The sequence below is a fragment of the Polyodon spathula genome, chromosome 4, assembly GCF_017654505.1.
Source record: "Polyodon spathula isolate WHYD16114869_AA chromosome 4, ASM1765450v1, whole genome shotgun sequence".
In the NCBI taxonomy this organism is placed as follows: domain Eukaryota; kingdom Metazoa; phylum Chordata; class Actinopteri; order Acipenseriformes; family Polyodontidae; genus Polyodon; species Polyodon spathula.
Window position 1 is genome coordinate 91,455,780 of NC_054537.1, and position 121,896 is coordinate 91,577,675.

Genomic DNA, 121,896 nt, shown 5'->3' on the forward strand with positions numbered 1-121,896 from the left:
CCTCTTCCTCTCTATCCTCTTGAATCTATCACCCTCTCTCCCTCCTCATCCACCAAGAAACTCTGTGTCACCCACGACTCCTCCCTCTCCTACTCTCAACACATCTCTACTCTGGCACGCTCCTGTCACTTCTTCCTCTGCAACATATGTAGAATTCAGCCCTTCCTCATCGATCACGCCACACAGCTCCTTGTTCAGGCTCTGATACTGTCCCGCCTTGACTACTGCAACTCCCTCCTGGTCGGCCTCCCTGCCTCTGCTATCCATCCACTCCAGCTCATCCAAAACTCTGCTGCCTGCCTTGTCTTTTCCCTTCCTCGTTTCTCCCATATTATTTTGTAATAACTGTAAGTCGCCCTGGATAAGGGCATCTGCTAATAAATAATAATAATAATAATAATAATAATAAATAATAATAATAATAATAATAATTGAGATGGTGGGAACGTCAGCAGACAATCCTGTCAACTGAACAAACTTCACTGCTGTAAATAGAAGAACTGATGCACCTACATCTTAACAGAACATAAGGGATCACTGACACAAAAAGAAAAATACATTAACGGGTGCTCCCTTGTTCTGAAAGACACCAGGTAATGGACTAGTAATAACCACTGACCCTTTACTTATATACCTGTAATGCTTTAAGACTGATGTTACTTAAGATGTTTGGTAAGATGCTATTATAAGGGCATTATGGCTATAACAAGAAAAAAGGTTAATGCAACTTTAGTAATGAAATATGAAAGTTTTTATATTTTGAGAAGTATGATTTACTTTAGCATGATATAAGGAAGTAGCATGCATTGAGCGAGGTGAAAGCAATTCTGCATGTATAAAGGAACTACTAATTAGGAATCAGTTGGTGTCTCTAGAATTTAAGAATTACAATATAATTTGTTTTTGGAACTAACAGTGTCAATATTGATATTTTGATATATTACAATATGGCAACTAGGTACAATACAAGGATATGTGCTCAAGAAGCACAATGTTGTGTCATCATACCAAACTGGCTCGAATGAGCAGCAGATAAATGCTGTGCATGGATACCGATGTGTGTGCCGGTGAGATGTCTTCCATGTCAGACAAGGATGTGAGTTACATGGCATCAAGGCTGAGGTACTGAAGAACAGATTCATTGTGTGTCCTTTGTTCCCAATAAAGGTATATTATGATCTGGTCTAAAGGGAAGGAATGAATGATGCAATCAATAAAGCTAACAGAATATGACAAAGGTGGCGCATGCTGATCTGTTTAACACATCTTCCTCTATATAGTGGGAATACAATCAGGGGCCATTTGCCTAAGTTAAAAGGAGGTTTAGCATTTTAGTAAAAATATTGGTATATTGGGTTATAGATGGTATTCTAGTAATCAAAATTGAGAATAACACTTTCCCTGCATGAGGGTGTTGGTCTGATCACTGGTTACAGTCTATTTAATCTACTGCAGGACTAGAATAGCACTTACTGAAACAATAAATCAAAGATAATACTGAATAAAAATGAACCATAATGCTAACCCTCTAACAAACAATCCAAATTTAAAACCACTAACAATTCAAAATCATCAATGGTGCTGTAAAGGGTTGTTTACTTCTCAAAAAAAACTAAATCCAGTCTTCTTGATGTGATTTTCAATAAAAACAGTTTCATTCTGAGACATATAGGAAAATCCAATGAAAAACAGTACACATATACAAAGTGCACATACAGATCTTAAAACATACAGATCTTAAAACGAAACAATACAGTTCTAGAGGACTCTTCATTGCCGTCAGGTGAGTTTGATAAAGAGTACTGAAGTACAGAAATACAGAGGTTAAATACAGTACACAAGCCAGCCCCCCTTCTTGGAGTCACCCAGCCAAACTCTTTGTAGATCAGAACCAACCTCATCTGGCTTGGTTGTGTTTCATACCTGTGTTCACAATCACAACTCATGCATAATCATAATAATATCAAATAATAACAATAACGAAGGGGTCCTCCTCCCGAGGTCACGACTGCTCTCTGAATCATAATCATGTGATAGAAGCAGACACCAAACCAGACTGTCTGCGGTGAGAACCGGTTTCTGTCGGGTAACACCTATGTTCAAAATCAGAAACAATGCTTAGTAAGCAAAGGGTGCTTTGAACTAAAAACAAACCCGATCTTATCCTGTCTCACAGACAGAACGCTTTGGCTGTGTGCAAAGCTACACAAGGAGAGAGCATTTAATATATATATATATATATATATATATATATATATATATATATATATATATATATATATATATATATATATATATATATATAAAACCTTGCAGTGCCCTCAGTCCTAAATAGCTCCTGCAATAATAACTTGTCATACCACAAAACAGTCTTCAGTTATCTTCAAGTCAGTATCGTTGTGTGGCTTCCTATGCAAAAGTGATTTGTTTACTCAGTTAATCAGAAACTAGGAAAGTAAGGATCTTGCTTATTATTTTCATTCCACTTTGCTGTGTTACCTTTCAGTATACCCATTTCAAACAAGAAGACTGGGCTACATGCAGTTAAGAATTGAGCATATTCTGCATACTCATGTTTTTAAAAAACAGATTTTTATGGTATTTGAGATTTTATTATGAGACTGTGGAATGAGTACAGTGAGGTCAGAGCCATCTGCTGTCTCTTACTGTAATGGTGTATACCATAGAATTCAATAATTGTATAGAAAGTTATATTTTTAACACTTGGATTTTAAACACGACACCGAAAAAATGTGTCACACCCCAGACACTGCAGTTCACAATCATTACAATGTTAAGTTTACACAAGTTTACTATATGTGTATAGTATATCATACAAGAATCAGAAACCTCTCCTTTGAGATCTCAGATCAGCTTTACATGCCATGTCGTTAACATGCAGTTCATTACAGCTTTGTTCCTGATACCCAGGCTCTCAAAAGGTTATTGCTAATATACCACAGGAGGACTCACTTCAAAATATAGATGCATTGGTGACACTCTAACTATACTGCAAACTTTTGCTATATGATTTAATATGAATGGAATTTAGTTTTAAAAATATGACACGATCAGGGAAAAGCTTTATCAAATGCATGTTGTTGATTTATCTTTGATCTCAGAATTATATAGTTGTCTACTAATAGAGTGAATATTAGTCAGTGGTAGGTAGAGTGTAACTACATGTAGTTAATATATCTGTAGTTTGATGTGTAGGCATATTGCAATTATGTATGCAAATTAATAAATTCTAGACTGTCCTGATGAAAATCAGCATTTTGTTGCTGTAGTTACTTCAGTAAATCATAGTAACAATGATAAATACCACAGAACCTAATGACCAGCTTGCATTATTGACTGCACATTACTGCACTGCCCTAGCATACATTCCCTTTGCAATATTTACAGCATAATAGAAGAAAACTGTATTTTACTTCAGTGGATTGCAATATCTACACTGGAATACTGCAGTACATTACACACTGCAAATTAGTTTTTAAATACTAAACATAATTTTTCTGCAGAATTAAATTGTTGTAAACTTAACAGTATTTATTGTTTTGGTAGTTCACTGCAGCTAACAGTCATTTGTTTAGCTGGAAATATGTATGTTTATCCAATTGAACGTGATCATATTTGTTTGCACTAATTGAATCCAAATTCTATAGGCTGCTGTACCTTGACAGGCACTCTGATTGGGTTAGTCTGTTGTTTTAAATGCATTGACATGCATTATAAATAGTAGGCTCACTGTAAGCATTTATAAATTATAAATGTAGCATTATGCCAACCACATGCAGAACATATTGTGTAATAAACAAACATTATTATTATTATTATTATTATTATTATTATTATTATTATTATTATTATTATTATTATTATTATTAATTAGCTCTTCTGTGCTGGCTGTTTCTTATTTCTTAAACTTTTATTTTAACTTTTTGTGTATATTATTATACACCATACAGTACATTTGTAATGCTTATCAGGAATCTAATTGGGATAAAACCCTCAAAAAAGCAACTTCTTAGCGTGTAGTTACACTAATCCACCACTACGTGGATAACTGCCGCTGTTACTGGAAGGATTGTTCGGTACAGACGAGGCCATGTATGGGCAATACTAGGAAGACCCTCTGGTGAGAGAAGAGCATTGAAAGTGTTGTCAGTGTGTTTTAGTTGTGAATTTCAATGTGAAAAATGGCCACCAAATAAAGAATTCTAAAAGTCAAAAACAAACTGTTATCGACCCATGGATAAAAAAAATATATAGGGATTTAAAAAAATGTTTCAATTTGACTTGTTTCAGAACTGCATTTTCCACGCCCCCCTTAAAAGCTTGGTCAATTGGGAGTACAAGAATAACGCATAATGCGATACAGATGTAAGCCAAGTGTGACTGTGTAACCTAGCATTTAACACGAAGAGAACAATGATTTACTTCATTGTTAAAATATATCATCGACATAATGGTTATCTACAGTCATTTATTTTCTGTTTGCTTGAATGGCCATTGTAATTGTGTGGGCGTGTGTGTGTGTGTGCGTGTGTATACCTTTGAATGTACCACATACATTCAGAGTTGACCTTCTTTCATCGTTCAAATACAACGTAGGCCTACAATGTATTTATTTGTTTGTTTTGGCGGTATTTAGAGGTTTATTCATTACCAAATATACATTAGTGGTTCGGCACCAGAGACCTGTTACAGATTCAGAGTTCAAAAACATAAATACATTTTTAAAAAGCGATACAAATTCCTACTCGGTAAACTCCCTGCTTTTGCCAGAGCAAACTTCGGGAGAAAGCAAATTCTTAATGGTTTAATCATTTTGGAGTCTCTGTTTCAGAAAGTAAACGACTTCCACTGTCTCGACAGGCGAGGGCGCAAAAGGACAGCAGTTTCCATGATAGCTGGACAAACACATACTTGGCACCTGGCCATCCAAATTAATACAAACATTCACCCTAAATGCCGAATCGAATTGCACTCTACACCCTCGACTTTATGCTTCTTTTACCATATTTTAACAGCTATGCGTGTTTGATGACAATACAAATTAAAATGTCAGCAGCTTTTCACTTTATACCAAAAGCAATGTATTAATTCATATATTTAGGAGCTTATGTTGTGCTCACTGGCCACTACGTAAATTGAGACCGCAAAAAACAGTTCACTTTGTAACCTCATCCAATTACGAACCTCTCCTAGTAATTTCCAATGACACATTACCAGTACCAGACTGACTGCATGAGAGTTAGTATTTAGGTCATTTCGAGATGACGCATATCTCCTTTGTAAGATGATACTGGGGATTTAGCCCAGTTATTTTTTTACAGAAGCTATGAGTATAAGAAGACTGACCATTGAGTATGTCAGTTGGTTTACACATAAACAATATAACTTAACGAAGGGCGTTATAGTGTTTTTTTTTTTTCATTACAAAATCTAAAATCTAAATGTATTGTATAATGCGTTATTATTTTTAATAGTTTATTTCCTATTTTTTCTTAAAGGTTTTTTTTTTATCTGAAATGAGTAATGTCTAGAATTCAAGACAGGAGTTTGCCTTTAGGAAATGTCTAAATTACGATTGCCTCGTTTTTTCTCCCTCCTTTCGATTAAAGAATAAGCACCACATTAATAGCTTGGAATGGACAACTATTCATATCATTTCATTAATCGCTCTGAGATACAGAATCAAAACTGGTTTAATTATATGTATTTTTCTTATTGATTTGTTCTCTAAATTATTTACTCGTTTTAACTGGTAAATGAAAAGCATGTCTATGTTCAATTATGTTCCGCCATGAAGGATAACATCAGAAATGGCACTAAAGAGTGTTTTCACTGCCTGTCCGTCAGCAGGTGTAAGAACAAGAGGTTTAATTAGGCATGCACAATTAGCATCGACCCCAGAGAAGAGTTAATAACAGCCAACCACGGAAGACACGGAATTCTTTAAAATCGCACTTGTTTAAAACACTCAGTCAGTTTTCAATGCGTCTCTCGAATGAATGAAAAAAAACAGGAGCACCTCTTTATTTATTGATTGATTTTTTTTAACAGTTTGCATATTCGAAATGTATAGGGTAATTGTTCACGCACATATTGTGTTTCTGTCCCAATCTATCTCAAGATATTTCTGATTTCATTTTTATATATTCTTATGAATTGTTGGTTTTGCACAAGTGTATATCAGTTTTCCCCTTCTAATAAGCTAGTTCTTGCCAGAGTGTTCTGAGAGTACGATGACCCTCAGCTTGTGTGCATTATACCGGTGCTGGTGCATTATAACATCATAAACACATCTGGAGCCAAACAGCATCACTGATAAAACAGTCAAATCAGGCAACTAACACACATAGTGTTAATTTAACCAAGTTTTTAAAATAGTAATTGCATTTTTTGCAAACAGACCTAATGAAACCTAGCCTATCAATTATTATTATTATTATTATTATTATTATTATTATTATTATTATTATTATTATTATTAGAAGTAGTAGTAGTAGTGAAAGCAGCAGTAGTATTTCTGATATTGTAGATTTCATCCATAACATTCTCCTAAATAAAAATGGTTGTAAACGATAAATTGTTCTGGGATTATGGGTCCTAGCGGGGAGTTATTTCATGCACTGCGGTTCTTGTTCTTTCAATTTGTCGGATTTTCTTTAGTGCGGTGAATAACCAGTTATAAAAAAAGTCTAAATATCTGTGATCCATCAACACAAAGAGTTAGAATTATTAACTACCCCCCTACCCACAAAGTTACAGCCTATAATCGAAAAAGGACAAACATATCTGAACACAGGTAAAACGCGTTTCATTCACATGCATTCTACAGGTGAGATTTCAATTTTAGGATTTCAGTTTGTAGCAATCTTTCGAAAATGTAAAGCAAAGTAAAAGTGGAAAAGTTACTCGTTGTTTCAAGCAATATACTATAATGGTGCGTTTCATACATAGCCTGCATGCATGTATGTATTTTATTGCACATTTTGTTTTACATTAAATATTATTGCTAAATTAAGCGTTGTACGTTGTACAGATTTAGTTTTGACTACGCCAAAAGTTCAATTTAAAATATCTGATTAAATTAAGTTTTTGAAATCGAATCCATTTTTGCTGTAAAACTGTATTGAGCTAATGCTAAACTGGTGTTTTAGCATGCCGGTGAAAATATGCCCAAGCCACACACACACACACAGACACAGACACACACGCAGACACACGCGCACACACGCACAGACACACACGCGCACACACACACGCGCACACTCACACCACACACACACACACACACACACACACACAGAGAGAGAGAGAGAGAGAGAGAGAGAGAGAGAGAGAGAGAGAGAGAGAGAGAGAGAGCATACACATATTTGTAGGCCTATGACATGGTAATTTAATTTACCGTATATTAATTTATAGTATAGATTATTTATTTATGTATGCATTTTATATAGGCCTACATTTATATATCGCTTAATATTTAGTCAATTAGTATAGCTTTCTGAATTATAAGCCTACTTTTTCAAGATTAAAACAAGATGCTCATGATACACTGAAACAATAAGCTTTACTTAACCAGGATAATGTGCAGCTTTTGATTTCAGCTTCGCGTTTTAGCGTGAAGTGATCCCATTAATCATAGTGCATCCTTTGCATAGTTCCAGATTTATATTGGATCAGCCTGTGTTTGATGACGAGAGTAAGTCAGATCTCTCATGATAGACATCGGATGATAGACATGTGAACACAGGTTCTGTTATGCTTGTGATCGCATTTGAACTCGAGTTATGTTCGGCGCCAATGGTGTTTAACGCGTTTATAAGATTCAGCTCCAGAGCGCCTGGAAGCATCTGGATGCCACAGCACACCTGGCGGACAGCAGTTGCCTAGCGGCGAAAAAAACAAGGGAGAAGATTTTAAACAACACATTGCACCATTTTTTAAGCCAAACCCACTGCGTTATGCTGCCATTGCAAAATTCAAGCTCATCCTTTTATTCTTCAAAAATGAATGTAAGGCCCAATACTATTTTAATTCACATAACCAGACTGATAACCACGGCACGAAAGACATGTAGTCCATTCTAATCTGTTCGTTTACTGTGTGTTTGTATGTAGTTTATACTGATATCCTTGAGTGGTGCTGTAGAGCCCTTTCTTTTCATAAAGGCTTCTTAGTAAAAATTCGAAAGACACTGAAAGGCATCTACTTTACAGGAAAACAAGAAGAGTAATGTAGTCATATGCAAAGTAAAAGACAAAGAAAATAATGGGATGCTGGTACAGTATATATAAACATCGGCATGTTTCACGCACATGGTTATTATTGGATTAGGTATAATGTAGACGTAATCATTTCAAGTAACCGACTTAACCGAGAGTAAGGTTGTTGTTTTTATTATTTTATTTTTTTATTGCGTGAGTACATATAACCCGCATTCATTAAACATTATTGTTTCTAAGCTGTATAGATTTTGTTTGTTTGTTTGTATTGCCAACGGACCTAGTTTTCACATCATTAGATTGTACGTAACAAATGCCAATTGTGAAGTCACTTATGTCGTAGGTATATATATATATATATATATATATATATATATATATATATATATATATATATATATATATATATATATATATAAATATATATATCCTATATGCATTATTTTCATTTAATTGCAAAAGTAGCTGTGACACGACATTTAAAACCCTCAGCATCTGTAGACCCCAGAAGCACATTTACATAACACAGCCTGGTTAATTAATCTTAATTAGATTTAAATACAGAGACTCATTCTCATCAAGCTCTTAATACAAAATTACAAGGGAGAAAATAAAAAGGCATTTGTAAATGTACAATTTAGCATATGCAATATGTGTATTATAATCTAGCCTTCTTAAAGTTTATTATTATTATTATTATTATTATTATTATTATTATTATTATTATTATTATTATTATTATTATTATTATATATTTTACAGTCAGTTTCAATCTAAATGTGTTTTTAAGAATATTCTTATAAGAACATAATACAAAAGGGGATGCCTATTTGCAGAATTAAAACGTTGTGGTTTTTCAAATGTGTGTGTGTGTGTGTGTGTATATATATTATATATATATATATATATATATATATATATATATATATATATATATATATATATATATATATATATATATATATATATATATATATATATATATATATATATATATATATATATATATCTATATATATATATATATATATATATATATATATATATATATCTATATATATATATATATATATAATATATATATATATACCGATATGTAGTCCATGGACAAACTATTAGGATTACAACGAAAACTAAAACAAAGACATAAAGGTTACTGCTAAACACTGATTGTGTTGCATAACCATGTGAAGGCAATATATAATGTACAGCTAAATAATCAGATTATATTGAAAAAGCGTTCGCCGTATTTTGAAGCAGGTGTATTTCTTTTCATAAAAAAAGGAAAGTGCCCTCAAAGTAGCAACAAACCACATATATCCAGTTACACAGATTTATAACAAACCGAATCTACTATGAAATCAAATCTATGCTGTATATCTTAGATACATTCTTCTTTGACGTAGTAATGATATACAGTATATCCAAAGCAAAGCCATTAATATGCAGTTGATTAACCTAACGACAGTGTGTGCTATATGCACTCTTAGATGTGTTAGTCATGTCACTGATATTCAGAATTGTCTGTGCACATTTTGTAAATTTAAATTAAATAGGACACAAGACATTTAATTTCCAAATGAGTGGCACTATGCAATTAACGTTCAGAACAAAATGGGCATACACATGACTAGACTTCATATTACCCCCTCTTTTGATCTATAATAAATGAAGGCTAGTGCAAACAAAGTTTAATGTGAAAAAGGTTGGTTTTTAAGAATAGTTCTGTGGGAACCTCGGATGTTTTTATAGGTTTTCTTCTTGTACTCTATTGCATTTTTTACGCTTCAGTTTTCCGACCGACTTTAGCAGTGAGCTCCCCTTTCATCTTAACAGTAATAGCTGCTTCTATTTATCCACTTCAAATCAATGAGTGACGTCACCAGTGGTACTGCAGTGACGGCTGCCACATTAAGAATGACGGCTTAGAAAGACGAGGGCAATGGGGATCCCTCCCAGAGCCGGCGCGGCACACCGGAGTGTTCACATCATAAGGTCAGCACATCCCCCATTTGCGCCTTGTGTGTTTCTGTTTAAAGCTTGTTTTCTTGGAGACTTGGCGTTCGCACTACATCCATAATGGAAAACAGAAAGGAGATGGTAATGTTCATGGAGGGAGGTCAACTTGGCACGCTAGTTGGCAAGATAGGGCCCAATTTGTCAGAAGCAGTTGGAAGCCCAGTTCAAGAACCGCAGGAGAAAATGGTCCACGGGAACAGTTTAAGCCCCAGGTCTGTGCCGTTATCACGAGAAAGAGGGGATGAAGAGGTGGAGGATGTAAGCGGCGGTGCACGCATTGATATCAGGCCGGGCAGAGTTCTTTCTCCAAAGGGCAAACCTCAATCAGAACTACTTTCTAACAAAGGGCATCACAGCAGCTCAGACACAGAGTCTGATTTTTATGAAGAAATAGACGTCAGCTGCACTCCGGACTGCAAATCCGGAAATATGGATTATTCAAACAGCAAAGGTAAAGACGGTATCGAAAGGTGTACTGTATTATATGTGTATATTGTGCTGCACGTATTGGTGTTTAAACGCTGTGACAAGAAAATACCATATGTATTTGTATTTTATCATAGTATTTTGCATATAAAATATTACCTGCAACAGCATCACGGTCTTTAACCTGATACACGGATGTCGTTTTAGACAGGTTCCGTATTTACATAAGATAACATTTGTGTTGTACATTTGATTGCATGCATTATAACGTAGTATTTAATTTATGTTTAGATATAGATCGGGTTTATATATAGGCTAATTCCTTTAATTAAGACATCGATATTTTTTTCATCAAGTTTTTTTGGGGGGGGGGGGGGGGGGGGGGGGGGGGGGGGTTGCGGTCATTTTGTCACTTATCACTAGGGCTGCTTTGCATAGACTGCAAATGTGTGGGACTTCAAATGTTTTCATTTTCATGACCAGAATTATTTGGTTTTGACGAGTTACGGAACCCGCATTAAAAGACCGCTAAATGATTATTGACTCCAGGACTCAAAAGAAACTGCAGACGGTTGTATTAACACCTTTACCATTGCTCCCAATCAACTTGTCACTTTTAAAAGCGCCTCCCCGGCGCCACTTCGGAAGTAGTCGCTGTATAGACACAGGGACAATAAGACGTTGCTGCATTTGAAAGCAAATGATGACATCCTACTGTCAGCAAAAAACAGTTTTATGAGCTAATAGAATTGTCCTCTGTAAATTAGCAGAGAACTGCGTCTGTATCTATCTTAATGTGTTAGTTCTGTCAGGATCACTCAAACTGCCTCTGCGGGTATGCGAATCTTGTGATGCGAAAGTGTATCATCTTTGAACATCGTAATTTCTATAATATTAGATGTTGTTAATTGTAACTGCTGTATTTATGTTATTTCACACAAAAGTTATTTTACACACACACACACACACACACACACACACACACACACACACACACACACAACACACACAACACACACACACATTTAACACACACATTCGTATTATCATTGCTTCTAATATGAAACATGTTTTATTAGCGCGTTTGAGGACCGAGTTTGTTGTTTCTGGAACAAGTCGTTAAATTATCAGATAGCCTACTGCCTGTAGTAATTTTGTGTAGCTAAGCTAAATATTTGATTCAAACTTTTAACAATAGAACATTGTCTTTCAAAAGATAGAACATAAGAAAGAAAGAAAGAAAGAAAGAAAGAATACACTTCTGTTCTAGTTTTGAACCGTGCTCATCTTTCACCTGTGTCCAGGTCTAGGTCAGTCCGGGGATTCCTTGAGTAACCATGGAAGCGGTGTTGATGCCGGGATGAGCAGTTCTCAGAGCTCTGCGGCCTGCGCAGCCGATCGCCGCTACAGGACAGCTTTTACACGGGAGCAAATCGGACGGCTGGAAAAGGAATTCTACCGAGAAAATTATGTGTCCAGACCAAGGAGGTGTGAACTGGCAGCTGCCTTAAATCTTCCAGAAACAACTATCAAGTAAAAAAAAAAAAAAAAAAAAAACATATATTTTGAGATTCTAAACAAACAAACTCAACAGAAGCAAATGAGATGCTTCGTTTACTCTACGTAAAACTCCCCCCCCCACCCACCCCCCCCCCCCCCCCCCCCCCCCCCCCCCCCCCCCCCCCCCCCCCCCCCCCAAAAAAACCGTCAGAAATTGTAAGCAATTAATTTAGCTCGAGGAGGAGAGGGCATTTTAAGTATTCAAAATGTATAATCCAAAGTGTATTTCATTTGGTTTAAATACAAAGCTTGCACGACCACATAAAGCCTTCAATTTTAATATTGTGGCGGGCTTTGCTCCACATTCCAAAAAGTACACTATTATGCAAACATATATTTAATGTATAATACCTTACCACAAAATGTCGTGCATTTAAACTTCTAGGTTGGCTTATTGCGGCATACAGAATCGAATTAAATAAAAGACAATATTTTTTTAAATGCATTTGTAGCCAGTGTGTTAACGCCCAGAAATAGGGTTTGTAATAAATACAACAGTTTATAATAAGAGAATGCATATGTGGGATTGTAAACAATAACAAATATTAAACACTTGAACACATGACTGAAAACCACGAAACAAGAAAACACAACAAAAACAATAAATAAATACAAAAAATACACCAGCAGATACAATATATTTTATTTCTGTCATTGTTTGTTTCATTTTATTTTTTATCTTCTAATTTTTTTTTTAATACACCACATTGTAAATAAATAAATAAAAGGGTTTCTATATATATATATATATATATATATATATATATATATATATATATAATATATATATATATAGTGGTTTTTTCTTTGCAGGTGTGGTTCCAGAATCGTAGAATGAAAGACAAGAGGCAGCGTTTGGCCCTGACCTGGCCTCACCCTGCAGATCCTGCGTTCTACACTTACATGATGAGCCATGCAGCGGCCACCGGGAACTTGCCTTACCCTTTTCCTTCCCACCTGCCCCTTCCGTATTATTCACACATGGCTATGGGTGCCAGCGCAGCTGCAGCAACTCCTTTCAGCACCCCTCTGAGACCATTAGATACCTTCAGGGTCCTGTCTCACCCTTACCCAAGACCAGAGCTGCTGTGCGCATTCAGACACCCTTCTCTCTACCCTTCACCTGCCCACGGACTCAGCGGCGCTGGGGGAAGCCCGTGTTCATGCCTATCCTGTCATTCTAGCCAGTCTAACGGCTTGTCTCAGAGGTCTTCGGGAGCAGACTTCACCTGTTCATCCACCAGTAGGACTGATAGCTTTCTGACCTTTACGCCGTCTGTGCTAAGCAAAACCTCTGCAGTTTCCCTGGACCAGAGAGAAGAAGTACCTTTAACTAGATAAAACTCGGGTCTTCAAATTAAATGCCGCGTATCCATGTCAAAAAATGAAGAAGTTTAATTTATTTTACATGAATTGTCATGACCACACTTCAAGAAGGAACCATTACTAAAAAAATAAAATATCTCTGCTGCTTAGAGGAATGTACGAACAACAATATCCACACAGTCCAACTCTCGGGCATGAAAACTGTGTTGCACCTGCAAGAAGGATTATCTTGTAAGCAAACGCTCAAAACATTATTCAGCTACAATGATGCGAAAGCATTGTTAACCGTACATACCGTACTAATATACTATATATATATAAGTGTGTTGTGTGTTGAGTCTATATATATATATATATATATATATATATATATATATATATACATATACACACACACACACACACACACACACACACACACACACACACACACACACACACACGCCCCATTAAGGCAGTATAACATGAAAACTTGAAAACATCATGTCAAAAAACCCACAAAAAGCCTTTATAAAGAAGAATCACGAACTTTTACCGACAGGATGGATGGTTTAATTACAAAATATGGTTAAAGCTTTATTATAATTTTTAGTAGAATTCTCTGTCAAGCCTTTGTTAGGTTTCCAGCGTTATAAAAATACTAAACCATGGGATTGTGTTAACTGACTGTGGATTATAATTATTTGTCCTCTGAAGTCTATGTCCTGATGTAACAAGCTGACATGTGCAGATGCTCTGAAAATTAGCAAGTGATATTATGTAAGAAGGAATTTCGAATGTTGAATTCATGATAATACTATGAGCGCAGAGATTTGCTGCCAAACCTTAACAAGCCGTCTTGGGAACAGATTAGGTGATAGGGAGCAGAATAATTCCATTGGACAATCACATTCTACCGATTAGGGCAAAGACTGCCTAGCCTGTCTTTATCTCTCTTTTTATTCAGATTTACTTTGTTATGATATTCAATATTATATCTTCCTTTGTACATTTTTTTGTTTAGTTTTTTTTGTTTGTTTGTTTGTTTTTTTTGCATTTCCTCAACTGTTAAGACGATAATTTCCAAATGAATGTTAGGTCGTTTATAATATTTATAATATTTATTATTTCTTTCATTCTCATTTTCACGTTGTGTAATTCTTTCTTTTTGGACATTTGGCACTGTGGAAATGACATGACATTTTATCTGAGTGTGTGTTTGAGGTGAACAGATATCGAAAGCATTGGTTACAGGACGACCTAAAAAAAAAAAAAAAAATCTTCAAAACAATGTTTATTGTCATATAATTGTTAAAGTATGTTGTTATTTTGAAATAAACAGCATTGTGAATTAAAAACGCATCATGCGTTCTGAAAGTGATGATTTGATATTATTCCTGTTCTCTATATTAGCATCCAAACCGTGGTTTTTCAGGCCATTAAGCATTGAATGTGTGTGTGTGTGTGTGTGTGTGTGTGTGTGTGTGTGTGTGTGTGTGTGTGTGTGTGTGTGTGTGTGGTCTATATATATATATATATATATATATATATATATATATATATATATATATATATATATATATATATATATATATATATATCATATAATGACGATGTGACTTAAATCTACACACTAAATTTACGATGCAATTTCTGAAAGGACATAGCTCTTCGTTTTCAATAATAGCAATACGTTAAATCATCAATATGCATTTTTACTTACTGAAAACAACTAGAATACAAATGTTTAATAAGTTTAAGTTATTCTAAAAGTCATATAATATATTTTCTAAAAATAAAACAGCGGTTAGGGTACCATTTTGTCAAGTAATGAATTAAGCTAGAGAGTCATCTAGTTGTAGTCAAGAAGCATACAATAATTAAATATGTGTTTGCTATGTGTACTTTAACGAATATTTTATTGTTTCTTGTAACACAGAATTAAACTATAAGATGTAAAACATCTGATAAGCTGTAATGGTGTGCATACAGTGCAGTGTTCGTTAATATTATTGTTAGACTTCAGCTCTTAAAACACTTCGAGTTTGAAATCGTGTGGGTAGGCCAAGCATTAATAACTTGCTTATCATCTTGAATCAAAAACTAATACATCTAACGGCACAGTGATTGCTGAATGAAAACGTTTGCTTCGATTCAGCACACTCTGAAAATGATTTTGTAAAGCGCTGCCTTTTGATTAGGATAGAAATCGTTTTTGACAGCTAAATGGTCCCACCACTGTTGTAATAGGTTTTTTATTATCATTATTATTATTTATTTATTTGGCGTTTACAGTAATAACTAAAGCAAAATTAAATGTCTTGAAGAGATATTGGAATGCAAAAGATCGATGATCCGTCCTCCTTTCCAATCAGCAGTCTTTAATTGGTTGTATTTTCTGGGTAATTGAACCACTCTTTCTTCAGAGGTAAGCTTTCTGGAAATAACATTTTCGGAAAGACCTTTGTAATTGTAATGAAATATAATACTTTATAGTATATTATATAGATATATATATATATATATATATATATATATATATATATATATATATATAATATATATATATATATATATTTAATACTTAACCATGAAAATACGTATTGCATGGACATTTTCTTAAATAACGAAATGGCGATGCATACATTCATGAATTTCTTATTAAGGAACCCTATATGTAAATAAATGAAAAGAAAATTATTTCTTTGCTGTAATATCTATGGTCTATCTATCTGATCATTATGTGTCTTTCTGACGATTCCCTGATCCCTGATCCAGCCAAGCATTGGTGACAAAGACTACCCTTGTTTTGATTGATTGCCTTATTAACTCGTGTTCTTGTAAGTGTGACCAAGCTGATTAAAATGCATATGTTTAGAATAATGTTCCATTTAAGCAACTAAGTAGAACTGGAGTGGCAATATATAACTTGATAACCAGGTAATTAGATCCATGGCATTAGTAATGGAAGAAAATATGAACTATTTTCAAACGTGAATGTTAAACTTCAACATCATTTGTTAAAAGCAGGACCTAAAAAAACACACTATATGTAAATAAAAATATACACATAACGAATTAATATACTGGTTAATAAATATATTTAAATTGACACTGTAAAAACGCACACACAAGCGTTATTGAAATAGTTTAAATAAACGTATCCATCACAAACATGTATACATAACATTTAAAAAGTTAAATAATACGCCAATAGCCCCTCAGTCAAATCAAAGGGGCAAAAGTAGAGCATATAGAAAAAGAAAACAAAAAAGGGGGAGTTTATTTAGAAGTGATCACATCCTTTAAAAGTTATTATCGTTAGACCTAACCCATTTTTATTACTATATGAAATCGAGAAGTCAATGTAATGTAATAGGAGTTTCGACTTGCTGTTTCTCGATAGGCAACAGCAAAAGCATTTTTAAAAGAACTGTCTTAATATTTTGTTGATAATTTTTTATCCCGTTATTCAGTTTCATAGAATTCACCAATTGCCTAGAGATTATTAAAATACATCTACATGACAGCAAACCACAGATATCAAGCCAAATGCAGGCTAATTTATATGCTGCAATATGTCGTTCATAAGAGTAGGCTGTTACAGTTGATAGCAGTCCCCAAATCCACCAATAAGTGGTTAACAAAGACAAAATGATGCTCTGAAGAGAAATACTTGCATTTATTGCAGCTGTTCAATTGGTCCAGTTAAAGCTGGGGTGTTTAAATGGTGTTACATTTTAATTTTGATCGAGTTTCGTTCTGGCAGGCTGAGTAGACTGAATAGACCAATCACACTGTAATGATGATGAATGGGAAATTAATTCAGATACAAGCAAGACAATTTAGGCCTTCATCTGTTTAAATAGTCTTCCAATATAATTTGGAATTGGAGGTCACAGATTCAATCAATTGGCCAGGCTTGTGAAAGTCACATCCTATAGCATCTTTATCAACATTATTTATAGCGTGACCACTCCCATAAAGGGATGGGGGGGGGGGGGGAAGGGATGGGGGGGTGGGGGTCAAATTGTTCCCTGCCCTTTCCGTGGACTGAAAGGCACCTGACAACCAGCACACATCTTAATGCCAAATAGCAGAAACCTACCCTTTGTTGAGAGAGAGAGAGAGAGAGAGAGAGAGAGAGAGAGAGAGAGAGAGAGAGAGAGAGAGAGAGAGAGTATTTATGTTTTATGCTTTTACCAAACCTGATGTAACAGTGATATTGGCCAATGTGATTAAAAAAGAGACATATCCAGTTACCACCTTGCAAGAGCTTCAAATAAATAGCCAGGTATAGGCCTACATTAAGTCCTTGCATGCATCTTAGTCTTTCTTCAGTGTTGACGATAATCAGAATACTTTCTCTTACCTCACAAGGACAGTTGCAAGTGTAACCAACACCCTGTGAAATCAAATGTTTACCAGGTAACTAAACTATACTGGAAAGTGTTGGAAAATTTACCCCACTTTATTACAAAGCGGTTTGGTTAATAAATTAAGAATATGGCGCCATTATGAATTTCTCATACAAATATGTACTGCATCGAAATAAAACCAGGTAAAGTATGTGTTTGATGTTTGGCATCCTCCTACAAAGCTGTGTCACACTTATAAACGTAGGGCATTAAAACTTGAAAGAGCAAAGATAAATAGTTCATTAAAGCTTCTTAGGCTTTTCAAGAGCATTGAACTTTGTTGGGTTTGGAAAGGACAACTTTTTTTACAGGCTGTACTGCTTGTTATGTTCAATTGATTTTAAACTTAAAACAGAAACACTGTTTACCTACTATATAGTTACCTCTCTTTGTTTATACATAACATCTAAAATTGGCAACAAAACAAAGTTTTATAAAAATATTAAACAACTGGCTTATTGAATATCATGAGCTGTTCAGTTCAATTAGCATAACGCACGTTATTTATATAGGCTAGTCTACATTGTCCCCGTTGTTTTAATAATGATTGTTTAATATGTATTAGGAAATATATTGCCAGTGACCACATGCTGCCTCTCCGAATGTTTAAGAATTAAATCTGATTCTTATGGAACAGGTCATAAACATATTCCACTGTTTTTTGTTGCATAAGTTTTATGTTTAATTGTTTTTAGAGTGCAGCAAAACACATGCTTTCATCCATAAGAATCATTCCACCTGAGCGCTACAATGCAAAACCATACTGTGTCTGCAGCAATTAGTTCTCATCTTCCACTACCCATCTAGGTAGTCTATATCTGCTACAGTGATAAACAGATCAGGTTTTAATAGAGTCCCTGTAGGTTAAAATAACCGAAAATACACATCACTTAAAAATAATAATAAACTAGATACAGATCTTGCACTCAGTGCCTTAATTAGGAATGCATGTGTAGCCTAATATGTATTTAACTTTAGTTGTTGTCGAAACCACTAGATATCACTCCTAATTAAAGGATAACATGCCTAAGACCATCGTATAGGTCTTGTCAAAGTAGAGTCAAGGGAAGACCACACAGTAGGCTACTTGCAATGTTCCCCTAAATTGTCTTATGCAATACTATCAGTAGTTCAGAGATGTTGATTGATACCTGGTGTGATTGCACGAACCATCTGAGATATTAGGCCTATATTAAAATCTTCTAGTCTCATAATGAAGTGAGCCGTAGAGAATTCTTGTTCAAACACGATGCAGGGTTCAAAAATATATTTTGGGAGGTAAGTGATGAAATGTAAATGCATGCATTGCATTTTGTCAGCTGCCTATAGGTAGATTATTTAAGGAAACAATTCAAAATTGAGAGTAGGCTGCTGTAAAACCAAATTTTAGGCATTAAACAAAATCCTATGCATCATGTTAAAAACATCTAAGAGATTATTTTAACTAATTTAGACATTACATGCTGTAAACTATTTATAAAAAAAAATAATAATAATTTAACGCTGGAAGTGACATTAAGAGGGCTCAAATAACCAATGCAATTAATTAAAAAAAAAATAAAATCACCAAATACGGAACATTACTTAGGTATACTGTTAGCCTAACAAACAAAGACTAAATTAATGTGCTTCAGATTATCACAGGATCTAATCTCTGGAGTGATTTTGATGCATCACTGTCCAAATTAATATCTTTAATTGGTGTGTAATGGGACCAGATTGGATACGGGGACAGTAAGCCTATGCCTTCAACGGTAAGCCAAAAACAAAAGAGGAAAACAATAACACACAACGAAACAACATTAATGAAGAGTGTGGTGTATAGATGTATAGCCTAATGTATTATCAAATTGACTATGAACTCTATAAAATCTTAATCTAAATCTTATTCGGATTTAGATCAGGACTTTGACTAGGGCATTCCAGAACCTTGATTTAATTCTTCTTGAACCATTCTGCGATAGATTTTGATATGTGCTTTGGATCATTGTCATGTTGGAACGTCCAGTTGTGCTTTAAATCAAGTTACAGTGGAGGGTTTTAGATGATTAGCCAATATCTTTTGGTATGCTATTCAATCCATTTTACCATGTACTGGAGCTAAATTTATTGTGACATTAGAGGAAATACAGCCCCGTAGAAGGATATTGCCACCTCCATGCTTGACAGGAGGTTTGGTGTTCTTTTCTTTGTACGCCTCACCAGACTTTCTCCAAATGTAACGACTGCCAGCATGACCAAATAGCTCAAAACCTTTGACCAGAACTTAATCCTTCATTCAAATGCTGTTTTGCAAACATTAAGCGATTGTCCTTGTGACGTTATTCCTAAGAGAGGCTTTTTCCTTGGCCTTTCCTTGGCCATCGAGCCTTCACTATGCAATACTTGACCTATGGTTGAAATGGAAACCCCAGTCCCACCTGCAGCCAATTCACTTTGAATATCTTTGGCATTCAATCTGGGATTGTTATTAACCTTCCTCAGAATTTTTCTACTTGTTCTTGTTGAAAGAATCTTTTTTCTTCTAGACCGAGGGAGCATTGTGACAGTACCTTGAGTCTGTACTTCTTGATAACAGAAACAATAATTGGGATACTCAAATGCTTGGAAATCTTCTTGTATCCTTCTCCAGCTTTATGACAACAAATAATTTTCTGCCTTCAGATAGCTCTATACTTTTTCCCATATTGACTTACTGGTAATGACAGAAATCATCCTATGTCTAACCCTTTTATACTCTCTAAGAATGTTCACCTACAATCCGGCATTTTCAAGAGTTTTCATATTGAAATTTCTAGCACCTTGTAGACAATACTATCACTGCATCAAAGGCTATGACTACTTTTGAATGAGCTCTTTTAGACTTTTGCAAAATAAATTGATGAAATAAATAACTGTAGACATCTATTTTTTGTAACTTTTTTCCTCATCCAGGAAAGCAAAACTTTTGTTATAAAAGATTTTTCCTGAAATTCTTTGTTTTCGAAAAATTTCTAGAAATGATAAATTCCCACTGGGGTATGAAACCTTCTGACTACAACTGCAGATATAGCATAACCTGTTTTCAAATGCAAAGTCTAATGCTGAACATGTATTCACCTGGGCCTTATTATTGTTAATAAATGCAATCCCTGTTAAGCTGGATGTCATATTTTAAATTAGGCATGCTATTTAAGTTTATAAAAACCAGTTAACATTAAGAACAGAAACAAATAGCTACATACTGCATATATCACTACCCACAAGCCTGTCACTAATCGACAACAAATATCAAACAGGAAATTGCTAACTGAAAGCAAACGCCACCATTACTAATTTTAATATCCATTCGCGTTTTTCATGTCGGTTTTCAATGCAACAACTAGGCTACTAGTCTATATGAATTCCTCTTGGTTTGCCATGGCGTCAAAATCCTTTGTATATAAAATTAATGGACCATGCTGTACATTATTATATATATATATATATATATATATATATATATATATATATATATATATATTATATATATATATATATTAATATAGTATCTATATATATATATATATATATATATATTATATATATATATATATATTATATCATCAATATAGTATATATATATAATATAGTGTAAAGTAGCAGAGGAATGAATAGATTCCTCCCTGCCTAAAACAGGTTCTGTTTAGTTGTTTATTGTTAATTGTTTCATTATTAATTATCCCCTGCACCTGGTGATTATTGTAAATTATTGGGTATTTAAGGAAAGAAGCCAGTCTGGTCAGGGCTGCTGGTGAATTTGGAGCCGGGTTGTTGGTGAATTCAACCGTAACTAAAGGTAGTGTGTAAAAGCCTTATTGTGTGTACGTATTTTGGTGTTACAGGTAAACAGCTGAGCTGTCCTGTTTTAGTTAGGTTCCTGTTTGTGTGTAGTTAGTGCTCTTGTAGAGCTAGGTGTTTGTTTCTGTTTGTTATTTTGTGTTTGTGTATTAATTAAAAATAGCACGCAAGCACTTTAAACTGCAATTCTGTGTGTATGGGTCTGCTTAAAAGGGGCAACAAACATCTGGAGAGTTGCAATCTTTCACAATAGTTAAAGATTTCATATTAGTCTACTGATTGTTTCAGCATGTGTTTTATTCACATGTCTTATATATAACTTTGACATACAAAACCTGTGGATCACTTGTTTTTTTTCACTACCGGTGAAAATCATTTAAAAGTGAGGTAACTGGTGGGATGAGATAACTAGTTCAAAGTTACACTCACTTATACATTGGCAATTCAAACAACCAAGAGACAATTGGTTTTAATTTGAGTGTTGCCATTTGAAACGCTCTACAAAAAAAGTATACTAGTTGGCCATTGCCAATTAAAATATGTTTATTCTGTGAACATGTGTTTGATGCTCCAATAGCTTTATTTTTCTTTTTAGATTGGTGTTTTCTCCAGCAGGTGTGTATGTATATATCTAAAATTAGGACTATTCCAATTAATCAACTAAAGAGTTTATTGCAGATTTATTTGTTTTTTACAATTTCATTGTGCAGATTTTTTTTTTTTTTTTATCAACCAATAGATGTGCATTTTCTTGGTGGCAGTCCAATTATAAGTGAGGCACAATAAATGGTCATCATGTATCTGTCCATCACATCTGTCTTAACCGTTTATCTGCCATGATCATCCATGCATACAGCACTAATACAATATGGCTAGAGGAAAGCAAAGTGAGTTGTGCTGACAATTGAAATTTTGTTTTTGTTCGTAAACCTGTGCATTTTGCTACTGTGTAAATGACCCGACACTAAAGTAAGTGTATACAGCACTGTGGCAGGGAAGGAGCCCTTCAAACAAAGAGGGTTTTTTGTGTAAATTGATTTTTTTGGGTTCTAGGGACAGAAATCAAACAGAGGCTGAATTGAAATGGAAGGCTCAAGCCATTTATTTTGAAACTAGGGTTAAGAAAATAAATGCATAAAGTGAGGGAAAGGATCTGGCAGTTGAAAAAGAAAATACAGTGATTGTTTCTTTGTTATTTCTCTACCCACTTTAATCTTTCTCGCTCTCACTCTTGTCTCCCCCTCTCCTGGTCACTTTCAAGCAGCCGCTTACATACCCTTGCCCCTTACGCCAGCCCCCCGCCCCCCACATATTTCACACCATCCCTGCAAGAGAGAGAAAGAACCAAAACCAGTCTTGGAAACCGAAGAGTCAGTAAACAAGTCGAAACCAACAGCTGGGCGAGTAGCCAGTTTGTTTATTATTGAACAGAGAAGATCAGTTCAGAGACTGTAGATCCCACCAAAGTTTGTGTACACTGTTTTATGTACACTGTGTTGTATGTGCTCCATGCGCTACCATTGCTGGCAGTGTCACCTGAGCTGTTCAATATGTTGATATGTAAATAAATTCTGTTCGCCTGAAGGGCATAGCAACTTCAACCTTCATCTCGATCTCCTGCCTGTTACTCAACAGCGAATGCACGCACCCACAAGGCAGATGGCTACTCTGTCATAAGAATTAATACCCTGTATTCTTCTAAACAAGGGATTTAGGGGAACTCCCTCATAAAAAGCTGAATCTCAAAACAATTAGTGTGAATATAGGAATTATTACAGCTGTTTACAATGGTAATTAAAACAGGATTAATTTATCAGTTTTTTTTTTTTTTAATATATCCGCCCTTACTCTGGTCCCACCACAGTCAGATCCGCTATGGACTACTTTATTCTCTGCCTCGGCTGAAGATCTTGAGTAAGTCTAACCAATGGGAGAGTCAAAGATCTGCCCTGGTTTTGCAGCTGTCAATCCTTAGTGAGCAGAGGCGAGACATAAATATGCTAGAGTAAGTGGTGCAAGAGTAGCTGAATTTCGTACAATATTGCTTTATAGAGACAGTCATTGAGAATTATATTGAGAACTTCAAAGTAATATTTCAAATTACTTTTTATAAATTAAACAAATGTCATCAAACAGAGCCGTCATAGCCAATTTGGTTACGAATCAATTTTCTCAGAAAAAATTGGAGATTGTTAAAGGGAGGTATACACACCACAAATACCCAAACTGACACCAGAAGGGAAGGGGTATACTCGCCATTCCCAACATTCAGATCACGAAAGGTATCTGGGGCTTGCCAGCAGATGTCAATTAAAAAAATGATACTGCTGGAACTGTCTTTTGTTCAGTACAGAAAAGGCAATCTGGAACAGCACTGGCTACAGCAATCTAAAAAGTCTAACAAAGTCAGCAGATAAACATGAGCGTTCCCAAAGTTACTTACAAGCCACTGTTACACTCAAAACTTTTGGACAAACCCAGATTGATGTTCAACTGGATGAGCAGAAGCGTAGGGATACAGTACATCACAATGAGCAAGAAAGAAAAAGTCATGGGTTTCTTAAACACTTGATTGATTCTGTTGTTTACCTCGGCAAGCAAGAACTGGCATTCAAAGGGCACGATGAAGGCTCCAATTCCTTAAATAATTTTGTGGCATTTCTTTCTGTGATTTTTGACTACGACAGCATGTTAAGAAATCACTTGTCAATAGATACAGTATTCTTGGCTGCCTCTAGTAAAATCCAGAACAACTTAATCTCTTCATGTTCAGTTCTGCTAGATGCAATTAAAGCAGTACAGGAAGCCAAGTACGTACCAGTAATGGTAGATTGAACAGCCGATGATGGAAACGCAGCTCGGCTGTCTTGTGTTTTCAGATATGTGACAGTAGCCTGAAAGAACAGTTGTTCTGTGAAAATGTATTACATTTACTAAAATAAAAATAATAATAACACTTTTAAAAAGACCAGATTGAAGATTCTATTGAAAATGTAAGTATTGCTATGCAGGACAGCCGCTTTAAGATTGTTAGCTTTATTGAAAATTGGTTGATTAACCGGTAATGTACTGGTTAATCAACTAATGCCCATAAATTAACCAACCAAAGAATTATATATATATATATATATATATATATATATATATATATATATTAATATTATATATATATATATCATATAAAAAGGTTACCTTTTACTTTTAATAGGACTGTGGGTCGGATGTTTCCAGATACCTACACAGACAGACAGAAAGACAGACAGACAGCAGACAGGATATTTGGGCAAATTCAGTAATTATTCCATTATGTGGAGTAAGGCTGATGCATTTCATGAACTAGTCATTTATCACTTCTTTGTCCAGAGAAAGGGAAGGCCCAAGGAATCATTTAAATTTAAACGAAACAAAGGATTTGTACTTTAGTGGTTCCAATTGTATTCATAAATGTTTAAAGGAATAGAATAAGTCAACAATCTAATATATGCAAATTCACTTTCTAGCGAAGAGGAGACGTTTTATATCCCATTTGTCTTTGTACGCCCTATACTAAAATATCACAATACAAAAACAATGTATAGCTTATTGAAGATTGCAAGATTGAACTTGGTCCTTGGTTTGAATATCGTACAAAGCACAGAAGGCTTTGGATGCATGTTTGTGAACTTTATAGGTTACATTTCACTGGTTCTAGTTTTAAATGTATTTTTGTCATTTAAGATATTGCCAATATGGTGACAATAATAACCAATAAGGTCCAGGACCATTGTTATTTATGATGTTATGAAGTCTTGCCCTGCGTCTTCATTTTACATGTATTTATCAACCAATGATATATTTCCAAAAAGCTGACATGATATGCATTAAACAATTCTTTCTTCAAGGACCTCATACTTTTTGCATTCATTATCAATAAACCTCTCCCATGTACTCTGTCAACCTCATTTTCTCTTCCCTTCCAGCAGCCACTGATTACTTATTATACTGAAGTTGTGAATAAATACATTATGCATGGCCTTAGGAAGCTATCCTGGAACTTGTTATGTTGGTAGTATATTGGGCTGTCGATGTCCGCATCACAAGCACTCCATCACAAGTGGGACTAATTGGCAGCATTTCTGAGGCCAAGGATTGAATGAACATGGATACTAAACTCTAAAGAGGCTTCCTTAAGAGTGTATTCCTTTCCTCTTGGGATGAGCTGTGGCACATTTTAAATATGAGGATGCATTCACTGCTTTTGCCAATCCCATACCTTATCTATAAATAAATAGAAGACTGTAATCTATTATAATGTTCCTCTTCAATTTAACATTAGAAGGATTTTATGTTTTTAAAAGAACGTGCCAAATGCTCCACTAAATTAGCATATTCAGTTTCACGTACCCATTAACTGACCCAAAATGGATTGACAGTAGTTTCACCTCTGCTCCTTCGGATCAACTAAACACACTGTGTGTACACAAAAGACCTTTTCCACATGTTTAATGAGGCTTAATAACCAAACCCTCTTAAGACTCAAATCCAAAACTACTCTGCCGCTGCCCAAACAGTTTACAAAATACTACCCTATTTCTATTATCTCTGAGTATCCTTAATTTGTCAACACTGCTGCCACCTAAATGATTTTTCCGTTGTGACAACAACTCCTCCATGCTAGACTTCAGCTACGATGTACAGTAGACACTACAGCTATGGCCAAAAGTTGTATACGGCATAATGGTAGGGGAAGAAACATTTACATTTGTAGATAGTTAACTAAGCATTTCCTCCAGACAATGAAAACACAGGAAAAAGAAAAAAAAATCTACTACAGGCTTTTAGATTTATGAGCAGAATCACACCGGTGTGATTTAGGCGAACACCCTTATAGTTACATATCCTTTAGTCAAAATCTAAACTAAACCGAAACACCTGGGGAGTTTAGTAAGCTTCTTCAGAGAACAGGTGGCAGTATTAGGTTCTTCAAAGCATTTCTGAAGTTTTGCTGTACTGGTATCCACATAGGGAAGAACCACCGATTCAGAAAACATACAAAAAAAATGCAAGATACAGAACTCCAAACAAAGTCGTAATTTAATCTTTTAGCTGTGAGTCGACAGGAGCTGTGCTGTCGACAGAGCTGTGCTATCCACAGAGCTGTGCTGTCCACAGAGCTGTGCTGTCCACAGATGCAGACTGGACGGCCGGGGGAAGCCGAAATGGAGAAAATGACCTATTAAAATATATTCATATCAAGAAAAATTTATAATGTATTAATGGAACAAATGGATATGTAGTGGGAGGCAGTGTGACAAATCTGAATATAGATTAATTTTCTATTACTGGTGGTAAATACTTAGTATTCTTAGTAATCACTGAGAATAAAGCATAACAGTATTTTCATATCACATGCAATTTATACAAAGTAAATTGCTACCATTAGATGCAACGTCAACTGCAACAGTACAGGGTTTTCTATAATTGGCAGTCGCGTGCTCGGAATTATTAGTTCTGCTAAAGGTTTGTAAAGTCAATGTCCCAAGGAAAAGGAAAATTAAACAGCATGTCACATTTCATGAATTCTTAGGTTGGATAGGGATGATCCATTTATCTGGGTCTTCTTCCAATGTTTCTCTTGAAAGAAAACTATATTTGTTTACACACTGATGCCTGATGGCTGAGGAATTAATAACGCTTTTGACCTTTCATGGTAAATGTCAATTAAGCCTCTTTTTACACATCTAACAATTTACAACATTGGCTTGGTGTGCTCAGGACAAGATTTCAATTATATAACCATTATTTTATGTAATGGTTGTATTATATTTTTTTGTTCATAATACAGCAATCATATAACTAAATATCATACAATATTAAGTGAAATGATATAGTTTGATGACATAATTGAATGGATCTATGAGGTTATATTAAAGTTTCCAAGAAACAATCTTCCACTCTGCAAATTTCTAAGTTGCATTAGTGTTTCCTAATATGTACTAGAGTTGTGCATGAATTTATGTATACTGACATAATAATAATAATTCAGAATGTCATATACTATGTTAAATGCATGTAATAAAATAATGTAACTAACATGTGCTACATAGTAGATCAATCAATCAGTCACTCTATATTTTATATAGTGCCTTTCATAGTGGACCACCATCACAAGTGCTAGATACAATTTGGTTAAAGCAATGACAGAATGACAGTTACACATAAGCTCCCTTCAGTGACATGTTTAGTAAAGTTTTTCATGACAATGCACACAGTGGAATTTAAATACTCCTACTCATTTTAAAACTAAAAATGATTTTGCAGCAAACTTCAGACCAGCCTGAGCCTCTATTACTGTTGCTAAGTGATTTCGGTTCCTAGTATGTTTCACAGCTGTTGTGTTTTTTGTCAATTTTATCCGAGGAAAGCTGACTTCAGCCATATATCGAACATTATCTTCTCACTACCCTCATCTTTTTACTTTATGTTCCCTGAAAAATCTATATAAAATCTCCACTTCAGTGATAATGGTCATATGTTATAACATTTTATTGGTACCACTGATAGCTTTGGAAACTAGAAGCCATTGGATCAATAAAAACAGTCAGAAAAGAACCTGGAATATCTGTGCTACTTGCAAAAAGAGAACATCTTGCCATTTGCAGCATAGCCTTGTATTTTGCCTCTAGTGCTTAAACACACTCATTATACCCAACATTGATAATTTAATTAATTTACTATTTTAAAATTACACTTAAGAGTCCTGGTGTTTAAACTGTGTGAATTCAGAACAGTATTGAATTTGTATTTCTTAGTCTGATTTTAAATTTGTTCTTTCTTCATTATATATTTTCAATAAATTCAGCGTTCTTGATACATTCAATTGACAACATTCTAAAATGTTCTGCAAAGTTTTGTGAAACACATATCTTGAACATTGAGTGTTATGCTGCAAAAAAACACAAAAAGAAAAATACTGTACTAACAACAAGCAGTAATAATCTCAAAGTTCTTGTTAAAAAGTTGATGTAATGTTTTAATGTAATTTTTTAAATGTATTTATCTATTTTACCCATGTTTTTCTGCACAATTTAAAGATTGCTTCACTGCTGCAACCCACTTACTGATCAGACTAGTTTTGCCTCTTTTCACCTGCAGAACCACAGCAATGGAACTTACCAAGCTACTGGACCCTGAAGGTAAAGGGCAAGCAAGTCCCTGTAGGGGTCGCTGAAGCACAACATGGTGAATTGCAATAAAGTCCCGACTATCTTCATCCCAATATGCAGTAGCTCAACGGCCAATGCAGCTCTACCTGTGGGCCTCCAGCCAAGATCAGAAAATCAGTACCACCAGGATTCAAACTAGCCAGTCCCTTATCATGTGACACAGGTTGCCAAAAGGTCAAGTAAAAAAAAGGCTCATGGTACATCCCTGACTTTACACATATACTTCAGTAAGGGGACAGGCTCATAATTTAAGTGTAAGCTTGATGTTCTCTTTTTGATGTATGGGAAGGTATTGCAGGAGTATCCCAAATTTTTGCATTATTAGTGCTGGTTAATACAATCAAGCAATAATTTTTTGCCAAAAACCGTGTATTCCCAAAAACCCTTCTTTCACTCCTTTCTCTATCTGCATCTCCCCTCTCTCACGGTAAGCTAGTTCAAGCATGTTTCTCTATCTGCATCTCCCCTCTCTCACTGTAAACTAGTTCAAGCATGTTTCTCTATCTCCATCTCCCCTCTCTCACTGTAAACTAGTTCAAGCATGTTTCTCTATCTCCATCTCCCCTCTCTCACTGTAAACTAGGTCAAGCATGTTTCTCTATCTCCATCTCCCCTCTCTCACTGTAAACTAGTTCAAGCATCTTTCTCTATCTGCATCTCCCCTCTCTCACTGTAAACTAGTTCAAGCATGTTTCTCTATCTCCATCTCCCCTCTCTCACTGTAAACTAGTTCAAGCATGTTTCTCTATCTCCATCTCCCCTCTCTCACTGTAAACTAGTTCAAGCATGTTTCTCTATCTCCATCTCCCCTCTCTCACTGTAAACTAGTTCAAGCATGTTTCTCTATCTCCATCTCCCCTCTCTCACTGTAAACTAGTTCAAGCATGTTTCTCTATCTCCATCTCCCCTCTCTCACTGTAAACTAGTTCAAGCATGTTTCTCTATCTCCATCTCCCCTCTCTCACTGTAAACTAGTTCAAGCATGTTTCTCTATCTCCATCTCCCCTCTCTCACTGTAAACTAGTTCAAGCATGTTTCTCTATCTCCATCTCCCCTCTCTCACTGTAAACTAGTTCAAGCATGTTTCTCTATCTCCATCTCCCCTCTCTCACTGTAAACTAGTTCAAGCATGTTTCTCTATCTCCATCTCCCCTCTCTCACTGTAAACTAGTTCAAGCATGTTTCTCTATCTCCATCTCCCCTCTCTCACTGTAAACTAGTTCAAGCATGTTTCTCTATCTCCATCTCCCCTCTCTCACTGTAAACTAGTTCAAGCATGTTTCTCTATCTCCATCTCCCCTCTCTCACTGTAAACTAGTTCAAGCATGTTTCTCTATCTCAAGCATCTCCCCTCTCTCACTGTAAACTAGTTCAAGCATGTTTCTCTATCTCCATCTCCCCTCTCTCACTGTAAACTAGTTCAAGCATGTTTCTCTATCTCCATCTCCCCTCTCTCACTGTAAACTAGTTCAAGCATGTTTCTCTATCTCCATCTCCCCTCTCTCACTGTAAACTAGTTCAAGCATGTTTCTCTATCTCCATCTCCCCTCTCTCACTGTAAACTAGTTCAAGCATGTTTCTCTATCTCCATCTCCCCTCTCTCACTGTAAACTAGTTCAAGCATGTTTCTCTATCTCCATCTCCCCTCTCTCACTGTAAACTAGTTCAAGCATGTTTCTCTATCTCCATCTCCCCTCTCTCACTGTAAACTAGTTCAAGCATGTTTCTCTATCTCCATCTCCCCTCTCTCACTGTAAACTAGTTCAAGCATGTTTCTCTATCTCCATCTCCCCTCTCTCACTGTAAACTAGTTCAAGCATGTTTCTCTATCTCCATCTCCCCTCTCTCACTGTAAACTAGTTCAAGCATGTTTCTCTATCTCCATCTCCCCTCTCTCACTGTAAACTAGTTCAAGCATGCATGTTTCTCTATCTCCATCTCCCCTCTCTCACTGTAAACTAGTTCAAGCATGTTTCTCTATCTCCATCTCCCCTCTCTCACTGTAAACTAGTTCAAGCATGTTTCTCTATCTCCATCTCCCCTCTCTCACTGTAAACTAGTTCAAGCATGTTTCTCTATCTCCATCTCCCCCCTCTCTCACTGTAAACTAGTTCAAGCATGTTTCTCTATCTCCATCTCCCCTCTCTCACTGTAAACTAGTTCAAGCATGTTTCTCTATCTCCATCTCCCCTCTCTCACTGTAAACTAGTTCAAGCATGTTTCTCTATCTCCATCTCCCCTCTCTCACTGTAAACTAGTTCAAGCATGTTTCTCTATCTCCATCTCCCCTCTCTCACTGTAAACTAGTTCAAGCATGTTTCTCTATCTCCATCTCCCCTCTCTCACTGTAAACTAGTTCAAGCATGTTTCTCTATCTCCATCTCCCCTCTCTCACTGTAAACTAGTTCAAGCATGTTTCTCTATCTCCATCTCCCCTCTCTCACTGTAAACTAGTTCAAGCATGTTTCTCTATCTCCATCTCCCCTCTCTCACTGTAAACTAGTTCAAGCATGTTTCTCTATCTCCATCTCCCCTCTCTCACTGTAAACTAGTTCAAGCATGTTTCTCTATCTCCATCTCCCCTCTCTCACTGTAAACTAGTTCAAGCATGTTTCTCTATCTCCATCTCCCCTCTCTCACTGTAAACTAGTTCAAGCATGTTTCTCTATCTCCATCTCCCCTCTCTCACTGTAAACTAGTTCAAGCATGTTTCTCTATCTCCATCTCCCCTCTCTCACTGTAAACTAGTTCAAGCATGTTTCTCTATCTCCATCTCCCCTCTCTCACTGTAAACTAGTTCAAGCATGTTTCTCTATCTCCATCTCCCCTCTCTCACTGTAAACTCAATCATGTTTCTCTATCTCCATCTCCCCTCCCTCAGTTCAAGCATGTTTCTCTATCTCCATCTCCCCTCTCTCACTGTAAACTAGTTCAAGCATGTTTCTCTATCTCCATCTCCCCTCTCTCACTGTAAACTAGTTCAAGCATGTTTCTCTATCTCCATCTCCCCTCTCTCACTGTAAACTAGTTCAAGCATGTTTCTCTATCTCCATCTCCCCTCTCTCACTGTAAACTAGTTCAAGCATGTTTCTCTATCTCCATCTCCCCTCTCTCACTGTAAACTAGTTCAAGCATGTTTCTCTATCTCCATCTCCCCTCTCTCACTGTAAACTAGTTCAAGCATGTTTCTCTATCTCCATCTCCCCTCTCTCACCTAGTTCAAGCATGTTTCTCTATCTCCATCTCCCCTCTCTCACTGTAAACTAGTTCAAGCATGTTTCTCTATCTCCATCTCCCCTCTCTCACTGTAAACTAGTTCAAGCATGTTTCTCTATCTCCATCTCAAGCATGTTTCTCTATCTCATCTCCCCTCTCTCACTGTAAACTATTTCAAGCCCTCTCTCACTGTAAACTCCAGTAAACTAGTTCAAGCATGTTTCTCTATCTCCATCTCCCCTCTCTCACTGTAAACTAGTTCAAGCATGTTTCTCTATCTCCATCTCCCCTCTCTCACTGTAAACTAGTTCAAGCATGTTTCTCTATCTCCATCTCCCCTCTCTCACTGTAAACTAGTTCAAGCATGTTTCTCTATCTCCATCTCCCCTCTCTCACTGTAAACTAGTTCAAGCATGTTTCTCTATCTCCATCTCCCCTCTCCCACTGTAAACTAGTTCAAGCATGTTTCTCTATCTGCATCTCCCCTCTCTCACTGTAAACTAGTTCAAGCATGTTTCTCTATCTCCATCTCCCCTCTCTCACTGTAAACTAGTTCAGGCATGTTTCTCTATCTCCATCTCCTCTCTCTCACTGTAAATGAGTTCAAGCATGCTTATCCTAAGACATCCTAATGGAGTGTTTTATGAAGGCTTTTAACTTTTGTTTGTTTATGTAATAAAATAAAGTCTCATTCCCAAGTTATTTTTTTCAGAGGGCGTTGTGAGTGTTTGCTTTACTTTTGCTAAAATGTTTCTAGCTGCTACAAATGCCAATTGGTTAAAAAAAAGTCCTTCATAAACAAGAAGGTCCCACCCTTTTGAATTATTTAGACAAACAGGCAATAAAGTCATCATGAGACTTTGTAGATAGACTGTACTTTAAACAACACTATGAATACTGTGTGGGCTTTTGTATTTAAGAGAGAGAGAGAGAGTTGAAATTCATATAATGCAACTGAATGGTAACCAGCTGTCTTTTTATTCCTGTACAACAACCGATAAAACAAAATGTCTGTTTCTTAATCGCCATGTTAGAATGCATTCGTGCAAAGTGAAATTGTCCAAACTAGTAATTAAAAGATACTAAGTTTAGACAGATTTCAGGAATGTACTGAAAATGTGTATCTCTCTCTAGTGGATATAATCCCCAGTGAATGTAAGAAATACCACATGTTCTCTGTATGGTATTTCCAGCTGATGTATTTCTACATGTTCACGAGGCAGAGTGTTTCAGGGGGGTTATGATTATACTCTGGAGTACCAGTTGAACTCAGAGAGAAGACTATTTTACAAAGTTACCATGATGTGAGGACTGAAACAGAAAATGATAGACAAAGTGAATCGAAACAAGAAAAACACTACATTACTTAAGGTAACCGTGGTATTTCAGACGGTTAACAATTTGCATTTCCTGGTCACATCCACTATTTTTTTTTTTTTTTGTAGGAAAGCATTTTATTTTGTTACAAGCTACTATAACTACCTTACATTTCACAATATGGAGTGATATAATTCAGAACATTCCCATTGGATTTGAATTCAAATATTGTACTGGATACATATGCTTCTAATTGGTAAGTAAAAATGGGTTAAAACTGTAGGTATTGTAAGTAAGCAATATCGATATTATTAAACTGAAAACATTTTAGTTTTATGAGCATTTTTATGATCATTTAAACCAAATCATTTGCAGTCCCTGCCGACTCTTTTCACACCTCATTTTATTTTATTTGTCAGCTGTGTTTTCCAGCTGCAACAGAAAGTATATAAAGAAATACAAAACCCACAATGGGGTACACAATTGAAAATCCACCGGTAACAGTGGTAGCATATTGCTAAAAGGACAGCCTTTGTTGACTGGCTGTTCAAATGAACTATTTGACCCACATTTTGAATATTACAGAAAGCAGAAATTCTAATAAATATATAGCTTTTAGAATAAGCTTCTGGTACTGCCAAAAAGGTACTTCCAAAAAGGGTTCATGTTTGCAAACACAATTAACACAAGAGGACACAGAAAAATTTGGGAACAGAGAGGTATTCTTTTGTTCAGCAGACAGAGCAGAGCCAATTAGAACTGAATTTTCATCCCACTAGGGCTGATTGGGCAGATGGAACAGAATAAAGACATGGCCATTGGGGTTTCCTGAATCACCTAGAGTGGACAGTTTACAGGACTTCATTTGGAGTTTGAGCTCATCTGACTTCCTTCAATAATATTAATAATAATGCAAGCCTTCAAAGTTTTGGATACAATAAGCCTCAAATCTGAGATGGCTTCAGACATAAATTAAGTGATTAAAAGTAACACACAGAATAAGGCTTTAGTTGAGCAGTGAAAGGGGAAAGAAGATGTGAATTTGATGTAAGCTATGGTGAGATCATTCCACCAAGAAGGATCGACAGAGGTAAAGGCCCTGCTTTCTTAAGCAGAAGACTTTATGGGTTTGCAGCATTGAAAATACGTCTATTAACAAAAAATCAATAGACCGATGTCGAGAAAACAGAACTGCAAAAATCTCTAACCTCTAACCCTATTCTACAATACCTCAAGCATGGGCTGAGCTCTGAAATAGGAATTTCTTGTTTATTATACTGTTCCAGTGTAAAACATCTGCCGCTATCTGAAGCAGGAATAATTCATCCTTATTTTGCAAACCTACAAAAGTTTTACCACATGCAGTATGAAGGTGGTATTATAGTTGAACTTGGATGAAGCTAACTGACTGCAGATCATATTTTATTCTAAGCAACATTACTGATTCATTGACCACCAAACACACACAGCAACCCCTTGAGTACTTTTCAAGAATATCTCCCATTGCATAACAAGTGTCCCCTAGCCCAAAGCTTTCTTTTAGGTTTACCAATGTACCATATACTATTATATGTATGTTACTTTTTAAAAATAACCTGTTAGAGAGCCTTTCTATCATGCAAAGAGGCAAATACAAATTAAGACTTGGGTTATGATAAGATTAAATAAGTATATGTGCATTGCACTTATTAGTGTGCCATCCACAGCTGGCACATTAAACCAGTTTACATATGTGTTTATTTCACGTGAATCGACCATACATGAGAAACGTGGCAGGGAAAGCTTGTGAAAGTGACCAAAAAAACAGTCTCAGTATTTTACCATGAAAGTCTCAATTTCTTGTGTGAGATTCTAGTAAAATCTTGTGAAATCAATGTCCACTTACACATGTAAATATGAGTTTCTCGTGAAAATGTTAATTAGCTCGTTCAAGTCCTTTCCTAAAACTGCTATAAAGGTCACATGGGAATACATAAGTTCCCATGATCTGAAGATGGCAGCAGGGAAGTTAATGTTTTGTTTGCAGTATTTCCTTTATCAGATTGATGTTGCAGATAACCTCACTTTTTACTCCGTCTTCCCCAGAACTTTGCATAAAGCTAATCATACACGGATCTAAATGTGTTTGTAAAGTATCCTACAGATTGCATTTACCAAGATTCTGTTTAAAACGAGGGCTTGTGAGTTCAGGTGGTTACAGCTGCTGTACAGTACTTCAGAATTCACTTGCAAATATCTTTCTAAACAACCGTCAAAACATCTTTATTGTAAAGTACTAGTAAGTACTATGTTTAAATGTGTATAACTATACACCAACACAATTTCTCATTGTTACTTATGTCTGAGTAAAACCTGTGTCCATCCTCCTCTTACGTCCTCTGGAGCTATGAAGAGGCTTGTGTGTTAATATCCATAAGGGAAGAGGATATCATGAGGCAGCTTGATACAATGCACAACACTAACAATGTTTAATCCACTCTCAAAATAATATGTGGTATGGAACTTCTTTTGTGGGAGTCAACAATACTACTTAATATTCAAATTTTTTATTAAGCAGAATCAGTGATACAAGTACAGCGCAAATGAGGATGCTATATTTGGTATAAAGAGATACAAAACAAGATAATGGAACAAAAATAAAGATTCTTGCTGGCGGCTGAGGTAGCTCTTTCTCTGCTTGCCTGAACACCTCCTTACGGTCCTGGCACAGATTGTGCAGGATACAGCAGGCTGTAATAATTTGAGGAACAAGCTCGTGCTTCACTTCAGTACGCTTCAGTATTATCCGCCCCCTCCCTTGCAATAGCCCAAACGCCTGTTCAACGACCACTTGAATTTGGCCCAGTTTATTATAAATAAAGATATTACAACCCCCCCTCGTGTAACGTGACCTATTGATGAACATGTCGTATGTATCACTGCAGTTTGCTTACTTGTTTATTTGTCAAGGTGTCAGCAACAAAGTTAGAGGCTTTTAACACAATTTAACAAAAAATAAGTATTGGTTTTCAATTGGCCCTGCGGTGTAAAATGATTCAAAAACAGAAAATTGGTCAAGTCTTTAAAAAGGCAATTACATAGTTAAAATCTGAATGCTGAGTAATTTGTGGACTACGAACAATTGTCACATCATGTAATTTGCATAAATGCTGAAGGGAAAGTCATAATTTTATTGTTTAGTAAGGGAATGGCGCTGGCATCTGGCCAAAAATATGATTTTAAGACACAGTTTTGCCTTAAAAGCCTACTTAACATACAGTGCCTATAGTAAGTATTCACCCCCCTTGGACATTTTTACAATTTTTGTGTTACAACCTGAAATCTTGATGCATTTAAATGGGATTTTGTTTCCTTTGATTTACACAACCTACTCAACACTTTGAAGAAGCAAGAGAATTTTTTATTGTGAAACAACAGTTAATGAAAAAAAAAAAAAACTGAAATGTCTTGGTTAGATAAGTATTCACCCCACTGAGTCAATACTTGATAAAACCACCTTTGGCAACAATTACAGCTGTGAGTCTTTTGGAGTAAATCTCTACCAGGTTTGCACATCTGGATCATGCAATATTCGTCTATTCTTCCTGGCAAAATTGTTCAAGCTCTGTCAAGTTGGATGCCACAGATTCTCAATCGGTTTCAAGTCCTGGCTTTGACTGGGCCACTCTAGGACATTCACTTTCTTGTTTTTAAGCCACTCCAGTGTCACTTTTTCTGTGTGCTCGGGGTCATTTTCCTGCTGAAGGGTGAATCTCTGTCCCAGTCTTAGGTCTTTTGCAGACTGAAGCAGGTTTTCCTTAAGGATTTGCCTGTATTTAGCTCCACTCATTTTGCCCTCTACCCTGACAAGCTTCCCAGTCCCTTCTGATGAAAAGCATCCCCATACCATGATGCTGCCACCACCATGCTTCACAGTAGGGATGGTGTTACCTGGGTGATGTGCTGTGTTTGGTTTGCATCGGACATAACACTTTGCATTTAGGCCAAATAATTCAATTTTTGTTTCATCGGACCACAGAATATTTTGTCACATCTGTTCAGAGTCTCCCACATGTCTTTTTACAAATTCCACATGGCATTTTACATGGGCTTTTTTCCAAAATGGCTTCCTTCTTGCCACTCTTCCATACAGACCAGATTTGTGTACCTCAGCTATTGTTGACACATGGACAGTTTTTCCTATGTCAACCATGGAACGCTGTAGGTCTTTCAGAGTTGTCATTGGCCTCTTGGTGGCTTCTCTGACCAATGCCCTTCTTACCCAGCTGCTCAGTTTGGGGGGACGGCCTGTTCTAAGCAGATTCTGGGTGGTGCCATGTACCTTCCACTTCTTAATGATTAACTTGACTATGCTCCAAGGGATATTCAATGCTTTTGAAATCTTTTTATACCCCTCCACTGATCTGTGCCTTTCCACAACTTTATCCCAGAGTTGTTTTAAAAGCTCCTTGGTCTTCATGTGAACCACTTTTATTGCACACAGGTTGACTGCATTTAACTTACTGTGTGAATTCTGAAGGTAATTGGTTGCACCTGAGCTTATTTAGGACTGTCATAGCAAAGGGGGTGAATACTTATCTAATGAAGACTTTGCAGGTTTTTATTTTTAATTGATTTTTTTTTTCACCCCCCCCCCCCCCCCCATTTTTTTCAAACATTTAAAGTGTTGAGTAGGTTGTGTAAATCAAAGTCCAAGGGAGGTGTATGCTTCCTATAGGCACTGTATGTATGCTTAACAGTTATGAAGGAGTTTATCATTTGCATATTGTCAAGGTAATATGCTTGAAATTTACCAAAAAAGGAAAATATATAATACAATTTAGGTTTAGTTTTCTGAAACAATACCTTTTAAGTACCAAAAAGCATTACAAAAATCCAGCTATTTTTCATTCCCAGCTGTCATATTTAAAGTATTGTTAGAATGTCAGTGTTTTACACCATTTTTTATTAGGAGAATAAAAATCTAATTATGCAGTTCTTGAACTTTTAAAAGGTGGCCTGTTGCTAAAAAAGCTGAATCATCATCCACAGATTTACAGCTCGTGAATGGGTATTTTTTAACTTAAGTTTGCAAAAGACTCAATGCTTTATGATAATTACTATATAACCTTTTCCAGAGTAAAATGTTTTTAACCCAAAAGGTCATAACTAATTAAAAGCCAAGATCAACATTTTGAAATATCGGTATGTGTGCAGTAATGCTTCACTGATCATCGGGCTATTAAGCATCGGTATTTAATTTCCTTGTCATATATTGTGATTCATTAACATCTTGGTAAAGAGATGGGTTTTAATTGTTATTACTTTTGTGTTGGTCTCACCATGAGTTTAGGTTTAAAAACAGGGATGTAAATGTATATATCTAATAAAAATGAAAAAACCCAACATGGAGTGTCAGGTTTGAATCTCTTTAAACAGCAGTCAAGTTTTAAAATTTGAATTACTTTATTGACAGTCATTTCATTCTATGAATGGCTGTGACAGGGAGAGCCCTATCGCTGGTTCCTTCACAAATGTGTGCAGCTGGGACTCGGAACAGTAGACATGTTGCTAAGCAACCAATAGAGCAGGTAGGCTCGCCCGGCACTGAGCTGATCGAGAGGTCAAAAGGCATCTGCGCCATAGTTTGAGGCAACTGCACCGCCATGCTACACAGAGGGGCGCTTTGTTTACATCAAGGAGGGGAGCGTCCTCTGTGCAGGAAAACTACCATGGAAACCTTCAACTGAAAGACAGTGCCTGAGAAGACTGCTCAGCCAGAATCATCACAATGACCCGGAGTCGCAGGAAGGCAACAGCAGTAGATTCGTTTAGAGGATGTTGATCACATCATAATAGAGAGATTTACCGTCGTGTAGTAGACGTCTAGTTTAATGTGACTAGTGCTGGCCTTGTGTGGCAAACTTTTATTTTTAGCTATGTTTAGCTATGTTACCAGTGTTGGTCTGTGTGGTGTGTCAGTACCCATTGCTCTGTGTCTGCCTATTATCCAGTGACGACCAAAACACGTAAAAAATCCCTGTTACCCCTCTTTCATCCACCTCTTGCACTATTATAGCTTGCATTTCATTGGTTCACTTTTTTGATGATTAATTGCTAGTTGGTTTCTGTCTGGCTGCCAATGCAAATACAATAATCCGTCATGTATCCACCCTAACCTCTCTTCAGCAATGTTACTTTATTATTGAACAAAGATCCGTGCGCTGTCATTGCTGGTAGTGTCACGTGAGCTGTTCAGTGTGTTGATATGTAAATAAATCCTGTTCGACTGCGAGCCGTATCAACTTCAACCTCTGTCTCAATCTCCTGCCTGTCACTCAGCAGCGAATGCACACACCCACACGGCAGATGGCTACCCTGTCACAAGCATTAATACCCTGGATCTTTCTAAACAAGGGATTAAGAGGAGCTCCTTAATAAAAGCTGAATCTCTAAACAATAATGTTGTGAGTATAGTAATTGTTACAGCTGTGTATAATTGTATTTAAAACAGGATTCCTTTATCCGCCTTTACCTACTCGCCCTTACTCTGGTCCCATTGTAGTCAGATATGCGACGGATTACTGTATTATTTAACTAATAGGTCTATGCTTTGACCAAGATATTGTAATGAATTGGCATCACTGACCATTGAATTGAATGGAGAGGAAAAGGCCTGGACCTAAGAAGCAAACCAAATGGTTCAAAGAGGTAAGCTTATGTCTTATGCTGATGTCAATATTATTAATTGATCAGCTGCTAGGAGGCGATTCATTATATTATCAGTGTTTGATCTGCAGTGTGGATACTTTTCTGCTTTAGTCTGGTCTAACATGAGAGATACCAAGGTCTGATCATTCAAATGAGTGAGGAGTCAAACAGCAAAAAAAGAGACAGAAAAGTGCTTCAATGACTTGGCACATCTGTAGCATGATCACAAATTAATCTCTTCGCTCATGTGCCAGCTTGTATATTAATTATACAGCAGTCTGTGATGACAAAGCAAACAAAATACACTTTTTTTGTTGCATTTATATCTAGTGTATATCAGTATAAAATGACCAAGCTATTACCTCAAGGTCTTTGGGTGAATTTGCCTCTTGGTTCTAACGCTTTTCTTCTTCATAACCAAAACTTATTAATGTACAGGATATATGCGAAATATTTCATTGCATACTACCATAAGATGTATGGCAGAAGGGATATTACTAAATCATGCAATAAGACACATAATTGATAGTGTTTATTATATATTCCAGTGTACCCAATGTTTGCAAATCACATGTAGTCTCTTGTCTTGATATAAACATGTAACAGGGTGATGTTATGTAAGTGAGTCATCACTGAATAATACTGAATCAGACACAGAGCAGTGGGTGTTGACATGCTGCACAGGCGCACAGATTTAATGTCAACACAGGCCCCGACGCTAGGGCAACAGTGGTAATCCTAGTGTCAGGATTTAATAAATAAAAGTAAAGAAAACCAAGCAAAAAATATGTTTGCCACACAAAGCGAGTGCTAGACCCACTAAAAGCAATGTCCCGCTGAAGAAACCTACTACACTATGCAAACCCTTTCTATATGGTTTGGGATCAACATCCCCTAAACTAACCTACTTCTGGGATCCCGGAGTCCCGGCATCCTCACGGCGACTCGGGCCTTCTCAAACGGTCTTTTCAAACGGACTTGGCTGGTCAGTGCCTTCACTAGCAAGGAGTGGAAGGATTTCGTGTGGTAGTTCTCTTCATGGAGAGGACGCTGCAGTCCTCCATGTCAACACAGCAAGCTTTCAATCAGCGCCCGTCTGCATGGCTATGGCCAAGTAATAGCCTTGGGTTGTGACTCAGATGCCTTTTGAGCTGTGTGCAGCTTCCCCGGACATGCCCCCCAGCCAATCAGGACCTCCAGATCAGCTCAGCACCGGACAAGCCTACCTGCTCAATTAGCTGCTTAGCAATGTACACAGCTGCATACACGCACTCAAGAACCAGCGACAGGGTACTCCCTGTCACAAAACCTTAATCAATTGTGTAATGCAATAAATGTTTAATAGGTAAACTAATTAGCAAACTGAATATCATTCACACAACCAATGGCGCTAGTCGGTTTTTGATTGGTGTCATGTCACTACGGTATTTTACTATAAGTTCCTGAATAAAATGGACATCCTGTTTGTTTTATACATCTACTGTGTGTTAACAAGGCACAAAAGATGCTGATATGATTGGGGTCTAAAATGGAAACCATAGGCTGAGTTTCAACACTCAGATTCTTGTCCATTTTACAGAAAAAGAAAAATATCACCAAAGATATGGTGACACAGTTAACTATTTTGTTTGCTGTTTAATGGACTCTTTTAGCCCGCTCCTTAATGTTTATCTTTAAATAAAACCCCATAAACATGTCTTCTAAAAATGGTGGGAGGGGCAGCTTCCTGTTCTAAAGCTGTTGTGATATGAGGCTGAAAGTATCTTCTGTCTCAAACTCCTTCCCTCGTCATTCGTACAAGCTGAAGATGTAATCTCATGCTTCCAGTCTTATATAAAATCAGCAACCCATAGCATTCTCTTCCTTTTATGTGGGCAGCAGGAGGGATGATCCCCAAATGCACTCAGCAAACAGGGCGGGGGTTATGATCATGTTTCGTTTGTAATTTGTTGCTAATGGATGACAATACACCACTTAGATAGACAGAGGTTAATGGAAATTTTATAGTTTTGTTCTAGAGAGCACATTATCTTTTTTTTTCTTTTTTTTTACAAGCATCTGTGAGCCAAGATAAGCTGTATTTAGACATTTACCTCAGGTAAGAGAAAAACAAGAGGCCGAAAGGGATTTTAGCCATTTTATCCTAGCCCAGGCTAGTAGACTTTGATCATTGTCAGAACCAAATTTACAGTGACACTCCAGCCTTTACCTCATGTGCCTCTCCAAATATAATATCTACAGAAATCAATGATAAGCTGTTAAAATAAAGAGTGGAGTAACATCCACTGAACACTAAATTAATGGTCTTTAGTGGATAAATGGCTGAAGATTTCATCATAAAAACTGGATGAAATATTACATCTCACACAGAGCGAAACTTTTAATAACTCAAAATGACTTTCCTTAATGGGTTTTATTCATTTTAATCATTATAGTGTCAATGATGATCATAGCCTTATTAAATTCTGGTGATTGAGGGAACCTGTTTATGACAAGCCCCACTCTGCGTTAGAACAGTTCAGTCTCTGCTAGTCTGATATGTGACTTTATCTTTGAGAGCCTGTCTTGTCTGTGGAGTTTCAATTCATACTCTTGTCAGACTGATTCTTTTGCTAGTTACTCAGGTAACGAGCAACTTTAGTGACTCATGAAAACAAGCTGCTCAAAAAATACAAGGAGTTTAATGGAGAAGTACAAAGCCACTGAAAACAACAGGAATGTATTGGAAGTGATATTGTTCTAATATACGTTAAAGTCTTCCATGACAACTTCTAATCAGGTTGATTGTGGCTTCATGTGCACTCTGTGTCAGGCACGTTTAAGACCAGTTGGGCAGTGGCTGGGTGGGAACTTGTGACCATGCACACCAGAAGCTAGCGTCTTAACCACTATGCAAAAGAGCTGGACTCCTCCACTACATGGCCACCTCACTGTCAGGGGTCAGATCCGTAACATCAGTGCATCACAGAATTGGGCGTGTTACACTCGCAGACACAGCCTGTTATACATCATCAAACACATTTCAAGGTATGTCTTACCACAGATGGTCATGGGACATTCAGACTGTTTCTTAGTTCCTGGGCTTTGGGACACACAAAAAAGAGTACTTCAGTCACCTGCTTTGCAAGTTAATACTGCAATAAAAAAAAAACTTCCTGTGAAAGGTTTGTTCCTGAAATCTAAAGTTTTTTTTTGTTTTGTTTTGTTTTGTAACCATTTCTGATTGCCCATGAAATTGATTGACTTTTTTCCCACGGACTGGCCTTTAATACAAACTCTTTGCTGGAACTTAGAAAACAATACATTATAAATAGCTTATTGTACTTTGTTATTAGGACTGACACAACATTAAATACACAAAGATTATTCAACAGCAAAACTTGCAGCACTTATTGTATCACACCTCAGAATCTTTGGCAAATCACACTGTTCTAAATTACTCTGTGGTGCTCAGCAGATCCAGGCTTGATATACTCAAAGTACGAATGTCCACGAAAATACAATGTCACAATTTCACTCAGGAGTATGGCTGTAAATAACCCAGGTGTTCAGCAATCTCCATTCATGGAACTATAACATATAACCTTTTTAACTGGGTGCATCAAAAGGAAAATCTCTTGAATCATATTAAAAAACATGGTGACCTCTCCATTCTATATTTAACTTGTTAAGAATGGATGAACAATATATGGTTATTTAATATTAATGAACATCAACCCATTGGCTTAGAGGAGGGTTATGGTTTTGGGTTAATTAAGATTTCAAGGAGTAGTCTTAATTCATCAGGGTGATGATTGCTTTGTCACACACAATTGTTATTTTACTTCTCACGAATCATGGGGGTACCAAGAATCCCACATTATTTTTAAAATTGGAATGAATGATGCCACCAAAATGATTTCAGTGCAGCTCAACAAATCACAGATACTTGCCAGTTCCTGGGACAGCCTTTTATGGCAATTACTGATATCTTTGTAATGGCGAATCATTGTTGAAGTTGGAGGTAGTAAATGTTCACAGCAATTAGTCAGATGGGAAGCATGGCTGTATCTCATTACTTCCTATAAAGTCTTAAAGGCACAGGCCTGTTTCCCACAGAGGTACAGAAAATAAAAAGGCTCTGGGTAGAAGTATGAGCAACAAAACATAACCAGGATTTCCATGAACAAATAATAACATACCCAGCGGTAAACTTGTACAACCATACAGTTTTATAAAACTGCACTGACTGCCACTTTGATACAATGTGTGGAATACCTGGATAAGCATTGTGAGAGGCAGCTACAATCTTATGTTGATAGATCAGTTTTGTATAATTTTAATTATGAGAGTCTTGACCCTACTCCCCAGTAATGTTGTTGAAGCTGATACCCTGGGGTCCTTCAAGAAGCTGCTTGATGAGATTTTGGGATCAATAAGCTACTAACAACCAAACGAGCAAAGATGGGCCAAATGGCCTCCTCTCGTTTGTAAACTTTCTTATGTTCTTATAAAAAACATATTATTTATTACCTTCAAATTACTTTAATACCTCAGTATCTCAATGTCAATAGTTTTAGACATAATAAAAGCTTCAAATGTTATATAATTTGAAGTGACATCATTGGGCCCAATTTCTCAAATGGTTTGTGTCATTTAGAAAAAGTTTTTTTTTTTTTTTCTCAAATAAGCTTTTATTTCTCAATTGCAATTTATCAACACCTATTTCATCATGTTTCTGGTTCAAATTCACTGTAAAAGCCTAGTACAGTATAGTATGTGGGGCCTATTCTAAAAACATTTACATTATTTGGAGTTGCATGTAGCGCAACACATTTATCAATTGTATTTAAAATACATTATATTAAATAATTCTGACTGGGGTTTATTTAACACATTGTCAAATTGGCAGATACAAAATGGAATGGATTTTTAAAACAGCCAAGGGCTTTACTTTTATTAAATTAAGTTAACCAGAAAGAAAGTATATTTTAGTGCTGGTGGTTTCTTAAAGTTGGATCTGGACAACTTTAACAATACGTCTGTGTGTGCTCTGTAATCTAATTAATGTCGCTAAGTGCAGAAAGGCTTATTATTAATTCAACTGACTATTTCATTTAGGTTTATTTTGCATGTTAATATTGATTTTCCATTCCTTGTTCTCTGAGTAGTGATATCACCTGCACATATAATGTTGTCTTCTGTTTTTCAAGAAATTAGGCTTATGATATCTTGTCTAATTATTTGAGTTTTAACAGGCGAAGGGATAGAGATATAGATAATCTCCCTTGAAATGATTATGAGAATCACTGCTGTTTCATTATTTAGCCATGCTCCCTGACTTGCCTGTAACACTGCTATAATCCTGCAAAGACCATACACCATCTGTTATACCTCTTTAATAGCTATCCTACCACACCGTCACTTTCTCCAAACTCACTATGGGTCTTGTAATGGATATCAATGTCTTCACTAGTATTGATATGGATGGGCACAGGAGGGTGAAAGCCACACAACTAATGGCAACTATGATGCTCCTACAGCTTACTGTTACATTGATAACTGATTGATAACTTCTGTTACCACAGTGAGCAAGGGGCGCTGTGTACCCAAGTGAATCACAGTTTACACCCTCTACCATCCTGTCTAGTGTACCTCAGTTAAAAAGACATATATGCTGAGATCCTAAATGCAAACAATGACCAACTGCCAAGCTTCTTTTGCACTCATCAGAATTCAAACTGTATTCAGTAAGGTGTTAAAGTTGTTCCCACATCTTCCTGATCCCAAATTTAATTTAAAAATTGTGCTATGCATTATTATTTCTTAAAATTAAATTAAAAAACCTTTCGAGAGAGGTTATCTCACCAGTTAAAGTTAATTTAAGTCTGAGATATAACTAGTGTTACAATAATGCATAAAATATAATGTGGATTATTACGTCATTCTTTTTTTGAAGATTACTGCAGTGCCTCTAAGTAAGTTCTTGTGCTGTTCATTAGTTTTAAGAGCAATTAATGCTATACATATATTTTCATGTAAAAAAAAAAAAATTCATACTTCATATAATATGTATGTACTGTGAGAGATGCCCTTTATGAACCTTCTGGTATAAGAGACACATTCTGTGTAGTTTGGGTCTATAAAGTTCTGGCTGCCCAAACTGAGTGCTTACACCATGAGAGAAGCATCTCTGATTATAATCATTATAATCAGGGGTTTGGATAACTGGTGCGCATGCATACCTGCGCACCAATAAAAAACAAATGCGGACTTTCATGTTGTTTTAATATGAAAATGCATACCGTCAGTACATTTTTGACAGGAAAGCATTTTTCATATAGGCAGTGGGTGCTTACACTTACAAGGTCAGGTATATTATCTGGCTGTGACCCATACCTGAGGGATGTAGTTACAAGGAGTGGTGATGTGGAAGCTCACTTCCCAAGCAGGGATGAGAGGAAGTTTCGATGTTTGAGAGGCATTAAACATGGTTTTAAAAAATAATTTACTTAAGCGTTTTACTTAAAATAATATTTTTCCCCTCAGTTATATCCTTCAATAAATACTGTTGTGCCGTCAAGCTAACATGCTCCACAAGTGAAGAACAGTTTTTGGGTTTTTACCTTGAAACCCAGGGTGATTAAACCTTTAACCCCCATCATCTGATACTTCTTTTTATTTGTCTCTTACCCACTAATAACAATGTTATACATTATTGGTCGTTAGGTCTGATATGAATTACAGAGAATGTGTAAGTCTTTGATAAAAATCAACAGAGACACACTCGGTAATTCGTCACAACGAACCACTCCAAAAGTTGTGTTATTATAAATTTTGTGATTGTAGCTAGGGTGGAGAGTCGTTAGTGTGGAAGACGGACTACGTTAAACACAACATTCTACACTGGTGACTTTTGGAAAATAGGACGTGGGTCGTTAGGAAACTTTCCCCACGTGTAACACAACCTTATTCCACGATTGCAAAATTTTCAAATCGTGGTTGTGATGACCTCGATTTAATAATTTATGGCGGTAGTAGTTTAAGGGGACATTTTTCTCTCTTGTGAAGATGTTGTGTGTGTGTGTGTGTGTGTGTGGGGGGGGGGGGGGGGGGGGGGGGGGGGCTGGGGGGGTTCATTTTGAAAATCTTCAGACCCTGGGTTACGCAATGAGAAACTATCATCATCTGTGGTTACCAATAAATAAAAAATAATGTATAATAATAATAATATTAATAATAATAATAATAATGTGAGTACACATTCTGAAAGGGTGACATAAAAATTCATGTAATCAGTACTAACACAAAAATGACAGACTCTCCTCACTCTTTTAATTAATCTTTAGTCAGTCAAATAGTGTAATAGAATGCCCTTAACAGCAGCCATTTCATGAAATGCAATTAAATTTTGAAGCATTTCATATAATAACCAAATAAAACAGACATATTACAAAATTACTGAAAACCTTTAATCAGTCAAATAGTGTCATTGAATGCCTATAACTGCAGTCATTTTGCAAAATGGCTGAAATATTTGGGCATTTCGCGAAATGACTCAAAGTTTTAGGCATTTTGCAAAATGCCTGATTTCACAATATGCATTATATATACAGTGTGTGTGTGTGTGTGTGTGTGTGTGTGTGTATATATATATATATAGAGATAGATAGATAGATAGATAGATAGATAGATAGATAGATAGATAGATAGATAGAGATATATAGATATATAGATATATATTAGGGCTGTCAAGGATTTACAAAAATGAATCATAGTTAATCTTGCAATTAAAAATTTGAACCTTAGTTAATCTTGGCTTTAATCACATATGTAATTGATACAATTACTGCATACATCTCTTTTTTATTACTGATGTTGTCATTATTATTATTATTATTATTATTATTATTATTATTATTGTTATTATTATTATTATGAAGGTTTTCTTATGACCGATAAGGCCTTACATGCTTTTGGACCTTTAAGCGAGCGATTATAGGTGGGCCAAACAGTCTTTTCTCGTTCTAAAATTTCTTAGGCTCTTACGTTCTTATCTTCAAGATCTGCTGACCCCATGTGTCCCTCGTCGTTCAATGAGATCAGAAAATGCTAATTTTCTGACAGTCCCTAAAATTCGTTTGAGTTCTGTCGGAGCCAGGGCATTTATTTATGATGCCTCACATCTTTGGAACTTGCACACAGTTCATATCAGGAATGCAAGCTCAGTTGGATCTTCTCAATCCTCTTTGAAAATGTATTTGTTTTGCACTGTTTATTTGTAGCTGGATTATATATGAGACTGGCTTTTTTATATTTATTTTGTAAAGCACCCGGGAAGGCTTGCATGAAGAGCTATATAAGTGAAATTTTATTCACTTAAATAAATTAATAATTAATATATATTATTAGATATTCATATTATAATAATAAGATAATAATAATAATAATAATTATTACAATAATAATAATAATAGGTTTTTTTGTCTAGTCCAAAAAACAGATCATCATAATAAAAACCTGTAGTCCTAACAAATTTCATAAATAAAAAAGTTTTTATTTTCACAGAATTTATCAGAAAAATTATATATATATATATATATATATATATATATATATATATATATATATATATATATATATATATATTATAGTCATTAGACAGATCATAGGCATTGTTGCCATTTCATTGTGTTGTTCTACTTGCTGGCATATTATTTGACAAATCCATACATGTTTTATATCAATCTATAATCAAATTGTAGGTATGACCATTCAGTGTTTTAATGAAATCTAAAACCAACTTAAATCTGTTCATAGTACGTGTAAATTATTATACATGATTACATTGTTTCTTTTGGTGACACAGTTTTCAGATCCCGGTAATGTATAGACTGTCAGCATTAATATACCAATATTCAATGATATGTAAATATATAAGTATGTATTTTTTTTTTTTTTTTTTAAAGTACCAGCAATAGTTGTCGAATTTCACTAATGAGAAGAATATTCTGTATAAAACAGGCAATGCTACATTTGGTATGATTCTTTTGTTATATCGCACCACATGAGCTGTGACAGAAAGTGGGAGTTTTTTTTTCTTTTTTTTCTCACACACTTCCCCACCCCACACTAGATGTTGATAAAAGCCCAGTGTATTAATACAAAAAGAAGTTTTAAAAAAGTAAACGTCAAGAAATAATAGACAAGTGCGCAATTAGCACGCGTTAAAAAAATTGATTTCCAAAGAAATGAACAAGTTAATTGTCGAAGTTAACTGTGACTAATTGACAATATTTATATATATATAATATATATATATATATATATATATATATAAGATATATATATATATATATCGGGTCTCTTGATAAGATACTCTAGTCAAGCACTTTTCCAAGTCAAACTATGGCCCTGCTTTGCTTTCCACTTCACAATCCTTGTGTTTGAAAGGATTTGACCCAATTATGTGAATTAATTTTGGTTCTTGACTGTTCACTTGAATCTTTTCATTCAACTTGTTGGGGGTGATCAAATGTCTTTGAAATGAAAGAGCTGTGAGATCTTCTGCAGATCCCAATGGGTAAATGAAATGGACCTTTTACTGAAAATGAACATGTGTAGGAATGTTAACAAGGTGATAGTTTCAGCAATTAAAAGCTAATAATCAGTATCGATTCTGACTAGCCTGATTGTCCTGAGGGGTATTTGGTCTAAGTAATGCTAAAATACTTCTACAATCAATACACTTCACAGAAACAAAAACTGCATCCTACATAATTAATTAAACACTCACAGTGAAAGAGATTAAAGCTGAACATACAAAGATTAGTGTCATATAACACGCCCCCCCCCATGGGATGGATCTTTTAGCAGATGGGATCTTGTTAATGTAAAAGGATTACCTGCTGGTGTGAGAATGCCTTGGGTAAAAAATGTTTTAAAAAGAATAGAAAACATACCCAAAGATATTATGCAAATATTTAGATTCTGTATATGATTACCAAGAAAACATTCCTGACAATTGCAAAGTGTCTACTCTTCCAAATAGAAAAAGACCAATTTGATGGTTCCTGTATATGTTGTCCAAATTAAATCCTATGTTTAAAAAGATGACTTAATTTGCATCCATCTCAGAACACCATCATCTTTTATTATGTGTCAAGCAACATGCTAAAGAATACAGCTGTTTGAAGGTGGCATTTACATTAATAAATGGATGCAAAGTATGAAAAATGTACAAAATTGTACAATGGACGTATGTAGAATTCGATACACATGGAAAACATAAAACCACGTCAATAGACAAGTTCCCATCTTAGATCCACACATTTAGTTGACAGATGTCCATACATTCTCATACTTTGTTTGTAGGTGCATCAGTTTGAGATTTGCATGCAGTTTTCCTTTCATTCAGGAGCTTCTTGAGAGATACCACTTAACTCAGCTCATGTGCTATCATTTAACTGCCACACACACTTTATCCTATCGGTAGTCATTAGGGACTAATCATGTCCAAAAGCTTCAGAAGTATATGTGCACTGTTCTAGGTTCGGTTGCATTGACTGTGGACGTTATTCAGGGCGTTCCCATAGGGCTCAATTGGATTGACATCTACTCAAAGGTTATGAGCTGGCTGTATCTGGATATCAAGTCATAGCTATAGTACAATATCAAATTCTTTTCTGACAGTAATAGCCACTAGCATGACAGCAGTGCCCCATCCATTGATGATGCCAGAGGTTGATTTGAAGAGCAAAGAAGGGACTTCACACACTTGTCTAGCCTGCCATATCACCACGTTTTCAATCTAAATTAAGATCTTTGACCTTGACTTCCTGGCCTCCAGTACTACTTTTCTGTCAAGACGGTGTAAATGTTTTTAGATGTGTAACAACATTTATATGCATCTTTTTTAAGTGTAAAAATGAATGGAAGGCAATAGCTAAATCATTTGTGTACTTGATTTTCATATAAGTTTACCTCAGAACGTACGATTCAGCTTTTGAAAACAGCCCCTCTTTGGATTATCTGCCGTTATCAGAAATGGAAAGAGGAAATCAAGTTACAATGGATAAATGCAGTGTACTATATGGGAAACTGCCAAGGGACCCAGGAAGGGTGCCCAACATACATTGTGCTTCATAATGAAATAGGGACACATTGTGGTACAGGCAGAAAGAAAATCTAATTGAAAATGTACAATCATCATAGTGTGGCAAAAAAACATAGTACATCAGTTTTGGGGATTTTAGTTATTCATGCTAAGTTTTAAAACTAAATAAATGTGTGTGTTTTGTTGTTTTTTTTTTTTTTTTTTTTTATATTACTATAGACATTCACAGATGCATACAGACAGACAGATAATGCAGTCTGTTCAATTGATGTAAACCCAGGCAGATCTTAATATAGACATGGTTTAAGTTATTAATGCAGTATATGGGCTTTATGCATTAAGGTTATGAAAATCAAACAATGATTCTCTCAATGAGTCTCTGTTGTGTATTTCTATTTGTAAATGTGATATGTCAATCTTCCTATTTTCTAATTATTTAAACAACAGCAGTTAGATCAGCCCCTGTTTAGATCAGTGTATCTATTTATATATTGTATACACATATCAACAACATTTTTACAATTATATTTTACTTCTAAGTATGTTGCCAATTAAGGGGAAATCTTATTATTGATAAACATCTGCTTGGGTTTCTTATTTTTTACCAATTAAACAACATTGCTATCAATCCCAAGACCTTAGACTGAGTCCCTCAAGGGACAAGTCAATTCAGTACTCTCCTGTTGTACTGATTGCTTATTCAGACACTGTCCACAAGGAAGGAGCATTGCATCAAGAGCAAATGCATCAACAATGGAAACCTCTTTTTATTTATTTTTTTTAACTGAAATCACTTGAAGTCGTGGTTCTCTTTTGGTTGGTAATAGGATGCATAAATAGGCTGACAACAGAAAATGAATGTGAGGGTTATCTTCAGGGCACCCTTTAAATCATTGTTTCCCAAAATTAATATATTTTCTCTGTTAGATGTATTATACATATATGATTATTTTTTAATTAATTAATATGTCTGGGTTGGTTTAGTAATAAGTGCCAACAGATTATGAAAGATTTTGCTATTTAGTCTCTTATAGTTCTGAACCTCTATATTTGTTATTCTTGCAAATATAAAGAGTGTATTGTGACATTGCTAATATACTACATTTAAGAAGGGTCATTGATGTACTCAGCAAATAATTATATTATTAAGTTTCAATGGACACAAACATATTATTCTGTAACAAAACTAAACCTAAAACTATTGAAATGCTTTCACATTTATATTTAAAATCATGTTTTGCCTATTGCATATCTATAGATCTATCATTCCCAGTGCACCCATAGACACTGTTGGTCTACAACAGTGATTTCTACATTACAATAATGTCAGACAGACTGGTTGTCACTGGCGAAAGGATGGATTTTACAAATATTAAGTATCCATCCATTTGGGAAGCAAAAACAAATATGCTGTAACGCTTGTTTTGTCACAGATAAATAGTTTGCGACATAGTGAGCCCAGGAGTATTTAGAGCAGACCAGCAAAGTCCAATGAAGTGACAGCCCAAGCTAGTGGCATTATCATTTATTGTCAGACAGGGTCTTTATCACTTACTGCCATCATCGGAAAAAATGTTTATGATTGATACTGATGGCAATGATGATTACTCTTGCAATAAGCTTAATTAAAATAATGAAGTACTGTTGCACCTGATTTGGTTGTTGTTTAGGCAGGATAATGTATATGAGGCACAAAGAAGTCAGCGGCACACCAAGCAGTCATAATTCAAACATGACACAGCTGGGGAGCTGGGCAGGGATGGGTTTTTGCCAAATAGTTGTTGATATGGCCAGTCGCGTCGCAAAATAAATACAGAAGGAAAAAAAAAATGATAATGTCTAAAAAAAGTGAAAGGGATATATATGAATCGCTGCCCCAGTGCCTGTGGGAGATTTATGTCTTGGGCTGTCATGACACTTTACTTACAGTAGTTGGCAGCAGACAAGTGACGGCCTCTTGCCACTGCCAGCAACCCACTGCATGTAAAGGTCAGAGGAGGCTTGTGGGGAGGGAAGGCTATCCCTGCCTCTCTCTGTCCAGAAAGCCTGAGCTACATGGTCCATCTGTTGGGCTCTAATGGCAACTCATTTTTCTTTAAAGTGAGACCCGGGCTTGTTCCTACACAGTAGCACACAGCGAGTGCCTCGTGATTTGTAAACCACCCATTGGGCTGGCGATAATTCAGACACTGTAGGTTACATCACAGTATGTCCATCTATGACCACAATTAGCATGGTGGTTCCTGTTTCTCCTTTCCATATCATTAATCAGTAGTCTTGTACAGGAGCATGTTGTTTAGCAATGGCTTCAGTAGACTACAAGGTTTTAATTAAAGGTCTATTAATCTTGCCTGGATGTACATTGCAATTCCCATTGCAGGTCCCACATTCTGGGTTTTAAAACACACCACACTTATGAAAATGTACCACAGTAAACACATAGAAAATTATAATAGCATAGTGAAAGAATGGTACAACATAGATAAGCATTTGAAAGTTTAGAGAGGTATGGTAAATAAAAAATAAATAAATAAAAAAAACATGACAAACAATGGTAGCATGGTAAATGCAAAGTATATCCATAGACAAAGCAAGGGGGAAACTGCAGAATTACCATTGGTAACATTTTATAAGGGTTTTTTAAAAAAAACCTTCCTATTGGCAACCTTTCTCTCCTTGTGCTTCCTCTGGTCAGCTGTTACAATTGAGCCAGATTAGACAGTCGCTCTAAATGGTGGAATAACTCTTTGACAGGCTTCTAATAAAGTCTGCCATTGGGGTTTTATTAATTTAATAAACAAAATATGACATTGATGGATTTCTATTTTAGTGTTCTACATAGGTAAATGTGCAGTATATTTTGTATTTATTTATTTAACCAGGAGATTTACCTATTGAGACAAGGCCTTATTTACAGGGGGCAGGGCTCCAGATAAGGTTTTGGGTCATTGAGTAATTTAGACACTATGTGAGTAAAATGTATTTTGGGTGAGTAAACTGCAACATTACCCTCAAGTTATGAGTACTTTCAATAAATACTGTACATTAATGCTAACTTATGATGTATAAATAAACTACAGCCTTGCATTTTAACTGTGAACTACAATTACTTGATCCTACAATATAAACTTCCCTTTATTTATTTTCCACCTGAAATCCAACAATGCATTTCTTTGCAGCCATTTAGTCCCGCCTTAATAATATTATAGTCCAGGAAGCTACTCTTGATGTAGTTAGCTGCTGCGTTCACCGAGTCTCCTCCCACTAGTACTGGTGGGTCACATTATTTTTATTGGTGTTTTCTGTAAATCTTTCTTTCTAAATCTCGTGTGCTCTCTCTTTATGCTCCCTAAAAAAATGTAGATAAAAATATGTTTTAAAAACTGTACCAAAATTGCACTTATGCAAATAAAGAAACAGTAATATTGTATTCCTTATTGATCACCTTGCTATAGCAATATAAAGAATCTCTCCAAACAGTATATTGTATTTATTATGTAAATTTACCTTCCAAAAATTGGTAAATTGGTAGGTTATGTTGAGGGGCACTATGACAGTGCCAAGAAATTCTAACGATCAAGAATCAGTCATTTATTTAACAGTTACAAACACACATTGCAAGTGAGTGGATTGAACCATACAGTTATTTATTTGTTTATTTATTTATTAAAAACCTGGACTTACTGGTTACACGTTTCTGACAAGTCCCACACAGGCTACAATTAGCTGTCCCAGCATTTATATGATCCATTCTCTATGTGAGGGAGCAACAACTCCCTCAGACTCTAGCTACCTACCGCCTGTGGTATATTCACAATTGACCATTAAGAAGTCAGGAACCAATGAAGTACAAGAAGCTTGGTTATTATGCCTTTGAATAAAATCCATTATTGCCAGAGAAAACACCTCACGTCCAATATGACATCGGTAGAAAACCGTGGTCTTCTTACAACACCATAAACACCTTGTTTTATAGCTGTAGTGAGAAGGTGTTGCTCATTCAAATTGTATTTCCATTCTGGTTCTTTTGGGCCTTAGTGCTGCTTTTGATACAGTGGATCATTCCATTTTAATTGGCTGTCTAAAGGCATGGGTGGGTCTGGTGGGTAATGTACTAAACGGGTTTAGATTCTACCTCTCTAAGACAGTTTTTTGCTTCACTGGGGGAGTCAATGTCTTCTTTAGCAAATATCAACTCAGGGTTCTATCCTTGGTCCAATGGTATTCTCTTTATAAATACTACCTCTAGGCCAGATTATTCGTAAGCATGGTGTAAATTTGAACTGTTATGCAGATGACACACAGTACACATCTCAGTGAAACCAGGTGATAGCATTTAGTGCCAAATTTTTCTGCAGCTTAATTCTGACAGACAGAAGTTCTGATAGTGGGTGCTCAGCAATAGCTTGACCTGTCAAAAATAAATTTGGGTTACTTAACTCCTAATTTGAAATCTGAAGTCAGATATTTGGTTGTTATTTTTTAACCTACCTTACGTTTTGAGTCACACATCAAAACGATTATAAGTTTGTTTCTACCATCTCAGAAACATTGCCAAAGCTAGAGCTTCTCTGTCTTGTTCCAATGCAGACAAAGTAGTCCATGCTTTTATTTGTTCGAGATTGGACTACTGTAATGCTTTGTTTGCTGAACTTAGATGCCAAGCCATATCTCGACTACAGCTTGTTCAAAATGCAGCTGTAAGGGCTTTAACAGTGGGCCTTGTTTATGCCACGAATATGATTCATCTTAACTATTAAAAAATAATTAACACAGAAATGGCCTAGTTTCCTTATGCACTATTCTATGTAGCTTATAATTTAAATGTGGTACTTATAATGACAAGACTTAGCAGGTACTTTCCCACTACTTTATTGCTAGAAATACCAGCAGAGTAATTTAATATTTTATAGAAGGCTGGTTTCATGCATGCTGGTTGACATGAGCACATGTTAAGGCTTATTCTTGTCCAATCGCTGGAGAGTGGATTAATTGGTTAATCATATAAATTGCACTCACTTAATCATTTTAATCACTGCCAGCCAATTACCACAGGGTTGTGGGCTCAGAGGGAAGAGTTATGCAAATGTTTGTTCCACTATAAGCTATTATCAGCTTTTTTTTCCCATTGAACAAACTGACAATGAATGATGCATTGTGAATGAAAAAGAAGCCATTTGCTTAATGTTCACTTTGTTCACTTTCTTCCATCATTTTCACTAATTATATATATATATATATATATATATATATAATATATATATATATATATATATAATATATATATATATACATATTCTGTCGTCAGCAAAAGAGATGGATTTTACCTAAAATCTCTAACACACACACACATATTATATATATATATATATATATATATATATATATATATATATATATATATATATATAACATGCCAAGCAGCTGCCCGATTCCAGCCTTGCTGAAGCACTCCCAGATCATCACCGATCCTCCACCACATTTCACAGTGGGTGCGAGACACTGTGGCTTGTAGGCCTCTCCAGGTCTCCGTCTAACCATTAGACGACCAGGTGTTGGGCAAAGCTGAAAATTGGACTCATCTGGGGGTGCTTCAGCAAGGCTGGAATCGGGCAGATTTGTCTTTGTGAAGGGCGCATGAATCAAGCCAAGTACAAGGTTGTCCTGGAAGAAAACTTGCTTCCTTCTGCTCTGACAATGTTCCCCAACTCTGAGGATTGGTTTTTCCAGCAGGACAATGCTCCATGCCACACAGCCAGGTCAATCAAGGTGTGGATGGAGGACCACCAGATCAAGACCCTGTCATGGCCAGCCCAATCTCCAGACCTGAACCCCATTGAAAACCTCTGGAATGTGATCAAGAGGAAGATGGATGGTCACAAGCCATCAAACAAAGCCGAGCTGCTTGAATTTTTGCGCCAGGAGTGGCATAAAGTCACCCAACATCAATGTGAAAGACTGGTGGAGAGCATGCCAAGACGCATGAAAGCTGTGCTTGAAAATCAGGGTTATTCCACCAAATATTGATTTCTGAACTCTTCCTAAGTTAAAACATTAGTATTGTGTTGTTTAAAAATGAATCTGAACTTATTTTCTTTGCATTATTCGAGGTCTGACAACACTGCATCTTTTTTGTTATTTTGACCAGTTGTCATTTTCTGAAAATAAATGCTCTAAATGACAATATTTTTATTTGGAATTTGGGAGAAATGTTGTCAGTAGTTTATAGAATAAAACAAAAATGTTCATTTTACCCAAACACATACCTATAAATAGTAAAACCAGAGAAACTGATAATTTTGCAGTGGTCTCTTAATTTTTTCCAGAGCTATATATATATATATATATATATATATATATATATATATATATATATATATATAAACAACAACAACCAGGCATATTGTTTGATATTAAGACACTTAATTATTAAGCCAAGAACTGACCCCACTTTACCCAAGCATTCTGGTACTAATTGCTATATACTTTTGCTGGATCTGTCAGCTTTGTCTCATAAATAGTGTGTAGTTTTGCAGTACATTGAGTCTTGTATAAATATAAGTACAGTGGTATGACAAAAAAACAGTTTATAAAACATTAAAAAGGAAATTTGTCCATAAACTGCATATTTTTGGTCTTTTTGGTCTTTTCATTCCCACGTCTGAAGATTTGATTATATGTACACATATAAGACAGAGAAACAAAATGTGACTACCCTCAGGAAGTGCACATGCTTTCTTAGAACTAACAGACACAGTTAGACTGACCATCATAAAATCCTATTTTATTGTGACTGGGTTATTATATTATGGAATAATATGCAGTATAATGTTTCAGATAATTGTACTTTACCTGGCATTGCACTGTGACTGTATTTCTTGTAATCACTATATTAACGCCAAACCTGCATGTATTTCTTTGCTGGCCACTTTTGTAAGACAAATACTCATCAATAATTCTCGTCACATAAATTAAAAAAGAAAACACAGAGTGGGTATGAAATGACAATATTATTTGGTTTAGTAGTTTTGTCTTACATAATGACTTCCATGACTTCACGTTGACAAATGCTAAGCAGACACACTTTTCTGATGTTATCATGTCTTTTTCTTTCAGAAAGGTGATTTCCCTTCCAAAGTATAAAAGCTCTTTTCACCATTTAGCTGATTGATACAGCAGACAAAGCCTTATCCTAAGTGTTCCAAACAGGAAAATTGCTTATCTGGAGCAGACTATAATTTATAGTGGAAGATACAAAAGCAGACGCAGTCCTGCAGTTATTTTTCAAGCACCCGCCTCTTTCCTCCGTTACCCTGAGCTCCTGTAGTCTGGTGTCTGCGTCTCAATAACCATGCGCTTGTTCAAAGGCTTGTAAGTGAGCCGGTGACTCTCCTCCTGAGGAAATAAGTCTTTAGGAAGATTTGGTTCTGTTTGTGTGGATCATTAGGGCTAATTGCCCCTCTTCTGTACGATATCAGACACTTTGTTATTTGATGTAGTCTACTGCAGGACATTCTCAGTCTCTTTTTAGCAGACTAGCATCTTCCACATCCTTGAAAAAAGCCAGTCTAGTACATCGGGACAATGAGATTGTCTTCTCTTAATGACCTCAAAGTGATTGCATATGGCTTTAGGGACAGTTAGTTGTGTTGTGTATTATTGTTTCCTTTACTGTGGCTGGTGTCTTTTGGCTCATGCACCAGTGATTTTACATTTAGCAGAGTTATGTCTGCTTCAGTGTGCAGATACTTCTGACCTAAGCACTAAATGCTGTTTGATATTCCACCTCCTGTACAGGCCAATTTAGCAAAGAATGAGTTGCTGCAATGTGTGATAGAATGTTAAACAACGCTGTGTTTGACAGCAAGAATTAAATAAGGAAGCAAAAATCCTTTCCATCTAACTGTCTAGTTTTACTGGCAGCTAAGATGAAAAAAAAGTATGATTTATATCTGTCATTCTGTAAATCAGCTATATTGTAACAGAAATGTTTCTGTCAAAGAATGCCAAAAATAATGAACAAAAGCTTACTGGATGGACTTGTAAAGTTTTAAATTAAGTAAGGATAGCTATTAATCCTGCTGTTGTTTACATCATTAATTTGGGACCCTTCTGGAAATGCCATTCATTGAAAGAAATACATTTAAAAGGGACTTAAATGCACAAAAAGTTGTTTATTTCTCACTATGTTGGTACAGAAAGATAATTATTTTAAACTGTGGCAGTATTAAGATCTGCCACTGTTTATATTGCTTGATTATATAATATTTTCTATATATATTTTCTGTTAACATCTGCGCATCTGTGTGGCGTGTCATTCACAAGTGCTGCCACTAGGGTACCAGCAATGGTAGCCCTAGTGGCAGATTTAATAAAGAAAACAAAACAACGAAAAATAAGTTTGCCACACAAGGTGAGCGCTAGTCTCACTAAACGAGACGCCCCTAAACTATCCCCCCCCTAAAATCCTGTAAACGAACCTATTGCTGTTGCCTCCCTGCGACTTCAGATCATTGCGACGGTCCTGGCTGAGCGGTCTTCTCAGACTCGTGGCAGGGCTGTATCAAGGGCTGAGCGAGAGCAGAACTTAATTTTAATATTATAGCCAGGGGCTGTCACGGGGGATTCTGCGTATGGCCTTCCTTCGAAAACTATTCCAAAGTACAGTACTCTGGTAATGTTAGAAAGCTAGCTTAATGTTTACATAAAAATGGTTAAATTCGGACATCGGATTTGAGCACGTTTTCGCTTCGTTAGTTTGTTTTTTTGTTGTTGTTTTGTTTTTTTTTGGGGGGGGGGGGCTCTGCCCCACCAGTTTTTCAAGCCACGAGTTGCCAATGTCTACCAGCCCTGCTGATGCCTACACTATAGCGTCTTCTGCAGCTATTTGTATTCATCAATAGAATAGACAATATTAACAGTTATATTTACAGATTATTGGTGTTGTGCCTGTAAATTAAACGTCAATCATGAGGGCCGGGGTGAAATCAGTAGGCTATACACAAGCACATTTTCACAAGCGATTTATGACTGACAAGATAAAATAATAATCATAATTACAATGACAAGTAGGACAACTAGCATATTTTCATTTAATATAGTAAGTGGAAAATCAACAGTGCTTAATCAGATAAATACCTCACTGTAATTTCAGTGACAGTGTGGGCTTTTACTCAAAGATCCAGAAACACATACGTTTTGTTAATCTTTTTTTCATTTGATATTAGTAATTTTAATGTATGAGTGGTATAAATCAAAGTTTAAAAAACAATTGTCCAATTTGCATAATTCTGCTAGGACATTTGCATAGGTGTGCCCTATCTAAGCCTTCTATATCTATGCAAGCGAGTCTGCTCAATTTGTTGCCTAGCAACATATCTCCTGTTATGTGGCCCAGCGCACAACAACCAGCGACAGGGTTCTCACTGTCACAAAGTCATATTATATTTTCATTTCTTTTTTAAACTACATTTTTAAAAGCACTTTCATCAACTGAGGACATAAACACTGAAGTAAAACCACCTTAACCAATCCAACATAGAATAAATGTTACTTCCGAACAGTTTACAAAACATTAAAAAGGAGTACAAACACTTCAAACTGACCCACGTCTTAGTTTTATTACAATGCCTATGTATTGCTGTTCATTTGGAGGGAAGAAATAATTTAAAGAACTACTGTAACTCTCTTGTGAAAGCCCTGTCGCGTTAATTTGAATGAATGTGCTTTATAATTAGGTAAGGTAAACAGATTCTATAATCACACATTCACATGTTCCTTTTACTCTTAAATTAAATAGAGTGGAATACCTTTAAGTGGGATATTACGTTTAAAAAACCTTAAGTGGGAAATCCACCAAAAACATGTTAATAAATCACTCTGGTTTCTACATTTAGGTAAGTGATCCTCAGCTGAGTCCCTGCAACCCTAAAGTGGTTCTCTCAAGAAAATCACAAGGACCTGGGGACATGTTATTCTCACCCCGCGCACGTTAGCTTGGTTAAATATCCTGTAGCCTGTGTGTAGTTCTTTGATATTATTCCTTAGAGGACCAATCTGGAGCTCTGTTTTGGAAATATGGTCAGGCAGCACCATTTACGTAGTTGAGTGCAAACTGTCAATGAACATATTTTCACAGCTTTATAGACGTTAACACTGCAAGGCTAATGACAGGCACCAATTTATATGTATCTTTCCAGTTAATAAGGAAGCAATGTCAAACAGTTGGAAACATGTTAAAAATGTATTAGATAGATATAGATAGATAAACAAAACTTCTTTGAATGGTTATATTTTCCAATGCTCCGCAGCATTTTTGCAGTCTGATAATGTGAATGCATTACGCCAACCAAGTTTATAAAATTCCCATCCATAAGACATCTCAAAGCGAACTATAATTGGTTGTCGAAATCTAGCACAACCTTGGACTTTTAACAACAAGAGAGACATCTTATAATTAGCAATTAGCAATTAGTGCTGAATCCACTCCGCATGCAAAATTGGACATCTAATACAGACAATATTTTGTGGATTTCAACTATAAATATTACAATGTACAAAGCAACAACACATTACTTCATGTATTTGGTTATCAATTGTTTAGGCCTTACATTACAATTAGTCTTATATGTGATTCGGGTTAATCTTAAATTACAGAAGATACTATTGACTCTACCCCAATCAATACTGTATTCAACTGCTTGATGGTCCGTTACTTTCCAAAACTTCTGAACAACCCTATTTACTAGGTGCACTTTATAATGTGTGCCAAGGGACTATTAATGTAACGTTATTCAAACTGTAAACACTTTGATGTAACCATAAGCTTGGTATTTTTGAAAACATTACCAAGAGTGTGTTACAATGCCTGAAGCAGAAAGCTTCTTGAAAGGTCAGCTGTGTAACCCGAGGGAAAACTGCAGTCCCTGTCTGTTTTATTGCATGTTGTAAATGTGTTTCATGGCATATTGTAAAACTAAAGATGTGTGCTTTTGTGAAAAACAAAGCATCCCCCATATCACAACAAAGAGTGACACAATCACTGGTTAGTTTATTAGAGCCAGCAACATAATCAGTGGTGTAGTTGAGGGTGTACGCAGGTAAACAACGTTTACTCACTTTCAATTTGGGCAATATAGCGCTTACCCACTTCTCATGTAAGGGATACAGAGTTTACTCATTTCTACTCTCCTGTACAAATCCTGGGATAAAGACAAGACATTTTAACGATGAGCGTCTGTGTTGTGTTGCTGTGTGCGAGACTGACCTAAGTACTCTGTCATAACTGTGGCACGAGTAGGGGGGGGCGTGGCCACTGGACTGCATGTTCTGTGTCTTTGTGTGCGTGTTTTGTGATTGGTTGTTTATGTTCTGTTAGGCACTGGACCTGCAGGGCTGTGGTAGTAGCCTTCAACCTAGCCCACAAAAGTACACTCATGTGAGGTGTATTGCTGGGTCTGTGACTATACACAGAGAGGAAATAACTGTATGTGGGGCGGTGGGGGGGAGCTCTGGCTGGCTGAGACCGGTATGTTGACAGTGTGTGCTTATATCGTTTTTTTGTGTTTTTTTTTTTTTTAAATGGGCCACGTTCGTTATAATGAAGGGTGTTATACAGAGGATGTACTTAAGAAATAATCCACCAGGAAGTGTGGTAAGAATTGCCCTACCGCATACCCTGGAGTGGGTTATTTCGCTTATATTTCAGTTAAACCAGGGCTGCAGAGTGCGCATGTGCAGGAGCACTGAAGGAAGCGTCTGGAAAGCCGCTGTCATCAAGCTCAGAAGTCGCTGGAACGTCACTTCCACGAGCGCTCCTTTGAGCTGAAAGAGCTCCAAACAGGCAGCTATTCTCTGCATTCTGCTGTCTGACAGATTGGACACATAATTGAGAAGTTCAGTGCTTCAACTTAGATCATATTTTTAACCAAGTATTTGTAAATGTTACTATTATAATTTTTAAAAAGTTGAGTACAAATAAATCATTTTTTCAAAAAAATTTAATCTATAAACAGGTTTTCAGGTAGATGGGTAGAAAGTAAAACAAATAAACACATGCCTAATTACACAGAGAAACTAAAAGAGAAAGACAGGGAATAAGGAGATTGGTCTCTCTGAGGAGACTCCAGTAGAATGTGTCAGGTGACATGCACCAAGTTCACAGCGCTAGTACTTAAATATGCAAGCATCAACATTTTATGTAAAGACCTTTGTGCAACTTTACAGACACATGATTTAAAAACCTGATTAAATGATAGACAAATAAGAGAAGGATCAAAAGCAATAGTGAAGGAAAGAACTTCAAGAAAAAAATGCAGAAAACAACAATTTGACTAAGATTAAATCAAATTTACTGACTAAAAAAAGGTATAAACAGAGAGAAGAAAAAAGATGATTTAGAAATAGAAGGCATGCTTGTTTGTTGTTGGTAAAGTGCAGGTAGGCTGTGTGTCTATTTACACCAATAACCGAGGCATCATTATTAGTCATGCCAGATTTAGACTTTAATGAACTGGTTCACTATTAATCATGCTACATCAGATCGTGTTGATGTTGAATTAGTTCTTGTGTTTCGCTCAAATGATTAAAATCAATTAAGGATATGTGGCTTCACTGTGCAAGTTTACAAACAGTCTGTGTGTTACAAAGGTAATATATACATGGTTTAAATATTGTAATAATGACTGCTGTGCATTAACAAACAAACAAAACTGCTTGTTCATCACATCTTGTTTAGCAGGTCATCTAAAATAGATTTGTTTTAGATTATGCTACTTGAAAAACCAGCCAATAAATGCTTAATTATTTTAATAATTTCTGTATAAACCCCTCGCCAGTTTAAAGAATTGGCTTTGTGTCTCAAAGCACTTGCAAATCTGACAACACCCATCTTGAATCCAGCACAGAGTTTTGTTTTTTTTTTCCAAATCTGGAAGTCCTCATTATAAAGACATATTAAGGCTGCATCCATCCCAGAGGATCTGAGAACCAGTAACAACCTCTTCTAAACAGTAATGTGCACCATAGCAATAGCTTGCTTAGCACAGCCTGCATGTTATTGAGTCAGTAATAATAAATATTAAATGTAAATGGAAGCGGCCAAGTGTATACATAGCTGAAGTAAGTACACTCAACACAACAAACAATAAAATGTTTAAACTCTCAAAAACACATTTAGCAGAATAGAAAGGTATGTTTCTTTAATTTAGAACACAAAACAATTCAACTGCTCTTTGTTTCTGTGGTTATATTAAAATGCATGATGACTAAAACAAAAATAAATAAAACTAATTAAATAAACAAAACATACATGTATATAAATGGTGTTTCCATTTAACAAAGGGAAAATATTACAGAGTTTAATAATACCAGCTAATATATATATGATGTAACTGTGTTTTTGCATGCTGAATACATTTCAGTATTCTTCCATTTCTGGAGTCAGAATACAGCCTCCATAGATCACTAGAGGAATTGTTGCAGGGAAAAATCTTGGGGCCTTTTGCTATTATTTTTTTGACCGCCACTAGAAAGTCTCATGTTTATATTACTTAGCTGAAATAAAAATACATATGTATGTATTCATTATTCACTAAAACTATAGCAAAGGAAGTGCTGCTTTGTGATCATTAAAAACAAACAAAACAAACAAAAAGTATGATTTCAAAAACTGAATACAAAAGCACCCCCATTACCTGTCAAAACACACCTATGTCCTACAGTTTCAAAGTTTATACCTTTCAAAATACTGGAGCATCTAGCCTGCATTTGGTTTTACCATGCACTTCTTTCATTTTTACTGATTTTCTTCGTCACGGAGAAACTGGAACACTGACGAGAAGTCTTTTTGTGCATAGCCCCGAGCACACATCACCCTGTAGATCTGATGGCTTACAGATCCCAGCGGAATAGCTGTTTTAGTGTTTGTAGCAGAGTCCTGCGCTAAACCCAGATCCTTAAAAAAAAAAAAAAAAAAAAAAAAGAAAAAAAAAACAAAAAAAACAAAAACAAAAAAAAAAAAAGAGATCCTTAAAAAAAAAAAAAAAAAAAAAAAAAAAAAAAAAAGCAAGCACACCCTTAATGTTTTTTTTCCTCAGGAGGCAAACACACAAATACAAATAGATGCAAGCATGAGTGCTAAAAGCAAGGTGCTAAAAATACATATTGAACATCACAATGGTTTTGACTGTTAGACTCATAATATGCATAAACATGGTCACAGGTATGACACGTAATATACTGTATGAAGCTGAATGTTACACCTGCAGAGAAAATAAAGAATTAATTAATATGCAATAGGGGTAACTATTGCACTATTCCAAAAAAAAAAAAGTGATAGGATGCCAAACACAACACAAATCCATCCAACATTTACTTTGGACTATCTACCAGCAGCCATTAACCTTTTTGCAGCTACTGTAAATGAACATCCCCATTGGTGAGCCACAGTAAAATAGCAACTATTAAGGTTAGCTTACTGACTTTTGCAGGTAACCAGATTGCACTTTACAAACCTACTGTACATACATAGTTATTTAGACTCATACTGGACTCTTCATTTTCATACAATGCATCACCTTCAAGTGACACACTCCAGTAACGTAGAAATATAGAAACAAAATGCTTGCTCGACATACTAAAAGCAAAAAGCAAATTTTGTTTTATTTGTAACTAACTGTTCCAGCACTCCAGATAAGGTTCTGGGCCATTGAGTAACTTAATCTCCAACGTAGACTGCGCGCACACACACACACAGACACACGTAGTCAAAAGCTTACAAACCCCAATGGAAATGTATCATTTCTAGACATTTTGTGAACCAAGAAATTTAGGTAAAATCTTTTGTAGTAAAACGTTTGCTTTTGTGGAAAAATAAGTTACTAGAAATAGATGATAGATTTTGATTTAGATTTGCAAAAAAAAAAAAAACCTAATTCAAAAGTATGCATACTCTTTGATGCTATGATAGTATTGTCTACAAGGTGCTAGAAATGTCAATATGATAATGCAGAACCTAATTCTAGAAAAAAATGCTGGATTTTAGGTGAACATTCTTATAGAGTATAAAAGGGTTAGGCATAGGATGATTGCCGTCATTATCAATAAATCAATATGGGGAAAAAGTAAAGGGCGATCTGAAGATCTTAGGCAGAAAATGATTTACTGTCAAAGCTGGAGAAGAATACAAAAAGATTTCCAATCATCTGAGTGTCTCAATTTCAACTATCGTTTCTATTAACAGGAAGTACAAGACTCATGGTACTGTCACAATGCTCCCTCGGTCTGAAAGAAAGAAGGTTTTTTCACCAAGAACTACTAGAAGAATAGGAAGGTTAATAACAATCCAAGACCGACTGCCAAAGATATTTAAAGTGAACTGGCTGCAAGTGGGCCTGGCTTTCCATTTCAAACATAGGTCGAGTATTGCATGGTGACAGTCTCAATGGTCGCAGGCCAAGGAAAAAGCCACTCAACATCACAAAAGGCAAATTCGCTTGAAGTTTGCAAAACAGCATTTGAATGATGGATAGAAGTTCTGGCCAAAAGTTTTGTGGAGTGATGAAACAACAACAAAAAAAGGAGCTATTTGGTTACGCTGATAGTTGTTACGTTTGGAGAAAGTCTGGTGAGGTGTACAAAACGGTGCTTTTACATTGACCGTTTTTAGGACGGTTTTGGGCCATCTCAGGTCTTTTTTTCTGCAGTGTAAATGCACACAGCCTACTCTCAGCTTGTTTGTGTTTACTGTTAAATAAATATTTTGATTGTACCAATAATTAACTTAAACACAGAATAGTTGTGTTTTTTTTTTGTTTGTTTCGGACAACTGCGGCGTGAAATGGGGAGAGCAAGAAAGCAGAGCTGTCACAGCGTTGTGGGGCGAAACTCAAATCCAGACTGCACGCTAAACACAAAATAAATACACCACCCACTCGCTATATCGTGGGGTCCAATACAAATCCGCTCGGTATCGAGGGCCGCGATATAGCGAGAGACTCATAGACAAACAAATATGCTAATAACAAATACTGTACAACCACTCCCTCGTTGTATCGGTGGCATCAGGGTCCAATATAAATTCTCCACGCAACCCGCTTTTTCTCAATTTTCATATAAAACTGTTTTAATTCATACTGCAGAGGGTAACGGCTTCATCAACTTCAGTCTCCAACTAATTTCATGAACCTTCCTCTCCTTTCTCAAATGCCAAAACGGCTACATTGAAAGAATCCATTCACAACATAAGAGGCTTGTTGCTAGGGTGCCGACGTCACTGCCCTGTGACTTTTGCTTGTGCATCGCTTCAAAAAATGCTTCAGCAAGTAAATACATAAAAATTAGCTTTGTGTTACTGTGCAATGCGTGTGTATATGACAACAGTACGATATCAATGCTTTGTTTTTAATTGCCCTGATTATTTTAGTTTGTGATGTGCAGTACAAAATAAAATGAACAATAATTCTAAGTGCCTATGTATATTGCAGCTAAGGAATGCACAATTAGACTGTAAAAATGAGGAGCCAACTCCAGGACCGCGATCTATCCGAATCCACAGAATAGCGAGGGGTGGGTGTACATATACTGAGAAATAGCGGCAGGTGTGGTGAAAGATCTGTGCAACACCCTCTCTGCTCTTTTTGATTATAGTTGATCTGTTACACAATTGCGTTTTTTTTTTTTATGAGTCCCCGCAATATGAACACGACTGTATTGTTTGTTTGTTTGTAATACCACTCTGCATCTTCCGCCTTTGTGGTTCATGCCAAACTCTCACTGACAAATATCTTAACAGTTTAAAAGAGGTTATTATTGCTAAAGGTGCCTCAACTTGCTATTTTTTTTTTTTTTTTAATTTGCATTTTTTAAAATTTTGTTAAATAAATTGGTGAAATAAATTTCCTTTTAACTTTTTTTCCTTATCCAGAAAAGCAAAAAACTTTTGCTAAAAAGATTTTACCTATAAATTTTGTTTGAGAAATTTCTAGAAATTAGAAAATTTGTATTTTGGGGTAAGCAAACTTTTGACTACAACTGTAAACACGCACGCACGCACGCACAGTGCCTTGCAAAAGTATTCAGACCCCTGACCTATTCTCTCATATTACTGAATTACAAATGGTACATTGAAATTTCATTTTGTTCGATTTATTTATTTTTTTTAAAACACTTAAACTCAAAATCAATTATTGTAAGGTGACATTGGTTTTAGGTTGGGAAATATTTTTAAGAAAAATAAAAAACTGAAATATCTTGCTTGCATAAGTATTCAACCCCCACACATTAAGATTTGGTAGAGCCACCTTTCGCTGTAATAACAGCTTTAAGTCTTTTGGGGTAAGTATGTACCAGCTTTGCACACAGTGTTGGAGTGATTTTGGCCCATTCTTCTTGGCAGATTTGCTCCAGGTTGTTCAGGTTGGTTGGACGACGATTGTGGACCGCAATTTTCAAATAGTGCCACAGATTCTCAATGGGATTGAGATCATGACTTTGACTGGGCCACTGTAGGACATTCACCTTTTTGTTCTTGAGCCACTCCAATGTTCCTTTTGCTTTGTGCTTGGGATCACTGTCCTGCTGAAAGGTCAATTTCCTCCCAATCTTCAGTTTTTTTTAGCAGACTGAAGCAGATTCTCTTGCAATATTTTCCTGTATTTTGCTCCATCTATTCTTCCTTCAATTGTAACAAGATGCCCAGTACCTGCTGATGAGAAGCATCCCCACAGCATGATCCTGCCACCACCATACTTCACTGTAGGGATGGTGTGTCTTGAGGACGGGCAGTGTTAGGTTTGCACCACACATAGCGATTTGAGTTTTGGCCAAAAAGCTCTATCTTGGTCTCATCTGATCACAAAACCTTTTCCCACATCACAGTTGGGTTACGCTCATGTTTTCTGGCAAACTCCAGACGTGCTTTCAGATGGTATTTTTTTTAGCAACGACTTCTTTCTTGCCACCCTCCCATACAGGCCAGTGTTATGTAGAGCTCTTGATATGGTTGACTGGTGCACCATTACTCCACTCCCAGCCACTGAACTCTAGCTCCTTCAAAGTGATTGTTGGCCTCTCTGTGGCTTCTCTCACAAGTTTACTTCTTGTTTGAGCGCTGAGTTTTGAGGGACGGCCTTTTCTTGGCGGTGCCTGGGTGGTGTGACGCAGCTTCCAGTTTCTGATTATTGATCCAACTGTGCTCACTGGGATATCCAAACACTTGGATATTATTTTGTACCCTTTCCTTAATCTATGTATTTGTATTACTTTATCTCTAACTTCTGTAGAATGCTCTTTGGTCTTCATTTTCCTTCAGATTCACAGCCTTAACAATGATCCTTCAACAGTGGGGTTTTTATCCAGAAAATGTGACAGCAACTTTAATGGTTCACAGGTGGAGGCCAATGGTAAGGTAATTGTGTCCTCATTAGGGCAATTTCTTTCATCGGTGCAAACTGGGAGCTTCCACAGCACAGGGGTTGAATACTTATGCAAGCAAGATATTTCCCAATTAAAAATATTTCCCAACATAAAACCAATGTCACCTATAATTGATTCTGAGTTTCAGTGTTTAAAAATTAAATATCAAACAGAACGAAATTTCAATGTACCATTTGTAATTCGGTAATATGAGAGAATTGGTCAGGGGTCTGAACACTTTTGCAAGGCACTGTGTGTGTATAATATGTGTGTGTATATATATATATATATATATACACACACACACACACACACACACATATATATATATATATATACATATATATATATATATATATATATATATATATATATATACACACACACACATATGTTATATATATATATATATATATAGCACACAAACACACACATAGTAGTAGAAACACCAACCTTTGCCATTAGTGTCGTCCCAAATCCTCCCTGGTAGTTGTTGGCAGAGGGCACCCCCTCCATCACCCCTGGAACAGGATTGTAGGTGTCGCTTGACCAGCAGCGACCGGAGCTCATATTCAGGATCTTCGACAACAGCTTGGGGTCAAGCCCTAGTCTGTCAAAGGTTAAAGATTAATGGTGTTAGCATTTATCTGTAAAGGGCACGGGTGACTTGAAAGTTGCTTATTGCTCTGCACTCAAATTTTTTTGTTTTAATTGCGATCTAACAAAATACAGTATTGCTATTTACCATAAACGTTCATTAGACTAATTTACAAAGTGTGTCAATTCTTTAAGTAGAAGGTAACCAATGAACTTCAATGGACACCCAAGAAGTATAAAAGGAGACTTGGTTATCCATATAAACAGCAGTTCAAATAAAGAAAGATCAAAAGACAGTAACAAATACTATAGAAAACAAGGCAAGGTCATAATCATTATAACATTATATTGATAACATATATTTGTTTAATTACATAAATACACAACACATTGTTCAAAAACATCATAAAATTATAAAAAGCACAGCAGTGATTTTAATTATACAGTAAAAGAGGCAGGCAGATCCAGTTTAATATCCTATATGACCTTTTCACCGCAAAGCCAAGGATACTTGGGATCTTTAAAAATCAATGAACATGTGAAAATAAATAAGGCAACATCTAATATTGTCTAATGTCCAGTTTCCATAAATGGTAATAAAACATGTGTCTGATGCACAGTTGTTACTTGAGCCCTGACGTAAGTCAGTTGAGCTCCACATCTGAGACTAGAACTGCAGGGATTCTTCTAGCTTTACAAAACTGCACCAGTATTACGAGACATATTAGTGTTAATGTCAAGGCTATCGTTGCAACTTGTTGTTTTAATTGTACAATATAAATGTAAAAATAAAACCTATAAACTGTCTAGTTTCCAACTATAAACTATATTTTGTACTTAATGTCTACTAAATCATTATTATTCTTTAAGACTGCTAAGTATGCCAACGCTCCACCTGTCTTCAAATTTATTTTTATTTTTTTTACTGTGAAATATAATTTTATTAACTGTCTCAATACAAATTAACAAATTGTTTTGGGAATCTGAACTTTTTTTTTTTTTTTTAATCTTAGTCGTCATGTTTTTCAGTTCATGTCTGCAATCCAAATGCAAAGTTCAATTTAAAAATAAAGAAAGAGAAAGAACATACACTGACAGGATCCTCTCTCAGTGTACTGTATAGCGGGCTCTGTGACATATGTTCAACATTTCCTCACAACCATGTATTCTAGTTCTGGGTCAATTGTTGAAAAGGTTACTGCTTCCGATATAATAAAGCTTGTCCAAGCAGAGAAATCATTTGTTATATTGCAGCACTGGTGACATGAATTGTTGTTCTCAGCTTTCAATAAATCATTTTGTTATTAAGTATAGAGTTTGTGATTTCAAGCAAAACCACAAATTCAGGCCTGCATAGAAATTCACATTTTGACCAGTTTATGGGCACAGCTTATTATGTTTTATCCCAGCTCAGAACAGTAGACACGAAATCCTGGTGGAATAAATATAAATCTGCCTTTTGCTGAAACCTATTTAAAATAATCATCATTTATATATTTCACAAGATCTTATCCATGTAACAGCTGACAAACAGAATCAGTTGTAATACATTTTTTTTTTCTTTTAACAAGCATTGTTGTACTTAAATACTCATTTGAGGAAGCCCAGTGTCCTGTAGCTACAAGCAAGCATATTAATAGAAAGGGGCCATTTTACAGACCACAGCACCCTCAACTAAATAGGGGTTTTAGAATGTATACAGTTATTCTTTTTCAGCAACAGAAATTTTAAGTAGGACAGGCAACTATTTTATAGTTAACAAGGTCATTTTAAGCTTTCCCCTATTCAATGTAACACATCCAAACTAACTGCTAAGTCAAAGAAGAATCAAACGCTTGTGGATTGCTCCGTTTCAACCACAGTGCTTTAAACTTCGTGCTTTAGCCACACTTACAAATCTCTTTGGGAAGGCCCATGTTCTTTGAGTCTCTTTTTTTTTTCTATACCAAGTGCATCATTAAAAAAAACGAACAAGTTAGGAGGAGTCTTTTGCATTTCATCTTTTCGAAGACTATTCCACCAGTGCATAAATAACTGACAGTTTAAATTGGACACGGTATTAAAAATCAGTAAGTGAAGTCTTCTGTCTTCCTCTGAGCCGAAGCTTGTAATAGTCTGAAACCAGATAGAATATAATTGTCATTCAGAAAGACTCTCTCTTAGAAAGTCATGCTTCATTGGAGAAGACTGAGTTTCCATTTGAAATCAACAAATTAATCCGAGAGAGGGATCTGAAAGGGCAAGTTTAATAGGAAGCAGCTTCTGGGTTCTCAACCATGATCAAATGTTATTGCTGTTTCCCTGTAAATTGGCTGGGAACATGTGATTCTTTCTGCATAAGAGCTCCATTACTATTTGAAAGATATACTGCTCTGCGATCAAAATGATGACAGCCTTCGTCAATCCCCCAGTAGGACATGCCTGTCTGTTCTTAAAAACATTAAAATAACCTCAAAATGTCGAAAATAAAGGAGGAGAAAGCACACACACACACAGTGTCTAGTGATAGCTGGTTTTATATACATAAGTTGTATAGAGATTACATTTAGGAATTAAATTAGGCTACAAAACACCAATAGGCAGCCTGACACATTTGAGAAAAGTTAAAAACGTATTGGAAGATAAATGGCTGTTTTTTTATATATATATAACATCAGCATGTACTGTTTTTTTTTCTCCAAATATCCAATTTATTAAATGGCAAGAATGAATGAAAGCAATAACCACCTGGCTGGTGAGAAACATGTGAAGTCCAGAGGTTGCATCCAACAATCAGGAAGCTCCATTGGTAAGAACTACCTCACAAGAGCTGACCCTTTGAAAACTGTGCAAGATATCCCAGTGCACTTTAAAGTGCAGGAAAGACAGAAGTGCATGCATCTGTCACACACACACACACAGGTTGCATGAGTGTCGTGCCACAACACAGCTAAGACGAAAGCAGGAGGAGATGCTACTACAGCTTGAATGATACTGAAATGCACAGACTTCCTGGAAAGCGTGCGACAAGAACACAGTAGGCTACAGGAACACAGTAGGCTATTTAAATCAATGTGACCATAAAAAGAACAATTGCAATCAATGACAGAAAATAAAATTAATTTTGTAGGATGTTTTATTCTTGCTAATACCACCATATTAATTGCAATTATTTTGCAGTGTATTGTTGCAGTAACACTAGGAAGATGTGGTTTATGGTATGGGGCTATGTTACATAAAAACAAGACACATTATGTTAAATTAATATGCATCAACTAAAGCATGTTTTATGGTATAGAATATGTATACAGTATGGCAAGTTAGTAAAAAAAAGGCAGAAACAATAATGTATAAAACGTACCATTGATTGCAATGATTAAGTACTTAGCAGTAAACAATACTGTCCATTTCTAGCACGAATCCCATTCAAAATGTTCTGAACTTAAGCAGACTAAGTGAGTCCATTACTGATGTTTACAAGCAGAGGACCCTGATTCCAAGGGTCAGTCAAAGAAATATCTTTGGATCAGTTAACCGCCATTAGTCTTCCAGTACGAGTAGAGTCGCATAAGAGTGATATATTGCACCAAGCTCATTGGAAGTGGACCGCAGTAGTCAAGCACTTTTACAGTCTGAGAAGGCATTATATATTTGGACCTCTTACACAATTACGTGGGGGGGGGGGGGGGGGGGGAGTTACAGCTGGATCCAGAGGTAGTCGATGAGATCCTTCAACACGCTATGGACTAATCGTTCATCCATGATGGTCCACAACTTCCATTACATTTAAGTGTATACTGTGGTCAGTCTATTCATCAATGCAGCAACTTACAGAACAGCACAAGAGCTGTGAAGTAAACGTTCAAATCAACCATGGCCTAACCATGAATTAGGTGCAGTATGAAATCAATTCAGATAACGTTTACAAACTATTCAACAGCTTGTATCTCTTCTAAACCTGGGTATCCAGACTGTGGCTGAAGCTAACTTCTGAAACATATTACTGAAGTTTAAAACATACAAAATAATAATTATTATAATCTTTGTTTACTGGCACTGCAATTTTATTAACTTAAATGTTTTAAAGAAGTTCATCTCTCATTTATGCTTGTGTTTTAAAAAATAAAAAAAAAAAACTTTCCCATGTGAATCTGTTGCTGTGAAAGCTGGCGAATTATAAATCTCGAGAAGACGGTAACGCTGCAATATTTCATTGAACATTTACTACTTGGGGGAATTTATGTTTGCTGATGTCAATTTTCTTCTAGGCTTGTAAAGTCCAATAAATCAGTGGGTGTTTTCTACAAGCTATTATGAAGCTACCACAGTATTTTTAAATGGACTTCAGTCTTTTTAAACTCATCATAAGGGCTTAGCGGGTAAAGAGCTGTTTCTAGGCACTATAAGGCAGTGTTAGATGTTTATGAAAGATCTTTTTAAGGGCTCTGAGAATGGTCAAAACAGGTCAAACATGTGTTCTAGGAATGGGTAGGAGAAATAATTAAGTGATAGAGCCCATCGATGCGGGCTCTACCGTGTGGTAGATGACTGCGGCTGGAGTTATGTGTCCCGAGCCGAAGGCGAGGGCACTAAAGAAAGTCAATACCATCTACCACATGGTAGAACCCACATCGAGAGGGCTCTCTCGCTATTAGAAAATGACTTATTTCTTTATTTTCTCAAAAAAAAACAAAACAAAACAAAAAAAACTTTAAAACCTATATTTACCTTGAACTTCTAATATTTCGCCGGGTAACTTTCCGCTGATGAAGATAGGCTCTAACATAATTAGAATAGAAAATTATTATTAAAATTATTATTATTTGGATAACTTATTTACTCTTTCTCATTGTAATTTATCTGGACGTACAATTGTTGAATAGTCTGTGTAGTACTGAGTCAGACTTGAGGGGGGAGGGGGGCATCATTCAAATGGATTGAGTGGTGCGGAAAGAACTGAAACAGGGTTGGCAGTTTGACTGGCTGGTTGAGTGATGGTGTTTGGATCCAGCTGATGTGGACCAATCGTGGCTTTCCTGATGATTTGCTCTCCAGTAGCTGCAAATTGAGCCTTAATTACGGTGTCCTGTCACAGATATATGATTTCGCTCGTCTCAAGATCAGTGTCAGAAAGAATGTTTAAGTAGCTTTTTATATTATCAGATTAGTTGTAGATTAGCCGGTATTTATGCACGGATTGATTTTAAAATGTAATCCACAGTTAAGCCCTCCAATGTTCCAGCGGGCATCTATGCAAATTACAAGCCCACTAGATCTGGAAGCTGACTGGCTGTTCACACTCAATAGTTTTTTAATTATAACTACTCAAGCATCAATTTATTACTTGAGTACTTATATTTAAATATCTCTTCACGAATGCAAGTTCAATATATTGTCGTGACCCGGTTAGTTCAGGTTGGCGGACTTTTGTTTCACCTGCTCCTGCGCATTCACGTTACCGTATCGTTTCGGGCTGGGGCCACACCACAAGTTTTGGTAGTGTGTGTGTGTGAGAGCCTCTGTTGGGTGCGGACCATGTCATCTAGATGCCCTTACTCTTCCACCCCCATGAGAGTAGTGTGTGAGGTGACTGATAGAGTTGGATCCTTTGTGTGTGTGTGTATGTGTGTGTGCACGCAACAGAGCGAGCGATAAAGTGAGCAAGTTTTTAGGATAGGATTTATTATTATTATGGTGTGGTCCTGACCCAAACACTGACCCTGTTTAATTAATAAAGTAGTTTTGTTAGGGCCTGAATCCCATCTCCTGCTTTCAGCCTCAAGACCAGGGATTGTTACAATATTTTATTCATGTATACCACCTTAACACTAGCCATGGAAGTTATTTTGATGGGTCGAGGTTTTCAAATTTAAATTACTATATGTGCCTGAAAGTTATGTGGTTGTCCGTTTTTGACTTTTCCTAAATAAAACACCCCAACGATGTTGAAAAGCAGGATCACGAAAACAATGAAGTTATAAGCCCACCCACCTAGCAACAAAGGAGATTAGAGGAGGAGAGAGAATCTCCTGCTCACCTACAATTCCCTTCATCACACAGGTCCCGAGTACTTCCTCAACCTGCTGACCCACTATGTCCCTACTCACACGCTTGTTTAGCTTCATGGCTCTGACTCTTTGGAACTGTCTCCCAGCTTTGGTGCATGATGATCCCACCATCGCTCGGTTTAAAACAACTCTCAAGACCCACCTGCTTTCCATGCTCTTTAAGCCTGATATCTGCTATTAGCTGCTGTGTTGCTGCTACCATTTAATGTATTATGTTACTATCATGCATTATGCACTTTCCACTGTATTTATGCGTTGTTTTTTACTGTATATCATGTATTATGCATTTGTCTGTATTTAAAGTATTATGGATTTTCTTGTTATTGCATCTTGTAAAGAGCTTTGTGATGGTGGTCTACTATATAAAATAAAGATTTACCGATTTATTTATTTTGATAGATAGATAGAGATAGATAGATAGATAGATAGATATGAAATTAAATGTTTCTGCCGAAGTGCTGTGGCTAGCTTCAAGATGAAATCTTTCTTACACACACAAGCTTGTTTAGTTATCTCTACTTGACCTGGCAGCCATCAATTCCTTTGTTTTGTATAAGGAATGCACCAGGCAAAATATCAGTAGAAAAGATTTCATCTTGAAGCTAGCCACAGCTCTTTGGCAGAAACATTTCAATCAGAAAACTGCAGGCTGCAGCAGCTCAACCTGGATTCTGTGCTGCAACGAAGCACACGCAAGAGCCAACACATCTTATTTTCGTTTTAAATGAAAAATGACTTTGTTTTTACAGTTTTGTATGTACATACACCTGTTTACACACTAGCTTCTTTTGAAATGTTTATTTTATTATAGTTTTTCATTTTTTGAAGTAGTGCATTATATATGTGAAGTTAGAAAATAATCATTTTATGTTTAATTGTTCATTTAAATACGGTGTTTCGGCTGTGCAGATGTTTGATATGATGTACTTGAATAAAACTTTTGAGTTGTATCCGATAGTTTGTCTTTTATTTTAATATCGATGTTGTTTAAAATGTAACCGTCATAATGACTGCCTGCGCCAGTTTCTGGTAAGAGTATAACTGCGGCGGTTCTAGTGTTAACGTGGTAATTTTTGTGGCGCATATGCAGAATAATATTTTCTGGCATTAGGTTTGCGTATTCGAAATTTAACAGTCGAGTATTTGAGCACTAAATTACTCGAAATTTCCACCCCTAATGTGTTCAGTGTAGTTTGTAGAAGCCCTCAGGAATCAATCTAAATATCTTCTGCTGGCAAGTTCCATAAAAGTTTAAAAGCCAAACTGCAGGGAGCAAGCTTTTGAGATCAAACTAGGATGTAAGTTGACCAGCAAGAAGCAAATATATAGCAGCAAGGCACATAATCCTAATTCAGATGTGAATAACTGGAAGCCAAAGCAGTGGACAAAGCGCTCAGGTTTGTTATGTGTAGGCAGTAGAATTGTGAACAGAGACAAACAGTATTCATGGAAAAAACAGCACCATGTCGACATTCACAAGCATGATCAACTTGTGAAAGGTAGTACCGTAATCTGTCGCATGCACCTGTCACATATCCGCCCTAACCGTTTATCCACCACGATCCATCTCTTCAGCAATGTTAGTTTATTATTGAACAGAGAAGATTAGTTCAGAGATTGTAGATCCCATCAAAGTTTTCGTACACTGTGTTGTATGTGCTCCTTGCGCTGCCATTGTTGGTAGTGTCAAGTGAGCTGTTCAGTGTGTTGATATGTAAATAAATCCAGTTCGTCTACGGAGCATATTAACTTCAACCTCTGTCTCGCTCTCCTGCCTGTTACTCAGCAGCGAATGCATGCACCCACACGGCAGACGGCTACCCTGTCACAAGCATTAATACCCTGGATCTTTCTAAAGAAGGGATTTAGGGGAGATCCCTAATAAAAGCTGAATCTCAAAACAATAATATAACACAGCAATTGTTACAGCTGTGTATAATGGTATTTAAAACAGGATTCCTTTATCCTCCCTTACTCTGGTCCCCCCGCAGTGGGATATGTGAAGAGTACGGGTGTTTAATTTTTACTCCCACAAAGATTTTTCAGATGAATAGCAAGGCTTCTGGCTGATGTGAATTGCAGCATCATCAGCCAACAGGACACGACCACATGGTACTAAGATTTGTGTCTGGCATTGTTGCATGTCATTTACCAATCTAAGTCTATTTACCAACCAGTCTATATTTAAATTAACAATATGCAGCAGACAACTTTTTTTTGTTGTTGCAGAGAAAACATTTTAGTGGCAAAAGTTTCCAGCCTGTTTTCTTCAATAGACAAGGATAATTGGAATGCTGGTACCGCATTTATTAAAAGAAAATAAAAGCAGCACAAAAGTATTTCTTAAAAGTACATGGAGCTAACAAAATGATTCCAGAAAATCCTACCCAATTTCTGTTACCATAATACCATTACATCACCAATTATTAAAGCATATTCAAATTTAGACGGCTTTTTAAATTACTTTGCTGAGGTACCGGCACTGAAATAAAACTAACTTTAAATGCATACACACTTCAGCTGAATCATCCATTAATTGTTAAATTATTGTGCAGGTGCCACTGGAAAAAAAAACAAAAAACAGACAAACAAACAAACACCTTATTGTTGTATAACAAAAAAAAAAAAAAAAAAACTATTTAAAATGCTAGACACTATTCCATTTGCCAAAATGTCTAAACTTTTTAAAAAAAGTAATAAATTAACAGTGTAAAATCAAGTTATATATCCCACATCAAACCTGGATAAACCTTTTTTTTTATTTTAGATAATCAAGCACCCAAAAAAGTTCAACATATCTTCTTGCTTTACTAAACATTTATTTTCAAAATCATCTTTTATAAATTTGTTGTATTCAAAATTTAAAAAGAAAAAAGTATTAAAAAGTGCTGCTTGCATCAATTTAACGCCACCCCCCCCCCCCAAAAAAAACCCCAACTAAACAGTTAATCTAATAACCAGTGAACAAAACATTTGTGTTCCATACAGTACAGTACAACTGCATTCAATTCCCAGCTGTACAAATACATTCATTTTGTTAACAAGAATCATAACCATATACATAGTTTACAAGTGTGCCACTGTGTTGCACCGACATGTAAAACAAGTTACAGTTTGTATTAAAGTCATTCAAAAGTATTCCATTCAAACCAAAAGTTTTCTACATCGGGCCATAAACGCTTTCCTCCTATCAGCTCGTTTTTCTTTCGCCATTATAAGTTAGTTTTGTCTTAAGTTTTTTCTGCTTTGCGACTGACATGTACTTCGGCAAATTCAACAACACGCAATTTCAAACCTGTTGAGCAGCATTTTCGTTTTTTGTCTGACTGTCCTACTTTATCCAGGCTCAAAGTGGACAGTGAAGCTGTGATGTTTTCAAGAGGAGGTCAGTCAAGAGTCCGAAAGCTCATGTTTAACATTCAAAATGACTAAGGGTATTGAGAGTAAAAAAATTAAAACTTTTAAACTTAGAACAGTGGTTTTGTGTTTCTATCTAGCAACATGACCTGAATGTCATAAATCTTGAAAAAATAAATCAGGTTGTTGACAGTTAAGTTTGTGTGAATCGTAACCGTGGCTGTAGTAATCCCATTGTGGCACTGGTCCAGTGGTTTAATATTAGACACACCAGTGTATTAGTCGCTCCCCCCTTTTACAGACCCCACAAAAAAGCCTAGAAATTTGAATTGCTCATTGAGTTTTTTTTTTTTTTTTTTTTTATTATCGCCTGCCAGGGATGCATTTCCCAGCCTATATTGTATCTCAAATGCTAGTCAGCTCATCACAGAACTTGCTAAAAATCTTTGCTTTATAATGCATCATAATTTATGTAGGTTCTGTTATATTATTTTGTTTCCAACAAAAACCCAAGAATCGACCACCCCCCCACCCCCCCAAAAAAGGAGTGTTTAGTTTAATGAATTTACAATGTTAACGGTTAAGATAATAGCAGCAGTTTTGGTTTGGTTCAATTCTGTACTCAATTTAAAAATGTAAATTGTATCAATAACTCAATTGAGAGAAGCACCAAGCAAATTCCTCTCAATTACATAATGACAGTTTAAGAAGTCTGAATGGCCTTACCAGCTGAGACAAGGCCACTGCAACAATATTGCCATTTTGTCAAGAGTTAATTAAACAGAAGTGGGACTCCAGCTGAAAACTAATAGAAATCTGTTACAACTTTGCATTTAAATACGAAATGTAACAAATTCAGTGGTCCAGATTAACCAAAATAAATGCAAACAGATCCTAAGCCAAAATGTATTCAACTTTATTAGAGCTGGCCAATAGCAAAGCAATGACAGGCTGGATCTGAGAAACACTGTGCTAAACTGCAGCATTTGAAAAGTGATTTTGCTCTTAAATACCTGTTTTAGAAGACAACTCTAATCAATCCAGAAGGAGGACCTGCTACTGTAATTAAATATTCTCTTAAAATGACAGAATAGGCAGTAGGTGGGGGATTAACACCAGCTCACCATTTAAACAACTTAAATCTGTCTGTATTCAAAGCAAACAAAAATGCCTAGAAGTAGGTTTCCAACAGCATTTAAAACAAAATCCCTCACTCAAAAACAACAACAACCCTATCGTACTTACCTGATTCCAAGATTCATCGTCTCAGCCGTCCCAATCATACCAATAGCCAACAGCATGTTGTTGCAGATCTTGGCTGCCTGTAACAATAATAACCTGATTGCAATGGTAGACAGCAGGTTTATTTTTGTATGGTACAGTATGTGTAAAATACAGAAATTAAGAAAAAAACATAACAGTTTAAACATGGGGAACTATTTGAATTTGGTTACATGTTAAAATGGTTTTATTACTCTCTAGATCATTTCCCTTTGCTCGTTTCAAAATAGTGCTCATGAAGTTTGTATTTAAGTGGTCATCGACATAAAACATAAAAAGAGAACCTTCATCACAGCTTCAATGCAATTAGTTAGCATTACAGACGTGGGTTACAAGCACCAAGGAAAACTGCAGAGCCAAATTACTTTTATAGGTCTCCATTGTCTGATCTTTTTCTAATGCTTCTGGTGTTAATTAATGTTTTTTTTCATGACTCCATCAGCGGTCTGCTTCTAGAAAAGCTGTGCCTTGCAACCCACTGTAGCTTTGAGCTAAATTAGGTTATCCTGTTTAAATATTTTAAACTGAAGTAATATCTATCCGGAGATTTCACTCAAATCGATGTATTAGCCCTAAGCGTGTAAAAGTGCTCTAGAGTACACCAGGGACACAGAAGCCCTTTAATTGAGGAGGAAAGCAGATACAAGAGGCATATTAGGGGGTAGATTAGTAGTATTAACATCTACTGACATGGACCATGCAATGATCTTTGAACCTAGGGACCTGCAGGTTACTCCACCTGGATTTCATTTTCACATTGTGTCGATTCTCTGGTGGCATCAACTGCAGTGAAGCTCTGAGCATTTCCTGCAAGCGCTGTGTTAGTGTGGATCACTGCATTTACCTGACCAGTTCCAACTTCACCACAGTATACCACATTGGTACCCATGCAGGTTAACAGCTCTTGAACCGCAGTGAATTCCTCTTCAACTCCGCCAACCATGAAAGTAAGTTTTCCAGAACTTGCTGCTCCAACACCTTAAAAATGAACCAAATTAAAACAATGTCACAAATCAAATGAGACTAACTGGAGGGGGGGGGGGGGAAGCCAATTTCACCAAGAGGCAGTAAAATAATATTTATTATTTCACAATGGTAGGTGTGATTTTCAGCTGTTAATATAGTAGAAAAACTCACAACGTCTGTCTACCTGACAAAAGAATTTTCAATGCAGCAGGCATAATGAATGAAACATTATTCTCTACCATAAACAGAGCAATAAGCAAACAGTTTGTTCAGATTGCCTTTTACTGCTTACTAATTTGCTTTTTTTCTGCACAATCCAGTCTGATGTTATTTAGCTAAAGGTGTATTTCAGAGCTCAGAAATCTAAACCACGGCTATTACATGCAACTAGTGTTAATTTAAAACAAATACAAAAATAACTATTTAAGTGATATTCACCCCTCTCTTTTTTGTTTAATATTTACGAATTATCATTCACAGCCTACAGCAGCGTTTCTGCTTAATCCCCAGAACTGACATCCTAAAGTAAGACAACGAATTGCAGTTAAAGCTTACAAAAGAATCCACTACTATTCATCATTCATTCGATTAGAGGCTGCTAACTAGCTCCAGAGAGTAATTTATTAGAACAGAATTAATGTTGACAATAAGTTCTCAGCTGGTTAATCTTCTGACAGCTGCACTCTCTCACTTGTTCAAACACTTCTGTTTCAAGAAGGAATGTTATTATTATTAGCAAAACAACCAAGGTGAATGTAAAAGTATGCAATACTAAATGGCTGCCGTGGTCAGCTTGTCCTTCACCTTCATTCTTGGGTGTAAAGAGAAATTTCAATTAAAAAAATACTACTGTATTCAGAACTGAATTAAAAAGGGAAGCCAATCATACATAGCTTTATTTTCTTCCACTCTTCTACCTTCAAATGAAGTGTTTCAACAGTAGCTCCTTGAACATACTGATGCTCTTTGCTTCACTGGCCCCCCTTGGATACTTATCCCATATGTTTATTTCCCTCTACAACAAACCGATTGGCAGCAATTTTCTACTTACTCCTAATTTCCAGTTTTTAATTTTGAACTTCAGAATGAGCAGCTAATCTATACAGAAACCCTCTCTTTTAAAAACTTCAATGAAGTCATCTTAAACTATTTGTTTTTTTTCTTCTGCTAAATGAGAATAACCCTTAATTATCAAGCATATCCTGACAACATTATTCCCAAAGGCCAACAGTAATGTAGCCTTGGTATAATCCTCCTACATGGCTAGCAAAAGACATTAACCAGTTAATATAAAAAGCATTTTAAAAACAGACTCAGAAAGCATTTAAAACTGGTAAATGAACATTTCCATGGAATATGTTCAATCTCATGATCAACATGGAAAAAATAACAACAAAAAAAGGTGGAAAATACATAAAATCATTCTAGCTGTTTGTAATTCTCCTGGAACAGGCACTCTGTCACTGCACAGAAATAACAGCGCTTTTTCCATCTGATGCTCAGTAAATCACTTAATTTGCTTAGGAGGAACTTAAATGTTTTAACCACTCTACCATGCAGAGGGATAAAATAGGGTGCCGATGGGACTTGGAATGCAATGTGAACAGTCTTTAAAATGCAATTGTTCTAATCATTTTCTACAGATGCAGCCACACAAGGGGCTGCTGTCATAGGGAGCATTTACGACTTGTGATGGTGTCTCTATTGTTTACTGGTGACATTCTCTAAAAAGGCAACAGCTGGGACCAAAAGCTGCTACCAAAATGAATAATATAATCCTGTGAAAGCACATCAACAAACTTAAGGGTGTTAATTAACGTTACACTTTATCATGTTCAATTAGTTGTCTTTTCTGGAGAGAGATTGCCGTGCTCAATCAGTTTAGGAGCATGCCATGTTTTATTTGCAAGCGATCACGGTTGCCATTCCAGTGTGTGTGTGTCAGATGTTCTCTTGGGTTTTGCTGACACAGATATATGGCTAAGCACATGCCTAGTTAGAATGTCGCTGGTTTACAATAAACCTGGGGGCACAACCTGTTTTTTTAATCTCATTTGATATGGCCTGCCTTTAATGTATCGCTGATTAAGATATAATGCAATACAATGCAATGTCTACATTTCATGAGATTACATCAAACTGAAAATACTAATGAACTGAACAAATCTGGATTTGTAAAAAGCCATAGAGAATTTTGCCAACAAGCCTGTAATCATTAACACTAAATCATACTTCATAAACTCAAATCAATTGGTCCCTAGAGAGCTCATTTACATTTTAGAATACCTGTAGAGAGTCACTGGACTTCTACTGTAATCTGCAAAGAAAAACAAACTCCACTTAAACTCTCCATCAGAGAATATGGTTAAAAGGAGGCTGTCATCAATTCCACCCTTTTTACATGTAGACAGAGGCGCTAGATACACAGCTGACATACAGCTTGTGTTTAGGAACTCACATTGTGCATGCCATTTGTTCAGTAGAGGTTTTCTTTGTCTAAAGGGTTAAACATTGTTTTTTTTTTTTGTTTGTTTTTTAAACCTCTAGAGCTTTCTAAAAAGACCCCTAACTCACGTTTAGAAGTCAATATAATCTGTCCACTTAAAAAAAAAAAAAAAAAAAAAAAACATACCACACACACAACCACCACCACACATGGCTATAGCCAATGGCTTACAAATAACAAAAAAATTCAAAAAAAAAAAAAAAATGCATATGCATATGCATAAATGCTGCTCAAAAAGGTGATACCATGTCAGTCCTAAAGACACCAAACCACAGGTAAGAATCACTATCTGAACATCACTGTAGAAATATCTTCTGCATTATGTACAAGTTAGTTCTGATGTTACTACAATACGTCATTGGAGAATGCTGCTTCCTTTCACACTTTCAGTGTTTCAAACAAATAACTAACTTAATTGGAGTTATCTGTATGCTTTCCTCCTACAGCTCATAATCATAAATGGACAAACAAGTAATGCAGGGCCAAATTTTAACAGTCAGCAACCTGCTTATTTCATTTTTCATACGAGAATTAACACGCTACTTTTGCACAGCAGCATTCCTGGTTCCTCCTCCTTGCACAGCATTCTGATTTAGATGTAAACATTCCCATAGTAATAGGCATGCCACATACAGAACAGGACTGTTGCTTTATTCAATACAGAAATATCTTTCCTTAGAAAAAGCTAAATATTGTAGCTAAACAAAAGTATACAACTTCTTTGTAATGAAAAAAGTTGTTCATTCTGAAGGGCTAATAATGTGCTGTGTTAAATATTAAAGAAGGGAATTAAAGGCTGCATTTGAAACAGCTGAAACCACAATACACTGCCATAGAAGAAACATTTGTTTTCTGCTAGAGATCTGCAGGGAGTACAGAAGCGGTCGATAGATCCTTAAATTAGAAGCAGTAGCTGTTCTCTAGTGCTAAGCTGGCAGCTGCTGCATTTGTGGCCCTGGTTCATTATTTACCCATAATGACCATCAAGCACCAGTCAAAGTCAGATCACAACAACTGTCAGTAGCTCTTTTAATTAGCCTTGTTTGAATTTAGATAAATACCACAATGGCTCAGCTTCTGCTGAGAGAGCACTGTGGAGCGGTGTAGGGTGGGCAGCTGCAGCAGCAGCACTCAGAATACGAGCATCTATTTACCAAGTTCTAGAAATCTTAAGATGTGCATTTTTAAAAGAAAGGAGACAAGGCAGTGAAACATTCAGCTTTTAAAAAACAAATACAAAAATAACATAATGATTTATTAGACACACTTCACATAGTTTAGGCTACAGTCTAAATACTGGGTGAATGCAAAATGCTTTAGTACCAATAAATGCTGTATAACCTAACTTTTATAAATGTTCAGATTATTTTTATACATTTTATTTTTTTGGAGGGGATCATTCCACATACTGTTAAGGGAACAGACCATCTCTTGATGCTTGAGTTTAGGACAAGTCCCTATTAAAAAAAAAAAAAAACTGTGGTGGCTGTTTCCCTTAAAAGCAAACAGTTTAGTCTATTGTAAGTGGAACAAACTGCATAGGGGATCGTGATAAAAAGTTGTGTAAAGGAAATGGGATATATACTGATGCGGTTTTAGACATTCTTATTTAAAAAGGTGGCACTGGGTACAGGTAGTCCAAGACAGGTTTCACAGACACCAATTAATATTAAAAGGACCCTATTACTGTAGTTCTGCCAATGATTTGGGTTCGGGAACATTGCAGTATACAATTCTTGCCCTTAGACCAGAGATCCCAATTCTTGATTGTGTTTAAAAAAAAAAAGTGGAAAGACTGAACTACTGCTTGATACATTGTGTAAAAAATAAAACAAACAAATAAAAAATAAAGAAAGTTAAGTGGCATGGCTAGCACAGACCACCTTAGCACCAATGATCAATTAGATCATTGAAAAACACAACCTACATAATCTGGCCAAAGGGCTTCGAATCAGAAGGATATGGGAAAAAAATAAAAAGTTAATAATTACCCATAATCAGCAATTATGCTTTTGTAACAGAGCTTTCAATAATGAACTGCTCTAATGATGGAGGACCTACATCTACAAAACTATAATAGCAGATTAGCATAAATGAGTATGCAAAGAATGTAAAAAAAAAAAAAAAAAAAAAAAAAAAAAGGGCAGCCACAGCTTCCCTGTCATTGACTGATTAAACAGGAATTCATAATTAGTAGCAGCGGCAGTGCAATTCATTGGCCTTGCCGACAGTTCTGGTTCATTAGAAGCCTATTACAGAACAGTGACCTCTAGTGGACTGCAAGGCTCCAGTCAGCAGAATTGAACCTTTAGCTAATTTACGGTGGCTATCAGTACTTTGCAAACTAAGGGACAACCACTGGAACAGGCCTGCAAGGGTTCATAAGCTGCTTTTGAAAGAAAGAAGCATGAAGATTACATTTTGATTGCACTGTTAAAAGACAGTGGTTGTGACATCCCAAATTGTGTGTGTTTTTTTTTTTTTAGTTTTATCTTGTCAATTAAAACCCTATAGGATGTTTCAATTAGAATTGTATATGACCAACTACCAACAAGTGACTTACAGAAGATTATAGAGTACTGCTGTGTACCAACAATATATTACAAATATTATTTTTCTGGGGAAAGAGTTATTTTAAGTATTAAAACAGCCCTGCTTCATATATGCAATGTATCTATTCTTTAACAGATTTGCCTGTTACTATGGGAAAGTCAGAGCGGTGAGCATCTACAGTTATGAAATATGTATGAGATATTAGCAGTACTTTACTGCAGCAGATTTCCAAACTTCTAAAAGATCCTCAACAATAGTTTCTGAAACATGCTTTGCTAAGTAGCTTTACCATGTTAGAGTCAACAGTTACGTTTCCCTTTTCACGTAAAACTGTTGCGTGTTTTCACAGCTTGCATGCCTGTTTTTGCAACAAATGTTGCATGAGATTTATACTGCCAAAGTCCAAAAACATGACAAGAACTTAAACTGTGGAACATAGCCAGGTTTACCCAAGTCTGTCTCCTCAACGACACGTAATCAGTACCATGTGTAGATGTGGAGTGCAGAACTCCACACACAAGCAAGCATAAAACATAGAGCTGCTACATTTCCAGACTGTTAACATGGTACAGAAAATAATTGTTGGTGCTTATAAAAGTGTAAGAACATTTATTTTAAAAACACTGGGATCAATTGTTTTGGTGATCACTCCAGGACTTCGAGCTAAAAGACCACATGACTGTAGATTTCTTGTGACCCAGAAGACTTTAAATGTATTGAAAAACACGCAGATCAACACCAGTACTTAATGGCTATGATAAACAGGATAAAATAGCTTTGAGCTGGGGCTGCAGGAATCAAAATACAGCCTTAAATCCACTATGCATATTTACTTGGACAAGACAGTAGCTGAAAAATACAAAAGTATGGATTTTAACAGCCAAGGCCAAAATTAATTCAAATTGCTTTGCATGTTTCATAGCATGCTCTGCGATAAACTGAATATAGTAACATTGCTAAAAAACAAATAAACACACACAAAAGTTTAATGTGTTATGTTCATAGTACATCGATCCAAATTGTATCAGCAGTTTGTACTGAATTGCAGGTTTTGCTGAATAAACAGATTTAAAAACAGGCTACACTGTTCAACCTTGAACCCTGCATCAACTGCTTGTGACAGCTCCCAGTAGCCAACCCATGATGATCCTTTTGACAACCAATGAATCATTCCAGACATGACTTCTCACTGCTCTTAAAAACAGACCGTCCTTTCCCATGCCTTTGCTGTTCTGTAACTGTAAAATGACACGATTACTAAAAAAAGGGGCTATTGTTAAACAATAGAAGATTTAATTATTCACGTCACATCAAACAATGGTACATTTTTTGGTATGTAGGAAAAAAAAAAAAAAACTAGCCTGATTAGAAGGCAGATTGTTTCCTTTCTATTTAATATCAATCATTTTCACCATCTTTTGAGCGTATATCAGTGTGACAAATTGCATCTAACCATAAACATATGGTAGTACTTAGAATAAAAAATGGGAGATGAAATGTTAAAAAGACCTTTAAAATGTAAGACTTGGTAGCAGTACATTTCTTTATATTCCTGTCAAAAGAATGCAGCAGTCTAACTAATACACCCCAGGCTCTCATAATACTGTCATTTCCAATATTTTGTGTTGATATCAGATCAATTTTCGCATTTTCAGTTTTTATCTTTAAAAAAAATCTGGGAATTTTTCGGAGTTTATTTTACATGTATTAAAATAAGTAATAAATAGTTTTTAATTGAAACATCAGTTTAAAAAAAAAAAAAAAACGGGGTAAAAAATCTCAGTACACAAACTTTACACGTGTAATACGATTCGTAGCACTTCTGATTAAGTTTAACGTCCCTGGCATGTATGATGAAGCAGAATCTGTGCAAGTCGAGTCCACATGCATTTTCCCATGTTAGCTGGTATTTTGCGAACGTTTGGGCAATTGCTGTGGTGACAGACATAGTACCTACAGAAGGTATGAACACGACATCAGGTTAATTGCCTTGAAATTATAAAATTAAAAGAAATTGACAGAACTGGGCGGTGCAAGCTATCAGGAGATGGGTCAAAAATCACACTGGACATTTCCATCAAAGCGTTCCACAAGTTTACCAAAGCATCATCACTTTCTATCAAATAATTATGATTAAGATTGTGGGCGTTAGACAGTGTTTTAGCTGATGGACAGACAGTGCTGTCACACGAAGTCACTGATACATACCTCTCTGCAATAAACAGTGGCTGTCTAGCAAAGCACAGCGCTCTGACAAACTCATTAACAGTCATTCTGCACACTCTTATTAAAGCACGTGTAAAAGCTGCAGAAATTGATTGCTTGTCTCTCAGTTCACTTTATTTAGTTTGCCGCTTATTTTTCAGTATGTTCTTTTACTGTCAGCGCGAACATCTACCTCAATGCAACATTATTTGCAGTGCTGTGCATCTTCTGCCTTATCTGACCCACTTCTGTTATTTTTGCACGCTTAACATTTATTTTCTTGAATATTCATACTGATTTACGTTCTCCCCATTCCTCATCCACTAAAAATATTATATTCTCGTGCAAGTATTTCAACTTAGTTTTTGATCAAGCTAGCAGTTACCATGCCTAACAATTGCCAATAATCAGACTTTGATTGGCCATCATAAATCAGGTGATAATGTGTTTGTGAAGTGACAGAGAACCACGTTTGAACGTTATTTGATCCTCTGATGTCTAAACGTCTGCTGTATCCTAGGATACAGTGTAGGGCTGCTTATTACAATGTCAGGGTGAAAATAAAACAGCATTTTAATCAAAACATTAAACATTAAGCAAAAAGTAAACAAACCAGATTACCCATGCGCGCACACATATACCCCTTCCACTGGCACATCCGACCCGTGAGGGCTCGGTACAGTACAGGTACGTGTGCTTCTCCACTGGCTGTTTTGTAAAGCCGTGCAAGAACCAAACCATGAAACTTTGGCCTCACAAGACATCTGAATCCAGCTGCGAGCCGAGCCAGGGTCAGGGTTATGGATTTTCGTCATTACGTTGCATCAGTCAGTGCTCTCCAGAAAGACGAACAAAATGCCTGGCAGCGAGTGTGATGAGAGAAAAGTACAGCCGTGGAAGTGCAGGCTCTAGTTTCTCTGGAGTCGTGCATCTGAAATAAGAAAAGTTTATGCCCGAATTCCAGACGATTTGAAGCAAATGGACATAAACTGCGGGTACGGTAAACTTAACACAATTATACCAAATTTCTCATCCTTGACCTTTATTATATTAATATAAAAAAAAGAAATGTGGAAAATAAAACAATTCTAAACTTGTTTGTTAAACAAAATACAGCTGTACCATACACAGAACTATGGCTCTTGTTGCGCTCGCTTGGACCACCAAAACAAAAAACAAACTCTCTTTAAACTGGTTATCTTTAGCAAATCACATTTTTAAAACCTTATTGTTTCCCCTTCAAAAGAACTGAACTTTATTAAGTCAATATAAAATCAGTAAAATTTGTGCATTATGAGAAATTCCTAAATATATTTGCAAAACAAAGCGATAAAGATACAGCTGTACCATTGGTCTATTAATTTAACACCATTTGTTTGTGCATCTTTTGGCAAACTGAGTTGATTAATAACAACTGTCTTTCGTTGCGTGTGACATCAGTAGCAAGGCTTGGCTCTGCAGTGGAAAAACAACCCAGGCTCTCCTTAACCGCCCCGTGAGGGCTCTATACGGGCCTGGCGCTGTTGTACAGTTGAAAAGATGCGATCTCTATGGAAAGCCATCTGGAACAAAAATGCGTTGTGCTGCTTTACGCAAACCTGAATCTCATGGGACAGAAAAAAATACAGCATCGTCATTCTTAAAAAATACAAGCACGTCATTCTGAAATGCCTTGCTTAAACAATACCCAACTTCCAGAAAATGTTGTGTAGCGATTTTTATACAGTCTGTATAATCAAACTCGAATATAAACATATATTTGGTATATATAGATATATATATATATATTTATATAAAAAAATGCGTCAATTTTTTTACGCAGTAGCATTTTTCTGACATTCAACACAGCAGTATATGGCCGACCCTTCGTGAACACGTACATTATTACCGGTATTAGGTTTTTTTTTGTTTTTTTTTGTTTTTTAACACGTACATTAGTATGTTTCATAAAGCAAGAAACCATTGCGAATAATAACAGAGCTTCCTGATAGATGACTGAGGTTTTTAACGCCCCATGTAGAAACATGCGAGGCCCACAATGCAAATCATATTGGATAGTGGAGTACAAATGCCTACAGTAAAGAATGACGTGGATACAACTTAAGGTAGGAAGTTTATTTTATAGACCAAAAGTAAAAATTTAAATAACTTCTATATTACAATTTTATAAGATAACAGACTATGACCTAACAGGATATTACGCTTTTTTAGTGTCAACAAAATGCTAATGTAATCTGTCATGCTGATTATTTTGTTATAATGTTAACCCTGATTTCACCAACGTTAAAAATTAACACATAATAGGTAGACCATTATTACTTTATCAATTCTGACTACAGGAAAAAAACAAAACAAAAAGACAACCAGGAGCAAAACAGCTAGCTATAACGTTGCCATGATCCAGGTAACGTCTTGTTCCCATTCAGTTCGAAGATGACCGCCAAATGCTTGTCAGGTATTCGCTGAGCATTTTATATCAAACCTGTCGAAGGCCCCTCGGCGGAGTGATGTCCTCGGTCCCGCCTCAAATAGGTAATAAATAGTCATTAGGCGGAGACGTCAGTCTCTTTTGCTTTTCACAGACAAGTAGGTAAAGCGAGTATTACTCGCACCCTTCCCCCCCCCCTCAGTTGTGATTGACTCTTTAGAGGTCCTTTTTCGAGTTTTTCTGAGTTCCCTTGCAATTAATTGTGGTAAGCATACTTCCAGCAAACTCAGTAACTGAAGGCTGAACTAACGCTACGCAACTGCGTTTCATTTCTGTATTTTTTTTAAAAATCAGCCAACAAATCACTTTGAGATTGTAGCCTGCTTTCTAAACCCTGTTGCTTGCTGGACGTTCCTTGCTGTATTTTCCTCAGCTCTTTGCAAAAGAAGGAGAGAAAGGACCATCCAGCGAGTCCAGCCTTGCTCTGCAACCGCTGTTGACGCGAGGCTCCTACAGGCCATCGATTACTATTGATTTTACTGTCACAGGAGAAAAAAAAAAAAAAAAAAAAAAAAAAAGACAACACTCCAGCTTGCTGTCGAGTATCTCTCTTCTACTGCATTGCAGTTTAAAAAATAAATAACCATGTGCTTCCTCCATTAGGCCTTGGTATTAGTGTTGAGCAAACCTTACGCATCACCTCTCACCCCTAAAACAGTGTGTTAGTGTGCACTGCAACTGTTTGCAGGCTACGCTCCACACTGTTGCAAGCTACACGTCATTCCTGGTTGTGTGACTGCAAGCAGCCCAGACACAAAAACGCAGCCCAGACCCTTGGTTCTTTGCCCTTGGTACTTGGTGCTTTGGCGCCCCCGTGTTTAGGCCTCGATGCCCACAGTACCTCAGTGCTTCGGCATTCTCTGTACGTTAAGAGCTACACACAGATGCTTCAATGTCTCGAGGCCTTTCGAGCCCCGCGCTTCGGTGCCCTGACGCTCCACAACCTCAGTGTTTCGGCATCCTCGGTACCTTGGGAGCTAAAAGCCTCGACGCACCGATATTTGGGTCCCGTAGACACTCTAGAGTGAAGCACCCCGACTTCAACGTCAACTTTCTACCCGTGCACGTCCTGCAGGAGGAAATTGCCTCCGCAGGACAAACACACTCTGTGTGTGAGATGTCTGGGTAAGGAGCATGTCTCTGCTGCCTTGGCAGGCATGTGGTACTGCTCTTTTTGCGCTGGGTACAAAGAAAGCACGCTGCAGAAAGGAATGCCGCTTCTCAAAACAAGAACCCTACAGCCAGCCTAGGAGAGTAGTTGTCCGTCTCGGAATCCCAGGCCTCCCCTCCCCACTCCATTCTATGCAGAGTACTTCTTGTGCGCAGGTTTCACAGCGCCCCAACAATCGATCTAGGTCTCAGCTCAGCTCCGAGCTTGCCTCCGGAGCCTGATATTCCAGCACCCTTGAGCTCGGTTTGGGCGCTGATGGAAAGGGCCGCCAACTTACTCCAGGTACTCTGGAAGGCAAGCTCAAACAAGCACGCGTTGAACCCTCAGCCCTTTCTGGCATTCCTGGAGAAAGTCAAATCCTCTTGGCAACCCCCGGGCCTCAGTGCACAGGGTGTCCGAGAGCAGAGCCGCACTGTGCTCCATGGAGGAAGCAGTGGTGGTAGGGCTCGCGCAGTTCCCTCCAGTGGACACCACCATAGCGGCCAAAGTATTTTCAGAACTGGTGCATGGCTGGAGGCCATGATCCCATGTATTGCCCTTTACAATTTCTGCAATATCTACTAGAGGTGAGTAAATCCCCACGTACAATGAAAGTGTACCTCGCAGCCATATCTGCATGCCATTTTCCCATCGACTCAGTATCCCTGGGCACTCATTCTGGCAACCCGTTTTCTAAAGGGTGCTCGGCAATTACGACCTCATAAAAGGACGTCCTCCCCGAATGAAGTCTAGACGTGGTACTGGAGGCTCTCACGAAGGCCCCGTTTGAGCCCAAATATACCATAGAGCTGAAATATCTCTCTATGAAGACAGCCTTTTTATTAGCTATCACCTCCGCTACGTGGGTCAGTGACCTACAGGCACTACCTGTGCACAGTTCCTGTATGCATGTTTGAGATGATGGAAACAGGGTATCATTGCGCATGAACCCTGCTTTCTTCCCTGAAGTGAGTACAGCATTTCACTGAATCAAATCAGTGGAACTAGAGGCTTTCCATCCCCCTCCCTTCGCAGAGAAGAGGGGATAGGAGATTAAATTCCCTCTGCCCAGTTCGGGCATTGAGATGCTATGTGAACAAAACAAATGTTTAAATTATGAGCAAATATCCAAACTTTCATCCCAGCATAAATTTTATAACATACAAAGACACTGATAGCTACAACTGCCTTGCTCTATAACCAGATTCTGTTTTATTACAAGTATTGCAGTAATTAAGACAAAGACTCCAACCCCCCCCCCCCTTTTCTGAAGTGCAATATAAAAACAAGTTTAATAAAACTTTATGGAAAATGCTTAATTAAATAAATAAATAGAATAGAATAGAATAAAAATACATTTTCAGCCATGTTTGCCAAAAAAGGCAGTGGGTCTCCTAATTTTAAAAACAGGCTTCTTTATCTTTCTGGCCAAGTTAATGAGTACATTTTCAAAACAGTGCTCTTTTATTAGCGCAAGCCCTGCCTATACCGTGCATGCAACAGCAACAAGATGTTGCTCCAGGAACCACAGTTACCACAAATTAAGAAAATGAGGGAATAGGAATATCATACAAGAGTGCTGCCACCAGTCTGGTGCTGTTGCAAAATGAAAATGACAGTGGGCAGCTCAATTGCAAAGTCAAACTCCAACCATCCTGAAAACAAAAGGGCACTGTTGCAATTTAGAATATACTGTAAAACAGAGAAAATCAGTTCATTTGCAAGCAGTGGGTGGTTAAATTATTGCTAGGATTCTTCCCACTTTTAAAAAATGTCGAGGGACAACTCACAGACCATTAAGCACAGATGGCTAGCAAGCAGGAACAGGAGAAGCGATGACAGGCGCCTTATCAAACTAAAAACATGAATTATTTGCAGATTATTCGTGCTCTCCAACTAAGAGCCACTGGCATGCTTGGGCACAATTACATTTCAATAAAACGTTTATTTTTACCATAAGTTTTGGACGTGGGGTGGGTGGGGGGGCACAACTGTACATGGCTCAATAATTTACAGTTCACTATACAGTGTATTTTCAATAACAGCCACAACATGGAAGATAATAAAATATTTAATGGAATGGGCTGTTTATTTTTCTCCAAAGGCTAATTGTTAGAAAAAACGATGCTCAAAAAATCAATAAAATTACCACATTCAAATAAGATAAATCAGAACTGTGTTGTTAAGCTGTGAAGATGTGTCATTAGCCATGATAATTTACTTGGTACTTGATAACAAGTTGAGCTCTCCTGCTGCAAGCGAATCACCATTTAATGCTATTATCAGCAGTTCATGACCTGAACAGCATGAAATGTCACTTTGATCAATCTGATCGGAGCTGACCTCTACGGAAAGACCAGCCACACCAGTAGAATGCCCTGAAGGGAGAAGCTTATTATGGCCACTTGCATAACCTTTTAATCAGCACAAGAAAAACAATTGACTTATGCAGTATGTAGACATAAAAATACCTTGATTAAGTTTACACATTTATTGAAGTTGTGTTTTTATTCAGTTGATACATGTCTGGTTACATACAGACTTACACAGACTCCTATTAAACTTTATATGCAATGTATTGCAGCCATCATCTTTACATTAGAAATATATAATTTCTTAGTAATGTAATAAGGTAACTGTGGAAGGAACAAGCTTTTCACAGTACACAAATCTACACTGCCATTGGAAACAGCAATTCATTCATTCATTCATTCATATATATATATATATAATATATATATATAGATATAACAGACATAAATGTGTCACAAACATCAAAACTCCCTATCAAAACAAACCTACTTTACTTCACCATTTACATGGAGCATAAGAAATAATTCCATCCTTCAGAGCAATCCTAGAAGAATTATGTCATGTCTCAAGGCCCTGAAGAAGCTCTCAGTATTGGCTGCTTAGAACAATCCCTATTGCCCAGGCTACAGTTTGACAGCCAGTAGAAAGTCAGGCTCTTGCTTGTCAGGAGTCAGCAGCTGGACAGCCAGGGATCTGAAGCTGCACAGACCAGCTGACACTTTGGGCGTTGCTGACCATGCTGTGCAAAGTGCCACCCAGCTGCTGTGTGGTCATGTCCATCTGGAGATCTCGAGCCAGACAAATCTCTGCGCCTGTCAACTCTCCTCAGCGAGGCTTGTTATGCAAATTCAATTACTCAAGTGTGCCCTTTTACTGCTGGCTAACTGCTCTTCAAACCGATCTTGTCCCGACAGACGCTTCACAGTTTTACTCAAAGCTGCCTTATTTATTCTGCTTAACAAACCCCATTGAATTACTGGCTTTCCCTTTAGAGGAAAGTGAACGCTTTATTTCAGTAAGGTTTAAAAGGACAGTTAGACTTGCCATTCAGACTGTGGTTGAATTACACAATAAAAGCAACGTTTTATTGAAAGCTTGAGATAGTTCACTACAAAAGTGAAGTGCGGCGGATGATTTAAAAAGAATAAACTCTTGCACCCCCCCCCCCCCCCCCCCCAAAAAAAAAATGCCACTACACTATTTATGCAAATTTAATTTGAAGTCAGAAATCTAGACTATACTGCAACACATTTATTGCAAAATAGCTTTCAAATAGTACTAAAGCCAGTTTTTCTAAATTTATATAGACATGGTAACACCCTGGATAATGACGTCAAAGGGGTTTTGTTGTGGGACAGTTTGCATGCGGACAGTTTTAATGATGTAGGCAGAAGTATTTTATGAATACATAATAGCTAATTTACCCAAAGTGTTGGTCAGTTCCACTGAAGCTTATGTTCCCATTTCTTTTTATAATTATTTGTTTTAATTGCATGGAATGCTTGCAGAAAACAAAACAAAAAGCACTGCTTATTTTATAACTGAACGTATTAAACGTGCCTTGGTGTCGCGCCATATAACCTGTGACAATCAGTAAGCTTAACAACTGTTACAATTATATAAGAAACATGTAATATATATATATATATATTATATATATATATATATATATATATATATATATATATATATATATATTTTAGAATTAATTAATTGATCATAATTGAAGCTACTACCAATGTAACCTGTTTACTATACATCTAATAAAAAAAATAAACAAACAAATTCAAGGTCTGCTGAAAATAATAAAATGTGATGTTTATGTAAAATAGAAATTGTGATAAACCAAAGTGAACTGTTCTAATTCAAAATAAAATTATGTGAATTCCATTCAGCACAAAGCAGACAGAAAAACTGTTTGGTCCTCATATCTGTGAACATATAAATTATGCAGTAGTTAGGTAACATGCAGAGAAGCATTGCTCATGGGACTCTAATTAATCTAATTAAATGCAACTTATTTTTACTGTAGATCTGCAATTAACCCCTGAAAAACATGATCAATACCCTACCGCCTACAATTGTTCAGTTGTTTTTTTCTTCTTTCTAATTAAGTGTGTTTGAGTGTTTTTCAAATACACATATTTACAATGATCATACTATGGATATCAAATGTATACTGTACAAAAAAAAAAGGTGCCCGCTTACAATACAATGTAATAATGAATATGTTCCATAAACAGGGCTGCTTGGCAGTAGATGTGATCCACAAATAAATTGACATGAGGCCCTAAATCAAAACCCACAGCATGCATTTTTTAAACAGTTAGATGACAGAATTCTATACATCATACTTTAGTGTGGCAGTACCAAAAATGAACAAGAAATGTATTGTACAATATTTAGACGACAGAGAACGGATGGGGTTAACACTCTTTCTACCACTATAATAATAATATTTTTCTTTAGGAAGAAATTGAAGCGATTAGGTTACAAACAGAAAATCAATAACAGCCAACTAAGGTGCCTGTTTATTCTGTTCTGTTTTCTTCTCTTTTAATGAATATATAGTACAAAGCAGCTACTTTCAAAGATTCATTTCTATAACAATATATAACGCTTTCCTTGCAATGATTACAGCAATGATGGGTTACAGTAATACTGGAGGTAATACAGCATCATTGGACAAAAAAAGCATGCATATTAAGATTTGTATTTTCTTGCTGCGTGAAATAAATCTTTATGAAAAATATACAACTAAAACGATGCACCCAAGTAATATAATAGGCTGACTAATGAGACTATTAATCTGGAAACTTTAACAAGTGTGACCTACCTACTCTACCTACCAGCATACACATGCAACGTTACCAAGGATGTGCTATTCCTGTCAGGGGAGAATACACTGCCCACAAAGACTGCTTTGAAGACAGTCGTTCAGGCCAGCACCTGCTATTGTACACAAAGCCATCCAAAGAAAGCAGGTTTCTAAATACATGGTACTGTACAAATACAAGAACCACACAACTAAATGTAATTGCACCTTAAAAACCTACACAACGTCGCTGACAAAGCAAAATGATTTGAACACATGCCTCCCTCACAGGTTCCGTGTTAGCAGATAATTCTTATACAAACGTTCAATAGAAGAGACAAAAAATATAAGCAGAAGCGCTTTTCTTTATGTATCTTGCCTAACACGGTGCACTTCATCATTCAACTTAATGGAGGTACTTTTCTGCCTTTTAAATTTAGTATTTCTTGTTCTAGACGACAGACGTCAAATGTATTTACCGAACTTGCTTGTTTTAAAATGAGGATACAATTGAGAAGAACACAACCCCTCCCTATTTCCCTTACAGGTTTTAATTTGTCTATACCCAATCACTTTTTTCTGAAAAAAAAAAAAAAGTTAGTTCATAAAAAAAATAATAAATCTTAACTAAAATACACTACTCAAATTGTTAGCCATGAAAAGCTTTAGAGTGCAGTACCAAGCTTTTACCAAACACCACCAAAACACTTTTTGGAATTAAATTGCATAATTACTGTCAACACATTGGGTGCAATACTAAAATTGCACACATGTACATGTATTTCAATATGAATAACAAAACTTTGTTCAGCCTTTTAAAAACGTGTGTAATGCTTTACTTACAGTAGTTATTGTAATCACTGTAATGTGTTTTCTTAAGAGAAAATCTGTAAAAGGTTTCCAGATATGCATTTAACTAAGCATATATTGTTTGTTTTATTTACATTTCTTAAAAAGAACAAAACCAGAAGATAATACAGTTGCAGGAGAGACCTGTGTCCTCTCTTACCAAACCCTCAGTGAGCAGGTTTGGCTGCAATGCCACCTGCTGGTTTGCACACACATCCACTTTTAAATGAACTCCAAGCAGCTAATGCACTTTGCAAGTATTACAAATACACATTTTAACCAAACAGATATGTTACTGTTCCTTTAGTTTTGCTGCAATCCTTTTTTGTCATCCATATATAAAATAAATTCTAACGTGTCAATGCAAGACACTGTCTTAGTTAAATACTAAACTTACATAGCAAGACGACACAAAACAATTCAATAAACATTCTGGAAAACAAACATGTTACGTAGCAAGACGACACAAAACACAATTTAAAAAGATCCCTCCGATGACAGGCTCAGCAAAATCAACAGGAAGCTAAAAAAAAAATACCACCTTTTAAAAAGGACACATTTTCAAAAAGGTATTACAAAAAAGTTAAGCATTATTAATTTTCTGACAGCAATTAGCTTTCCGTGTTTCTTTAAACCCGATCTAGGAATCTCTATATGTGAAGTATTTACTTGCCATGGTCAAAGCCCTCTATATTGCACTCTGACCTCACCGCTCCAAGTTCACAATGCCGGTGGGCTACCTTTAATCCCTCCACAGACAGTCTACAAAGTAAACAAAGCTAGTTTCCAGAGAAAAGGACCACTTAAATGGTTAGGAAATGAGTAAATCATTATTAATCTTTAAGGCATCGTCATAAAATGAGGTTACTTTAGCTTTGAATGAAATTATCCTGACATTTCAAAGCCTTGTCCAAGATAGAAATCACCAGTTCTTGACTCCAGACTTGGCGCCAACTAATAAACAAACAATATATGTGAAGGGCTCGAGAATCCCCACATCCTTCACTTAATGGCTTTTGTGAGAGATTTTATTGCCCTGCTCGCTCTCTCTCACAGGTCGCATTGTCATTATCTGAAGTCACTCCTTGATTCAATGTCAATTTCAGAACTGTAAAGTTTCAATACTCATTCCCCACACCCCCTTTTTCAGCCCAACTTTATGACTCATTACAAAACATAAAAAGGTTATGGTCAGAATTAAGTATTTGATCCTTAATTATTGGAATACCACAAGATTGTATTTTTTATTTAATTTTATTTTTAAATCCGAGCCAAATCCAGTTGTCCCAAAACGCAATAAACCTTTATGGGGGGAAGGGGGGGGGGGAGCATCATAAAATTAGGTATTGTGATAAGGACACTAAAGTTTGTGACTAACTTTCTATGGGAAAAGAATTATTTTTGATATCTCATGTATATAATAATTTATACATATAGAGCAACAAATGTCAGCTTATCTTAAAAACACAATACACCTTTAATCTTTTTTTTGTTTGTTTGTTTTACAATTTTTTTCCAGTGTGTCATTACAGAGTAAGGTTTTATACAAGGATACAGGCACCTTTGTTTTGTTTCTACTCCTAAAGTAACATTACCAACCACCCCCAGAGCAGCAGAGTCAGGTTTTACTATAACTACAAAACATAACCTGAATGGCAGGCTACCTAAAAGCAATCTCTCAATGTCTACCACATGCAGGCTGCAGGACATTCAAAATGTAGCTGACTACAGACAGCATGAAAGAGAACTGTAAAGCCTTGTTGACTGAACTAATTCAGTTCTAGTTATCAGCACTGTCAAAGACTCTAAACATTTTTTCTATTGGAAAGAACAATATTTGCATCTGTCAATCTATCCTTGAAAAGGATTGGATCACACGGACAACACAGCCCTCTGAAATACCAGAAGTTTTGCATGTGAGAGGGTTGTACATTTAGGCAAAAAGTTGCTATACGATGGCTACATTTGTTAGATTATGGATTCTCAAATCAAAAAATTGGAGCAAATGTGTTTCCAACTGCTGTCCTTATCTGGTTAGTGTCTTTATATACTCTTTCTCCAGGATATCTTATACACTTTTTCCAGATAATTAGTTAATGCACAAACAGCTTAGAAAGAAGCATAATATAATATTTGTCTGCAAATATCTGTTTTTTGAACAGTCAATTTTAGTGTTTCAAACAATTGCTTGCTGTTTAAAAAAGGGAGTCATATAGATTTGATTGATCATACATAAGTGAGCTTATCTGCGCCCCTTACGTTTTCAGCTTCCATGGTTTGCTGCCAATGTGTAAAATAAGCTTCATTGTTCTTCCCACAAATTCATGTTATTGTGTGTTTGAGATTTCACCTCTAAACACGTGTTTATAAAATAAGTACCCCAAATCAAGGCATGACCACCAGCCGAATTCAAGAGCAGCATGTCAAAATTATTTTAAAAGCAGGTGAAGCTGTGAAACTATTGGCTTGTCCAGTAAGGTATAACAGCCCACTGAAAAGCAGTGGATTTCCATAGAGTTTCAGTTTCATGTGAGAGCTCAAGGACACAACCTGCAAGACTTGCAGTTACAGCATGTGGAGTAGTGGAACAAGCAAACACAGGTCATATTATATGTTGTACACAATGAAATCTTTAAAAGTCCCAACGAGACTGTCTCCTATAAGTAATAGAAAGTACAATATTTGTCACTTTTGTAATATAGCATTATTTATTGTTTTATTTACAAATTTTACATTAAAATGTCTGTTACAGTCAGCACTCATATCCCATACCAGGGCTAGAGGTTAACTTTAAAGCAGTAGTGAGGACTTACTACCTGCCTGGAAAGTAGGTAGCAAAATGGTCTTATTTGGTAGCAGTTTATTCGACTAATATATATATATATATATATATATATATATATATATATATATATATATATATATATATATATATATATATATATCAGTGGCTTGCAAAAGTATTGACCCCCCCCTTGGCATTTTTCCTATTTTATTGCCTTACAACCTGGAATTAAAATGGATTTTTATTTGGATTTCATGTAATGGACATACACAAAATAGTCCAAATTGGTGAAGTGAAATGAAAAAAATAACTTGTTTCAAAAAATTCTAAAAAATAAATAACGGAAAAGTGGTGCGTGCATATGTATTCATCCCCTTTGCTATTAAGCCTCTAAATAAGATCTGGTGCAACCAATTACCTTCAGAAGTCACATAATTAGTTAAATAAAGTCCACCTGTGTGCAATCTAAGTGTCACATGATCTGTCACATGATCTCAGAATATATACACCTGTTCTGAAAGGCCCCAGAGTCTGCAACACCACTAAGTAAGGGGCACCACCAAGCAAGCGGCACCATGAAGACCAAGGAGCTCTCCAAACAGGTCAGGGACAAAGTTGTGGAGAAGTACAGATCAGGGTTGGGTTATAAAAAAAATATCCCAAACTTTGAACATCCCATGGAGCACCATTAAAGCCATTATTAAAAAAATGGAAAGAATATGGCACCACAACAAACCCTGAAAGAGAGGGCCGCCCACCAAAACTCACGGACCAGGCAAGAAGGGCATTAATCAGAGAGGCAACAAAGAGACCAAAGATAACCCTGAAGGAGCTGCAAAGACTGGAGTATCTGTCCATAGGACCACTTCAAGCCGTACACTCCACAGAGCTGGGCTTTACGGAAGAGTGGCCAGAAAAAAGCCATTGCTTAAAGAAAAAAACAAGCAAACACGTTTGGTGTTTGCCAAAAGGCATGTGGGAGACTCCCCAAACATATGGAAGAAGGTACTCTGGTCAGATGAGACTAAAATTGAGCTTTTTGGCCATCAAGGAAAACGCTATGTCTGGCACAAACCCAACACCTCTCATCACCCCGAGAACACCATCCCCACAGTGAAGCATGGTGGTGGCAGCATCATGCTGTGGGGATGTTTTTCATCGGCAGGGACTGGGAAACTGGTCAGAATTGAAGGAATGATGGATGGCGCTAAATACAGGGAAATTCTTGGAAACCTGTTTCAGTCTTCCAGAGATTTGAGACTGGGACACAGGTTCACATTCCAGCAGGACAATGACCATAAGCACACTGCTAAAGCAACTCTCGAGTGGTTTAAGGGAAAACATTTAAATGTCTTGGAATGGCCTAGTCAAAGCCCAGACCTCAATCCAATTGAGAATCTGTGGTATGACTTAAAGATTGCTGTACACCAATGGAACTCATCCAACTTGAAGGAGCTGGAGCAGTTTTGCGGTGAAGAATGTGCAAAAATCCCAGTGGCTAGATGTGCCAAACTTATAGATACATACCCCAAGAGACTCGCAGCTGTAATTGCTGCAAAAGGTGGCTCTACAAAGCATTGACTCAAGTTTTCTGTTTTTTTGTCTTATTTCTTGTTTGTTTCACAATAAAAAATATTTTGCATCTTCAAAGTGGTAGACATGTTGTGTAAATCAAATGATACAAACCCCCAAAAGATCCATTTTAATTCCAGGTTGTAAGGCAACAAAATAGGAAAAATGCCAAGGGGGGGTCAATACTTTCGCAAGCCACTGTGTGTGTGTGTGTGTGTGTATATATATTATATATATATATATATATATAAAATGGGATGCAGTCAAGGGATTTATTAAAAAATATTTCCACTTTATTCGCCTCTAACCTCAACAAATCACAACTCAGTAAAATTAAAGAACTGGAAACCAAACTAGACATTAGAATACACATTACAAAACTCGTTCTGAGGCCACTCAGCTGCAATTGGATCTTACCAAAAAAAGAACTCTTCTACTTGGACATCACGCAGTTTCTTATTCATAGGGTTAGACAGCATTAGTACTTTAACGGTAGCAGAGATAGTCACCTCCTTGCCTTGAGACTCCATAGCAACGACATGTCGTCTACCAAGTCCACTCAGGAAGATACACTGTATGACCCTTTACAAATAAACTCAGAATGTCACTTCTTTAATTCTAAGCTTTACAGTTCTGATATTCTTTAAAACAAAGATATATGCACGCAACTTCTTCAAACCTTAATTTGCCATGCCTCTAAGCAGACAAGCCCGCTGCTTTCAGAGATTCATTCTCCTTGGATGAACTGAAGGCGGCTTTACAGAATATGAGCAAAGGTAAATCCACAAGGTTTGATGGTATTCCAATTGAATCTCACTTTTTGGAATCAATTGGGTCCCCTTCTATTGGAAATTATACAAACTGTATTGATAAGGGTTCTTTTCACAAAGATGTTAATTCAGCTAATATATCCTTATTACTGAAGAAAGATAAAGACCCTATACAGGCGAGCTACCGGTCTCTTTCATTGATAAACTCAGATGTCAAACTATATGCCAAGGTGCTATCACACCGCCTTGAATCCCATATGAATAAAACTTATCACGATCAAAATGATCTCTGTCCTTACAAAACTTTATACTCAATTTGTGGTCATTTGTGCTGCACCTAATTACTGTCTGGCTTGATTCTGATGCTTGTCTCATGGCGACTGTTAAAGGAAAACCTAGTATCTCCACATAGACTTCAAGACCTTGTTTATCCTGGTGTTCCCCTCAAGCAATGTAAACTCTGTCATTTAAAATTACGCTTATTGAAAAAAAAACATACAAAACTATCGTCCCTTTTCATTTCCTCAGTGAAGAGATAACGGAGTACATACTCTTGCAGATATTTAAAGAGATAAATGCCTTTGCACATTCCAAGATCTACATTCACAATATAACTTACCAGGTACTTTTCTTTTTCTACCTCTGTGCTCGCTCTGCAATGCGTGCCTATGGGGTACCCTGGGGGCAGAACTGCCATCACATGCACTGCATGATATGTTAAACACAGGGGGCAAACTACTGTTTGGAACAGGGATTTTTCTTCCGAAAACGAAGGAATCTGCCTCCAAAAATCCAAAATCAGCTGAATCATTACAATTTTCTCCATTGAACATATTAAACTCCTCATAGACTCCAACAAATGACACTTATCCCTACTCCTGTATGCACGTCCTGTCCCCGGGGCACCATGGGCTCCTTTTTACATATGGACTGGGAGTGTCCGGATGTGGGCTTGTTCTGGGTTTGGGTATCTTCAGCTTTGTCCACCATTCTTAAAGAATATTCCTTGTTCTGCTAAGGTGTTACTGTTGAATGATGAGTCATCCCTTGACCTATCACTGCTGCAAAACCGTATTTGGTTGGCCGGTCTTACAGCAGCTAAAAAGATGAAAAACTTGGGGAATTGTGATTGTTTGTAATGTTCTTTTGATTCCCTAATAAAACATCTGATGGCAAAAAAAAAAAAAAGATAGCCTGTTGGATAGAATTGCATATTTTTGTCCCCCCTTTCACACTACAACACTTATAATTGTTAATTCAATCTGTTCTAGGACAAAAAGTATACTTCTATAAGTAGGTTTTGTACTTTGACGTTTACTTCTGTACTCTATACCTGCCTTTACATCTGTAATTAGCATTGGAAACCATCTCCATGTCTTAATTACATCGTGGATATCTAACCATGATAAAACGGGCTTGCAGTTTGGCACATAATGAAATACTTTTGTTTATGTACAGTATCATACTTTTCTGTGCTTTCACCTGTGTTTTGCTGTACTACCACTAGGTTATTTTTCTAAACTCCGTGTGTGACTTACCAAATCTCTGTAAACTGGGTAGTATGTATGTAGGCTAACTACTGTGATTACATGGTGGTAACAGTCAAAACAAATGGTTTATTTCTATTATATTACTTCATTGTTAAACAATTGTTATTAAAACGTTCCGATTTATGTATGTAGCGTATGTTATCAAAACTTTATAAACCTATTGTAATTTTTAATAAAGACATTTACTTAACTTCCTGCGACACCGGTCAGTGCAGTCTAAATGGCGCAGAACCCTAAGACGAAATAATTTATCTAAATGAACTGCAGTTGGGCTGCAATTCATTGAGAATATTTCATATGTTCAAGATAACTATCAATATGTACCTTTCGCTTCCATCTGTTGAATTCAGAATAGGATTATATTTAATTATTTTATGTACAAAATAATGTAAATGTTGAGCTTGTAAGAAGGCATGTGGATTGGCATGCAATCAGAGTCACTGTCTGTGTCAAAGTACACTTGTGGTCTGCGACACTTCATTGGTGGTGCTTCACTGTAGATTTTAACTATAACTGCCTGGTTGAAAGTACAATTGGGATTGAAGATGGTTTGCATGCTGCGTGTAGGAGTATAAGAATTAGGCTCCCAACCAGTTGGTAGTGCTGTCTCCTATTCCCTCGCTGCTGCTGTGCTGGAGGTTTGTTTGCTTGCTGATGCGGTAGTCTCTGGGGAATGCAAAGTTACCGGGTCTTGCACAGAGTATTTTGACAGGTTTATACTCACTCTCGTCTTTTATGTAATCTCGAATCTCAATTAGATATGATTTTACCAGAACAAAAGTCAACTTTGATTGTCTTGGATGCGTTTACATTTTCTTGTTTTCCAATGAAAGTCTTTTGATCATCGGTACTGAAAACGGGACCTGTTGAGGTTTACATTGTTATCACTGGTGTTCACAAGTGAATCATCAAAAAAAAAAAAAAAAAAAAAAAAAACCCAACACGATCTTTTCTAAAAAAAAGGAGTAATGACCTTCAAAGCTTGAAAACTATTCTCTATATCTGCATCTCTGTTTCTGCTGTGAAAACAGATAAGATGCATTAAAATTAAAAACAAACACACAGCTTCCATTAATACACTGGACCCAATTTTGATGACAGGGAAAACCTTTAACATTAGGACAAAGCACATTTGTCCCCGATTATGATGAAAAATCTGAAGACAAATCAGTCCAAACGTCCTTTGCCCTTTAATGTGATTTTGGCCACATGCTTTGCCCTGTCCTTTTCCATCTGCGTTAGCATCAGTGGTCGCCTCATCTGCATCTGGAATATTTATTTATTTAAAGCGTTCCCTTGAAATGCAGGTACAGCCGATCCCATTAAGAAAAGAGAACGGCAAGTGGTGAAGGAAAAGTAGTGAGTGAGAGAGAGAGTGATTTTTTTTATTTGATTTTTTTAAAATAAAATAATGTAGCTGTGCAAACTGATTTGGAACATGCCTTTGTTAACTTTGTCTCTGAAAAATATAGATTTATATGGAAAATGCATACAAATATACATCATACTTTAATTACTGGAAGTAATTTATTCAAAAGTGTTGCACATCAGTTTGTGTGTGGACGAGGTTTTCGGAATTTGCATTTTTCAACCCTAAACAAGAAAATATTCTCTTACAAAAAAAAAAAAAAAAAAACCCACAACACACCACACTATCTGGAATACATTATTTCACACAGGTATGAACAGGCCTTATATTATTTAAGAAATAGTTTTTTGGCTGTCAGAATTCTTCAGAGCAGCACTAAATTGTATGAAGCTGGTAGGATGTCATTTTGGAGATGTCCCAAAAGCTGTTTTTATGCCTAAACTTTAGGTGACACTGTGACATGTTCAGCCTTTCAAATGATGTACTGGATTAGAAAATAACTGAATTTACAATGATGTACTGTACGCACTACACAAAGTTATACGTTTGCATTCATTGCACCCCAATTGGTGATACAGATGGCAAATAGATACCCTGGGAGTAGCACTTTGTAAAACTATTGTATACAAATAATAATGTCAACATTACTGAAATCTAAAGACTTCAGCTTTCCAAATGATGTTTGGCTTACCGCATAACTGTATAGTGATATACAGTCTGCAAACTACAATCTTTGCATTTGATCAACTATGCAGGACATAACTTACATGCCAGCATGCTATATCAAAAGCAATGTTATGCACTCCTCTAAACAAGTGTAAATCAGTAACTGACTGGACTCATTGTGTATATGCCAATAGACACAGCTCTGTTGTATGACACACTAGTGGGCCCCAAGGGGACTGGCGCATTCATACTTTTTTTGAGGTGCGGCACCTCTTCTCCCATTAGTCATTATTACCTAAAGTCAACATTATCTTGGTATTTGTATTTTATCCATTGCAGACCCATTTCATGGATCCCAGTCGCAACTCACATTCATCAAGGGCACATACAGTTAATAATAACTACCGTCCCTGCCATGCAACTCACAGTGCATACTGTGAGCAAAGGCTAACTGGCAAGGTACTTCAAGATTAAAAATAAATAAATGATTACCACACACAAATGTCCAAAGGCTGTAAAAACAACTTAATTCATAACACATTTATCATGTTTTTTATCCAACAATATGGAGTGTTTAACCTTTTTTTATGCCGTAGCCTACCACAGCAGACTCCAATATTTAAACAAAGACTAATCAGTACCTGTATCAAAAGTAGGTCCAGCCAGCAGAAAGCACAGAAATACCTGAAATGTACTGCAGCTTACTTGACTGCAGTCGAAAAACCCAGACTGTGGTAATAAATAAAGGGGTTGGAAATATGACAATGTGCTTGTTGTGGTGTATTTACACCCAAGAAAACAGCAGAACAAACTCACTGAAACAAACTTGTTTTTACTGAAGAAATTTACTGAAGAACTTTTGTATGCTCTCAGATCAGTTCTAAGCAAGTGAGCTGCAGCATGCTATTTCCAATATTACAACTGTACACAATTAAGGTGCAGTCACCAATTCCATACACAACACTTGCAAAATATCTCACTTATAAACATTTAAAGTTCACTGCATTCATCACCTGTAGCAACCAACTTGCTCCTGAAGGAGCCATACAGCCTCTTAATACTGTGCTATTCTTTACCCAGATCTTTATAATTTGAGATTTAAATGCAACTCTAAAATTGTCCTTGTAGCGTTGTCTACAAAGATCACATACTGTAAATGGATGTAAAATGTGCACTATAAACAAACATTTTACTCATGATCTATTTATTGAAAAAGGACAACAATATTTTGAAAAGAAATGAAAAGGAAAACGAGACCCCAACCTAGCAAGAGACCCCAACCTTAAGTTTACAAGCAAGTGGACATCTGGCACGTACACAATTTCACCTGGTTTATAGCTACTGTAGGTAAAGAAATCAATGGGCCAGTGGTGATAAAGTCAGGAATAAAGGATAATTGTCAATATCATGTTTAACCTTTCATCGCTCCTTACCTCCAGACACTGGGGCATCCATAAACACTGCTCCCATTTTTTCAGCCTCCTTGGCCATTTCCTTGGACACAGAAGGATCAATAGTGCTGGAATCTATTAGCAGTGAACCCTTCTTCACTTTCCTGCAAAAGAATGATACAAAAGTCAAGCAGCGTGACCCACAGGAGCTGGAGGACAGTAATAAACACAGAAAACAGATCCAGATGTCATGCATAATAGCACACACATTAAATTCTAAACTTTTTTTTTTTTTTTTTTTTTTTTTTTTTTAAGAAAAACCATGTATTCTAAAATGTATGTAATAGTTTAAAACTGGAGGATTATATAAAAGCTGACCTTGACCGCTTTATTAAATCTTCAGGATTTCTGAAGTTCAATCCTCTAATAGCGCCAACAATAAACGGACAAATGTGACACACTTTATCAGGACACCTCGGGAGATGCAAGACTTTCCAGAATAAGCAGTTGTCCCATTTAATCGAGAGGACCCAAGTCACACTTATATTCATATTTTCCGGACATGTACAAGAGAAGTATTTCCTTTTTACTTCGAAAAGAAAAGAATGAAATCACATTACATTATAAATAAATGTTAAACGCATAATTTCAAATACGAGTCAATTATTTATTTATTTTTTATTCCTAAACTAAAATTTTTATTTCTAAATTAAATTAAAAAAAATAAATAAATAATGAAATCACATCTTAAATCACAAGGCGAGACACCTACAACGTTGACACGCCACATTTCTTTGCCACAGCAGCCTGAGAAACCACAGGAGACTCCAGCGCCTTCAAGAGTTCAACCTGGTTTAAGCAGGTCACAGCATAATCACATACCCACAAGCGATCTGTTCATTACTTGAAAATACTGTATCCCAATTAAACGAAGTCACGTCCCAATTAAACAACATACATAGCATTAGAAAAGTCTCCCAGAGTTCTGTCCCATTTAAGCAAAAATCCCAATTATCAGTTTATCATATGTAATGTTGCTTTAAAGCAACTTTAGGTAATGGGGTTAATATTTCATGAAGTTATTGAGTACCTAGATATCAGTGTTAGTGATCAAAAAGTTGATACAATGTACATTGTTTTTTTTTAAATCTTACTTTGAAGGGCAAGATAACCTAGATGTTTGTTGATTTTCTTTTGATTCACAGTGTTTGTTATGAGCCTTTATGAAGTCAGCTTTTATTTCACAGTATATGCATCTTCTAATTTTCTCAGAGGACATGCAAACAATTAGGAGTGCTTAACTTGCCGAAATATGAGTTCATGCTTAATTAGTCACAAAAAAGGAGAGCTTGAAAGCATGGTAGGAAAACAGTCCATGTTTAATTGCATAAACCATATGTTTGCCTTTGCGCTTGTGGTAAAAATCAGACATTAACAGATGACTGCACAAACAGAGAAGGTGCTACTTTCCTAACTGGATAATTTAGAAGAAATTCGGGAGTTCTTTGGAGAGTAAGGATGCATCCACACTGGGCCTGTTTCGAAGGGACTCTGTCTGGTTCATTTCGTTTGAAACGATGTATCAATGTGCTTGCTGTTCACACTTCTCTGCGAACAAAGGGACTGAGTACGTTTGGGTGCAAACTAAACTATGTTTTTTGGTCCTTCTCCATTTTCTTTTTATTTATTTATTTATTTTCCAGGACCGAGTTCACAATGGAGTTTAAGTGAACTTGGTTCGTTTATATGGTGTGTGTGAACCACATGTTTACAATATCCTGCAAGACGTATTGAAAGATGGCAGCTATTGACGTATTGCCCCGTTTTTAATACAGCATGCTTAAGATTCTTACAGATTGCTGTGGAAGAAAGCATTGCGCGAGCACACATCACTAATTTAATTAACTACTTCCGCTAAAGGACATACGCACATAAATGAAAGTACACTTGCAGTGCCATGCAATTCACTTATGATTATCAAATTATATAAAAGTACACGTATCATAGAATTCAATTTTTGCATGCAATTCACTTACGATCATCAGCTTATATAAGTACATGTATCATATAATGAAATATTAAGTGTTTATAGACAAGTTTATACAGTTAAAAGCATAAAAACCTGGTTTCAAGCACGTGTACTCAAACTTTTATATATATATATATATATATATATATATATATATATACACACACACACACACACACACACACACACACACAACACACAACATAATAAAACACAAAATTTGTAATTTCAAACAAAAAACAAGACCAAACTTGTCTTTTATTTTCTTGTTTTGAATAGACTAAGTACATAACTTAGCCTGATCATGTGTCCTCGGATGTCACAAAATGATAAATACTGATTCCCCCCCCCCCCCCCCATTATATATATATATATATATATATATATATATATATATATATATATACAATAATTTCAAAATCTAGTACCTGGAGTGCACATTCACATTGCATCTGGAGTTAAAGAAGTTAATACATGTATTGAATGCCTACAGTAAGAGAAGTTTACGCAGTTCTGCACGGTTCTACTGTCGGCATTAAACAACATAATTTAAAGAAAAGACTGCATATATTTTAAGATTTGCGTGAGTTTTGTCCAGTTAGGCATGGACTTTGGTGTCTGACCAAATTTCTGGCACAGCTTCAATTTCTCCCACTGTCCAGATTTCCACAGTAAATTAAACACAAGGTGAATATACTGCAGATCATAACTCATTTTCTTTATACTGTCATCTAGTCGGCACATGTTAAATGTACAAAAAGCCAGGATTTAAAAAAATAGATCAGCTATTACCATTTAAATATAAGGTATATGCAATCATAATGTTTAAACACATATTCAGTGTAATTATTTTATTTTTGAATGGTGCTAACAAAACCTAATACACTACTCTGCTATGAACTTGTAGAGCACACTGATGCACTTTTATACTTATTACAAAAAATAAAAATAAATACAACAGTAAAACCGGGATGATTAACAATTGTACAGTTTCTGACGGGAACAACAAATTAAAGCTGAAACTGTGACAAGCCCAGTTTTCACTGGATGTCTGGGAACCCACATGTAATTCCCAGAGACAATTTTTTTTTTTTTTTTTACTCTACTTGTTTCCTCAGAACATTAACTAATCTACACACAAAAGGTTTACTTCAGAGTCAGGTTACCTTGTATAGTTTATTTCCTATGTGCAAAAGGACAGAGTCTAGTAGTTGTTCACATTGATATTTAACAAGTGTTTGCTAAACGGACCGAGACCACCTCTTTTGGTGGACTAGGTACGGTTCGTTTCCCCAAGTTGTTTACACACCAAACGTACCGAACCATCTGAGTGCAGACCAAACATGCTAAACAGACCCAGTGTGAACACATCCTAAGACAAAGGAGGCATTATGAAGAATGGCACGCGAAACAGATTCCCTAAGGTTAGGTTACTCATATCAGTAGATTTGTGTTTGACTTAAACCTAATTTTGTTCACCTTTTGAGACTTAAAAATTAAATAAATAAATAAAAAATCACCACTATGCAAAATGAATTGCCATTTAGGACGTGTCTGCTACAAGCACATGCTGTTCTGCAACATATCTCCCTGTACAAATGGACCCACTTACTGTAAAATTCCCTTCAGCCCTGTATACACCTCTATTACATTCGGGCTAGAGGGCAACATGGTGATAATTCTGTCTGCTCGGTCAGCAACTTCTGCTGGAGAATCCAAGACCTGTGAAACAAAATAAACAAACAAAAAAAAAAAAAGGATGCGTTAGGACAATGTTTGAACACCCACCCTCCAGATTGTGTAGTACAAGAACAAAATAAATACATAAATAAGTTATATAAGAATAAACAGAATGGCTAAGATTTATACAAAGTCATTACAGCATAATACAAAGATATTTCAGTATCACATGAATATCAGAGTGTACCTATATCAGTGCTGGGAAAAATAAACGAACAAATATTTTTTGACATATATTCGGATACAAAAATCAGATGTTCGTATTCGCTACAAATGACATACCTTGCACTTATCACCTCACCAGAAGCTGAGCGACAGTTTAAAAAACGGCAAATGAAAAACAGCTCTCTGTGATGTGAGATTATACATTTAAATAAATAAATAACACACACACACACACTCATCACACAGGATAACACAGCAGTTCTTGAACTTATTTTTAAAAAAGATTTAGACGGTAAAAAGTAAACAAATCAGATCATGAGCGCACACATACAGTGGCTCTCAAAAGTATTCACCCCTCCCTTGGACTTTTCCACATTTTATTGTGTTACAACATGGAATCAAAATGGATTTAACTAGGAGTTTTTGCCACTAATCAACACAAAAATGTCCATAATGTCAAAGTGAAAAATAAAATCTACATATTGTTCTAAATTAATTACAAATACAAAATAGAAAATAATAGGATTGAATAAGTATTCACCCCCTTGAGTCAATATTTGGTAGTGGCACCTTTGGCAGCAATTACAGCTATGAGTCTATTTGGATAAGTCTCTACCTGCTTTGCACATCTGGACACTGCAATTTTAACCCATTCTTCTTTGCAAAAGTTCCGTCAAGTTGGATGGGGATCTTTGGTGAACAACAATTTTCAACTCTTTCCACATATTCTCAATTGGATTGAGGTCCGGGCTTTGACTCGGCCACTCCAGGACATTGACCTTTTTGTTTTTAAGCCACTCCAGTGTGGCTTTGGCTGTATGTTTGTTCTGTTGGAAGATTAATCTTCTCCCAAGTCCCAGGTCTCTTGCAGACTTCAGCAGGTTTTCCTCCAGCATTTCTCTGTACTTTGCGGCATCCATTTTGCCCTCTATCTTCACAAGCTTTCCAGGCCCTGATGCAGAGAAGCATCCCCATAGCATGATGCTGCCACCACCATGCTTCACGGTAGGGATGGTGTTCTCAGGATGATGTGCGGTGTTAGGCTTGCGCCAAAAAGCTCTACTTTGGTCTCAGACCATAGAATCTTCTTCCACTTGGTCTCAGAGTCTCCCACATGACTTTTGGCAAATTCTAGCCGAGATTTGATGCAAGTTTTTTTCAACAATGGCTTTCTTTTTGCCACCCTCCCATAAAGGCCAGTTTTGTGAAGCACCTGGGCTATTGCCAGCTCAGCCGTGGAAGACTGCAACTCCTTTAGAGTTGCCATAGGCCTCTTGGTGGCCTCCCTGACTAGTGCCCGTCTCGCCCAGATACTCAGTTGTTGAGGACGGCCTGTTCTAGACAGATTCACAGTTGTGCCATATTCTCTCCATTTCTTAATACTGGACTTTACTGTGCTCCGGGGGATATTCAATGCCTTGGAAATGTTCTTATATCCTACCCCTGATTGGGGCTTTTGAAGAACCTTATTCTGCATTTCCTTTGAATGTTCCTTCGGCTTCATGACGTAGCTTTTGTTAGGAAATGTACTAACCAACTGTGGGACCTCCTAGAGACAGGTGTATTTAACCTGAAATCATGTGAAATACCTTAACTGCACACAAGTGGACTCCAACTAATTATGTGACTTAGGCATCTGCATCAAACGTGTTGTGCTGCTTTAGAGAGAGTCAGAATCTTATGGGACAGAAAAAAAGGCAACCATGTCATTCTGAAATGCCTCGCTTAAACAGGGCCCAACTTGCTGGGAATGCTGTGTAGTGATTTTTATATAGATTTTACATATTATATATATTTTTTTGTTACAACTTTGTTACGTTCAATGTAACAAAGGAGAACCAAAAATGGTATGTTTTTTTCCACCTCTTCATTTTACAATGCCATTTCCACATCTGTTTTTATTTGAAGTGTGTAAAGTAAAATTTCAGTTTTTGCTTGCTTGTTCGGCTTCAAAAACGAACAAGTAAATCTCACATTATTTAACGAAAATGCGTCTATGGCCACAGTTTACTGTGAAGAAACAGCAATGGCAAGGAATGAAAAAGTTACAAAAATAAATAAAAATAAATAAAAGCAGTGTCAACTATGCACTGTTTATTTTGGGGGGAAAAACAAAACGTTTAACTTGAACTGCTATTTGGCGTCTTTTGTTTTGTAGTTAATTCACTGGGGTAAATGAGTCCTACTCAACTTATTCTTTACTCATGGGACATTGTTCTACTTTAACATGTTACATATTGTAACGTCTTGCTGTAAATTAAAGGCACGCACACAGGGGCCACGCCCCCTGCCCCTGCTGCTATGCTGTCTCTCTCTGCATTCTGAGCAATATAGTTGCTTTCATTACTTTTTGAAAACTAACAAATACCCAAACGAATATTTAAAATTATGAGCAAATATCTGAACATGAAGCCCCTGTGTTCATCCCAGCACTCTCTGTATCTTACATGGCACCCTACACTAGGGGTTTTTGTTTTTTAATAAGTCAAATAATTAAACAGTAAAACTATTTTGAATTCAGTATGACTACCATCTGGTGCAAGCTACCCGATACCAAGACATTAATACATATTAATCTTGTATATCACACAGAGCTCTTTTTCATTTGCGCGCTCGCTCTCTCTCTTTCTATCTAGATATAAAATCAGCAGAGAGTTTACAAGCTAATATAAATCTTAAGGGTAAAATAATGCCAACTTCAAATATCTTTAGAAACAGTGCAAAGCAAATATCCATACCTTAAAAGATTTAAAAGTACACGGTGCCAACAAAACAACTCCAGTAAATCATACCTAATGTTTTGTTGGTCTCAGGTTTTCCTATATGAAAAACACACACAATCCACAAAAGCCATTTTAAAAATAATAAAAATGCTTTAATAACATTTTTTGTAAACAAAAATAGCTCTTGTTACCTGTGCGCCTAAATCTTGAATTTCTTTACAAGATTCTGGAAATATATCAGAAGCAAAAACTGGATAGCCATGCTTCAGGAGATTTTTTGCCATGTGGCTTCCCATATTCCCCAACCCAATGAATCCGACTGGGGTTTTAGAGGCCATGGCCCTGGAAGAAACTGAAAGAAGCCATGTATTAATCAATTTGTAGAAATATATTGTGCATCCCAATACTAATTATACTGTTACAGGCAGTACCACACTGCTTTAATTCCATGTTACTGCAGCAGTGTTTTCAGGGTGAAAGCACTTCTTGCAACCCATGTCTGTCTTTGGGAAGCAGCTGCTTGTTTAACAACAAGGCAGCGCTGAAGGGCAATTTGACTCCCTAGGTGATGCGACCAAGGAGGTGCAGGACAGCATGCAAATGCAGTTCTCTTTAACAGATTATGGAACTGCATCAGTCAGATTTTTATTTCTGTATTTCATTTGTGACTAATGTGTAATGCATGCACAATACTGAAAGGAAATACCATCAGCTTTTCTACATTCCACATGCTATTGGCTCTGTCTGAATACTTAGCTTCAGCCATGTACAGTATCTCTGGCTCCTTTTTAGCCTTCCAAACTGGCTTAGGGATCCACATGACTATGATGTTTCTTATTAGTATGCCTGCTATGTGTGACATTTTTTATTAACACATCAAAATACAACACACATAATTGCGAGACCTGCTCCAGGTGTAAAATTATTCTTGCAAGGCACTAATTCAGCCACATCTTCGTTACAGTACAACAATATTCCCTCAGCAATGTCACAGCACACAGTGTTTCAATACTAGTGGTTATTAATTGAAATTTACATTGTGAATTGTTTCACAAAGTGCTGGACCTAATTTAGACTACTAATTATATATAGTAGTACATATATTGTGTGCATGAAGAAATAAGCAACACATTACCATTTCCAAAGCTGACATGTTTCTTCAATTTTTGCAACAAGTTCTGAGATCCCCTAAAGAAGACAGCCATGCTTCTATCCCCTTGACCTCCACTTTTCATAGACAAGTTCCCAGTCAGAAACGAAGGGGAGTGTCGTGATGACAGGACTTTTCACCAAACACAAGCCCGAGCTTTATGAAGGAGCCAATCACGCTCCTGGGAAGGCGGGGTATCCGTGCAGCTTGCTTGACAATTACATTATACTTATTTGGTTTTGAACAACAAGAGAGTCAGCGGGAAGATAATGATTTCTGAAGTCTACAAAAAGCTATATACCCTTTACCGAGGTATTGCCGAAAGTGAATACTGTAAAGTTTGGTCATTCGTAACTGTGCGCCTAGTTTATGAAACCTGCAACACTACAGAGAGCTGTGCATAAGATTGTTGATAGATTCAATGCATTTCAAGCAGTTTCAAAGTTGCAACACCTGTAAAATTGCTGGGAAGGTCACACCTCAAACCACTTTAGATACTGGTGGTTTGCTAGATGACATCAGGTTTGAGGTGGTTTAGCTGTTATATTTACCTTGCAATGGATAGACAGCAAAAAAACGAAGCATATCCATATTATTACTGGTACACGATTTACACAATTCAAATACACAACACGACCAGCGCTACTGTACTATACAAAACTGTATGGAATGAGCATTGTGATTTACATTAATCTTGCAAAGCACCGTAACAACGCCTAGGTTTTAATGTGCGAATGGAATGCTAATATTAATACAAATTATAATTTACACATCATCTCCAAAGTACAATGCCAGTGCTACGGTTACCGCCGATAAACACAGAAAATTAGATAGATACCATGTTTATATATAAAACAAAAAATAGTAATACATATATTGTGTGCATGCAGAAATAAGCAACACATTACCATTTCCAAAGCTGACATGTTTCTTCAATTTTTGCAACAAGTTCTGAGATCCCCTAAAGAAGACAGCCATGCTTCTATCCCCTTGACCTCCGCTTTTCAGAGACAAGTTCCCAGCCAGGAAATGAAGGGGAGAGTCATGATGACAGGCCTTTTCACCAAACACAAGCCAGAGCTTTATGAAGGAGCCAATCACGCTCCTGGAAAGGCGGGGTATCCGTGCAGCTTGCTTTATGATAATTACATTATGTTTATTTGGTTTTTGAATAGCAAGAGCCAACGGGAAGTTATAGAAGTATAGAAAAAGCTATATACCCTTTACCGAGGTATTGCTGAAAGTGAACATTGTAATGTTTGGTTATGCGTAAGTGTGAGTCTAGTTTATGAAACCTGCAACACTACACAGAGCTGTGCTTAAGTGTGTTGATAGATTCAGTGTATTTCCAGCAGTTTCAAAGTTGCAACACCTGTAAAATTGTACGACTACTTCAAACCACTTTAGATACTGGTGGTTTGCTAGATGACATCAGGTTTGAGGTGGTTTAGCTGTTATATTTACCTTGCAATGGATAGACAGCAAAAAAACGAAGCATATCCATATTATTACTGGTACACGATTTACACAATTCAAATACACAACACGACCAGCGCTACTGTACTATACAAAACTGTATGGAATGAGCATTGTGATTTACATTAATCTTGCAAAGCACCGTAACAACGCCTAGGTCTTAATGTGAGAACTGGAATGCTAATATTAATACAAATTATAATTTACACATCATCTCCAAAGTACAATGCCAGTGCTACGGTTACCGCCGATAAACACAGAAAATTAGATGGTTCGCGCCCGCCCATGTTGTATGGATATAAGCCAAAAAACCGAGATCGCTATATTGGTGTTAGAAGTGGATGCAGGTTCAAACAGTCAAAGGACTGCAGCGCCACAGCTTATCAAACATTTTTTTTTACCAATTCTCACAAAATGGTAAAAAATCAAATTCGGCTCAAGCTGTTTGTATAGATAAAAGCAGTTTGAATAAATGTAGAAATTGTGAGAGATTTTCCAGGCAAGGGAATGAGCAAAAAGGATTCATAGTTTTCGTCAGCTGCCTCTGCAGCAGTATGGGGGGCTCAGATCTTTATGAAGAATTGACGTTAACGCAGCCAAGCAGGCGGGGTCTCCTCCAATGACATTGAAATGCATGATAAATCCATCTGTACTTTATTTTGATTTTGATATCCCAGCTGCCAACGGGAAGTTATAGAAGTATAGAAAAAGCTATATACCCTTTACCGAGGTATTGCTGAAAGTGAACATTGTAATGTTTGGTTATGCGTAAGTGTGAGTCTAGTTTATGAAACCTGCAACACTACACAGAGCTGTGCTTAAGTGTGTTGATAGATTCAGTGTATTTCCAGCAGTTTCAAAGTTGCAACACCTGTAAAATTGTACGACTACTTTATTACTATCTGATATATTATATATATATATATATATATATATATTATATATATATATATATATATATATATATATATATATATATATATAGTATCTTGATGACTTCTTAATACTAAGTTTCATTCATTGTTCCGAGTTTTAAAATAGTCAGACTGACGGACGCAAATAAAAGCTGTAAACCAGATTAATTCTCCTGCGTCTTTTTGAGAACTTGTGTAATTTATAGCACAAAACAGACATCGAAAGAGCTGACTCTTCTGTACAGCGGTATCGGCGTTGCCCTTTAGTGCGAGAGGTCCCTGGTTCGCGCCCGCCCTTTTCCGATGTGTGGATTGCCAGCCTGCGTTGACCGAGATCGCTATATTGGTGTTAGAAGTGGATGCAGGTTCAAACAGTCAAAGGACTGCAGCGCCACAGCTTATCAAACATTTTTTTTTACCAATTCTCACAAAATGGTAAAAAATCAAATTCGGCTCAAGCTGTTTGTATAGATAAAAGCAGTTTGAATAAATGTAGAAATTGTGAAGATTTTCCAGGCAAGGGAATGAGCAAAAAGGATTCATAGTTTTCGTCGGCTGCCTCTGCAGCAGTATGGGGGGCTCAGATCGGTGGGAAGAATTGACGTTAAAACAGCCAAGCATTATCTCCTCCAATGACATTGAAATGCAGCTAAATCCTCAATCTCAGTACTACAGCATTGATTCTGATATCCCAGCTGCCCTAGCAGTCTGGCGGTTGCAAAGTAGGAAAACGGGTGATATGTTCGTTAGACCTGCTTTGCACGCTTGCAGGGGGAAAAAATTATTCTTTCTTTCAAATATTTTTTGTGTTAGAACAATTTCTTGTGAGGGTTTGGGCAATTTATTTTGGGGAGGCCTATCCTCCCCAGGCCCGTGGAGAGGCCTAGCCTCCCCGTGGCCCTCTTATATGCACCCACCTATGTTTCTGCCTGGCCTTGTTGTGTGTGTGTACAACATCCCACGCATGACCCCTTGGTACAACCCCCCCCCCCCCCCCCCCCAAGGTGTACACCCCCCCCCCCCCCCCCCCCCCCCCCCCCCGTGGACCTGCTGTGCGAGTGGTGAAAAGTTATGCCAATCACCTACTATAGCTCTACCAATGAGCAGTGAGGAAAAGCTTCTATTAAGCACAGCCTGCATGGGTTGTTGTTTCTGGGAGCGTAAAACAATTTTTTGAAAGAGCAAATATTAAACTGCACTTTTTAAAGCCAACACTACACTCTTGCGGGGTGGGGTATGGAGACCTCGGATTTGAATGCCCTAGAAGCAGGGAACAGAGAATGGGCAGCAGCCTGGCCGAAGACAAAGCCGAAAGAGTGAGCACTCTGAAAAGTGGAAAAAAAGAAATAGACCAATATCGCCTTTCCCATTAGCCCGCCGGTATACTGAAAGGAAGTTATCCCGCTGTGAGATGTGCCAACCCCGTAACTCTGCTTCACGAAGCTTCCGCAGAAGCTTAGCCTGGAATTCTGTGTGGCTGCAGAGCCACAACAGACCCCCGCCAATGCAACAGGCTGCAGGCCCTCAAAACTGCTACTGTCCTGCACTGAGTCAGCAGTTGGTGCTGACCAACCAAGACCCTCGCCTTTAGCTGGCCAAGTTCACCTCGTGACCCTGCTGAAACAGTTCTAGCAGTGTGGCCAAGTGGCTGTTGATAATGAACAGGTGCAGGGGTGATGCAGTGTAGGAATAAGCACAGACAGACAATTTGTAATCCTGTTTTGAAAAGGACACTATTTTGTAATCCTGGTCTGGCAACAAAATAATAAGCTCCGGGAATACACAGCAATATGTAAAACATGGAGAACAGAAACAGGGATTGCAGCCCTAAATAATAAAGACAAGTTATCTGCCCTACAATAATACTTGCCACGGACACCTGTCCCGGTGCATGCTGTAGTGCTCGGGGCGGTTGATAACAATTTATTATATTTCGTGACATTTGCAGCGGTGATCCGGTTTGGTGCTGTCCCAAGGCAACAGCTCCGGATGCCTGTTAGTCGTCTGGTTGTTCAAAAACACAGACAGTTAATAAAAATTACAAAGAAAACAAACACTTACAAATAACATTGCTTTTTAACACACAACTCTCCATGTCTCTCACGGTCCTTCCAGTCTCTCAATAATAACCAAGCGAAGGAAAAGATTTACGATTCTTCTGCTTCTTTGTGCTATCACGCATGACCCCTTGGTAAACGATTGCAGCCGTCTCTATTGCCTGCAGCTGCTACCTCATTTACCTTCTGGGTCAATTCGTTCCTGCAAAAGAGTCTCGCCTTCTTGCAGGCTGACCGACTTCCCAACCCAGGAAATTAACTGTCAGGCCAGCTTGTCCAAAGACTTCCCCTTTCGCTACTTAGTGCCCTCACAAGTCGGGAGGGAGATTTACAACCAGAACTCATTATATTTCTGTCACAAGCAGCTGTTAATTGAACACAGCAAAAGCCTGCCGCCTACTACTGCCACCCCATCACCGGCCCCTACAGCCACTGCACCACCGACCCCTGCTAGTGCACCGCTGCTTCAAGCACATGCTCTCTCAAGAACGGGTCCGCATAGAGGGGAAGATGTGGACCCCAAACACCACTTTGACACTTGCACCTGCTGCTGTAGAGCGCACCAGAGGAGCCTTCCTATACACCCCAATCAAGATTGAAGACTTAACGTGCTCAGCTCTTGTCGATATGGGCTCTTTTATAACAGTTGTTGCCCTGATGTCATCCACAAAGCCCACGTTGACAATTA

The 121,896-nt window shown here is 36.7% G+C and overlaps 2 protein-coding genes across 4 annotated transcripts; one reads left to right on the forward strand and one right to left on the reverse strand.

Annotated features, from left to right (window-relative positions):
• Positions 1–10,240: 10,240 nt before the first annotated feature.
• Positions 10,241–13,774, forward strand: LOC121313887 (homeobox protein XHOX-3-like). 2 transcript variants are annotated; one of them, XM_041246671.1, is made up of 4 exons: positions 10,241–10,719; positions 11,990–12,218; position 12,723; positions 13,059–13,774. In XM_041246671.1, the coding sequence occupies exons 1-4, from the start codon at positions 10,320–10,322 to the stop codon at positions 13,584–13,586; spliced, it is 1,158 nt and encodes a 385-aa protein (XP_041102605.1). In that variant the 5' UTR covers positions 10,241–10,319; the 3' UTR covers positions 13,587–13,774. The 2 variants fall into 2 exon arrangements, with proteins under 2 accessions (XP_041102605.1, XP_041102606.1); XM_041246672.1 differs by having other exon boundaries at positions 10,241–10,710; positions 11,996–12,218.
• A 50,720-nt stretch (positions 13,775–64,494) lies between these two features.
• Positions 64,495–117,770, reverse strand: hibadhb (3-hydroxyisobutyrate dehydrogenase b). 2 transcript variants are annotated; one of them, XM_041249033.1, is made up of 8 exons: positions 117,670–117,770; positions 115,803–115,963; positions 112,596–112,705; positions 108,997–109,118; positions 81,851–81,984; positions 80,971–81,047; positions 70,178–70,334; positions 64,495–65,264 (listed from the first exon to the last, which is right to left on the reverse strand). In XM_041249033.1, the coding sequence occupies exons 1-8, from the start codon at positions 117,737–117,739 to the stop codon at positions 65,106–65,108; spliced, it is 990 nt and encodes a 329-aa protein (XP_041104967.1). In that variant the 5' UTR covers positions 117,740–117,770; the 3' UTR covers positions 64,495–65,105. The 2 variants fall into 2 exon arrangements, with proteins under 2 accessions (XP_041104967.1, XP_041104966.1); XM_041249032.1 differs by lacking the exon at positions 117,670–117,770 and adding an exon at positions 116,747–116,838.
• Positions 117,771–121,896: the final 4,126 nt, after the last annotated feature.

Excerpts from the sequence above, each read along its gene's own strand:
- LOC121313887 (XM_041246671.1), top strand. The coding sequence starts at position 10,320 with ATGGAAAACAGAAAGGAGATGGTAATGTTCATGGAGGGAGGTCAACTT. Across the intron at positions 10,720-11,989 it reads AAACAGCAAAGGTAAAGACG|GTCTAGGTCAGTCCGGGGAT; the intron begins GTATCGAAAGGT and ends ACCTGTGTCCAG.
- hibadhb (XM_041249033.1), bottom strand. The coding sequence starts at position 117,739 with ATGGCTGTCTTCTTTAGGGGATCTCAGAACTTGTTGCAAAAATTGAAG. Across the intron at positions 70,335-80,970 it reads ACGATGAATCTTGGAATCAG|ACTAGGGCTTGACCCCAAGC; the intron begins GTAAGTACGATA and ends AACCTTTGACAG. Across the intron at positions 65,265-70,177 it reads GGACGACACTAATGGCAAAG|GATCTGGGTTTAGCGCAGGA; the intron begins GTTGGTGTTTCT and ends TTTTTTTTTAAG.